At 34.5% G+C, this 144,179-nt stretch overlaps 1 protein-coding gene across 1 annotated transcript; it reads right to left on the bottom strand.

Moving 5' to 3' along the window:
* Window positions 1-136,788: 136,788 nt before the first annotated feature.
* On the bottom strand, window positions 136,789-137,584 carry LOC133330827 (uncharacterized). Its single transcript, XM_061539234.1, has 2 exons — window positions 137,463-137,584; window positions 136,789-137,188 (listed from the first exon to the last, which is right to left on the bottom strand). Exons 1-2 carry the CDS (start codon window positions 137,582-137,584, stop codon window positions 136,789-136,791), a joined length of 522 nt encoding a protein of 173 aa, XP_061395218.1.
* Window positions 137,585-144,179: the final 6,595 nt, after the last annotated feature.

Here is a 144,179-nt window from a genome sequence, read left to right as displayed (position 1 = left end):
AAAAATCCACGCCTATTGTCCTAATAGTCCCTGGGAAAATATTCTGTAAAAAATCCACGCCTATTGTCCTAATAGTCCCTGGGAAAATATTCTGTAAAAATCCACGCCTATTGTCCTAATAGTCCCTGGGAAAATATTCTGTAAAATATCCACGCCCATTGTCCTAATAGTCCCTGGGAAAATATTCTGTAAAAAATTCACGCCTATTGTCATAATAGTCCCTGGGAAAATATTTATTAAAAATTTGATTGTTTAAATAATTCACTCCTCGGGTTTTATTAGTTTTTAGGAAAATATTATTTAAAAAATCCAAGCCTAAGGTCCTAATAGTGTCTGGGAAAGTATTCTTTAAAAAAATACACGCTTATTGTCCTAATAGTACTCGGCTAATATTCTTTATTTAAAAAAATCCACGCCTATTGCTTGAATAATTCTTGGAAAAATTCACGTCAATAGTCCTTAAAAAAATATAGTCCTAAATGAAATAACATACAAAGGTTAGATCATATATTTGTTTGCTTCTTTTTTCCAATTATTTATTTGAAGGTTTTCGGTTTGTAACTGAACATAACAAAAATTATTCTTAGTGTGGTTTTCAATATATCTAAAAACCTAAAAATTATTGATACCTCAAAACATTCATCTTTCCCTTTGGTCTAATTTATGTGCATATTACACAAAAAATACTGCGAAATATACATTTCCCACAATGGAAACCACTGCAACAAACAACACCATTTGTTTCAATCGTAAAGCGAAGAAAAAAATACAATTCCTTCCTATTTTCGAAAAAAACTCATTCTAAGCAAAATGCAAACACAGTCAACAGGGTAATGCAATTTTGATCCGAACACAAATGTACACATATATGCCACACAGTATGCCCATGTATGAGTAGGAGTTTATGGTATATCTGATGAGTATGTATTTGCATGAGTGTAAGTAGGGAATACTGTTAATCCTCCTTAAGGAAAATAGTAAAAAATTCATGTTGTTAATGGCTGCATTGATCATGTTGCTCAGTTTCTGTTTTACCATCCATTGTTTTAGTGGCACAATACCCTGCTCAGGGTTCCATACATATTATGGATAATCTCTATCGTACAATAATAACACAGACGTGTATTTGTAAAGGTTAGTTTTTAACAATGTACTTACATTCAAATGTCAAATGGCAGATTGTAAGCTGATCATTGACAGCAGATATTGTAAATACACTTTTTTCGGAAATATATCCTAATATAATGTAATGCGACTATTTATCTATAACGAACCAATAAATTAACTGTTAATAGAAAAAAAACACAATTTACAGAATCTTTTTGTTTGCCTGGATAAACTAATCGCTCATCGTAATTAATAACATTATGGAATATGAAATGTTTTTAGTTAATTATATTTTATATAAGTTTTTAGAAACAATTAGTAATTAGATTAAACCATTGTTTTTCTAAAAAACAATTAGTTTTTAAATTTTTGCTGTGATAGTCCTTGGAAAACTATTTTTTAAAAAATCCACGCCTATTGCTGTGATAGTCCTTGGAAAAATATTCCTTAAAAAATGCACACCTATTGCTGTGAGAGTCCTTGGAAAAATATTCTTTAAAAAATCCACGCCTATTGCTGTGATAGTCCTTGGAAAATTTTTTTTAAAAAATCCACGCCTGTTGTAGTGATAGTCTTTGCAAAAATATTCTTTAAATAATCCATGCCTTTTGTTGTGATAGTCCTTGGAAAAATATTCTTTACTTCCACAAAAACAAAATTCTCCGCAATTACTATTATTGATCCTAATCAATAACTTTAATTAATTCTAATGCATAAATAATGCCTAAAAATTCGATATTAACTTACCAATATCAATTAAACACGTCTTGTCCTGCAAATATAAATAATAAAACAATAATACAAATTAATACTAATTGAATACAAATATAATTACAAAAATACAAATCTCTAATTACGTCTCACATCACATCTCTCCGACTCGAATGGAGTGGTATGGATCGGGAGTAAGAAAATCCGATTGTGAATAATAATTAGATTGTGTAAATGATTGTATGGCATTTAGAGACACCACCCAACAAAGACCTTAATTATATCCAGTCATATCCTGTCAATCAAGCAACATAACGACATACATACCATACAAAACAGAACAAATTCCAATATATACGCATACTACAAATCTAAACAATCGATTCAATGAATAACAAACACACCGAACGTATGTGGTCTTGGTAACGAAAACTAAATCAATTTCGTCTTATACCTATGGATTAGATTTATGTATGAATACACAAATACATATCTAATTATGATATGTTTGAATTCATACATGGAGAAAAATATAATTATATTCTCAGAATTTAAAAATAGAATATGATATTGTTTAAAAAACAATAGGCGTAGTTTTTTAAAGAATATTTTTTTCAAGTAGGCGTGGATTTTTTAAAGAATTTTTTCCACGAACTATCACAGTAATAGGTTTGGATTTTTTAAAGAATATTTTTCCAAGGATTATCACAGCATAGGCGTGGATTTTTTAAAGAATATTTTTCCAAGACTATCACAGCAAAAGGTGTGGATTTTTTAAAGAATATTTTCCCAAGGACTATCACAGCCAAAGGCGTGGATTTTTTATCTTTTAAAGAATATTTTTCCAAGGACTATCACAACAATAGGCGTTGATCTTTTTAAGAATATTTTTCCAAGGACTGTCACAGCCATAAGTGAGGATTTTTTTAAGAATTTCTTTCCAAGGACTATCACAGCAACAGGCGTGGATTTTTTAAAGAATATTTTTCCAAGGACTATCGCAGCAATAGGCGTGGATTTTTTAAAGAATATTTTTCCAAGGACTATCACAGCCATAGGTGTGGATTTTTTAAAGAATTTCTTTCCAAGGACTATCACAGCCATAGGCGTGGATTTTGTTAAGAATTTCCTTCCAAGGACTACCACAGCCATAGGCGTGGATTTTGTTAAGAATTTCCTTCCAAGGACTACCACAGCCATAGGCGTGTATCTTCTTAAGAATTTCTTTCCAAGGACTATCGCAGCCATAGGCGTGGCTTTTTTAAAGAATTTCTTTTCAAGGACTATTGCAGCCATAGGCGTTGAATTTTTTTAAGAATTTCTTTCCAAGGACTATCACAGTCATAGGCGTGAATTTTTTTTAGCAATTTCTTTCCAAGGACTATCACAGCCATAGTCGAGGATTTTTTTAAACAATTTCTTTCCAAGGACTATCGCAGCCATAGGCGTGGATTTTTTAAAGAATTTCTTTCCAAGGACTATTGCAGCCATAGGCGTTGAATTTTTTTAAGAATTTCTTTCCAAGGACTATCACAGTCATAGGCGTGAATTTTTTTTAGCAATTTCTTTCCAAGGACTATCACAGCCATAGTCGAGGATTTTTTTAAACAATTTCTTTCCAAGGACTATCACAGCCATAGGCGTGGATTTTTTTAAGAATTTCTTTCCAAGGACTATCACAGCCATAGGCGTGGATTTTTTTAAGAATTTCTTTCCAAGGACTATCACAGCCATAGGGGTGGATTTTTTTAAGAATTACTTTCCAAGGACTATCAAAGCCATAGGCGTGGATTTTTTGGATTTTTCTTACATAACATTATCTTACATAACATTATTTGGGTAAGTAATTCATTTTATTGACAATATCGAACATCGATTTGTTTTCAACGTTACTGCCTCTCATTATTCGTTAACATACCTAGAAATCGATCTATGCACAATAAAATACCATGGTCATTACAAATAGTATCTCAATTTCTTACCGGGTATTCTTCATTCAGCATCCATTATCAACACAAACGGATGTAATTAGTATAACTATGTGAATGTACTTAGAGCAGTTACTTAAACGTAAACATCTACAGTAATTATTGTTCACAGGACTGTGCTTTAATATTGTTGTCCTTGTACCATGTCCATGTATAAAATATCGAATCGACAACATAAACATATATACATATACCTACAATGTATGTAGGGACCATTACTAGAGTCTGAGTCTGTTAAATAATTATCTTAATGAATAAATGTCATTGCCTGTTCATGGACTAGAACCGCAGGAGATGAACAGACAAAGCAAATTTTAGAAACACAACATAATATGCTATCCAGTTGAGAATGCTTCGATGTCCTTTCTAATGAGTACAAAGGGAAATTGTTTTTTTTTATTATTACGTACTTATTTTTATTTATGTGCTCTGTCTATGGAGTTAAATTTTTTTGGTAAGCTTCTCTACAAAATAGAGGGTATATTATTTTTATCATGGTGCATGTAATATCGGAAAATGTATGCTTTACATTTAAAAGGCTACAATGTATATTTCTGACCCAGCCACACTCGTTGATTATGTTATGTTACAGGACATAGTAACATAGAAGGAAATGAAATAACCGATGAGCTTGATGGAGGCAGTTTTGCAATCGTCCAATCTTCCGATTAAGGGATCTGTACAACCTGTTATTGACTACTTTATTGGCAAAATTCGAGTGAGCTACTGCGATGCAGTCGTCAACAGATGGTCAACAGAACCTGGATGCAGGATTTCAAAAAACTATTTGGCCAGAATGGAGATAAATGTCTTTGTGGCGATCAAAACAGGTCACTGCACGATAAGATCTCTCATTGCCATATGGGAAATTAACAGGGTGGGTTATTGCCGTGTATGTAAGGATGAAGGAGAGCTGAAAACAATTGAATATATACTTTGTAGGTTTCCATCGCTAAGTAGCAGAAGATACAGACAGTTTGGCAAATATGGAATTGACAATGGGCCCTGCCCCCCCTCTGCGTACGTCCCTGTATGGCATTTAAAGAGGTTTCCCTATTTTCAGCTCAAGTCGGTAATATACTGGAGGGCATTTTTCCCTATTTTGTAATTTATAGCTAATAGCTGAGGGTAATGTAGAAGATTTCAACATGATGTCGGATGTGACCTCGAGAAGTTTGAAATACATATTGTTCGGAATTTTATGACTCTAGACCTCTACATTTGAATACATTCATATTCCTAGCGTCAAAGAAGGCTACCAATCGGATAAGTGCTCAATTTACAAATATGTCCTCAGCGACAGAACCCGACTTCATGATCGTATTCGTATCGATATAGACGGTGCCATATAGGGGGCGTGGAATATGGAAAGAGAGGGATTTAACAACTCAGCGAATACTGGCACCAGGAATGGTCCGCCAGAAAACCAGAAACGAAAACGTAAAAATCGTCACACAACCATCCCTGATGGACACACTCCCTCTTTCACACTACAGGATTCTTCTTATTCCTATTTCGGAACTACACTTACGTTCACATATATAATTGATTGTCCAAGGTTTCAAACGTGGATGTATAGAAGTTTCCTCGACGCCCTCCAAATGTATGGCAAGATTGATAGTATCGTTGGGCAACTCGTCCGGGTCCTATGTTGATCACGGAACGTATGTTGAAAATCATTTCTTTAGTAGCTTAGTACTGCTTCAAGAGTCTTCGTTATTTTAGTACTGCTTCAAGAATCTTCGTTATTGGCATAAAGGTGAGATCGGGTTGTGCAATTTACAATTGCCTTCGTGTCTGCCTTCAGTAGCGGGACTACAATGCATACTGTCCATGCTTCGTGAAGGACTTAGATGACTATTGACAAGTTGAGGATGTTAGGCATATACTTGACTCCCGTCTCATAGATTGTAAACTGTGATGGTACCTCCACGGCGGGGAAGAGATCTTATACGTTGTGCTGTAACTTGGCAAACTGTCGGTTGATGTTGTCGTTAAATGTGACTGAGATCGTCCTACAGGGTTCTACAGCATCGTACCCTTTTCTCACCCCACACTTAAGATGAAATTCGGTCTCAATTTAAGTATTCGACCACCAGGAATATATGTAGAACAGCTGCAATGAAACCCAAAATTTACTCCCTCATACCGTTCACCGGAAGCGCTAGTTGGGGAACACTCTGATGCAAGTTAGATGTTTTGTTGGTTTTCGAAGGCGAAAGTTGCTCATGGAAATGGTATCCAGGTTCTTCAGTAAAACTGATTATATGGCGACTGTTCCGCTTGAGCAATGTAAGACATGGCAGCCCACAATGTTTATACCCTTCACCACACCGTGGTACAGGGTATTATGTCTTTGTACATATGTTTGTAACAGGCAAAAATAAACGAGATAGACCCATGGTTCCTTTTGAGAATATGCATAGAATCACTTTCTGAGTCGATTTATGCATGTCTGTCCGTCTGTCCATGTTAAATTGTAAACAAAGTACAGTTCGAATTTATGATCCGATTTGGATGAAATTTAGCACAGCTCATTTGTTTGGCCTAAGGACGAACCCTATTGAAATTGGGAAAAATCGGTTCAGATTTAGATATAGCTCCCATATATATTTTCGTCCGATTTAAGGAAAATGGCGAACCAAAGTCCCTGGAAATCTTTTGATTTGCACGAAATTTGGCACAGCGTAATGAATAAGGTGTCGAATTATGTCTGCCAAGTTTCGTGAAAATCGGTTCAGATTTAGATATAGCTCCCATATATAGCTTCGCCCGATTTTAGGTAAATAGTTCACTACAGTCTCTGCAAAATCTTTTGATTTGCACGAAATTTGGCACAGCGTAATGAATTAGGTCTAGAATGATGTGTGCGAAGTTTCGTGAAGATCTGTTCAGATTTAAATATAGCTCCTATATATATTTTCGTCCGATTTAATGTAAATGTCCACCAAAGTCCCTATATTTTTTTCGATTTGCACGAAATTTGGCACAGTGTAATGAACTAGGTATAGAATGATGTGTGTTTAGTTTCCTGGAAATCGGTTCAGATTTAGATATAGCTCCAATATATATTTTCGTCCGATTTAATGTTACTGGTGCACCAAAATCCCTATAGATTTGCACGAAATTTGGCACAGCGTAATGAATTAGGTCTAGAATGATTTGTGCAAAGTTTCGTGGAAATCGGTTCAGATTTAAATATAGCTCACATATATATTTTCGTCCGATTTAATGCAAATGGTCCACCAAAGTCCCTATATATCTTTCGATTTGCACGGAATTTGGCACAGCGTATTGAATTAGGTCTAGAATGATGTGTGTTAAGTTTCCTGAAATCGGTTCAGATTTAGATATAGCTTCTATATCTGACCAAAGGAAAAATTTAGTATCGGTTGCAGAATGACATGCTTATGGGTCCAATTTCATTTTACTGGTCCTTAAAAATTCGACGTTTGTTAGAATTCATTTGTTGAATATACCCAAAGTGGTGAAAGTTATCATACCAATTCCATTTTACTGGTCCTTAAAAATGCGACGTCTGTTAGGATTCATATTTTGAATATACCCAAAGTGGTGAAGGGTATCATATAGTCGGCCCCGTCCGACTTTTCTACTTTCCTTACTGGTTTTAACTAAACCTGTCGAAACCCGTACAAAAAAAGACTAATATAATATAGAGTAGCCTTCGTGATAGACTGCTAAGTCTTGAGCAAAATATTGAAAGCCCTAGGTCAGGTCCACAAAAGGGTGCCATAAGCACTTTCCGTCGAAAGTTAAAACCGGTTATGGCTATATTTATACCATATCCTCCACAATTAAAAAATATACACTTCAAAAATCAATAACAAACATATTTAATATCCAATACTTCCCATAGCATCTTCGAATATCAAATTTTAATTCCTATTCGAAATTCCAATCCCACTTCATTGCTATATTTAGCAGACATACTTTGTAATATTACATTTCGAAAATATTTAATTTCATTATGCCTTGTTACTGGCATTCTTCATTTTCCAGCGATTGTCACATAAATAATCTGGTTATGTGTGTGTTTGTCTGTGTGTGTATGTCATTGCATTCAAGTGTCGGGCATTGATTTCAAATTTCTGATATTATCGTTGTTGTTGTTGATGGCAACTACATAAATATATAGGCTGTTAGCTGTTTGGCGAAAGTGTCTTGGCTACTTGGCTGGAGGGATGGCTGATGATTTGATGAAGGGATGCTTTCAAAGATACTTATGCCTTGATAAAGTACTCTCTTTGTGGGCCTGATTGTTGTTGGTGTTTGTGTTGTCGTTGCCACTTTTGTAATTTTGTCAATGTAATTTTTCTATTTTTTTTTTATTGCTAACATCGGCAAAAAGAAAATAACTTTGATGTGCTTCAAAGGACATCAATCGTTTTATCAGGAATTAATTGATATGGTCTTAAAATGTCCTTGTTTGATTTCACAGCAATTTTGTGTTGAGAATGAATTTGCTGTTTATTATTTTTTGTCATTGTATTCGGCCGGTTTGTCTTGTGTTTGGAGTACACGAAGAAAGAGAGAATGAAATGAGAATGTTTATTGAATTTAAAAATTTCCAATAACGTTTGGAACATTATCTCAGGCTTAAAATATTTCATTTGATTTTATGATAAATACAAGTGATTTGTTAAACATCATTTTAATTTTTAAAGTAGGGCTTTTTTAACAGGAGATTTGTTAAATTTTATCGATACTTGCGTATCATATGATGGAAGCTTAAACATTCTGTGAATTATTGGTAGATCAATTATGTTTGCATGAACAACAATACATGTAAAACCTGTCATAAAAATGTCAATTAATTATAACCCTCTGGGAATATTAATTAGTGTATAGTAGTTCGATAATTGTCCTTCAAAACATGTTTAATTAAATCATAATAAATAACGATAACGATGTTGAACAATGCCACATGATAATAATATGCGTTTCAGTCAAATGATAAGCCCCCAACAATTTTACTCTAATAATTATTTAATTATTAAAAGCACACATATTTAAATTATGAATTTAACGGGCTCTGAAAAATAAAAGGTCCTTATAATTCGTATGTATTATTTTTTCTATACACTAATTCTTTTCTGAATATTTTATGAATATATTATTCCATCTTAATAAACTCTTTTAGACCACCCAGTAGGTCTTTGCCTACTTCAGTAGTCAGTAATGACATCAAGCAAATACTTCCTGTGACCACCAGCCTATATTGGTCATAAATAAACAAACTATTATAGGCAACAAATATTTAATTAATGGTGAATACAACAAATAAATTATGCAAACACTGGGGAATAAATTAAAACTTGTAGGGACAATGATTCGAACATAAACAACCCAAGTAAATACATAAAACACAACGTGAATATATTTGACGAACGCCGTTTATTGGGATGTAATGAAAGAAAATATTGGAAAGTGTAAATATTGCAGAGAGAAAAATGTAATATATAAAATAAGAAACTAAGTAAAAATTTAAGTTTTAAATTAGTCTGTAGGGATCCAAGCAAAATATTAACTATACGTTACTAACACATATATTAAAATGCGATTCGGTGCAGCTCTGTGGAATATACGACAAAACCAGCTAGATGTGTATAACAATTATTTTTCTAAAATAAATTTCTTCTATATATTTGTGATTTAAATCATTTATCCAATCGAGGCACATTTTGACTTAAACCAGTGAGCGGAGCAGTAAAGTCGGCCCCGTCTGACTTTGCCCTACACAATTAACACAGAGTTTTAACTTTCTGCGGATATATATTTCGAGCCTGGGCAATATTTTACGATTTTTTCATTCTCTTTGCCGATTAGTGGCTAACAGCTCCTCCGCGGCATATGGTGTAAACTCATGTTCCCCGGAGTTTACACCATAAGTTTAATCTTTTATTTTTTGAAAACCGGACAAAAATAACGTTTACGGCCTATTTTATCCCCGAAATATCATGTGGTCATCATTGAAAATTGTATGCGTCATCCTCGAATATAAAAGAATAATATAAATCCGTTACAAATAAAAGAAGTTATTCGAGTTGTAAATTGAAAATCTATGAAACCACGTTTTTCTCTACATTTACCGTTATAAAATTAATTTTCGAAGTGACACAGAAAAACCAAAAGTATTTTCTTGGTCCAGGGACACCAACTAAACAGAATTTGTACATTAGAACCCATGAATAATTTTCTTGTCGCAAAGTGTAATAAACAGGGTGCGAAGAATGATTAAAATACACTCTTTCTCACGAATGCTCACGGCGAGAATGCTGAGCATTCGCGAGAATTCGGGAATGTTTGTTTTCATTCGTGAGAGAATGTCTGAAGGAATTTCAACCACCAAACGAAACGAACGATCTTTGTTGTGTGCTCTCACTCGTTTGTTATGTGTGTGCGAACATTCTGTAAATTTTCGTGGATCACCCTGTAGTAGTCGATGGTAGAGTCCTAGAAACATGTTTCAAAATTAGAAAATAGTATTTTAAAGACTAACAAAAATTGTGCTCTTATTCCACAAACAACACCATGTTTATCGGACCCGTTCGATACCTTATTTTAGTCGTACACGCAAGCCACCGCTATTTGCGATAAGATGTGAAGCTGAAACAATGTCCTCAAGTCCCTTGCAGGCAGCTCTTGCTAGTCATACCCATAATTGCCGACCAGCTGCTTCTCACACGAAATATTTTTTTTTATTTAATTCGATTCCACACTAATTCAAGAATGTCTCTGCAAAATTTCAAGTGAAAATCTCAAGAACTCTTGAAGATATAGCCGATTTATTGTGTCAGCATCAAGTGACGGATAAAGAGCTTCTCAAACTTTAAACGCGTTTTTCTCTTTTGCGAATGGCGGGCACGATAACTAAAAAACTAATAACCCATTTTTACACGTTTTTCTGTGAGTGTATAGCTATCGTATGAACTAGGATAAAGCCAATCGGTGAAGATCTTCCTTATTTTTTAACTTGGTTTTTGGTCAGAAATCGGCGATTTTGAAAATTATTTTTTCAAAGATCCACCATTTTGTTAATTTTAGAGCGAAGTCAATAATCCTAGTTCATACGAGAGCCAGACATGTACTCTTTCTAACACCGTTGGAATTTTCGGATTCCGATGTACCAGTGAGGAGTTATCATGCCCGCCATCAAAAATAAGGACTTTTCTTTATTTACGAAAAACAACAACAAAACAATAACAAAATTTTTTTGTAAATTATTTTTCTTCTCTTTTAAATCTTCAATTATATATGTGCCAAGTTACAAACCTTAACAAGCATTGGTATTGATTTACCAGCCCATTGCAAATCTTGAAAAATTAAAATCGAGAATGGGTGGGGTTCCCTTAAAGACATGCCAACTTGTTGTACAGGTGTCCAAAATCCCAGTTGCTCAGCATTAATCTGCTTCCATGTTTATTGATGTTTTGGTTTTATATGATTTTGCTGCTGCCATTTCTGTTACCTCTATGGACCTTTATATACCTTATCAAGATTTATAAGGACACTATACAACTCCTCATTACTTATACCCCCCGTAATAGATTTCCTTACCACATAGGCAGACCTCTTAAACCCAATAGACCCAATCACTTCCATAGAGCTTCCCTATATACCGCTGCACTACCTATACGACGTCTGTAGAGATTCTTACAGCAGCTATACATACCTTAAAAGAAGCTTCTCACCACCAATCCAGTCTTTTACAAAGCTCTTACAACTCGGTACCAATACATTCTGGAAACAATTTTCCCTTGGAAAGACTTATCCGACCAAAAATGTCTGACGTAATTCGGAATTCAGTCAAATACTTCAAAAAATGTAGAATATAATTCATAGTTCTCTCAGAAAGACGTGTCCTGAATTGATGTGCATGTCTGCCCCGTAAAATTGTAAGACATAGCCGCAACAAAATCAGAATTCTCTTGGATAAAGTTCTAGAATATATTTCCAGATGGAATTCGGAACGAACTCTGTAAAATGCTTTGCAAGAAAAAAAAAACAGAATTCCGAGCGATCCTAAACAGATGTTCAAGAACAAATGTCCTGATAATTGAATGGGTGATCTCAACTAACTTTTGAACAAAACTACATGCAACTCGAACAGGTTTCCGCTATTTGCGATAAGATGAGACCGATTTTCACGAAACATGACAGACGTCACTCTAGGCTCAATTCGGTACGCTATGCCAAATTTCGTGCAAATCGAAAGATATATAGGGACTTTGGTGTACCATTTGCACAAAATCGGACGAAACTATATATGGGCGCTATATCTAAATCTTGACCGATTTTCACGAAACATGGTAGGCGTCACTCTAGGCTAATTTCAGCACGACATGCCAAATTTCGTGCAAATCGATAAAGAAAGATATATAGGGACTTTGGTGCACCATTTACATAAAATCTGACGAAAATATATGGGAGCTATATCTAAATCTGGACCGATTTTCATGAAACTTGCAGACGCCATTCTAGGCTCAATTCAGCACGACATGCCTAATTTCGTGCAAATCGAAAGATATATAGGGACTTTGGTGCACCATTTACATAAAATCTGACGAAACTATATGGGACCTATATCTAAATCTGGACCGATTTTCATGAAACTTGGCAGACGTCACTCTAGGCTCAATTCAGTACGCTACGCCAAATTTAGTGCAAATCGAAAGATATATAGGGCTTTTGGTGCACCATTTACATAAAATCGGAGGAAACTATATATGGGAGCTATATCTAAATCTGGACCGCTATATCTAAATCACGACACTTGGCAACCTTCACTCTAGGCTCAATTCAGTACGTCTTGCCAAATTTCGTGCAAATCGAAACATATCTAGGGACTTTAGTGCACCATTTTCATAAAATCGGATAAATCTATATATGGGAGCTATATCGAAATCTGAACCGATTTTCCCGAAACTCACCACTTATCATTCTAGACTCAATTCAGTACGCTGTATCAAATTTCGTGCAAATCGAAAGATATATAGCCACTTCGGTGCACCATTAAATCGGACTAAAATATATATGGGAGCTATATCTAAATCTGAACCGATTTTTCCCAATTTTAATAGGGTTCGTCCTTGGGTCAAATAAATGAGCTGTGCCAAATTTCATCCAATTCGAATCAAAACTGCGACCTGTACTTTGTTTACAATTTAACATGGACCGACGGACGGACATGCATAAATCGACTCAGAAAGTGATTCTATGCATATCCTAAAAAGGAACCATTGGTCTATCTCGATTATTTTTGCCCGTTGCAAACATGTGCACAAAGACATAATACCCTGTACCACAGTGTGGTGAAGGGTATAAAAACCCTAAAAAATCCGCAAACAAATATATAACTATTTTTCTTTATATATTTGACCATCGAGATCATGGTCTGGAGATGGTCACAGTATTGTAATTGCTTATAAATTAAGATTAAATTCTGATTTAGAGGGTTCATTGAAAGTATAAAGACGCGTTCTAATGAAGTTTGGATGTTTATTTCTAGTGGTAACAAATTTAGTAACATTTCTAAGTTTTTGTTTCTCTCAGAACAATTTCACAATTGTTTTTCTTTTATGTTACATCCTAATAACGTTTACACAAACACTCTATAGCTCACGAAATATTCCACTTAACTTGTATTAAAATTGCGGGGAAAGTGGATTTAATGAATGCTACTACGACGCAGTGTAAATGTATTTTGACATATAGAAACAGGCGACAAATAGCCAGTAAACAAACGTGGTCAAGTGTCATGGATAGTTATCAGCCAATATCCAACATTTGTAGTAGTCATATTTCCCGATATATACACAAACATACATACATACACACACTCTCATATATATTCAATGTCAATAGGGGTATTAGTTGCGCAACAATGGTACGGCTGGCTCAGCGCGTTACAAACCACATAAAATCATTTTCAATCTCAGCACTTAACTTGGTGGCAATGTTGTTTTGTTGTTGGCTGTCCTATGTCCGTTCTATGGGCTGACCTAGATTTTTTATGCGTTTTCGTTTTTTTTGTTGTTGGTGTTGTTCTTGTTTTGGTTTGGGTTTTTTAACAAACTCAAAAGCTTTATTTAAATACACTTTTGTGTTTGGGTGATTTTCCTCGGTTCGGCAATGCCATATTTATTCATGAATTCATGTGACTAATAATTCATGGAATCCTAAAATGAAGGTTCGTTCCGGCACGTGTAAAACATTTCTGGTTTTTTGTGGTTATGTGTTTTTTGGTGTTTAATTTGAAATATGTGCATGCACATACATACAAACGAGGGTAAGAAAGTATACATTAAAACTATTTTCTATGAAGGGTGTAAGAAAAAGGTTTCGTAAGGGTCTGTTTAAAAATGTACTTTAAGAAATATCTTGAAATTGTAATTAAAAAGTTTCCAATTCGTGGGAATTATGGGCGTATGAGTTACATGTGAACAACACGTATACGTGGAGTGGCACAGGAAATACGGAAATTAATAGACTTGTTTGTAATTTAAAATGCAAGGTTATAAATGAGAAAGAAAACAAAAAAGAAACCAACAAGGAATATGCTCCCGGTTCTAATGAAAAATATGTAATTGTTTAATTTGCCAATTCGGGATATTTATATCTTGAAGATATTTTGCAATTTCGTGGCTCTAATGGGGAAACACTGCTTCATAGAAAATGGTCAAAATAGGTCCATAATTTGAACCTATTAATATATATATAATATATAAAAATTATTATTGCATTTTCAAAAATTTGCCTTTCCTTTTTTGCGAAGGGGTTTCCTGGGTATTCACGAACGTAAAATCTTCACCACGCTGTGGCACAGGGTATTATGTCTTTGTGCATATGTTTCTAACATGCAAGAAAACGAGGAGACACATAGATTCTTTTAAGAATATTTGTAGACTTAGTTGTAGCGCTTCAGATTTAGTTAGTTGGCGCACCAAGCCTCTACATTTTTTGCAATTTGCAAGAAATTTGGCGTAGCATACTTAATTAAGACAAGAATAAAATGTGCTAAGTCCCATATATGTATATATTTTAAATGGTACGCCAAAGGTTAAAATTAGGCCGATTGACACGCAATTTTGCACAACGTAGTGAAGTTAGGAGTTTTTTGAAATTGGTTCAGATTTACATATAGCTTCTGTGTGTTTGTCCGATCTAAGAATCATTAAGTAATTGTAGAGGGGCCATGACATCAGGGAAGTCACTGTTTGGCGTCCGAATGTGTTGTCAAATCACATTATTTTTTCGAAAACGACAAAAAAGCGACAGTCACCGTAAATTCAGAGCATTATGATCACACGATAAACAACTTTTTAGCTGCTATTGAAGATTACAACTTGGAAAATATGTGGTGTTACATGCCACACAACTCGAGCGTATATGATTTTATTGAAGAGACAGTTCCTTACCGTGTACGATTTGACACACTAACATTTTTTATGAGGCTACGCAAAAGATCGTCTTTATAAACATATATTCACATTATCTTCAGCCCTTAAAAACCAACATTTGTCAGGTTATGACTAAGAAACCGGCAAGTGTTTCTCAAGAAATGATCGAAAATTACCTCAAAAGATTCAAAAGGTCATATAAATGATGTAATGATCACCGACATATCAAACATATGCTCTTCGGTGCACCATTTACATAAATCGGAAATATATATGGGAGTTATATCTAAATCTGAACCGATTTCAACAAAGCTTAACACAAAACCGCTGCCAAATTTTGTGTATATGGAACGAACGTATGCTCTTCGGTGCACCATTCACATAAAATCGGACGTAAATATGTATGAGAGCTATATCTAAATCTGAAACGATTTCAACAAAACTTTGCGGACCACAACCTGTAGTAATTTTAGTGCGCTGTGCAAAATGCTGACCCAATCGGATAAACACTCCATTTATACAAAATGAGACGAAAATATATATGCGAGTTATATCTAAATCTGAACCGATTTCAACTAATTTTCACGTACACCAACTTGTAGTAATTTCAGTACGCCGTGCAATTTTGTCTCAGTCGGACAGACACTGGCAGTTTGGTGCTCCATTTATATAACATCGGACAAAAATATATATTGGAGCTATATTAAAATCTGGACCCTTTTAAACAGAACTTCGCATACATTTATCTGAAACTAATTTAGTACGATATATTGGGATCATATTTTGTGTCAATCGGACAAATATTAGGATCTTGGTATTAAAATCTGAATAGATTTCAACAAAACTTCACATATATCAATCTACACTTAAAACTGAACCGATTTTAACAAAACTTGGCATACCTAATTCTGTGCGCTGTGCAAAATTGTGTCTTAATCGGATAAATATTGGGATTTTTGTGCTCCATTTAGCCAAGTTTCATCCATTTCGGATCATAAATGCGATCTGTACTTCGTTTACAATGTAAAATGGAGAGACACGACAGAAGGACGGGCATGCAAAAATTATTTGCCTGTTACAAACATATGCAAACATTATACCCTGTACCAAGCAAATTTGTTCGTTATAGAAGAAGTTCGTTATCTCCAAGGTAAGGCAAGGCATAGGCTTAGCAGAAAAAATATATATTTTTTTAGAAACTGGTAGGATTTGTGTCCTCCTGACTTTAAGCTGCTTCTCTTTTTTTAATGATTAAGTTTGTATTAAGTTTGTTAAAACCGAATTAAAACACATTAAAACTGAATGTTGGGACCGAATAATTTGTTCGTTATAAACAAAGTTTATTGTATCCGTAATTCGTTATAAGAGTAAATATTTGTATGAAATATATGTTTTAAAACTTCGGGGCCAGGAAATGTGTTCACTATAAGAAAAGTTCGTTATAATCGGTGTTCGTTATAAGCGTACTCGACTTTATCATGAAAACAATATTTTATGTGTTTTATTATCTTCCTTTTGAAACCATAGATAACCCAAAGCTGAGAAAGTTCTCCAAAGTTAGATAAACTTTTTGCTGAATCTTATACAATAATTTTGCATAAAAATTTGGTTTTTAATTCATTTATTGTATATACTAACTCAACCACTAAAGTTCCCTACTAAATAACAATTTGGAAAGTTTTGAGAACAGAGGTCTTTATAAAGACCAATTGGTGCTTTTCTCTACGCTAATTAGTCTTTATAAATATCTCTTGCTTCTCAGCAGACCTGAGATCTCTATACACTTTCAATCGGTCTGTTTATATACCAATTGGTCTTTATAAAGTCAGTGGTCTCTATATTGAACTACTTAAACCAGTCCAATTGGACCTTAACACACCTGTGGTTTCTATACAGACCTGTGGTCTCTCAGACCAATTGGGTATTTAGACACTGCTGACCTATTGGTAAGGGAAATAAAGAAGGAATAAACCCCCAAAAAATGAGGAAAAATTGGTGAAATATGGATTTCTGTCAAACCATATAACTGAAAAACATTAATAAATTCGACGAATTATAATTCCATATTTAATTAAAAATGTGATGTCGCTCAATGCTGAATTAAGTCCTTCAATGTCGTACGAATCTTTTATGGCCAAAGAATAAAACCGTTATTTTTAATTTTCAAAATACGCATTTCTAAGTTCAACGCAATTCTCTTTCAAATTAAAAAATGTCATTTGGTTCCATTTTGACCATTTTAGTGGAAGTTAGAGGAATTTGAAAACGAATATATATAATTTTAACATCTAAATTGTAAGTCTTTGAGTCTTGAAAAGGGAAAGAACTAATTCTTGAATTTTTTTGTTAGTCAATCTCACATTATGCTATCATATTACCATTGTCAGCTATGACATTTTGTACCATCTTCAATTCAATTAAAAATATTGTCTGCTATATGGCTTCTAAAAAATGCTGAAGCAATTATATACTTTTTTACAGCTTAATAAAGCTAAAGGAGATAACATATTTTTTCTCTTTTATGTATTCTTGGAAAAACGTCCCTCATATTGTAGTACATCATATAACCAAGAGTATGTCATGTCTGTGTGTATGTGTTTTTCCTTCTTTTTGACTTGTTTAACATTTCCCATGAATTACATTACAGCCAAATAAAAACACATCAAAATTATTTTTAATTCATTCATAAAATTACATTTTTGCACAAAAGTGTTTCTCTTCTGTATATTCAAAGGAAGAAACGAGCGGTATTAACAATTATTATGTTTACGCCTACTTTATTCTGCCACATATACAATTGAGACTGTCCCAAGATGTATAAAATATTGATTTTTTATTCATGGCAAAAACTAAAAAAGAAAAATCATCGGTCCCGCCCCCTCAATGGACATCTGAAACATTGATTTCTATCTGGCGAGCTCTTGAAATCCATTTAAAATAAATATTTATTTTTGTATAATAAAATAGGGAAGCCCTTTTATAAATTTCTTCAAACCTAACAGACATACAAACAGACAGATGTGTGTATGGGGGGGGCAAACCATTTATCCCCATATGTTGTTTCGCAAAAGCCGTATGTACATATATTTAAATAAATTTAACGAAAAAAATCCCTAACCATGTTTTTAATGCTAAAAACCCATTCAAATCCCAAAATTAACATGTCACATTCGAAATCCTTGACTTTCGAGCTTTTCTGCTTAGAGAGAGGGTGAGAATATATGTTCTTGGGAATTCTAACTTTTGAACATCATCGGCAGCAGCAGCAGACGTAGATTACTTTTAGCTAAAGACTCTCTACGAAAGACAGAATTTGTAACCTTCCTCCTCATCTAAATGTGTGTGTGTGTGTGTTCAATGTAATAACTTTATTCATATGCAATAAATCCTCACCGCCCTCCAACAAAACCCACATCTAACACTTTGTAAAAACAAGTTTAAGCGTTTCTTTGTTTTCCTTCGAAGTTAGACACAGTTATGGTAGGTTGCTTACAACGATGGAACTGTTATTGGAAAACACAGACTTTTGATGGACGGTTGGCTGGTTGGTTGGTTGGATGAATGGATGGGTGGGTGGATTGATTGATAGGCAAATTTCTAAAGTATTTTTATGCATCATTTATTATGACACACAAACGCACATACACAGATACAAGATGAAGACCTTTAACTGCTGTCTTGTCAACAATTTCAATTTTATTTCTTTTCATAAATACTCACATGTGTCAAGTAATATTTTATATTTTTATGACAGTGATGGGAATAAACACGTAGGCATATTCTTTAATAGATATTCTACTATGAATTGTGAAGGATATTTTTTGTGTTATCTAACACCTTTAAAATATCGAAAATTATACCATATACAGTAGTTATCAAAAAACAGAAATGGTTATATTTCATAGTCAGACGCCATTCTCTATGTAAAATATCGTAATGTTCGGGGCATTATTTTCGCATCAAGAGCAACCAAATAAAAGGCATTTAATGCCACTTCATCGCTTAAATATCAGCTGATCATCATTCCAATATGAAACCTCCAGTAAAATTTCCCAGCCATTAGCCCTACATTTCCGCCCTCTAGTATGGTACTAAACAATATCAACATAGGTAGACGCCTGTGAATATTTAAGTATAACTCCCACATCCGAGTAGATAGAACAAAACTAGTGAAAAAAAACGTTAAGTTCGGCGGGGCCGAACTTTGGATACCCTCCACCATATTTTAACTTAAAAACCCCAGAAAGTGGTCCGATATTGACGACGCATGGTAGGGTGGAACATCTCCAAAATACTGCAATTAAAAGGTCACAGTTATATAAGGCCATCACCAATATTCACAGGTTTTATTTCGGCCTAATTGAGAACAGATATAGCTCTATTTCGAAATTAACATGTTTGCATCAGAATAAATTTCTTTACGCTAAATATTAAAAATACCGAAAATCAGTAGGTATCATTATATGGGGGCTAGGCCTAAATGTGGACCATAGTTCAACGTTCTCGATATCCTCCGCAGGAGAAATGATTACAACAGAGTCGTAGAAACAAACCCAAAACGCGGAACAAATCAGATAACTATTTTAATATAAAAAAGGGGGTTATATGGGGACGACCCCTAAAAGGGGGTGAATATTAAACATTTTTTGTAGGGAGATTTGTTACCATATACAACTACAAAATACCAAACTACAAATACCAAACCAAGTGGGTTAGTTGAGCGGACTAGGCTTCTGGTACCTCTTATGTTTGCAGCTTTTCCGTGTTGTGTTACATCGCACTTTTACTGCTACCATAAGAAACATTGCAAATAAATGTGATGAATAAATAAAATTTATTAACGTCTTAAAAAATGTCCAATAACCCTGAACATACCGTAAATTGGAGGATGACCGTTATATAGGGGCCGCAGTGAAACGAGGACCATTGTTAATAATTTTTGGTAAATGGATTTTGGTAAACCCAAAATATCAAAGTAGAGCCGATTCCGTTATATGAGAGCTACCGTAAAAAGTGCATCAATATTGACCATTTTTAGTAGGGAGATTCTCCGTCCATTAAAATCCCAAAAAAAAAAATTACAGCAAAATTGGTTAAAAGACTTGTCCATAATTTCCAACATACTGAAATTTTTATCGTATCGTTTTTTGGGGGCTACACTGAAAAGAGGTTCAATATTGATAATTTTTGATACAGACATTTAATACCTAATGAGAACCCAAAATATCAAATAACAGCCAATTCGGTTCAAAACGTGTTCAAAGTAGAGAACATTTGGAGGCACCGTTATATGGGGGATATGCCTACACGTCGATTGATATAGCTATAGCTATAAATTTTTGGACAGCTAGCTCAGTTTCTGCAGATGCTAGTGTGATTACAACAGACTGATGGACATGGCTAGATCGTCTTAGCATATTACACTGATCAAGAATATATATTTACTGTAAATACATATACAGAAACGATTATTTTCAAAAAAAAAAAAAAAAAAAAAAAAAACATACATACATACAACGATGGAGGGTGTAAAAATGGGTAAAAATATGCTGAAGCCAAAAATTTTTTTGTCTTTTGCCAATTTATGACTAAAATACACCATTCACAGACTTGTGCTCAACGACTGAATTGAAGAACACCATATTGGCAATATAGTTCTAATGTATGATTTTTCGTTATTTCCACCGCATTCAACTAAGCCGGATGCTGACATTTTGAAGCCAAAATTTCCCTGTTTTCGGACGAGCTAGTTGAAGTCCTAAATTTATTATAGCATCGTAGGATTCCTGATTTTACTTCGATTGATGTATATCTCAAGAACATTTTTATAAAAAACCTATTTATTGGGTTGAACACCGCGTGATTTTACTTTTTACAATCGCTTTATTTTGTATAAAAATATAAACATTTATAACCCATATTTCTGAGTAAATGCATCATAAAATATAGCGATACGTGAATAATTTTATACAAAATAGATTGGATAAGATTTAAATGCTTTCAAAATATACACCCTTTGTTTGGAGTGGACCGATATTCCTCATATTCGAACTAGATTTAGTTTGGACAAAACGGACATTCCATTCGCTTTATATTAGATTTATGAGTATTCAATATGTTGACACCAGAAGAAGAGGACCGATAGAATTGGTAAAAATATTGCGTCGTGCAAAGTTTGGATGAAATTGGCTATTGCGTTCATATGACATTTACAAGTTTTCGAAATATTGACCCTTTGTAGGGGAGATACTAGAAGGAGTGGACTAATAAGTCCCATCTTCCAACATTATACGAGTTTCGATATTGGATAAACGTTCCAAAAATCCCCAGCATACCAAAAACCAGGGGAACGTGATTTTGCAGGCGAGCAGAAAATAAACCTAATCGTAACATTCGTTTTAGAGTCCATGTTACTTTGCACCAATGCAAAGTATCATCTGAAGTATTTGATAGTATTTTTAGGTAGCTCCCATAAAACAGCATCCCCAATTTTTTTTTTTTTTTGTATTTTGATGGTATATATCACGTTTTTCAACAGAATCCTATGCAATTTATTTATATTCGTAATATATATATATGGTGCACCAAAGTTCCTATATATTTTTCGATTTGTACGAAATTTGGCATAGCGCACTAAAATAAGTCTAGAACGATGTATGTTAAGTTTAGAGAAAATGTTTCAGAATTAGATATAGCTCTCATATATATTTTCGTCCAATTTGATGAAAATGGCGTACCAAAGTCCCTATATATCATCGGACTTGCACGAAATTTGGCATAGCGTACTGAATTGAGCCTAGCATAATGTGTGTTAAGTTTCGTGAAAATCGGTTTTGATTTATATATATCGTTATATATCTTTTCATTTTCAGGAATTTTGGCATAGCGTACTGGATTAGGTCTAGAATGATGTGTGTTAAGTTTCGTGAAAATCGGTACAACACAAAATTGCATAAAAAGTATGGATAAACGTAAACTGCATATAAATCTGAATAACAAAATTTTGGGGGTGTAAAATTCTTAAGAACCCAGAAAAGCAAATTCGCTGTAGGTCAAGTTTATGAGTTATGATTTATATGTTAACGAAGCAAAAACTTTTTATCATTGTAGTTGTGGCTGTTTCAGATTATTTTTGAGGTCACATATCTTCAGTCAAATCCAATGAGGAATATATTTTTTTTTTTTTTTAAACATACCTGCATTCTATCTCAAGTCCTTGTCACTTTTTTCCGGTCCTTATTCAAACATTCTATAATAATTTTGCCCATAAAAAAAATTTTTTCAAGGTCAAAAACATTCGGGGACTTATTATAAAAATATTTTTTAAGGACTAAAAGGAGTGGATATATGAAAGCATATTATTCTCAAGAGCCATAACAAGACGTGTACCTATTAACGAATATTTTTAAGGGCCATTACAATAGGTGGATTTTTTAAAGAATATTTTTTTAATGACCATTACGAGGCTATGATTTACTAAAGAATATTTTTTTCAAATCGCGGATTTTTTAAAGAATATTTTCTGAAAGGCCATTACACGTCGTTGATTTAATAACGAACATTTTTTAAGTTCCATTACTGTACGTGGATTTATTAAAGAATATTTTCCAACAAATATATGGGCAATATTGCCAATTTTTTAATATTCCATTTTCAAAAATTCAGCTTTTTTGTTTTTGTGGCACATCAATGATTTTTGGTACACATATAGAGAAAAATGTTCTGACTCCGAAACCGTTCGCGATCAAATTTTTGGTTGATGCGCGCAAAAGTTATCGAGGTTTTAATTTTGGGCATAAGAAAAAAATCTTAAAGTTGACCAAAAACGTTGATATAGATCTTCCTCCGTAAAATAAGAATATGAATATATAATTAATAATAATATGAATATATAATTAATATAATATCGCGATAAAATTGCACATCTTCGCGAAATAAGAGAAAAATAAAAAAATATAGGAGACTACATCAATATTTTCATTATATTAATGACATACACACATGAAAAAATTATTTAAAAATATCTAAATAATCTAAACACCATGGTGAATCAATCAAAATATCAAAATCACACAAGTCCGTGTAGCGGTTTGTACAAGAAATTTCAGAAAAAAATGTTGGGGTTATTCTGCTATTTTACCCGAATTTCGCCGAAAAATTGACATAGATAATAATAATCACTTTTTGTGTATAAGTATACGCCTTGCGGATTATATCAAGATCCTTCCGATAAATCTTAGAATTCTATAAATAGGAATAAATCTTAAAATAAAATAATATTATGAAATATACATTTTAAATTGCGTGTAAATCGCGTAATTCTCAAAATTATTTGATGCGAATGCGGTTTCCAGGAAGCACTGAAGTTTATCTTCCAATCCATATATATTTTGCGAAATTTCATTTGACGGCTAAGATGTGCCACACATTGCATTGAAGTACCCAAAAAATCGTAAAATGCGAATAATTTCCGAAAACTCCATATGCCATTAACGCGCAACCAATTTCGGTGTGCACCCTAAAAAATACATCGATCTATACCGATTTCAATGTGGTCCATTATGAATCATGGATGTGCCACCTCACACTATTTTTGAGATAAATAGGGTACATCTCTCTTTCGGCTTAAGTTTTTAAAGTTCTCTTTTCGAAAAAGATCAAAATCCGTATGAGGTCATTTATTGAAGCGGAAATGATACACAGAAAACGCAAATAAATCCGCGATATTTTCAAAAACATTTTTTGCCAAATTTTGTGTTTATGGATGGGAACTGGCCCACCGTTCTAGTAGATGGATTTTCACGAAGAAGTTTTTATATCATCCGAAACGTAAAAAACTTTATTGATCGCGGGTACCCATATCATTCAGTTGACAGATCTAAAAATTTGGCCAGAAAAATAGGTTTTTAGAAATTTGACCGCACAAAATTTTCACCTTCGGATGAGTATTACTCTGAAGCTGTGCACACACAAAATACATATCAACACGCAGATTTGCTACTACAATAATTTTGTAATCGATTTTTAGAAATTCCTGTTTGCGTATTAAAGCTAGTAGTAAAATTAAAAAAAAAACACTCAAAATCGAGCTTCAAATGTCAGCATCATTTAAAGGTAGATGCAGTTAAAATTTTGAAAAATGATACATGAGGGGCGTAGTCGCCATTTTATTGGCTTCTACTTTTACTTTGACACGAAGACCGTGAAATGAGTGGCTTAATCACAAATCGATAGAGAACGTAAGAAAAAGCTGTTTCGCCTCAACCTGTTTTTACACATTTTTATACCCTACACAACTATGTTGTCAGGGTATTATAGCTTTGTGCAGCCCCAAAAGTGTGTAACGCCGCGAAATATTGGTCCTAGATCCACCTTTAAGTATACCGATCGTCATATCTCGACTAGCTGAGTCGATCTAGACATGTGTGTCCGTCCGTCTGTCCATTATAATTTGTAAACACGATACAGGCCACAGTTATGCACCAATCTTCACAAAATTTTGCATGTAGAATGGGTTCTGGCCAATGAAGACCCCTATTGTTTTTGGAAAAGATCGGTTAATATTTAGGGGATGAAATGGACCAAAAACTTTATTTTTGTCTGATTTTCTGGTCGCTCCAGAGGCCGCAATTATGTCTCAAACACCGCGAATTTTTGCATGTAGAAGGGGATTGGGCCAAAGAATAAGTATGCCTTTTTGATAAAGATCGGTCAAAATTTAGCGGGTCAAATGGACCCTGACTTTTGTGTGAAAAATTACAAAATTTGTATTCTATGGCGTATATATTTGCCCTACGTATTCAGACATTATTTAGTAACCCAAAACCAAATTAGAGGGCGGAAATATAGCGCTGATCGCTTTGAAAATTTCCATGAGATTCCAGTTATGGTCAAGGACAACGCCTATAACTTTCGGTGACGATCAGATAATAATTTTGGGACGAAGTGGACCGAAAACTTAACATTTTAGTTTTTTCAGCCGATCTATAGGCCACAATTGAAAGCCCAAAATCACAACATAACCCACGGTAAAGAGAATCTGGACAAGTACAGTCCTCGTCTACTGAATATTAGTAATATATGTTGTCCTTTAGTCAGGTTTCAGGAGGGTGCAAATAACGCAAAGTTAGATTTTCGTGGAAGTTGTGTAGGGTATTATATGGTCGGCCCCGTCCGACTATACTGCTCCGCTCACTGGTTTAACATTAAAGTAGACACAGCTTCCACTAAAATAAAGTTTGGAGGTCAATATCATGAACAGTTTGCAACGACAGACCAATTAACCCAAAACTATTAACTGTTTTCATATACTTAAGAAATTCCCAATGTGTGTTATCGATTTTTTTACAAATTTATATTTGTAAAAAAATCGATAACACACATTGGATTTTTAAGCATTACATATTTTTTTTTCATTGTTGTATTTGACAGTTTATATTTTATCCATGCCACTTTATAACCTACAAATTTAAACCAAACCAATACAAAAATCCGTTGTAAATAATACATAAAGACGAGTGTGAATGGTGGTGGTTCAAGCATTTACAGGAAATCCATAAAAAATCTTCTCCCATTGAATTTGTTTAACAAGTAAAATTGTGGTTTGCTGGCTGACTGGATGGTTGGTTGGTATTCAGGACATCAGTTATGAATAAACATTAAAAAAACAACAATATCAAGAACAGCAGTACGACAACAATGTAACTGTTAAAGAGATATGAATAAAGTTATATTTACAAAAAAAATTGAACATTTACATGCGACATATTAAATTATGCATTTGTATTGGCAATAAAAATTGATTAAAGTATGCAGAACAAAAAGAAGAATGTATTGCAGGACTAACGAAATGGGGGATTATGGTGCAATATAAGGTTTATAAAGAAAAGGGATTGCAGGATGAATAACATATTGTGTAAAAATATTCGAAGGGGGGATATAAACTGAGAATAACAAGGAAGCTTTAATATACCCTTTATATTAACAATTTATCGTGCATTAGACGAAAGGGACTTCCATTGGCTGACTTCAAACAAAAAATTGATAACTTGATTAATTTTAGGTTTCAATTCTTAATTTGTGATTTGATCTGTAAAAATGAAGGAATTAAAAAGTAATCCACTTTTTGGCTTCATGTTTTTTTTTTTCTTCTCATTTTAATAATGCCGTATAAAATTACTCTAAAAATATTTGACATCTTCCTGTCATAACTTAAATGTCCTCATAAATTTCTTCCATTATAACTTGAAAGCTTTCCATATATATGAACCAAAAAATGACATATTTATATTCATTGCATTTTTTAACACCTGTCTTTAAAGTGCAAAACCATAAATATTTTATAGCCAGGAGATACTAAAATTATATTTCCCAAAAAAGCACAACATAATCCATGCAGTATATTTTATTTTATATTTGCATTAAATTTTAAAGCACCTTGTTGGGTGTGACAGAAACACATTTGGCCATAAACTAAAATAAATAAAAAAATATTCTCAGATGTATGATTGAAATACCATTCTGTTTTTTGACATAACACGTCAATCACTTTTGATCAAAAATGGTAAATGCCATGACAATTTATTTAATTAATATTTTTTTATATTTTACTCTTTATTATATAAATTCAAGCGTGTATGTGTACATACAAACCTCCTCACGCCCCTCTTAAATATAAAAAATTCAACACTATTCTAATGACAACATAGAGTTATGAATGAGGGGATCGATACAGGATACATACACAACATAGATATGTATGAAGTTCTGGCGAAAGAGTCAGACCGAAAAGCCTAAGCAAGAGTAGCTACATCATGAGAAGGTCTTATACTTCATAGCGACTTATAGGCTAACACAAGTCGATAATTTTCTGCGAATAAATCGAAAAATAAGTTTTGAGTTAATGATGCTGAATTGTTCACTATATCAGACTTTTTTCGATCGTTCCCACGCCACTCTTACCCGCCCTGACGACCGAGGGGGCCTCCTCCCCATAACGTAGGGAGAACGTACACCCCATAATCCGGATTATGGAGGGTTAGTAATGTTGGGAAACGCCGGCTACAGTAACCATCAGCCGGTTAAACAATTTAAAGTTAATTAAACACAATAATAAGATGTTGTATGATAAGACTTAATGTTGTGTAAATAATTTAGAAGAATATCTTTGTCACACTATGGGTTAGAAACTTTTGAAGTTCCTCTGTTCCTTGTAAGCTATGAGTCTATTGAAAAAATAAAACGCATTTTCTGAAAAATCTATTTTTTTTTTTTTTGTTATTACAGCAAATGAGAGAAATGTTTTCTGGTAACTGTTGTTACACAAGTGACCCTCGGCTAGCTGAGTATTTTCATTGATGAACCGGAGACTAAGATTCCAATTCTCCTACCACATCGCGAGTTCAACTCTGGGCTAATAATTACAAATATCTTAACAGGTAGTAAATGAACTATAACAGCAATACTTCCCCAACAGTTAAATCCAAAACAGTAACACGTTCATGTACCTATCATATCGTCACCTAAAATGCAAAAAGGCGTAACTAACAAAAAATTGAAAATTGACTTTTGGATTGAATATTGTGAATGTCAATAAACTACATGTGTTGACAAAGTTTTACACGTCTGCGGTCAAAAAAGGAGCTTCTATTAACAAAAAACAAAAAGACGTAACTACAAGTGGGTTTATTTGATAAATGCAAAAAGGCGTAACTAACAAAAAATTCACGTTTTTACTTAATTGTTATGACTGCCATTAAACTAAATAACTAGATTTGTTAAAAAAAGTATAGTCTATTATTCGTCATATGCATTATCACCCTGCCGGGCATACTTTTTCATTTCACATGACATGTTTTTAGTTTTCAATCAAAACAGTTTTTTGCTTCTCCTACGCAATTATGCTTTTGTTAGTTACGCCTTTTTGCATTTTAGCTAACGATATGGGTACCGGGTCACATAGAAATCATAGGCAATGAGAAAGCTAACCTACTCACAGGAAGAGCTACTGACCTACACACCAGCAATCCCACGACGGCCGGTTCTATGCACCGGATTGACTCGGAAGAATCAACTTCCGACCAAGGGCTGTCAACCAAATTGGGAGCATCATTACCCGGAATGCTTGCTCCTGATTCTTTTGGTCCGTGCCGGAATTGAGACAAACCCCGGACCATGGTTCTGCTCAGATTGTCACAACAGCGTCCACCACAGATCTATCTCGGTGAGATGCAACAGATGCAGAGAATGGGTACATTTCAGGCCTTAGCCGGATACAGGAGTATAGCGAATGGGACTACGTTGCTTCTTGCTGCGCCAATGCAGTCCCCAGCGAGCGGATTACGTGACTCCCCCGCAATCTCCGCAGCCGCTAACACCGCACATTGCTGTCGCAATTCCTGATAACGTATCCTTTCTTCAATTCAACTGCGATGGACTTCGAGGAAAAATCAACGAGATAGTGGATTTTATGAGTCGAAGAAGTATTATGGTCGCTGCGATCCAAGAAACGAAGCTGAACAACACCTACAGTCTTCAGAGTTGTGATGGATACAACGTGATTAGAAAGGATCGTACAAGAGGTGGAGGTGGAGGATTAGCATTCATATTGCACCATTCTGTCCAGTACAGACCTATCTCGCTTGAGCTAGACTCTAGTGACCCATACATGGAATGTATAGGGGTATCGGTCAAATGTGGTACCGCCGAGGTAGAGGTGCTTAACGTTTACATTCCGCCGTTAAATAGCTGTGCCCCGCGTTATCTGCCCGACATTAGTCATCTTTTGGAAGGCAATAACCGTCTGGTGCTAGGGGATTTCAATGCACATCATGAGTTATGGCATTCCGTCCTAGGTAATGACCAGAGGGGCATTGTGCTGGCCGAGCAGATTGATAGCTCAATGTTTTGCACGGCGAACGAGGACGTACCCACCAGGATAAGGGGAGACTGCCAAAGCTCACCGGACATATCCATCGTGTCTCCGGGTCTGACGAATGACGTGGCTTGGCAACCCGTCATATCATTGGGGTCAGACCACCTCCCTATCATCATATCCATCAACAGTCCACCCGATTTCATAACTTCTGAACGTCGTACTTTCCTTAATCATGGGAAAGCCAATTGGCAAGAGTTCAGAAATTTTACCAATCGTCGCTTCAGAGAACTGCCCATCCCTTCTGATGCTCGGGTAGCAGAAAGGAATTTCCGGGACATCATCACTGCTGCAGCCGCTCGCTATATACACACCAGAAATGTGAACGATCTCAAGCCTCTCAACGCAATACGCCTCGAATTGAGACAAAAAATATTATACTATTTGGAAGAAGAAAAAATTAAAATGAAGATATGTTCAACCTAATCATAATCCTTAATAAAAGTAAAAGGCCCACAAAACACTTCAGGCTGCAGGTATATGTACACAAGATTGGAAGCACCTAATGTAGGGCATGCGGAGATGACAAGAAAAAAGTGAAGCATTTCAAAGCCAGCTTTTACAAAACCTTTGAACTCATTTTTTTGGGAAATGATACCATTCATGACCTAAATGCCATGGAGCGGTGTACATGAAACAAAAACCTAAAGGACTTCACTACATATTTCCTATGGGGCCCAATTTCAAGTTGATTTCCTAACGTTTTCCGAAATTTTCAAAACAGCAACATTACGTAAAATAGAAACATCCTTGGAAATTCCTTCATATTTTGGCTCCCGCATAGTTTTATAATCGCTAAAACGTCAAGTATCGATTGGTAGAAAGAAATTTTGACAAGTGAAAAAGCGTTAAGTACGGCCGGGCCGAACTTTGGATACCCTCCACCATAGATATACCGAAAGGTACTTGAAATAAAAATATGGGAACATACCAAAAAGGGGTATCTATACCGATATTTCTACAAACCGATTATGATTCTAAATATTGGTCTTGGACCCCATTTTTCTTTGGAAAACATTTGTTTAAACAAATTTTGATTTCATCCAAACTTTACCCATCTTATTATTTCTTCCAAAATTAGTTCAAGTTCGAACATGGGGAATATCGGTCCACTTCTTCTGGTACCTCCCACACAGGGGCTAGGCCTAAATGCGGGTTACAGTTCATATATATATATGAATATATAAAAGGTTAATTATCGAACCTTATGTTCTAGCTCTTTTCATATCTTCCGCAGACGAAATGATTATAACAGAGTCTTAGAACCAAACTCAAACACGGAACAAATCATATAACTATTTTTATAGAAAAAGAGGGTTATATGGGGACGACCCCAAAAAGTGGGCGAATATTAAAAATTTTTGGTAGGGAGATTTGTTACCATATACGACTACAAAATTAGGTGGTACCGTTATATGGGAGCTACCAGAAAAAGTAAACCTATATTTATAATTTTGTGGAGACATTTAGTACCCAATAAGAACTCAATGTACCAAATTTCAGCGTATTCGGTTGAAAAACGCGCTCAAGAACCCCAAAATACTGAAAATTGGGATAGCGTGATTACAACAGACAGACGGAGGTACGGACATGGCTAGATCGTCTTAGAATTTTACCCAGATCAAGAATATATATACTTTATAAGGTCGGAATTGAATATTTCGAGGAGTTACAAACGGAATGACAAAATTAATATACCCTCCATACTATGGTGGAGGGTATAACAATAAACCTGATCGCAGTGCGTATTAACCCGATACAAAACAACTGTTCGACTGTTTCTACCTTAATCATCCACTAAAACGGATCACTTGATCCATTTTAGCGGAATATGATGTCAATTCTGAGTGGTACATCACAATTTGTTCAAATGAAGTCATTGGGCAAATTCGAAGAACGAAATCTAAAAGGCGAAATCTAAAGGCGTGGATTTATTGAAACAATTTATTTTAAGTACCTGAACAAATGTGTTTTTATTAATGAATATTTTTGATCCACTTAGAATAATGCGGCCTAAAAACCTTTAAAATTCCGAAGATAAAAACATGTACCCAGATTTTTTTATTTTACCTTTAAGATGTCGAAATGCCAAATTGACAGTATGACAAGCAGTTAAAACTCATACCAAAAATAGTCGGGATATTAAAACATAAACTTATATCAAACATTTTCTGCAAAGATATTGTTCATCCTTTAAAATACAAAAATGGGATGGGACCTTTATATGGAGGCAATGTCAAAACTTGGACCTATATTTTTTTTCATTTTCTGAATTTTAATTTTTAAAAACCGGAATGCCATATCACGGCGCCTATTGTTAATAAATTGCGAAGTAAACCTTAAAAACACCGATGTGGCGGGAAATTCATTTTAGGGAGGAGGGCATAAACCTCAGCCTATATTGATAATTTTTCTGCCATGATGTTATTCACCCTTCAAATGAACGGAATGTAAATTATAGTTTTGGTTCAAAAATTCCACTAAAACCTTCAAAATACAAAACACTGGGGCAGGACCTCCATATAATCGTTATGTCTGAACATTAATCAATATCGACAATTTTCTGCACCGTTATTTCTCATCTTTCAAGTTCCTGAAAAGATAGATTACAGCCACATCGGCGAGGAAATATCAACTAAAACCTTTAAAATACCGAAAATTTGAAGGGCTATGTCAAAAACTTGACTCCGAAATTTCTCTGAAAATATTAAAATTTTATTTAAATTAATTATGTTTATGATTTTTCGACCTTTTTGAATGTTTAATAAATTAGAGATAGTTGATCGAGCTTGAGGTCAATTTATAATGTTAAGGATTCGGTGCAATTTAGAAATACGATAAAGAATTTGACAATTAATGACAATGAAAAAATGATCTCCTTTGACGTAGTATCCCTATTCCCAAGCATTCCTGTAGAATTAGGACTAAAAATTATTGATGAAAGATGGGATGAAATTAAACAATACACAAACATAGAAAAAAACATGTTCTTGAAAATAGTTCAATTCTGCATAAAAGATAATAGATATTTCAAGTATGAAGATAAAATATACAAACAAAAATCAGGATTACCCATGGGATCACCTGCATCACCCATACTTGCGGATTTAGTTATGGAATCTTTGTTAAACACCACGATTGACTCATTACCAATAAAACCAAAAATCTTGACGAAATACGTGGATGATTTATTCTTAATTATAAGGGAAGATGCAATACAACAGACTCTGACAACTCTAAATGGCTTCAATAGAAAAATACAATTCACTGTGGAAGAAGAAAACGATGGAAAAATTTCATACTTGGATACCATGGTAATAAGGGACAAAAATAATGGATTATGTCTAGACTGGTATCAAAAACCGACGGCGTCGGGAAGATTAATTAATTACTTCTCCAAGCATACACAACGAACAATAATAAATACAGCAAAAAACTTAATAAATAGAGTATTAAATATAAGTGACAAAAAGTTTCACAAGAAAAATAAATTAAAAATCGAAGACATACTAATACAAAATAACTTTCCCATATATTTAATAAAATCGTTGATAAGTCAACACGAAACAAAAAAACGAGAAAACGAGAGAACGAGAAACGAGACAGAATCGGAAACAAAAAAGATATATAAATCACTGATATATTTACCAAATATATCTGAACGATTGGAAAAATCTGATATCTACGACAAAACAAAATATACAATAGCACATAGCTCATATAAGACAACAAAATCACTATATAGCAAAGTAAAAAGCAAAATTCCAAAGATGGACAAACATAATGTGATATACGAGATAGAATGTGGTGGCAACGAGAAAGAAGGTTGCGGAAAATTATATGTTGGAACAACAAAAAATAAACTGAAAACGCGAATGTCAGCACATAAATCTGACATTAAATTAAGAAACACAAATTTAATACAAAAAACGGCGTTAGCAGAACACTGTAAACACAACAATCACATACCTAACATAGACGACGTGAAAGTGTTACAAGAAGAGAGTCATTACAACAAGAGACTAACAATAGAGATGCTCCACATTAATAGTTTACCAACAACAAAACGAATCAACAACAAAGCAGACACAGACAACACAGCTTATTGCTACAGACATCTAACGCGTAGGAGGGGATCGTGCAATTAACAAATAACAATCAGTGCAATAATAACTTTTGACCGTGGTAGTCACACTACGCTAGTTTTAAGCTAATTGTTTAATGTTTGTTATTTAAAAGTAAGCGATCATATCTTACGAGTTATATGTTTTTTAGTATTAAAAAAGCTGTGATATATATTCTAATTAGTTGTAATGTTTATTTATTGTAGATTAACTTCCCTGAAGATGAAATTCAACGAATTTCGAAATATTGGAAAATAATAAATAAATAAAAAACATTGACCTCAAGCTCGATCAACTATCTCTAATTTATTTTATTTAAATTTGTATAGAAAAATTCAGGTATAACCTCCCAAATACCGAAACATACAGCCGTAAACCCCATTTTCAATGCGAAACACTCTTGGTGTAGAAGCAATGTATGTACAAAATTTCAATGTTCTATCATCAATATTGCGATCTCTATGGGGATTTCAGCAGGCGGGTAGATATACGCTAGGCATGGCTAAATCGATATACAAATTTCTAATCAAGATTAGATATTCTATATGGGGTCTGACGCGTATATTTCGAACACTTGCAAACGGAATGGCAAATTTAATGTAAACTACACCATTTGTGGGTATTAGTTCGGCAGTACTATAACATCCATCATACCAGAATCCTTCAAAACATGGACCTAAATTGTAAATTGCCTGGCAGGAAGTTGTTGTTATTCTCTAAGAAAACAAAGTACCAAATTACTGACAATTAGATATACCGAAAAGAAGCGGTATATCTCAGTTACATTACGATTCACAGCATATTTAAGAAAGTGCGATCCAATGATGCCACCAGCCAAAACTGAGAATTTTTCTGTATATATTGCAAGCTTTTGCAAATTTTCTGGCTGATATTCACATCATAATCGACAATTCTGCTACTTTGATCCGAAAATCAACTTCATCGATGAGCATACTTTCGGACATTACCCAACATGAAACGTGCATGAGCTATTTAAACCACCCCATAGTTTTTTGTCATTTCTCTATGTTTTACGCAATGCCAAAACAAGCGTGAATATATTTAAAAATATTATATTTAAGAACTAAAAAAGCTTATTCATATGTTTTCAAGGACCTTAAGCGTAGATATTAGTATTTTGATTCATATTAAATTAAAGAAATATAATCACACTCACCTACCTGTAAAATGCTTAAGTATTAAACTTGATTTAAAGATAAAACGTGTATCTCCAAATATTTAATACCCAATTCTCTGTTTGCCAAAAATATATAAGACCCTGATTGGATAAAAATCTATTCTATTACTATATTATTAGGATTTGCCTAAGGACAAGGAAAATGTTTGTTGTTATGCTGCAAAATTTTTTCTTGTCGTTATGCTCTTCATTCTACTAGCTGTTGCCTCAGAGGGTATAAAAAAAACAAATTATTTTATTAACTTCCGTTTCATATATCCGTTATTGCCAGAAATGTTTCCATAGAAATGTGTCCTTGTTCTTTTGATGCTATGTTGTACAGTATCTTCTATCCATAGAGAAGAAAATCATTATAACAAGATTTTTGCATTAGTAGGTGTGTGTGTGTGTGTGCGTTTGTGTATTTGTATTGAATCAATAAAGCTTCAGGTGCTCAACATAGTCTACTAAGAGTGCCTTTTTCCAAACAGTTGCGTTTTCATGTCTTGTTAATAAATTCAGAAGATGCCGTTTTTTCGTTCTTTTTGATCTTTAGCTTTGCTTTGAATTCTCAGCTATCAGCTATCTGATAAATCTTTTATTTACCTTTTTGCCATGGTTTCGTTTTTCAGGTCGTTTTTATGCTGAAAGCTGTTATGAAACCATAATGTTGTCGATGTTGTTGCCGATGTTGATGATGATATCCTGTTCACATTCTTGTTAAATATAAACGACGCTAAGGAAATGTGGTAAGTAGAAGATGAAAACATAATACAATCGAAGACACCAGGTGAAAAATCAAAAAACAATGATATCAACTAAATCAAATCAATCAAATTATGTTGCTTTTAGCTAGGTGGGTAGCGTATGATAAAATCTTAAGGATGTAAGTCAATGTGACACTATGAAACTAGAAAGGGTAAATAAAAGGGATTTCCAAAAAAAAGGTGGTTTTGAATTGCCCGGTATTTTTATAACTGGCACCTTTGAAGGTTTTATTCTTTGATATTTGTGGAAGTAGAAACTACGCCAAAATATTCTTCAAAAATGGAGGCTTGTAGAAGGCCTCAGAAAAATATTCTTCAACAAGTTAAGGTTTGTGAAAGGCATCTAAAAATATTCCTCAATAATCCAGGCTTGTTGAAGTCCTCACAAAAATGTTCTTCAAAAAAAAAAAAAAAAAAACAGTGAGCGGAGCAGTATAGTCGGACGGGGCCGACCATACGATACCCTACACAACTACCACGGAACTCAAATTTTCTGCGGATGTTTATTCCGAGCCTGGGCAATATTTCATGATATTGGCATTAGCATCCTCATCCTCGACTCAGCTAGTCGAGATATGACGATCGGTATACGCAAAGGTGGGTCTAGGACCAATATTTCGCGGCGTTACAAACTTTTGGGGCTGCACAAAGCTATAGTACCCTGACAACATAGTTGTGTAGGGTATACAAATTAAGTTTTCGGTCCACTTCATTCCAAAATTATTATCTGATCATCACCGAAAATTATAGGCGTTGTCCTTGACCATAACTGGAACCTCATGAAACATTTCAAAGCGATAAGCGCTATGTTCGGCTCTCTAGAGTGATAATGGGTTACTAAATAACATACAAATACGGAGATACCTGTAAATATTTAGGTGTAACTCCCACATCAGAGCACATGCAACAATATAATTGGTCTTAATTTAAAGGTCAACCACTCCTCTTGAATATAATATCAACTTTTCGGGTCTATGTCCCTCAGGGGTAAATATATACGCTATAGAATACAAATTTTGTCATTTTTCACACAAAAGTCAGGGTCCATTTGACCCGCTAAATATTGACCGATCTTTATCAAAACAGGCATGCTTATTTTTTGGCCCGATCCTCTTCTCCATGCAAAATTTCACGATGTTCGGGCCATAATTGCGGCCTGTGGAGCGACCAGAAAAACCGACAAAAATTGAGTATTTGGTCCATTTCATCCCCTAAATGTTAACAGATAATTCCCAAAAACAATAGGGGTCTTCATTGACCAGAACCCATCCTACATGCAAAATTTCGTGAAGATTGGTCCATAACTGTGGCCTGTATCGTGTTTACAAATTATAATGGACAGACGGACGGACGGACACACATGTCTAGATCGACTCAGCTAGTCGAGATATGACGATCGGTATACTTAAAGGTGGGTCTACGACCAATATTTCGCGGCGTTACAAACTTTTGGGGCTGCACAAAGCTATAATACCCTGACAACATAGTTGTGTAGAGTATAAAAACAAGGTTATAGTAAGCTTCGATTAAATATTAAGTCCTCGCAAAAATATTTCTCAAAAAAAGAAACCAGAAATTTATAAAACTTCGATAAAATATTAAAAAAATTAGGCTTGTGGAAGACCACAAAAATTTGTCTTCAAAACATCCAGGAGACCTCTAAAAAATATTAAGAAACTCTGGCTTCGGAAGACATCGAAAAATATTCTTCAGAAAATCTAGACTTATGGAAAGCATTGAAAAATATTATTTTATAAATCTAGGCTTAATGAACACCTTGTAAAATATTATCTAAAAAAATCCTGGCATGGAAGACCTCGAAAAAATATTTTTAAAATATCTAAAAAAATATAAAAAACAATAAGGAAAGTTCAAAAATCGGACGGGGCCGACTATAAGATACCCTTCACCTAACCGAGTAACCGTTGCATACACCATTTGTTTTTTGTAATCACTATATTCAATTTAATACCTTTATGTAAATGGTGTAACCACCATTTACATAAAATCGAACGCAAATATATATAAGACCTATATCAAAATCTGAACCGATTTCAACAAACCTTATTACGCATCATTTTTTTTTCTCAATAGCATTCGCTATGCAAAATTTTACTCAATCAGACAAATATTGGGAGTTCGGTGTATCATTCACCAAAAACCGGACGAAAATATATATAGGAGCTATATCTAAATCTGAACCGATTTAAAAAAACTTCGCTGACAGTCTGGAGGTAATGCAGTACTCTGTGCAAAATTTTGTCCCAATCGGAAAAAAGCGGACGAAATTGTATATGGCAGCTATGTCTAAATCTCAACCGATTTTAACAAAACTTTGCAGACATCAGTCTGCACCTAATTCAGTACTTTGTGCAAAATGTTGTCCCGATCGGACAAATATTGGGAGTTTGTTGCATCATTCACATAAAATCGGACGAAACTCTATATGGAAGCTATATCTAAATCTGAACCGATATTAACAAAACTTCACATACATCAGTTTGGACCAAAATCAGTACTCTGTGCCAAATTTTGTGCCAATCAGACAAATATTGGGAGTTTGGTGTATCATTCGCAAAAAATCGGACGAAAAATGGAATATGGGAGCTATATCTAAATCTGAACCGATTTGAACAAAACTTGGCACATATCTATCTAGACCTAATTCAGTACCCTGTGCACAATTTTGTGCCAATCAGACAAATATTGGGAGTTCGGTAGGTCATTCAGGGAGCTATATTCAAATCTGAACCTAAATCAGTACTCTGTGCAAAATGTTGTCATAATTGGACAAATATTGGGAGTTTCGTGTATCATTCACCAAAAATCGGACGAAACTATATATGGGAGCTATATCTAAATCTGAACCGATTTTAACAAAACTTCGCAGACATCGGTCTGAACCTAATTCAGAACTCTGTGCAAAAGTTTGTGCCAATCGGACAAATATTGGGAGTTTGGTGTATCATTCACATAAAATCGGACGACTCTATATATGGGACCTATATCTAAATCTAAACCGATTCAAACAAACCTCCGCACACCAGATTCAGTGCGCTGCGCAAAACTTTGTCCCGATCGGACAAATATTGGGAGTTTGGTGCATCATTTACCTAAAATCGGATGGAACTGGGAGCTATATCTAAATCTGAACCAATTTTCTACAATTTCAATAGGGTTCGTCCTTGGGCCAAATAAATGATCTGTCACAAGTTTCATCCAAATCGGCTCATAAATGCGACTTGTACTTTGTTAACAAAAATACATGGTCGGACAGACGGGCAGGCAGACGGACGGACCATGGGTCTATCTCGATTCCTTTTGCCTGTTACAGATATATGCACAAAGACATAATACCCTGTACCACAGTGTGGTGAAGGGTATTAAAACACTTATGGCAAACCTCGACAAAATATTCTTTCAAAAATTATGGCTTATGGAAAACCTATCCAGGTATATTGAAAAAAAAAATAAAGGCTTATGGAAAACTTTGAATATGTTATCCAAAACATCAATATGGAAATACTCGAATTCGATTTTTTAAAAACTCCTGGCTTATGAAAGGCCGTGGAAATTATTATCTAACAAATCAAGGCTTATGGAAGACCTTGAAACATATTAACTAACAAATCCAGGATTATGAAAGACCTTGAAAAATATTACCTAACAAATCCAATCCTTTTAATGATCGTTGAAAATATTTTCTTTAAAAAATCCACGCCTTGTAATGGTCGTTGAAAAAAAGAATATTCTTTAAAAAATCCACGCCTTGTAATGGTCGTTGAAAAAAAGAATATTCTTTAAAAAATCCACGCCTTGTAATGGTCGTTGAAAAAAAGAATATTCTTTAAAAAATCCACGTCTGTTTTCAAGCTGCATGAGAATGAATACATATTTGACTCTGGTATGTTTAAGTGTTTTTTTTCTATTCGACCCCTTCTAATATGCATAACAACAATAAAGCTTTGGCTAGAAGAGCAATTCATTTCTTGTTTCCCTTCCCTTCTTCATTAAAAAATCGCAAGTATTAGTTTGCAATCCCCTCCTTTTTCAATTTTATATGCAATCGTCGGTCTGTTGCTTCTTTCGGTCTATCTATCATCAATGGCTGCAATCAATTCTCGTCCAAAGAATAACCAAACAGAAATTGCAAATGGATGGACTATAAGAGATGTTGATTAGAGTTTTGTAATGTTGATTCATTCTCTCTCTTGTGTAGGAAAGGGCAAAGCAATGTTTATACTTTAGATTTTTTTTAAAGATGTTGATTTTTTTGAAAAGCTATAGCAAAATAGAGCAGGGGAAATGTAAATTGTAAATTTATCATTGATGATGAGAGTTCATGTGCTTGTCTATTTGTGTCGAGTGACCGGTTGTAGAAGAATATTTGAAGTATTTCCGTAAATATGTATATAAGCATCCACACAATTTTTTATGGAAAATCAATCAAAAATCAACTCTCTGTGCCAGTTTACTTGAAAAAAATTTCACCGATTTTGTTATCACTAAAATTTGAAAACACCTTACTGCTTTACAAATAGGACATGGCATGTAAAAACAAAAATATATTTTTTAAAGTAATCTGCCTCAACTAAACTTTCAAAATATAAAAAATTAGGAGAGGACCTTTATATAGGAGCTTTGTCAAAACATGGACCTACATTGATCATTTTTTGCATATATTTACGTCATCCTACGAAAACACAGATTGCCGAATTTCAGTCACTTCGCTGGGAAAATGCGGCCAATGTGGTGTATACCCATTCACGATAAGACTCTCTATACTACTACTTTTAGTCCACGATAATCTTTATTGCTCTCCGCTTTGTTGACGTCACCAAAATTTAATTTCTGTAAATCCTTTAATGGAATAACGCCATTGTAAAATTCATTACCTAAATACTTACACCTCAGCATCAACAAGTTTTTCTAGGAAAACACACACACACGCGCTCTCTCAAAACATTTCCAGTGATACAAGATAAGCAAATATTTTAAAACTTCAAATATTCCCAACAATGATGATGTTTCTGGCTCATAGCATTCTTTGGGGGATTTATTTGTAACAGAAAAGTTTTAAATTTCAGACATCGACATGGAACCACAACGCTCACACACACACAAACACCTACATTCACTTTCATTCGACATTTATCTCCTAGAATACCTAGAAGGTAAATACCGAAAGTAATCGAAAAAAATAACCTATAACAAGGGCGGGCACATATGTTTATCCATTCCCAAAGGAGGAGAAGTATGCGTGGGGTTTCAATACGAAAAATGGTCCTATTTACATACGTAAGACACACACACACAGAAGAAAACGTATCGAATTTAACATTAAAAGCTTATCAAACATGTGTGGTCGGACGGTAGTAGGTCGGTCGATTCGTCTTTGGTTAAATAACACATGTTGAGTTCCTTAGAACAAAAATAAAAAATGAAACAACAAAGTAACCAAAGTGAATATAAAAACATAGAAGTAATCGTAGATTTTACACTCCCTTTCATCTGTTATCTTCCCTTTCCTTTTTTTGTGGTGTTTGTTTCTGTTACATAACCCTGAAAGACAAGAATGTCGACATTGACAAAGTATTTACGAGAGAGAGCAAGGGTTTTTTATTTTATTTCCTTGACTCGATGATGTGATAAGGACACATGTGGTGGCCACCCACACTCACATCAAGTTCAATGAAAAATCACTATCTTAGTTGTTGTTGTTTTTGTTCTTTGTGATGGAAATTAAAAAAGCAAATATTGAAAGTTATTTTTTATATGTGTATATTTTTAGAAATTTGATAGGAAATAAAAATGAGCTGAAAGTGTTTCTTCCTTTTTTGTTGAATATCAGAAATCAATCCCCACAGTGATTCTAATGAAATTATATACTTGTTAAAAAGATGAGGGTATGATTTGAGAGGAAACACACATTCTATTGTTACGAATATTTGAAAACATCCAGAAGGCCTATGGTAGGTGTTCTACCTAAGAAAAACTATAGAAGGTATTTATATAAGAAAATACCCATTTAAAGCCTTCTAAATGTAGAAAAGCTACATAAGGCCTTCTGTTTATAGAAAATCTTCTATAATAAGGGCATAAAGTTGAAGATATTGTATGTTTAAAAGACATTTAGAATACCCTATATGTATAGAAGGCCTATGATTGATAAAGATAATATATTATGCCAAGTTTGGTTCCAATCGGAAATTCCATTAGCCTGTTATTGGATTTATAAATATTGAAAATTTGGACCATTCGTGGGGGAAGTACCAGAAGGAGTGGACCAATGGGTCCCATCTGCGGACTTGATTTAGGGTTGGTAGAGATAATGGGTTGCGCAAAGTTGGTTCAAATCAGACATTCCATTAGCCTGTTATTGGATTTATAAATATTGAAAATTTTGATCATTCGTGGGGGAGGTATATTAGACGTTTTTTTCAGAAGCCAACTGGTAGTAAATTTAGTTATATAAAATAGATTTGGCGAGCTTCATGTAACATTTCTGGCAATTAAGACCAATTTCCAAAGTTTCATGGTTTTCTCTATGAAATATCCATCCGGACAAAAATCCTGCCCTATATATAGAAATGTCTATTCTGACTTCTGGTTCTTCAAATTGGACCAAAGAATCAACTGGCAAATTTTCCACAAAAAACAAAAAAAACAGTAAGGAAGTCGGACGGGGCCTACTATATGATAGCCTTCACCGCTTTTGGTACATACATGATATGATAATGTGTTGATAGAAGCCACATAACATCTTTGGATGACCATTGACATGGAATCGGGTGGAGAACAAATGTGATCTACATAGATATTTGAACCAACCATACACATACCATTCTGAAATCTATAAAAAAATTGCAGACCAGTGTAGACTTGAATTGTTGGTGTAACATTTGTATGAAATCCAGAAAATTGTATATGAGAGATATATGTAAATCTGAACCGATCTCAACAACCCTTCACACACATCAAACTGAACTTAATTCTGTAGCTGTGCAAAATTTTGTCTCAATCAGACCAATATTGGGAGTTTGGTACACCATTTACATAAAATCAAACGAAAATATATATGGGAGCTACATCTAAATCTGGAACGATTTTAATAAAAAGTTCAAAGATGTCAAACTGGACTGAATTCAGTATGCTATGCAAAATGTGGTCTAAATCAGACCTATATTGGGAGTTAGGTACACCATTTACATAAAATAGGACGAAACTATATATGGGAGCTATATCTAAATCTGAACCGATTTCAACAAAACCTGACAGATGTCAAACTGGACTAAATTCCGTACGATGTGCAAAAATGTTGTCCCAATCGGACAAATATTTTCAGTTGGGTGCACCATTTACCTAAAATCGGACAAAACTTTATATATATATATATATATATAAATCTAAATCTAAACCGATTCCAACAATACTTCGCATACATACATTTGGACCTAATTCAGTACGCTGTGCAAAGTTTTGTGTGAATCGGCCTAAATTTGACTCTTTGGTGCTCCATTTACATAAAATCGGACGAAACTATAAATGGGAGCTATATATAAATCTGAACCGATTCCAATAAAACTTTCATACGTCAGTATCCTGTGCAAAATATTGTCTCAATATTGGCAGTATGGTGCTCCATTTACACAAAGCCGGACGAAACTATATATGGGAGCAATAATCTGAATCGATTTCGACAAAACTTTGCATATATAAATTTGGACCTAATTCTGTACTCTGTGCAAAATTTTGTGCTAATCGGCTAAATTTTACTCTTTGATGCTCCATTTACATACAATCGGACGAAACTATATATGGGAGCTATATGTAAATCTGAACTGATTTTCTCCACTTTCAATAGGGTTCGTCCCTGGGCCAATTAAGTGACAGGTGCCAAATTTTATCCAAATCGGATCATAGATGCGACCTGTTCTTTGTTCACAAAAATACATTGACTCAGAAAGTGATTCTATGCATATTCTCAAAAGGAACCATGTGTCTATCTCGATTCCTTTTGCCTGTTACAAACATATGCACAAAAACATAATACCCTGTACCACAGTGTGGTGAAGGGTATAAAAATGGTTCTTAGCCGATATTGGCACTTTCGTGTCAACACACTTCAACCGATCAAAAACAATTCCAGCAACTTGGAATATATTTTGACGGATGGAAGAACAGTTTTCGTCTTCGGACAAAAATAAAATACATTCCGTGATTCAACAAATATTTTAACACTAGATTGCGGATGTTAGAAAAAAAAAATAAACATAAAAAATATGATCTATATCGTTATCCAAGGTGTGCATTATTGTGATAACTTTCCCACATTTGTAAACATCCGGATTATTCGATTTGGTAGAAACTTTACTTGCCTCACCACCATTAAAATAGGTAAATGACGGGGTGTGCGGAGAAGGGGAATGTACCTTTATACATATGTCATTACGTACGCTTAAAAATCCCTTAATGGTATTACTAATATCAGCCTATTAATACTCATTGACATAAACCTTTCCGAATACTAACAAGTAAAAAAGCGTTAAGTTCGGCCGGGCCGAACTTTGGATACCCTCCACCATAGAAATACTCACAAATTTTTGAAATGAAAACATAGGGAACATACATATAACTACAATTCTTCCAATCGATTGTTGTAAACCAAATGGAAAATTCAGCAATTTCAATGGGGTTTTCCTAAAATCTCAAAACCCTAAAATCTTGACATATATTATTAACGCATGGTACGGAGAAACATGTGTATAAAATGCTGTAAATACTCCAATTTAGAGGGCAATATTATGTATGAGGCATACTAAAGCGGGACCAATATTGACAACATTGTGTAGGAATTAGCAACTACTTGGTGTTTTCATTATATAAGGGGTTAGCCCTAATTAAGGGCCGATGTAGCTCAATTCCAAGCTAATATTTTAGTTTTGAATCCCAATACCGTCCATCACGCTAAATATTAAATAGGTAGGATGATTTATATAGGACCTGAAGGCCTATTCTGTAACTTTTTAACAACATTCGACATTGTTTATTTTACAACAATTTCATTTGTTTGTTTTGTTGTTTTTACAATAACAAAAGAAAATTAAACAATATCGAATGTTGTTAAAAGTTACAGAATAGGCCTACTGGTCCTAAATGAGGGTCGATACAGTTCATTCTCAAACCTCACGTTTTAGTTTTTAGTCGATATCCTCCGAGAGAAAAATTATTACAACATATGGCTAAATCGACTAAATCGTTTTAGAATTCCATACTATGAGGGGCATGAAATGAAAAATTCGTCTACCGAATATCCCCCTACTGTGGTGGAATACAGCTATATGGGATAACCCCAATACTCGGAAAAATCAGCTAACTATTTTAAAATAAAAAATGGGGTTATATGGGGACTACCTCTGAAAGGGGGTGAATATTAATAATTTTTGTTAGGGAGATTTGTTACCATATACGACTACAAAATACCAAATTACAGCGAATTCGGTTGAAAACCGTGCTCAAGAACTCCAAAATACCGAAAATTATAGGGTACCCTTATATGGGGGCTACCCGAAAAAATGGACCTATATTTATAATTTTTAGTGGAGAGATTTGCTACGCAATAAGAACTCAAAGCACCAAATTTCACCGAATTCGGTTGAAAAACGGGCCCAAGAACCCCAAAATACCGAAAATTGGGGGTACCCTTATATGAGGGCTACCCGAAAAAATTGACCTATATTTATAATTTTTTGTGGAAAGATTTGATACCCAATAAGAACTCAATGTACTAAATTACAGCCAATTCGGTGGAAAAATCCGGTCAAAACCCCTAAAAACTGAAAATTGGGAGGTACCGTTCTATGGGGGCTACCAGAAAAAATGGACCTATATTTATAATTTTTAGTAAAGAAAATTGGTATCCAAAAATTACCCATTTTACAAAATTTCAGCGAATTCGGTTGAAAAACGCGCTCAAGAACCCCGAAATACTGAAAATTTGGGGTACCCTTATATGGGAGCTATGCCCAAACGTGGACCGATATAGCCCATCATCGAACTTGACCTGCCTGCAGACAAAAGACGACTCTATGCAAAATTTTGGCGTTCTATCTTAACTCGTTTAGACGCTAGAGTGATTACAACAGACAGACGGACAGACGGACATGCTTAGATCGTCATAGAATTTTACGCTGATCAAGAATATATATACTTTATAGGGTCGGAAATGATTATTTCGATACGTTACAAACGGAAAAACAAAACTAATATAACCTCCATACTATGGAGGAGGGTATAAAAATACGTAGATGAGCTTGGAATTTTGAAGAATTATTTTTTAAAGAATTAATTCTTTAAAAATCCAAGCCTGCTTCTCTGCGCTATATACGTTGCCAGGAATTGCGATTGTTTATCGAAGTTGGATTGCAGGAAGGTGTTTCTAAAGATAACAGATCCATAATGACATTTACGCCTCCAAATAAAAAGACATCAACTTCCAATGGTTTGAGTTTTTCATACGGTAGGAAAATACAACAGGTTTTCTTCTATTTGAACTTTTGGATATGCAGTCACCCATCTGCTTTAAACTGACAAACTCCCCAATCCTAAACATCACTTCTACAAAATTAACAACCTGTTTGTAACGGCTGTCGCATCAACTGACATAGAAATGTTTCTAATAATTATAATTGATGCATATTCTGTGGTACAAAGTTATTAGTATATATTTTTGGTGTTTTCATAATGGTTTCATTATTCCTGGAAACGAAAAAGAGCAACAGCAACAGAACACACGCGATCCAAAATTTAACAAGGTGGGTGGTTTTTCTTCGAGTCGAGCACATAAATGGGGAGGTTGCTTTGCTTTGGTATTTCATTGTTGCCTTGGTAATGGTAAACGTTTGAATGCGTAATAACTAATTTTATGCTCGATATGTGTAGATTCTTTGTTGTTGTATGCGCATGTAGTTGTTGTCCTTTTTGTGGGTTTTGTTCTTGGGTTGCCTTTTGCCCTGTACATAAACTAACATATATACAGACAAAGACCGGGTACAAATTATAAATAATGTCAGCTATGGGGAAACACCATGTGCGTTGTAGCGTGTGTGTGAGGGGGTACTGAGTTTTTTGTTGTTTAAGTTCCTCCTCCTTCTCAAAGGAGGACATTTGAACTCTTCAAGGTTAATACAACTATTAACTGGGTATGTAGCAAACACCACCATTGTCAAAAGACGTTCGTGTGTATGTATGTGGAGAATGGGTTATAATGGAAAATTATACCTTTGGGGCATAAAACTATAAATGTTAAGGGAGTTATGTTTTTGTTGTTTTTCATTCTCTTTACATGATAATATGTCAAGGGTACCATAAAGTGGCGGGGGTTTCTCAGTTATTCAAGGTCACTTTCAGTTTTATTTTTGTTATTTTTTTCCTTTTTTTTGTATTATTACCTATAAATATGTCACGTAATTACGTATTCCTATTATTTTTCTTGGGGTGGTTTAATTTCGTAATAGTAGCAGTTTTATTGAATTTTCATTCTACAAAAATAGGAAATAAACCAAATTAAAATAATAAATTAACTAATTTCCCGTTATCTGAATAGTCCTTAAACAAAATATTTGTATTTTTTCTGCTATTAGGTTAACACAAGGCTAGGGACTGTAAGGTAGCAAAAATTAAGCCGGACCTTTTTATGATTTTACAAACATTCATCTATATTGAAAATGTCCCTGAATTCCAAAGAGTTGACGGAAGGCCAAACTCTGCCTAGCAGTTTTCGGTCCACTCCATCTAAATTATTATCTGATAATTACCGAAAATCATAGGCGTTGTCCATGACCATAACTGGAACCTCTTGGGAAAGTTCTAAGTGATTTCCGCCCTCTAGTGTAGTAATGAATTAATAAATTAATATTAATAAATTAATAAATAATATCTTTATACGTAAGCACCTGAAATTATTAAAGTGTAACTCCCACATCCGAGAACATATGACAATATAATTGGTATCAATTTAAAGGTCAACCACTCCTCTTGGAATGTAAACTTCTCGTATATACGACCTTCAGGAATAAATATACACGCCCAGAATACAGTTTTTTGTAATTTTTCACACAAAAGTCAGGGTCCATTTAACATGAATGCTTATTCTTTGGCCCGATCCCCTTCTCCATGTAAAATTTCGCGATGTTCGGGCCATAATTGCGGCCTCTGGAGCGACCAGAAAACCCGAAAAAAGTTAAAGGTGGGTCTATGACCAAGATTTCACGGCGTTACAAACTCTTGGGGCTGCGCAAAGCCTTGACAACATAGTTGTGTGGGGTATAAAAATAAAATTGGCTTTTAAAAACAGCTTCACCTTCAACCAAATTAGCTTTAATTTCATGCTCGCATTGGGTAGCACATATTCTCACCAAAAATTATCAATTTGCCTCCACTGTTTGGGGAAGCCTAAAATAATTTGATCAACCGTATTAAATATTTGCGTTCTTCTTGCAGAATCGTAATATGCGTCCTCGAAACCCTTATATATGATATTTATTATTTTTCATAAACCGAATGCTTTAATTATGACCAAAAAACAGATACGAACATGGGGTGGCGTAGAGGATGATAGATACCAAGCAACGGCTCTGATTGGCTTTAACATGGCGAAGTCCAGGCTTATCTTGGTCCCTCTTTCATCTCAATTGTGGACACTGACCTCCCCGCGGTGTCACCTGGGGAGCTATTCTCATCTCTCGAAGAAATAGTGAGCTAATATGTGCCGCGAATTCACCCATAAGAACTATAAAAAAAATGGGTTAAGGCGTCGGGTTAGTTGCCCACACTCGGAAAACCCAACTTACGATGAAAAAGCTAAGAAAAAGAAAACCAAACCCCCCTAATGTTGACGACCCCCGCAAACGTATAAACGATCTGCGAGTCTGCACTTGGAATTTGCGCTTGAAAAGCTTCTGGTATCAAATAGTGGCGATGAAGAAGATACCCCAGAACCAATAAGAGATGATGTCATAAAAGCCAAGATGAGGTCATAAAAGCAATTATTCGGCTCAAGAACAACAAAGCAGCAGGAGCCGATGGGTTACCAGCCGAACTATTCAAGACTGGTGGTCAGTTGCTGGTAAGGAGCATGCACCAGCTGATTAGTACAATTTGGCTAGATGAATGCATGTCCAATGATTGGAACCTCAGCATCCTATGTCCCGTGCACAAAAAAGGAGACAAGACGATATGTGTCAACTATAGAGGAATGAATCTCCTTCCCATCGCATATAAAGTGCTATCCAGTGTGCTGTGTGAACGATTGGAGCCAATGGTCAATGAAATCATTGGACCATACCAATGCGGCTTCAGACCTGGCAAATCCACCATTGGCCAGATTTTCACTCTGCGCCAAATACTGGAAAAGACCCACGAAAAACACATCGACACATATAAAGCCGCATTCCACAGCCCTATCCGTTTAGAGGTATTTAAATCCATGTCTACGTTCGGCATTCCAGCAAAATTAATACGGCTATGCAGAATAACTTTAAGTGGCAGAAGATCAGCAGTTAAAGCAGGAAAGGACCTATCGGAGCCCTTCAATACCGAACGAGGATTCAGACAAGGTGACAGTTTGTCGTGTCATCTTTTTAACATCCTACTGGAAAAGGTAATACGAGACGCAAAGGTGAACAGAAATGACACTCTGTACACCAAACAACACATGTTACTCGCCTACGCCGATGACATTGATATAATGAGTCGAACATTGCGAGCGGTAACAGCCACCTTTGAACAAATTGAAAAGGAGTTTGCCAAAGTGGGTCTGGCAGTAAACGGCGAGAAGACCAAGCTGATGGTATCAACGCGCAAGACGTCCAGTAGACTCGAACCAACTGTGGAACTTGAGAACTACAGCTTCGAGGTAGTTAAAGACTTTATATACCTTGGTACCGCCATAAATAAAACGAATGACATCAGTTTTAAAATTCGGAGAAGAATTGTGATGGCCAACCGATGCTACTATGGTCTGAGCAAACAATTAAAAAGCAAGGCCACCTCCCGCCAGACCAAACTCACACTATACAAGACGTTGATACTACCCGTGCTATTATATGGATCAGAAGCATGGGTACTTGCGCAAGCAGATGAGGCAGCTCTTGGGGTGTTTGAAAGAAAAATTCTCCGAAAGATCTACGAGCCGATCTGCGTCGACGGTGAATATCGGCGCCGAATGATCCACGAGCTCTACAATTTATACGGGGACATCGATATAGTCAGTCGTATTGAGCTGCAGCGACTACGGTGGCTAGGCCATGTTGTGCGGATGAATGAAAATCCCCCAGCTCAAAAGGCATATACAAACTAAAGATCTAAGGGCCGATCTGCGTCGACTGTGAATATCGGCGTCGAATGAACCACAAGCTCTACAATTTATACCGGGACATCGATATAGTCAGTCGTATAGAGCTGCAGTGACTACGGTGGCTAGGCCATGTTGTGCGGATGAATGACAATGCCCGAGCTCAAAAGGCATATAAAAACGAGCCTAATGATGGTTCCCGTAGAAGAATAAGATGGAAAGACCAAGTAGCAAACAACATCTTGGAACATGGGCTTCTAAATTGGTGGATTTGCGCACAAGACCGTTCTGTAACAAGCCAGCTAAGTAAGTATGATACGAAAATGGACTTCTTGACTTTTAGGACCCCATATATTTTTGTGAAATATTTGAAGGTGAACAAATATCGTCTTGTGATATTTAATCTATTAAATCGAAATTATTCCTTATTCGATTTGACTGAAGACATGTCATCTCGAAATTGCAGAAATAGTTACCAACAAAAATATTCATTACGCCATAACTCAAAAATTGAACCTATGGCGAATCTATAATTCAGAATTATTAATATACATACTCGCTTAGGGCGAGTACACTTTGTTGATTCAATGAAAGAAATTCATATATTTCACAACTATTTTTATAACATAAATAATCCAAGGATTCACCATAAATCATAAATAATAATCAAATATTTTGATTCATTTCAAAATAAAACTTCAATCATAATAAATTGTGCAGAAAGTTATTTTAATGGTCTGCTACGGGTATTTTTCATTTTCATTAACACCCAACATTACAATTCCCTTTTTATTTAGTACATTTTTCTTTGCAACATTTTCACACTATCCATTAAAAAATATGATAACGTCTTCGAAAACGAAGGATACAAATACAAATGTTGATAAAACGACCATAACAATGTTTACCTTTTACACAAAAAACTTACCTTTTTACAGTTTGCGAAGTAACTTTTATTTTGAGAATCTGCAAGTAAATGAAAAAATAAATGTGTTAATACATAAATCAAACGGAACGGAAACTGAACGATTGAGTAAAAAATGGTCGAAGATAAAATGTTTTGGAGAAACACTAGAAACGTAGAAAGTGAGGAAAACGAGGAAAACACTTCCTAGTTTTTTCCTTTGTATAACAAATATTTTGTTGGGAAAATGCCAATACTGCCTAAATTTACAAACTACCCATGGCAAAACTTATAACAACGCCTGTGATAAAATCCTCTTGACAGACAAAGATGTATCATTCGTGGCGAATTGAGACACGCCTTAAGACCATTACTTATCGTGTTATTCACTTGCTGGTGCCAAACCGCGAAATCAAATTAAATGAGAAAAAGAAACACAAATGAACGAAAATATATATAAACCAGTAAGGAAAGTAGTAAAGTCGGGCTGGGCCGACTATATGATACCCTTCACCACTTTGGGTATATTCTACATATGTATCCAGCTTAGCAACATCATTTTAGACTTAATTCAGTACTTCAGTAGTGTTGGCGGTTTATTTGGGATACCATTTTTATTTTGTTTTTTATAAAAAAGAACTATTTATTAGTGAGGAATGTATGGCATTGATTGCCGAGGGGTAAGGCAGGGAAGACTATAGTTTCGGATCACGCCACTGATCCTCATCAGTTCCCTTAGTTTTTTGTTGGGATATTCTCCCCAGAAGCTATTGCTTCTATACAAAAAACCTTTCAAACCCAAATGTCTCTTGTAACAACGCGAAGTACTTAGCTGACCAACGTACCCTATACCAAAATTCGTGCAAATCGAAAGATTTCTAGACTTAATTCAGTACGCTATACCAAAAGATTTCCAGGGACTTTAGTGGACTATTTACCTAAAATCGGGCGAAGCTATATATGGGAGCTAAATCTAAATTTGTACTGATTGCCACGAAACTTTGCACACATCATTCTAAACTTAATTCAGTACGCAATGACAAATTTCGTGCAAATCGAAAGATATATAGTGACTTTGGTACACAATTTACCTTAAATAGGACGAAGATATATATGGGAGCTATATCTAAATCTGAACCGATTTTCACGAAACTTGGCATACATCATTCTACACCTTATTCATTACGCTGTGCCAAATTTCGTGCAAATCGAAATATATATAGGGGCTTTGGTACACAATTTACCTAAAATCGCCCGAATATATATATATATATATATGGCATACATCATGCTAGACCTTATTCATTACGCTGTGCCAAATTTCGTGCAAATCGAAAGATATATAGGGGCTTTGGTACACAATTTACCTTAAATCGGACGAAGATATATATGGGAGCTATATCTAAATCTGAACCGATTTTTATGAAATTTTACACACATCATTCTAGACCTAATTCATTACGCTGTGCCTATTTTCGTGCAAATCGAAAGGTATATAGGGACTTTGGTACAACATTTACCTTAAATCGGACGAAGATATATATGGGAGCTATATCTAAATCTGAACCGATTTTCACGAAACTTGGCATACATCAGTCTAGACCTTATTCATTACGCTGTGCCAAATTTCGTGCAAATCGAAAAATATATAGGGACTTTGGTACACAATTTACCTTAAATCGGACGAAGATATATATGGGAGCTATATCTAAATCTGAACCGATTTTTATGAAATTTTACACACATCATTCTAGACCTAATTCATTACGCTGTGCCAATTTTCGTGCAAATCGAAAGATATATAGGGACCGTTTACATTAAATCGGACGAAAATATATATGGGAGCTATATCTAAATCTGAACCGATTTCTCCCAATTTCAATAGGGTTCGTCCTTGGGCCAAACAAATGAGCTGTGCCAAATTTCATCCAATTCGGATCGTAAATGCGACCTGTACTTTGTTTACAATTTTACATCTACAGACGGACAGACGGACGGACGGACATGCATAAATCGACTCAGAAAGTGATTCTATGCATATTCTCAAAAGGAACCATGGGTCTATCTCGATTATTTTTGCCTGTTACAAACATATGCACAAAGACATAATACCCTGTACCACAGTGTGGTGAAGGGTATACAAAATTAAGTGAATTGAATAAAAATTCTAAGCGGACACAAGGCAGACATTTGAAACACTTTTTGGAATGGAATTGAAAAGTATACGTTTTTATGTTAATTGCGTTAGACCACTTTACACCTGACACCTCGAAAACTTTCCCCCAACAGCCACACACCCCATCGAATATTCAATTGAGCCAAGCAAACATTCATCTAATATCTGGCATTCATTCACGTATCCATCCGTTGTTCATTGAAGATGGAGGCGTTTGGGGCTGTCTACCAGCCAACCAACAACCTGCTTGCTTGCCACGAAATGCAAATGATTTTAAATATGCCAAGAAAGGTTCCCACGTCAAAGAAGAAAAATGCGTAAGATGAATAAACGAAGTAATTTGAGTAAGTGGCTGACGGGCTGGCTGTCTGGCTGCCTGGGTGTTTGCAGGAAGCAAGTATGCCAATGAAATCACTTGCATGATGGGGAATGATGGAATAAATGAATGAAATTTCAATATTTGAAACTACGCCATCGCCACGTAAGTAAATGCGTGAGTGAGCCAGTGAGCGACGTATTCATTGATTTGTTTAAAATACAATTTATTTTTCTATTGAGGGAACTGAAGAGATTTATTAGCTACATTATGTTTGAAGTGTCAAAAAGAAAGGTAGCATACATAGAGACTGCTCTCTAATCTTTTATAAAATTAAGATTTAAGATTTAATTAATAGATCTTCTAGGCATTACCTACTAAGAATACCACAACTGGGTCTTCTATGCACGACTTTCTTCAATACGTAGAATATCGTCTATATATTTTATGAACATGGACAACTCTGTACGATGGCTATGATATAAATTTCTGGCATAATTATGAAAATACGAATATTTATCATCAAAAACGGTTCTATTGCTTTTTAAATCCTGCAATATGATTTATAAAAATTTTCTTACACTAAAACCCACTGTCGAAGCCTTTTCTCATCCAACATATATATCTCCAAAAATTGACTTTTAAATGCATCAGCAGCATTATATAGTGACTTAAATCGTTGAACAGACATTTTTTATACCCTACATAACTATTTTGTATGGATATAACAAGTTTGTGTGGTCCCAAGAGTGTGTAACGCCGGGAAATATTAATCCTAGACACCCCAGTTCTGATTAGGGATTGTTTAATCCATTATTATTTAGGGGATGAGATGGACCAAAAAATGTTTTCTTCTTTTTTTAGGTTAGTTATGGACCGAATATCACAAAATTTTACACGAAGAAGGGGTCTGACCAAGAAACACATTTAGCTCTTTTCATGTTAATCCGTCAATATTTATCGAGTCAAATGGATCAAGACTTTTGTGTGGAAAATCACACCATTTTCGTAAATATAGACAAGGGTCTACCTATTCTGATATTGTGTACTATTACCTGACTAGAGATCGGAATCGGCGTGTTAATCACTTGGAAATTTTACATGAAGTTCCGATTATGGTCAAGGATGACAACTGTCATTTTCGATGATGATCGGATAATATTTGGGACATACAATGACCGGATTTCAAAAAATTTAAAATAACATATTTATTGAATTCCGATTTCTAATCGCTCTAGATGCCACTATTAGAAGCCGGACAGAAAAAAAAATAAACGGGGGAGGGATATATGCCCTGGCTGTTGGCTGTTTTAATAGAGATCGGTCAATATGCAACGGGTCAAATTGAACAAGACTTTCGGTTGAAAAATTACAAAATTTCTGTTCTACGGCGTAAATGTTCACACCGGGTAAACATAATTCGGAAAAGATGCCAGGGATACCAGGTAAGAGGTGTTGTTGGCCTCAAATCGGTGAACAGCACCTCAAATCAATTCGATCATGAGGGTTGCAAATATTTCAAAATATTGCCTGGCTCGGAATATAGATACACAGAAATTCAGAATTCAATGGTAGTTGGTCGGCTCCGTCCGTCTATACTGTTCCCCTCAAATGTTTCCTAATGTGCTGGAAAAATAAGTCATTGGGTGATAAGTCAGTGCTGCACGATGGATGACCCGTAAATTCAGGGGTTTTTGGCGGCCGAAAAGACATTGGTTTCAGCCAATATGTCGTGGTTTTCCAAATTTATCCGAAGAAATAGTCGATAATTAGGTCGTTAGGTCACAAAATTGCCGCTTCTAGAGCTCGAAACACCCAGGAGATAACATTTAGAAGTCCCTCAATAATAATCGCATAACTGTTTGGTAGGGTTAAGAGCTCGGTAGGGTCGGGGGATCTTATTTTTTTTCGAAAATGACAACAGATCAACGGTGAGCAGATTGCGCTTTCAATATGAATGAGGTTTTATGGTCGGAGTTGTTATTTTATGGAGTTATTATTTTCAACAGACGCAAACCATTGTTATTTTACGAGACAATTTCTCGGACCGAGTTATCTTTCGAATACTTCTTCTTCTTCTTGTGAATACTTCCTTTTAAGCCTTGTAAAGTAAATGCCATCAGACCACCTTTGCTTCCAGACCTCAAAAATAGAAGTCGAGAGCTATCACAAAATAAATCAGCCTCTTTGCGATTTGATTATACTAAGTGGGGTCTATAAAATTCAATTTCCAATCCATCTATAGCTCTCATAGGTCCTCTATATACAGCACACTTTTTATACACCCAAAAACTTGTATAAATCTTCTATACATAGAATATCATCTATAATTCTTCAGTATTCAAAATACCTATTGTAGTATTTATATTTAGACGCGGCTTTATACGAAGTAGACTACCAGCAGGTCTCCTTCACTGTGGAAAACATCTTAAACGCCTTTTATACGCAGTAGAAACCCTACTGAAGACCTAGTATAATACTTATTCTTTAGCTTGACCCCCTCTACTTCGAAGACCTTTTATAGATATTCAATATCTAGAAGAACTTATATAGGTCTTCTAAACCAATCTGATCTTATATATGTCTAATAAATCTATCAGACCTTCTACTTACCTTACTTTGCTAGAGGCCCTTATGAAAATATGAAGATATTCAATATGCCTATGTAGAAGACCATTTATATGTTTTCTATTGGTCTTCTATCGAAAATCGAGCGAAATCGTGCTTATTCTGGATGGTGTGGAAAATTTCTAAGTGAACATATAAGTGAACATATCAAGGACCCAAAGGACAACTTCCTCATAGCTCAAGATTTGCTTGTAACTCTAAAGAGCAGAAAAAAAGTTTTATATATCTGTTTGCGGCTGACATGTGTCCCAAATCAAATCGATTGAGGAATATTTTTGTAAAACATATCCTTCCTTTATTTCGAATCCATGTGCGTCTTTTTCCTTCTTATTTTTTGGACCGTAAACTAAATACAACAACACGAGATTTTACCTGATCCGTGCTCAGAAAATTTGTTATCTACTAACACTAACAAATTTCTAAATAATAAATTGGAACTGTCGAATGCGTTCTAAATTCTTCTACACCTACATAATCTATTCCTAGATTTGCTATACCTTGAAGACTTGTTATAGGTCTTCTATACGTGAAAGACCATCAATCAATCAAAAAATCGTCTTCTATACCTGCAAAACCCTCTATATGTATTTTATAGAACCTTCACTTTTAAGAAGCATTCTTTGCTGTTTTTATAGAAAACTATATATAGGTCTTCCTGACAAATAAGACCTCCTCCAGGACTTCTCTTCAAAGAAGACATTCTATGATGGAATATCTTTGCAGATATATTCCTTTTTTCACGAAAATTTAAAAATATTCATATATGTAAGTCTCATATACAAATATTTTAGCAACAGATGTACAATTTAGTTTCATTTATGAAATTAAACGAAAATATTCACAAAAATGGGGACATACATTTGCAATATTTTTCGCTGTTTAGGTTTATACAAGTAATTTGGCAAATATTAAAAAAAAATACAAAACCCGATGGCCCACAAAAATATTCAATTTAAAAGTACACACCACTTTGCTACACTAAAACCTCAGCATACAAAAATATATAAACCGAAAGAAAACACTACTCAATTGTGTGAAAAAATACACACAATTCAGTAAAAAAATAAACTTCACAACCTCATAAAAACACACACATCGAACAATTTCTGTGGTGTATTCTCGGATAAATAGAAACAACACTCGAATGGCAACCGCAGTGACGTTTGATTGATATTCACAATTTTTCTACGACAATTTTGGTTAAAAAAAAAATAAAAACGTTTTATTTCGTCGGTTTGTTGATGAATTTGTATTGCTGTCTGTCTGACTGACTGCCTGTCAGTCTGTCCTATGTGACATTTTCGTTTTGTGGTGCGTTCGATTCTAAATTTACACATTTGTTCTGTTTCTTCTGTCTCATAGAGCAACGTCAAGCAGCAACAACAACAAAACCTCAAAATTGAATTTGAATTTGGATCAAACAAATTTCCGGCATTTCTGACATCACACGGAAGTTGAGTGGATGTTACAGGTGTTAAGTCTCCAAAGATGCAATCATTGGCTTTGCCACAGAACCACAGAAGACTTGTAATCATATTTGCTTGCTCGGTTCAAAAGAGAACTGCAAAATTTTGTTGGGAACTGTTTAAAAGAGTTTTCTTAAATATTTTACCGCAATAGAGGATTTTTATGACTACAATTGAACATAGTGGACTTTAAGAGTGTTATTTGAAGTAACTTGGAAATTCTAAATTTGGCCATTAAAGAAAAAGGGCTATAGGAAAAGTTTGAAATAAAAAACCATAAATATTAAAAAAATGTATGCAATCTTAATTTAATTCAATATTACAGTCCATATAAATTAATGTTTGAAGATTATTACATGCTAAAGTTGAACGCGATTGTGCCCACCTGACTGGTCTTCCCTTCAAAATCAACAATTCTGCTTATTTACGTACCTACTGAGGCAGAAATGAGTTTCTCACTAAACATAAATTTTCGACAATTATCCTGCGTTATTAGGTTGTTCGTCTTCAATTTCTGCACCAAAATTTTCCACTTTCCACTATAGAGGCAGACACGCAATGTCATTTCCATAATATGTAGATAAATTCTTCGGATACTGTGTATATGATAATATTCGGGTTATGTCTTTTTTACGTCTTTATGTGCCTGTACCAACTTTTGATGGGTTTTTACCTATGATTATTTGAAAATGTGTATCTATGAGCAGATGTATAAAACTGTGACACAAAATTGAAGTCCAATTTTTTGCTGGCTATTTATTATACCCTTCACCACACTGTGGTACAGGGTATTATGTCTTTGTGCATATGTTTGTAACAGGCAAAAGGAAACGAGATAGACTCATGGTTCCTTTTGAGAATATGCATAGAAGCACTTTCTAAGTCGATTTATGCATGTCCGTCCGTCTGTCTGTCCATTTTAAATTGTAAACAAAGTACAGGTCGCATTTATGATCCGAATTGGATGAAATTTGGCATAGGTCACTTTTTCGGCCCAAGGACGAACCCTATTGAAATTGGGAAAAATCGGTTCAGATTTAGATATAGCTCCCATATATATATTTAACCGATTTAATGTAAACGGTCAGCCTAATCTTTTAGGTCTTGCATTTCGTGAAAATCTTTTAGATATAGGTCCCATATATAGATTTATATCGAAATTTGGCATAACTTGAATTGAGCTGAATTGAGCCTGAAAATCGAGTGATGTCTGCCATGTTATATCGATTTATACGAAATTTGGCAAAATTGAGCCTAGGTGATGTCTGCCAGTTTCGGGATTTTTAGATATAGCTCCCATATATAGATTCGTCCGATTTCATGTAAATGGTGTCTCAAAGTCCCTATATATCTTTCGATTTGCACCAAAAGATGGCATAACGTACTGAATTGAGTATTTAATGATATCTGCCAAGTTTCGTGAAAATCGGTCAAGATTTAGATATAGCTCCCATATATAGTTTCGTCCGATTTCATGTAAATGGTGCACCAAAGTCCATATATATCTTTCGATTTGCACGAAATTTGGCATAACGTACTAAATTGAGCGTAGAGTAATGTCTACCAAGTTTCGAGAAAATCGGCCCAGATTTAGATACAGCTCCCATATATAGTTTCGACCGATTTCATGTAAATGGTGCCCCAAAGTCGCTATCTATCTTTCGATTTGCACGAAATTTGGCATAACGTACTGAATTGAGCCTACAGTGATGTCTGCCTTGTTTCGTGAAAATCGGTCCAGATCTAGATATAGCTCCCTTTTATTATAGATTGATTTTAAGTAATTGACGCACCAAGGAACCAATAGGCTGAAAGGAACAAAACGTTCTGAAATCGCTTAATATTTGGATAGAGCTTCCATATATATTTTCGCACGATTTCAAGTAAATTGGGCATCAAACTCCTCATGTTAGTCAGATTGACAACAAATTTTGCACAACGTACAAAATTGAGCATAGAATTGCGTAGATGCGTTTTCTAGAAGTACAGACATAGCCCAACGGATGACCTATTTATATTTGTTTGAAGTCGATTTACATACTTTATGGATAGATCTAGGTAGATTCACATTTAGATAAATATCACATATTTTATTTCATCCAATTTCATGTTAATAGTCTTGTTTAACATACCCATAGTGGTGAAGGGTATCATATAGTCGGCCCCGTCCAACTTTACTACTTTCCTTACTGTTGTTTTTTTGTGGCTTGTTGCAGGTTATTTTTGAGATGACTGTCGTCAGTCAAATCGAATTAGAAATATTCTTGCAAAATATATCCTTACATCTCGATTCCTTTTGCGACTTTTTAGTCTTTAAATCGAATCTTTTTTATGCAAGACGACATTTGTTGACAAATATACAAAAAATAAATAAAATACAAAAATATCGCTTATAAAATATTCGTATGTTTACATCGTCCTTTTCCACATTTACCCGATCCTTTTGAAGAAGCGTTGGATTCGTCTAAAATATTTACCATATATAAACACGTTTATAACAAAAATTAGTTTTTGAGAAGGATTTTCAGATTAAAAACCGACTTTAGTACCGGTTGTAATCAACCGATTAGGCATATATTTTTATAATTTAGCAACAGGTTGCCTGTTGCGGGTTTTAGGCATCAGAATAAATATTAGAACAGTTTGGGATCTGCTTGAACTCCACTAAAGGGATCTCACTCTTTTCAGTGAAGTGCCGGAAGACACGAGTGACGTGTCTCCAGCCGCCTGTTCTCCTAATCACGGTTTTATCATTGCTTAAGATTGCTTTCAATCGATCATAATTGTTTATCAAATTCCGGACGATTTAATCGACTCATGGCAGCAGCCAAACTACAACGTATTTTTATCAGTATACACTCTTGCTGTATCTGCAACAATCATCTCTATTGGCAGTCAAAGATTTCCAATCTTTCAATTTGAGCGTAGTCAACTTAATTTCTCTATATCCATTCGTGGAAACCATAGAACCTTTGCTCTTAATTAGCAATTTGCAATGTGGGAAGCGTTTCAAAGCGTTTGTAGTCTTTCAGAAGCCTTTTTAGTTTTGCCTTAATGGATTATTCCGAGATATGCGGGGTGTTCAATATTTACACAGAGCTATAAGCTTCATAGCGATCCCCTACGACCTTCTCCTGGCAGGGGACTGAAGAAATTCGAAGTGTCCTATGAAGTATAACTCCATTCACTCAATGGAGATTCAATAATTTTCACATTGTCTCTTCTTGATGGCGTGTCAGGTACTTATAAATGGCCTCATTTATGGTGGATATATACCGTGCGTGTATTACAAAATTTTAAAAAGGGGTCATATATGCGGTTTCTATAAAAATCATTCCCAACAGGAATCATCGAAAAAAAATAATTAAATTTAAAAAAAAATGAGAGAAGCAGTATAGTCTGGCATGGTCGACCGTATGATCCTATATAACTACCACGAAAATTGTTCTATATTCTGAACCTAACAATATTTCGCCATATTTGCATCCCCTTGATAACCCTGGCATATTTTCCAAATCTTGTGTTCCCGAGGTGAATATATATGTGATAAAATAAAAATTTGGTAACTTTAGGTTTTGGGTGATTTGACCCTCTAAATGTAGACCGAATATCATCTAAACCGCCGTTGTAGGTATTTGGTCAAATCACCTTCACCGTGTAAAATATGTGACGTTATGCATATAATAATGGCCTCAAGAGTGACTAGAAAGTCTGACAAAATAAAGTTAAACTCAAAATCCCCGGAAATTATGGGCGTCGTCCTTGAGCCTAACCAGAACTTCATGTAACATTTCCTAGACATCAGCACGGGTTTCCATCCTCTAGTGGGGTAATAGTAATACTGAACAATTACAAACACATAGACACATTTAAATATTTCCGTATAACTCCCACATCCACAATATAATTGGTATCAATTTAAAGGCCAACCACTCCTCTTGGATATACTAGCAACTATGTCTTTCAGGAGTAAATATATACACCCCAGAATACAAATTTTGTCTGAGTTCATTTGACCCGCAAAATATTGGCCGATCTTCACCAAAACAGTCATGCTTATTTTTTGGCCAAATTCTCTTCCTGGTGTAAAATTTCGTGGTGTTCGAGTCATAATTGTGGCTTCTAGAGCGATCAGAAAACCCTACAAAAATAAAGTTTTTGGTCGATTTCATCCCATAAATATTTCAATAGGTATCTTCTTTGACCCATGCGATTAATCCATAACTGTGGGCTGTAGCATGTTTACAAATTATAACGGACAGACGGACGGACACATATGTCTAGATCTATTCGGTATACTTAAAGGTGGATCTAGGACCAATATTTCGCTGCGTTACAAACACTTGGGGATGCACAAAGCTATAATACCCTGACAACTTAGCTGTGTCGGGTATAATGAACGGAATAGACTAGCTACCATAACATAACCCAAAATAGAATTCAAGAATGAAGAGCTATTCTTTCCACTCTGTGGAGCTCCAACAATTCCCACGTTGCCACTTCTTGGTTGTGGCGAAGGTTATAAAAGTTTTTTTCTTGGGCGCCTAGGGTTTCCACAAAGCATCGCCTTCTTACTTCGTCAGTTGCCGTTGTTTTTGCATCTTCCCATGTAAGGTTATTTTTTCTTAGTTCTTGGGTAATTGTTCGTCGCCAGGTGTTTTTAGGTCGACCTCGATATTGTGATCCTTTGGGGATTCCATTCAATCGCCATTCTTGTTATGCTATAGGCATTTTTTCATAAGGCGTGACCTGTAGCTTTTGTGTGATGGCGTTAGATACAAGCCAATCGATTTTATTCATGCTTCAAATATGTTGAGCTCGCTTGTTTAGCCTATAGAATACGTCCGTTGTTGCACATCCACTTGTTATTACCTATATATAGCAGAAGAAGAATTACGATCCAGTCTCTCCAGGTCTTCTAATGTATGCAGTCAACATTAGATATCATGTAAAAGGGAATACAGATATCATCCCTACAATCTAAGTGTTCGAGTTGTTGTGGGAGACTCCATGTTATGCATCTTTTCTGAAAGCAGACATCATTCTTTATTTCTTCATGTACAATTGATTACTGTGACAAAGATCATTCTTTTTACTCCCGAGTTTGTACGAAATCGTTGGCCTATGTTCCCGTTGTAAAGAACTGAAAGTTCTGTATCCTCATACAACGCTCTTATTATTCGGATTATTTTCGAGGGTATTTCCTTTTTGTTCAATGCTTTCCATATAATGGTTTGTTTCATGGTATTGAAAATATATCCAAAAAGTTACTCCTCCATTAGTATTCACATTTTAAAATGGTACAGAAGGTTATAAAAGTTTTTTTCTTGGGCGCCTAGGGTTTCCACAAAGCATCGCCTTCTTACTTCGTCAGTTGCCGTTGTTTTTGCATCTTCCCATGTAAGGTTATTTTTTCTTAGTTCTTGGGTAATTGTTCGTCGCCAGGTGTTTTTAGGTCGACCTCGATATTGTGATCCTTTGGGGATTCCATTCAATCGCCATTCTTGTTATGCTATAGGCATTTTTTCATAAGGCGTGACCTGTAGCTTTTGTGTGATGGCGTCGATTCGATTTTATTCATGCTTCAAATATGTTGAGTTCGCTTGTTTAGCCTATAGAATACGTCCGTTGTTGCACATCCACTTGTTATTACCTATATATAGCAGAAGAAGAATTACGATCCAGTCTCTCCAGGTCTTCTAATGTATGCAGTCAACATTAGATATCATGTAAAAGGGAATACAGATATCATCCCTACAATCTAAGTGTTCGAGTTGTTGTGGGAGACTCCATGTTATGCATCTTTTCTGAAAGCAGACATCATTCTTTATTTCTTCATGTACAATTGATTACTGTGACAAAGATCATTCTTTTTACTCCCGAGTTTGTACGAAATCGTTGGCCTATGTTCCCGTTGTAAAGAACTGAAAGTTCTGTATCCTCATACAACGCTCTTATTATTCGGATTATTTTCGAGGGTATTTCCTTTTTGTTCAATGCTTTCCATATAATGGTTTGTTTCATGGTATTGAAAATATATCCAAAAAGTTACTCCTCCATTAGTATTCACATTTTAAAATGGTACAGAAGGTTATAAAAGTTTTTTTCTTGGGCGCCTAGGGTTTCCACAAAGCATCGCCTTCTTACTTCGTCAGTTGCCGTTGTTTTTGCATCTTCCCATGTAAGGTTATTTTTTCTTAGTTCTTGGGTAATTGTTCGTCGCCAGGTGTTTTTAGGTCGACCTCGATATTGTGATCCTTTGGGGATTCCATTCAATCGCCATTCTTGTTATGCTATAGGCATTTTTTCATAAGGCGTGACCTGTAGCTTTTGTGTGATGGCGTCGATTCGATTTTATTCATGCTTCAAATGTGTTGAGTTCGCTTGTTTAGCCTATAGAATACGTCCGTTGTTGCACATCCACTTGTTATTACCTATATATAGCAGAAGAAGAATTACGATCCAGTCTCTCCAGGTCTTCTAATGTATGCAGTCAACATTAGATATCATGTAAAAGGGAATACAGATATCATCCCTACAATCTAAGTGTTCGAGTTGTTGTGGGAGACTCCATGTTATGCATCTTTTCTGAAAGCAGACATCATTCTTTATTTCTTCATGTACAATTGATTACTGTGACAAAGATCATTCTTTTTACTCCCGAGTTTGTACGAAATCGTTGGCCTATGTTCCCGTTGTAAAGAACTGAAAGTTCTGTATCCTCATACAACGCTCTTATTATTCGGATTATTTTCGAGGGTATTTCCTTTTTGTTCAATGCTTTCCATATAATGGTTCGTCTCATGGTATTGAAAAAATATCCAAAAAGTTACTCTTCTGTTAGTATTCACATTTTAAAAAAGGGACGGAAATCAATCTGTTATTGCAACACAATATTAAAATTGTCACCGGGAGGCAACAATTCCAACGTTAGAAATCACTTTCTAAGAAATTCACTAACACAACTCCTATTTTTGTTTTTTATTTTCTAAAAACAAATTGTGTTATGATTTAGTAAAATTTTATGTTTTCATATTTGCCATAGCTTGATACGGTTGACATTCTTGGAAATATCATAGAGACTACTTGACATCGAGTATGTGTGTTTGTATGTTTTATGCATATTTTAATACCATATGTATGGTACACATTTAGTATATGTATGCATATACATATGTATATTCATATATATGCAAAATAAATGTACTATGGTCCCCATTGAGTTCTTTGCATCTAAACAACATGTCCGCAGGGGACATTTTAATGGAAATGCAAAGTAAATAGTTTTCACAAATGTCGTTTTCAAAAGAATAAAGAAACTCAACTGAATATGATGTGCTCATCAAAAATTTATCAGCAACACTTTTTCGAGAACACACGCCACACTCTCAGTCACACAAACAGACACTTTGTCATTCTGAAGTGATTGAAAAGGATTGTGGAAATGTGAAATAAAAAGAAGGAACAAGAAATAATGAATTGCATAAATCTTATGTTTTTTTTTTTTTAAACGAAGCAAAATGCTTGTTGTTCGTAAAGAAAAAAATAATAAGTTTCCATATCAAGATATGAAAGAGAATTGAATGTTAAAACCTAAGTTTTCCATAAATAAGTTTGAAAATGATTGTCAAATTGAATTTAAGTGAGTCAAAAAATACAATGTTAATTCAAATATTTTTTCAGGTACCAGCCAAGACGTTGATGTAAAACATTTTTTTTTCAAGTACCAACCAAGGCGTAGACTTTTTTAAAAATATTTTTTTTTTTTTTTCAAGTACCAACTAAGGCGTAGACTAAAAGAAATTAGGACCTTTAAAATACAAAAAAAAAACAGTAATGAATGTAGTAAAATCGGACTGGGCCGACTATATAATACCCTTCACCACTTTGGGTATGTTCTATATATCGTTAGCTAAAATGCAAAAAGGCGTAACTAACAAAAAATTTACAATTGACTTTTTGAATGAATATTGTGAATGTCAATAAACTACATGTGTTGACAATATTTTACACGTCCGCGGTCAAAAAAAGAGCTTCTATTAACAAAAAACAAAAAGACGTAACTAACAAAAAATTCACGTTTTTACTTAATTGTTATGACTGCCATTAAACTAAATAACTAAATTTGTTAAAAAAAATTATAGTCTATTATTCGTCATATGCAATATCACCCTGCCGGGCATACTTTTTTTGACATGTTTATAGTTTTCATTCAAAACAGTTTTTTGCTTCTCCTACACAATTATGCTTTTGTTAGTTATGCTTTTCAATAGGACACCCAGGACTTTGGTGTACAATATACATTAAATTGGACGAAAATATATATGGGAGTTATATCTAAATCTGAACCGATTTTCACGAAACTTAGCAGACATCATTTTAGACTTAATTCAATACGCTTACCACAATTCTTGCAAATTTAAAAATTTTCAGGGACTTTGGTGCATCATTTACTTAAAATCGGGTGAAACTATATATGGGAGCTATATCTAAATCTGAACCGATTTTCACGAAACTAAACAGACATAATTATAGACTTAATTCAGTACCCTATGCCAAATTTCGTGCAAATCGATAGATATGGAGGGACTTTGGTGCCCCATTCTCCTTAAATCGGACGAAACTATATACGGGAGCTATATCTAAATCTGAACCGATTTTCTCCAATTTCAATATGGTTCGTCCTTGGGCCAAATAATTGAGCTGTGCCAAATATTATCCAAATCGGATCGGACCTGTAACACAAATATACATGGACGGACAGACGGACATTCATAAATCGACTCAGAAAGTGATTCTTTGCATATTCTCAAAAGGAACGGTGTGTCTATCTCGATTCCTTTTGCCAGTTACAAACATATGCACAAAGACATAATACCCTGTACCACAGTGTGGTGAAGGGTATAAAAATATTTTTTCAAGTACCAACCAAGGGTATATTGTTAAAAAATATTTTTTCATGTATCTATGAAGAGCACCTTAAAAAAATATATTTTTAAAAAACCATCGAAGCGTAATTAAAAAAAATTTTCAAGGAACTCATATAAAAAAATATTTAAAGAAGCAACCTAGGCGTATATATTAGATTATAGATTAAATATATATATATATATCATTTCCAGTACCAATCAAGGCGTAGATTTTGAAAAAAAAAAGATTTTTTCAAGTACCAATCAAATTAAATTAATAAAAAAATACATTTAAATAGATTTTTTCAATTTTTTTTTAAGTATGTTTATATTTTTTTTAAGCCGTGGATTTTTTCGATATTCATTCAAGAATCTTGACTTTTTTATTTTTTTCAAGTACACCTAATTTTTTTTTACACGGTCTTTTTGTACTCGGTTTTGATATAACACGGTTTGAAAATTGAATATTTTTAATTTCTTTTTACACGATTTTATTCCATTTAGCACGATTTGAAATTTTATGTACTTATTTTTTTTTGTCAAATTTAATTTTTGCGAAGTATGTTCATATCACAAGAAAGTATTTATGAAAGCAAAAAGTCTGAAACCATCGATAGTTTACGATCACTAGCTTAAAGATTTAAGTGAATTCCCCTTTAGCGCGTACAAACAATTTTTACTGGTCAAAGCAAATGTGAATAGCACTAATTTAGGGAAATTCCCCTTATGTATAAGATCAATGTCTTTTTTACACGGCTTCTTCTGGAACCAATCTACCGTGTAAAAACAGACTTAGGTGTACTGATTCATCTTCCATCCCTTCCACATATTTCGCTGTAGGTCAACAAAATCTCAAATATTTTGGCATTTTATAAGTATGTCTAAATATTTAATATTTAAATATTTTATGTGCAAGTTGAGAAGTTAGCCTGCATACCGAAAAAATCTTATCACCAAAACAACTGAGAAAAACAAAAACTTCAACAGCTCTTTAAGAGCTAGAATTTAACAAAGTGTCTGTCAAGAGTGTAATGACTAACATACCATAGACATGACAGAAGGTAGCTAGTGTGTTCTGTTTTTTTTTTTTTTCGTTTTTGTCCTGTTTAGTCAACAATTTCGAACAACATTCTTTAGGACAACATTCATAGTCATCGTTCTCAGAGCGTCCTCGTGGTCGTCGTCGTCGCTTTCGTCTCCATCAACCAATCTATGAATGACATATGTACGACATGTGTAATGCATTCCAAATGAATGTGTTTTCTTCGGAATTGGTTATGTAAACAAAATACCGAATACGAATGGCTTTTGAATTGTTGATGTTTCCTCCAGTCCTTTTTGATTTTAGCTGTGGCAGTGGCAATTTGGCCATTAGAAACGAACACAACTGCAATATTAATGTTGTACAAATTGTGTATCCTTGCAAACTGGCAATGGACAACAAATATGACAGTGTTCAATAGTACAAGGATGCCAAGGGAAGGTATTTTTTGTTTGTTGTTGCTGCTATTTTGATTTAAATTAAAGGTACACAGTTGTTGTTTTTTTAGAAAACACAACATTGATTTTGTTGCGAAGCAATTGGTATACAATGGCTATATATTTTATTGTATTATTTTGGGTTGGGGAAAAGTTGGGAAAAATAAATTCATTATTTTTATATGAATTATAGGATTTTTTCGTCGCTTTTCGACCACGATCGTTTTCGCACTGGGTTATCGTATGTTCATCCGTTACTCATCTCCAGTCACCATCCATTCAAGAAATAGGTCTATCTCATTCCATTTTGCCAAGGCTTCGCACATAGAAATTCGACCCACCACCACACTGTGGTACAGGGTATTATGTCTTTGTGCATATGTTTGTAACAGGCAAAAGTAATCGAGATAGACCCATGGTTCCTTTTGAGAATATGCATAGAATCACTTTCTGAGACGATTTATGCATGTCCGTCTGTCTGTCCGTCCGTCCGTCCATGTATTTTTGGATGAAATTTGGCACAGGTCACTTAATTGGCCCAAGGACGAACCCTATTGAAATTGGGAAAAATTGGTTCAGATTTAGATATAGCTCCCATATATATTTTCGTCCGTTTTAGGGTAAATGGTGCACCAAAGTCCCTATATATCTTTCGATTTGCATGAAATTTGGCATGGCGTAATGAATTAGGTCTAGAATGATGTGTGTTAAGTTTCCTGAAAATCGGTTCAGATTTAAATATAGCTCCCATATATATCTTCGTCCGATTTAAGGTAAATGGTGCACCAAAGTCCATATATATCCTTTGATATGCACGAAATTTGGCATAGCGTTATGAATTAGGTTTAAAATTATGTGTTTTAAGTTTGCTGCAAATCGGTTCAGTTTTAGATATAGCTCCCATATATATTTTCGTCCGATTTAATGTAAATGGTGCACCAAAGTCCCTCAAAATCCTTCGATTAGCACGAAATTTGGCACAGCGTAATGAATTAGAATTATGTGTGTTAAGATTCCTGAAAATCGGTTCAGATTTAGATATAGCTCCCATAAATATTTTCATTTTTCTAAAAATTATTAATAATGACCGAAGTTGGGCTATAATGAGCTGTAATTTGGTATTATATTCTCATTGACTGTCTAATCTCACTACCAAAAATTAACAATATCGATCGATTCAAGTAGAGTCCCAACTAACGGCAGTACCGAAGTCCGAATTTATTTATTTATTAGTAAAAAATAACCAAATGTGAATCATGATTATAAACATAGAACCAATTTGTTCCAAAATCCAAATTATAGATTTATCTTTCTTTCCAGTGAGTATTCAAGCATTCCAGAGTTTTTGGGTAGTCATTCAGAGCCTCAGATATGATCTGCGATGATTAAGAAATTAACACTCATATTTCACGCAACCAGGATTTTAAGAATCAGGATAAACGCAAGAAAGGCTAGAATGACACGAGATGGATGGAATGGAACATTGTGCATTGCATACGTTTGTGATCAGCTTGAATTCTACCAAAGGGGATTTCACTTCTCTTGGTGAAGTGGTGGAAAACAAGAGTGAGGTTGAAAGGAATCTTCATTCCTTATCTCAGTTTTACCATTGTGGAAGAGTTATTTCAATTGATTAGAAATTATCATAAAAATCTGCTCAAGAAAATAATCGTGATAAAGGGAATACATCATCAGCTTATGGGGCTTGATACTAATGATCTTTGGTGAAGGGTAAATTTATCTTCGAACATCTATGGTAGTCAAAGTACAATGTATGTGTTTTTGCCGGAAATCCCATTTGTTGTATGGGAAACAATTATTACTATTGATGCCGGGCGATTTAAATCTCTAACACATTCTGGATACCTTCGCGATTGCTTGAGCTTTCCCATCTTTCAATCTGAGCGTAGTCAAGTTCATTATTCTAGATTTATCCTTGGGGATCATAGCCATTAATTCTGTTAAAGTGATGGTCCTCAAAGTGCCAGCTCTTATTCTTTCTATAAAGCGTCCTTAAAAATCAGCTCCTTGAAAATAAGACTGTGGATTCCTGACTTACATGGAGTTGGAATTTCAATGTTCTCAGGGAAAGCTGCTGTAACATCGTTACCGCTTGTTTCTTGTTCAATTGTCTTCCTTCCAAGGACTATGCTCACTGAAGTCCGATGATTCCGACTAACTTCCGGAATAATTAAGGGATTTGAGATCAGCTTGAAATCAATCAAAGGGAATAACCATCATTGCCTTATATTTTAATTTGCAGGGTTTCTTATCCTGTTTGCACTTCCATTCGCCTTTTGTATTGGTCATGTCAGACACTTCCTTCATCGTTTCGCTTTTTTTTTTTTTTTTGCTACGCTCGCAGTCTCTCTGAAGTTTTGTTAGTTTTGCCATAATGACTTGGTCCGATTTATGGGGGTAGCTCAATATTTTACTTTGGATTTAATTTTTTACGATTTTCAACGAGATTTGTAAATTTACATGTTGTTTTTTTTTTTTTTTTTTTTGTTTTGAACTAGAATTATGGCGAAAATCGACTATTTTCGGCCAAAACCAAGTTAAACTAGTGAAAAAAGCCATAAGTTCGGTCGGGCCGAACTTTGGATACCCTCCACCATAAGTATACTGACAGATAATTGAAATGAACATATAGGGAACATACCAAAAATAAGGTCTATGCCGATAATTCTACAAATCGATTTATAATGTATACAAAATGCAAATTTCAGCAATTTTTAATGGGGATTTTTCCTAAAATATGAAAAAACCAAAACGTGGACTGATACTGATAACGCATGATAGAGTATAAAATCCTCAAACTACTGCAATTTAGACCGCAAAGTTATATGAGGCTATGACTGAAGGGGGACCAATATTGATTACATAGTGTAGGAATTAGCGAATATTTGGGATTATAATTTTATGAGGGTTATGCCTAATTAATGACTGATATATGCCAATTTCGAACCCAACATTTCAGTTTTGTATATCAATTCGTTCCTTCAGGAGGTGTCATTATGTGGGGAGATGCCTCAATGATGGCCCATATATTTCATTGTCGTCCGGGGTTTTTTTATCACGATATCCTTACAAGGCGGAATGTATATATCGTCTTAGATTTCCATTTGAAAAACTACCTTAAGAACCCCAAAATACCGAAAATTGGTGGGTAACCTTATATGGGGGCTATGCCTAAACGTGGATCGATATACCCATCTTCGGACTTGACCTGCCTGCAGACAAAAGACGACTCTATGCAAAATTTTGGCGATCTTTCGCAATTCGTTTAGAGGCTAGAGTGATTACAACAGACAGAATTTTACGCTGATCAAGAATAAATATATATATATATATATATTATAGGGTCGGAAATGATTACTTCGATGAGTTACAAACGGAAAAACATAATTAATATACCCTTAGAATTGTTTGCTGCTGCTAACACAATAAGTCGGTTATATCTTCAAGAGTAGTTAAGATTTTCACTTGAAATATTAATGAGACATTCTTGAGATGTTATAGATTCATATTAAATAAAAAATCGATTCTTTGAACAGGTGGGGTCCCCTAATATCTATAGCAATTAGTGCGATATTATTCGCCCTTCTGGCAGGTGACTTGTTGAATGGCACAAACCGATTAATGAGCACCTCTGTATATAACGTACTTTCAATATTTGCATGTGGTCTGTATGCACACCAATGAAAAATTAATTTTGAATGGAGAAGAGGTAGTTACAATAACTGAACCAAAAGTTATATATATATACCGTATATTTGTGTGTTGCTTCTGAATGGACTTATTTAAAGTTATATACGTGGTTTCTGTAAGAAGTCATACTCAAAAGATAGCCAGATGTAAAGGAGTAGCTACTATAACAGAGCTCAAAGAGAGACTTCTTCACATGTATATGTTACAGAGTTATTTTTTACGGCAAATATGAAAATGACATAAACGTTTATATCTTACTTAAACTGCGAATCTAATAGAGTGTCAGCGGTCTTTACAAAGAAATATATTTTATTCAAACTGAGACTCCTACACTTGATTGTGCATCGATTTGTGTGGCCAAAGTCTTATTTTTTTCATTGGTTGTGTGGCTTTTCGTGGAAGTTATTAGACTTGATATTTTTTTCCATTTCAGTTGATATGATTTAAAAAATACTATAAATGTTCACCTTGATCTTCGCTCGAATTTTATGTATCATTATTTTATTACAGCTCTTTTGACCCGAAAACAAACATATATAAACCCCACACAATAGGTGCATAAATATCATGTCACATGGTAAGCTCCGTTTGATAGCAAAAGAAACTCATAGTTCCATGGAAATTGTTTCCAGTTTAAATTCCTGCCCATCACCATTGGTTTGACGTGTCACGTGAAATTTGTAGCATTTTGAAATAAACCACATATGTACGTGAAACTATACATTGCATCAACTAGGTTGCTAGTGAAGACACAACAACAAACATGCGCGATAGCATGCAGTAAATCTCTGTACAATATCACTTCAGCATTGTTTGGTTTATTCAACTGAAAATGTTATTATTCTTGGTTGTGATGTCAGGTCATGACTTTGTGACGCACTAGAAAAATCACTTGCCATGAACGGCACAGCATGCCATAAGTTTTCACTTGGCTCCTTGCCATTGCCGATACATGCCGTTTACTTAAGATGTGTGGTAAGTGATAATACAAATGTATATTCTAGACACACACATATATGATACACAACAGATACATCAACAGTTATTGCCTTTGTTTTGGCGAAGTAAATATTTTCCATCTATCTAAAACCATTAAGTCATGTCATGTCGCCTGATGTTGTTGTTGATTCTAATGCATCCAACCAGGCATCCTACCAACCAAACATCAAACCAACCAAGCATTTAGTCATCTATACAACCAATGAAGCATCCAACCATCCAACTTCATTTATCCATATATTTTAGCAAAAATAATTACGTTTGTACTCGAAAACGAGAAATTGTTGCTGTTAGCTTAGTTTAGAGTGTGGTCTCAAATGTGAGACATGCACATATAGACAAAAATCCAAACTAACGTTTTATGCATTGTCTGTGGTACGTGTTTTAAATTTCATTTGTCTAGTAAGTATAAATGAAATTTTGTTGAAATGCAAATGGTTGTAAATATACATTTTCTGTTTAAAGATTTTAATCTCTAAAATGGATAAATTTTGTTTGGAAAACGGAAGGAAATATGGCTGATACTCTTCATTGATTTTTATACCCTCCACCATAATTTTAAACATTTTAAAAGTCGTCCTCATGGTGGAGGGTATGAAAAGTGCGTCCGGGCCGAACTTAACATCAATTTTATACCCTTCACCACACTGTCTTACAGGGTATTATGTCTTTGTGCATATGTTTGTAACAGGCAAAAATAATCGAGATAGACCCATGGTTCCTTTTGAGAATATTCATAGAATCACTTTCTAAGTCGATTTATGCATGTCCGTCTGTCCGTCCGTTCATGTATTTTTGTTAACAAAGTACAGGTCGCATTTATGATCCGATTTGAATGAAATTTGGCACAGGTCACTTATTTGGTCCAAGGACGATATTGAAATTGGAGAAAATCGGTCCACGTTTAGGCATAGCTCCCATATAAGGGTACCCCCAAATTTTTGGTATTTTGCGGTTCTTGAGCGCGTTTTTTAACTGAATTCGCTGAAATTTGGTACTTTGACTTCTTATTGGGCAGCAAATCTCCCTACTACAAATTATAAATAAAGGTCCATTTTTTCGGATAGCCCCCATATAAGAGTGCCCCAATTTTCGGTAATTTGAGGGGTTTTGATCGCATTTTTCGACCGAATTCGCTGAAATTTGGTACATTGAGTTCTTATTGGGTGGCAAGTCTCCCTACCAAAAATTATAAATAAAGGTCTATTTTTTCGGAGAGCCCCCATAAAAGGGTACCCCCTATTTTCGGGTTCTTGGGCTCGTTGTATAACTGAATTCTCTGAAATTTTGTACATTGGGTTCTTATTGGGTACCAAATTACTCCACTGAAAATTATAAATATAGGTCCAGTTTTTCTGGTAGTCCCCATATAACGGTACCCCCAATTTTTTCTTATTTTGAGGGTTCTGATCGTATTTTTCGACCGAATTGACTGTAATTTAGTACGTCGAGTTTTTAATAGGTAGCAAATCTCTCCACTATAAATTTTAAATATTGGTCAATTTTTTTCTGGTAGCCCCATATAAGGGTACCCCCCAATTTTCGGTATTTTGAGGTTCTTGAACCAAATTCTTTTTATACCCTTCACCACACTGTGGTACAGGTTATTATGTCTTTGTGCATATGTTTGTAACAGGCAAAAGGAAACGAGATAGACACATGGTTCCTTTTGAGAATATGCATAGGATCATTTTTTGAGTCGATTTAAGCACGAAATTTCGCACAGCGTAACAAATTAGATCTAGAATGATGTGTGTTAAATTTGTTGAAAATCGGTTCAGATTTATATACAGCTCTATATATATGTTCGTCCGATTTAATGTAAATGGTGCACCAAAGTCCCTATATATCTTTCGATTTGCACGAAATTTGGCAAAGCGTAATGAATTTTCTCTAGAATGATGTGTGTGAAGTCTCCTGAAAATCGGTTCAGATTTAGATATAGATCTCATATATATTTACGTCCGATTTAAGGTAAATTGTGCACAAAAGTCCCTATATATCTCTCGATTTGCATTAAATTTGGCTCAGCGTAATGAATTAGGTCTAGAATGATGTGTGTTAAGTTTCCTGAAAATCGGTTCGGATTTAGATATAGCTCCCATATATATTTTCGTCCGATTTAATGTAAATGTTGCACCAAAGTCTCTTAATATTTTTCGGTTTGCACTAAATTTGGCACAGCGTAATAAATTAGGTCTAGATGTGTGTTAAGTTTCCTGAAATCGGTTCAGATTTAGATATAGCTTCTATATCTGACCAAATCAACAATTTAGTATCGGTTGCAGAATGACGTGTTTATGGTCCCAATTTCATTTTACTGGTCCTTTAAAAATGCGACGTCTGTTAGAATTCATCTGTTGAATATACTCAAAGTGGTGAAGGGTATCACATAGTCGGCCCTGTCCGACTACTTTCCTTACTGGGTTTTAGTACGAATTTGGATTTTTTTTTTAATTTTCTGTGCTTACATTATACGAGTATGTAATTTAATCTGACTTCCTGCTAAATGTATTTTTTTCACAAATATACTAAATTGCTTGCGGAACACTTAAGCATCCATTCCACAATTTGTTGTGAAATTTTAGATGTGTGAAATCTCTTAAGAGATGAAATATTTAATTAGTTTCATTTTCAATTTAGACAAATGTCAGATTTCAACAAACAAATATATCGGATAGAAATACAAGGAGAATATATTTTACAAACAATTCTATCTCTTTGGAATGTTTTGAATGTTAAATTTTAAAGTATGTCATGTAATTAGTTCTATATTAAAGAGTTGTTTGTTTAATAAATTGTAATTTAAAATAATCAAGTTCACAACAATTTAATTCAGGTTTCTTTTATATTACAGAGTCGAAATCTGGTGTCAAAATGTGACCAACTTCGGGCTCAACGGTAAGTACTTTTAAATATACTTTTTAAATTTGAAATTTACTTTTTTATCAATATATATCTGCATTTATATTCAACACAACTTTAAAGCTCATTTTGACTTTTTCCTTGCCAACGCTAACGAAGCTAACAATGTCCAATCTACGAATACATTGACAGAACTCAACTCTTTGTGATTTGTGACAAGGCAACCAAGCGGAAATAATTTAAAGAAATCCTTGTTAATTCTTCTTTGCCATACAATCTCAATAGTTAAGTATACACCGTCTGTTTGTCTATCAGTCTGTCTGGGGAGGGAGGTGGACAAATAAACATTGAAAAGAGGAAAAATCTCAAAGCATTGCATGCTATTGCTGTTGCTGCTACATCAAATACTTCTTCTTAATACGACTGCGAGTTAAAAGCTAACACAGCAATTTAAATTAATTAATTGTTAAGTTATTGACATTAGCATAGCATTAGTCGACAATTAGTGTCAATTAATATAATTGAATAACCAATCCAATGTGATTTTGAGGGAATTTCATGATTCATGTTTATATCAACAGAAAAATTGTCGTATATAAAATTTATTTTACTATCTGAATTAAAAAAGTTTGATCAATTCTTTGCCAGTGAACAAAAAAATAGTAGATACAAAACATTTTGTTTTTAATTGTTGAATTGATTTTAAAATTTCGCAAACTGTCTGTTATGTGTTAAAAACGTTGACATTTTTTTTTTGTGAAATGTCTCATGGCCAGTCAACGAAAACAAGATTGTTTGTCTTGTATCCATCAGTTTAAATGAAAAATTTCTATGAAAAACAATATAGATTTTAACTTGTTGTACTTTAAAATGGGAAATAAGATTTTATTTAAAAATTGTGGAGAACAAAATAACAAAATTCCTCTTTTATGATTGTGTTTGTATGTGTTCAATAAGCAATCGATTACGCAAAAATCAATTAAAACCAGTAAGGAAAGTTAAAAAGTCGGACGGGGCCGACTATGTGATACCCTTCACCACTTTGGTAAATATCTACAAAATCCTATAGATAGAACAGACATAGAATACTTGGAGGACCATTGAGATGAATTCGGGCGAAATTACATGTACTATCTACATACATGTTGCATACACCATTTGTTTTTTGTTATCACTCTATATTAAATTTAATACCCTCTGCCAAATTTCGTGTAAATCGAACAAACATAGTGCCTTTGCTGCACCATTTACATAAAATCGAACGAAAATATATATAAGACCTATATCAACATTTGAACAGATTTTAACAAAACCTCGCAGACATCAATCTGGACCTAATTCACTACGCTGTGCAAAATTTTGTCCCAATCGGACAAATGTTGGGAGTTTGGTGTATCATTCACAAAAAATCGGACGAAACTCTATATGGGAGATATATCTAAATCTGAACCGATTTTCTCCAATTTCAATACGGTTCGTCCTTGGGCCAAATAAGTGAACTGTGCCAAATTTCATCCAAATCGGATTATAAATGCGACCTGTACTTTGTTCACAAAAATACATGGATGGACAGACGGACATGCGTAAATCGACTCAGTAAGTGATTCTATGCTTATTCTCAAAAGAAACCATGGGTCTATCTCGATTCATTTTGCCTGTTACAAACATATACACAAATACACAATACCTTGTACCACAGTGTGAGAGGGTCTAAACCTAAAAAATTGTATTAGTTTAAAAAAAATCATCTCAAGAGGTCACACTTAGGGAATTCGGTGTACAAATTATGTTAAATCGGACAACATTATATAGGGCAGCTATATGTAAATATTGATATATGTTAATCAAATAAATTCGACGTGTACCACACAATAATAGATGGACAGACATTACGGACATTCATTAAACCGTGCTCCTTTACCACATTGTGTCTTGGGGAAAAAGTTTTCCCCAATGCGAAACCTTTAACTGAAACTTCAGAAGCAATGGCTGCCAAGCTTCGGAGCTTTACGTAGATGACCCACCAATTCCACGTTTTAGCTATCCAAAAAGGAGCTGATGTTAGCTGAAGTTTTGGGCGATTGTGAAATGGTGCGGAATCCAACGAGAAGAATCGTTTTTATGGTTCATTCAATTACGAATGTATGCTATCTCACAACAGGTCACATAAAGACTACATTATCAGTTCAGGCATCAATGTTATGTGTCACAAAAGCGACGACCATTGTCATTAAGCAATTGTTCATACAAAGTCCAGACAATACAAAGTCCGAATATTGTCAAAAGTTTTGTAAAAATGTTCACAGCCATAGTGCCAGACCCGACCTATTGTAGGAGTTTTGATGATCCCAGACGCGTTTTTAAACCGTAAGTACTGGGTAAAATCTTCATCACAAACAAATGATAACAAAAGTCGATGTTTTGACAAATTTCTCTAATTTGGTATTTCGTTTTCTCAGAGGAATGTTATCCTCCTTGCAGGCAATGGATAATGTCCATTTTTTGCCATGCCCACCACGTTGTGGATGATATAAAGCGATGTTATTGGTAGCTGTAATATTTTAACAAAATTCGTAATAACTTTTTACAAATTGATGTCTCTGATTGCAATATGTAATATTACAAATGGGATATATCGGCGTTTTAGTATAGCTTCCTTGCAATGCTACCCTCAAACATTTTTGGCGTTTGACGTTTTTCTATCCAATTGGCTGTTTCAAATCTTCCTACCGAAAATGATCAATATATAATGGTGTTTTGATTTTTACAGAATCGGCTGATATTTAGTATTTTGGATTCACGTTGGGTATCAGAAGTGCCTACGAAATATTGTCCATATTGGCCCAGGTTTCAAGACCAATTATAGTGCCACACAAATATTCAGTATTTTGTGAATTTTGGGCACATGTTTCAAAATTGGTTGTAATTTTGGGTTGTCGTTTGGTACTACCGTAGTTTTGATTTAGCTGCCCAAAATACAATTCTTTGGTACTTTTTCTCAGATTCCCACTCAAACATTTATTTTAAGTGCACAATTCATAACTGCATATTTAAGATAAGATAAGTTTTGAATTACATCTATGCAAAAAATTATATATGCAGTTAAATTTTTTGACATAGCTTTGTTATAAAGGTCCCACTCTAATTTGGCATTTTCGAGTTTGGGACAGCATTTCTAATTCATATTGTTGGTCTCCGGATTTTGAAGATTTAATTATTTTTTTTTAAGCTTGTGGGCCTTCATTCTAACCAAGAAGGCTTTGGGATTTTCGAGTCTGACTCAAAAAATCTGCTCAAAAAATTACCATAATAGGTCCATGTTTTGGCATAGCCGTCACATAAAGGTACCGTTTTAGCCGAATATACTGTAATTTGACACTCGTGGTTCTTCTAAAAAGGGTAATATGTATTGTTCTAATAATAGTCTAATATTTATTGTTCTGTTTTCATACTTCATACTAGTAAGCAAAGCAGTTCCTTCTCTTAGTAGTATAGGGCTTCCATTTTACTCGATTATACCTTGTATTGCTTTCGTTAATCATTGTTTTTATACCAATAAATAACCGGGATTCCTTAATATTTCTTCCCGACTTCCTCGTTCTTAACTAGAGGACAAATATTCACAACATCGATGTCAATATTTCGAGTTGTCACTAACAATGAAAGGCTAGTCTATAAAGAAAACACTGATAGGCTAATGGTAATTATCGATATAACCTAAACCAAACCTTTGATTTCAAAATTGTAAATTCCTTGGGCCATTATTTACATTTCATTGATCCGGAAATTCTGCTCATCACTGAAATAATTTTTCCATATAACAACACTTTGTTAAGCAAACACTCAGGTCGCAATCAATTTTCTTTTTCCAAAAAAAGAAAAAAATCGAAACGAAACTTGTTGGTCAATAAAGAAAGAACGAAAAAACAATAGCAGAAAAAATACAAATAAATAAACAAAACAAATTTGGTAATGGGCAATAGAATAGCAGCAGGAAGGAAGACTCAATTGGTTTTACTCGGATGTCATTTTATGTATAGGAGGTGATGCAAATGTGGTATACCCATTTGTTTTTAGATTGCCAAATTTTTATTTTTTATCCGATTATATTGAAATTTTGCACTTAACATGCTACATGTGTTGTCTTTCCATGTATCAATTTGAAAATAATATTATTCTAACAATTTAAGAGATATTCGAGAAAAAAAATTCCATAAAAAGCGATTTTAAAAAAAGTGGAGGTAATGTGGTATACCACATGATGTTAATGTGGTATAGTATAATTTTCACTTCCAATTGATATCTTATATAATTTATTGTTTTTAATGAAAAATTAGCAGAAAAAATACACATGTCAATATTTAATTTTTGTATGGAGAAGTTGTTAAAACTCATAGCCTTTGTTTTTCAATTCACAAATTTGGTAATGGTTTCACATAGTAATAAGATTTTGTCTAGTGCTGGCCTTTTTTCATGTAGAATCAAGGTATACCACATTACCTGCACTTGTGTTTACTGAAGAAATGTCTAGTTTTTTTCCAAATTGGTGATTATGTGGTGCAATCGCGCATATTATTTGATTTTTAGTTCATACTGATTAATTTAATGCTTTAGTAATAACAATTAAAGTACATCCGTAAAACAAAAAATTATTTTTAAGCTTCAACCGAAAAAAAGTCAATTTCATGAAAAATTTTATTTTTGGTACTGATTCTCAACGTGATTTAAATAAATTAAACAGGTCATTGCTATCTTATTTTTTTGAGAACAGCAAACTATAGAACATGTTTTAGTTATTCTTAAATTTTCAGTTTACAAAAAAAGTGACTATACCACTTTACCAACCTATACCACATTTGCATCACTTCCACTAAATCAATCATCAGCCCAAAACAACAAAACTAGTAGAGAAAATAAGTAAAACACCCACGGGCGCTGAGTGCCTTTGTCAATAACAAAGGACCGGACAATTTACACATATTATTAGGTAGAGTTTTTATGCCGACCCTAAGAGAGTGACGAATTGTTCTTAGGCAAATAAAATGCTATTTTCGAAGAAAATATAACTTTTTTTCGCTTTTCACTTTTGTATCAACTTTTTCCATCCGACGTTGTGTTGCTGCTGCTGGGTTTAATCAAATATTTACCTATGACAAATGTTTCAGCTTTACTGTGTTTCTCACAGAAACGAAAAATATAACAAAAAAACACATCTGTCAACTCTGTCTGTTCAGTCATTTCAAATCATTTTCACGGTAATTGTTGCGCGAAGGGCTGGGAATTCCGTTAATTTTCCCATTCACTTGACGCGTTGGATGGGTGGATGGATTGATATCGAAAGAATTAAATCTGATATTGATTGTTTGTTCAACTTTGTGTGAAGTTTCTTTTGAAGGAGATTTTCTATATAACAAGTTTTTATTTTTTGCAATAGAATGGAGATTTTTCGTTTAATTAAAACTGTTGCATATTTTGTAATTTTTGAATGAATGAAAATGAGATATTTTTTGTCTCATTTTTCACATTTTCGAATATGTGTAATGCTCTCTAATTAATCTACATAAAATATTTCCTTTGATCCGTCAATTAAAATAATTTATTAAGGCAAATTATTTTTTCCGCTTAATTAAACAGTCTGTTAATGTAATTATGTAAATTAATGAGGAATGTAAAGGAAAATGTGTAATTTAGTAGCATAAAATGGTTGATTGATTACTTTGATTCATTATAAACAATATTGAGAATAATTTGAAAGAAGTGGAACATAGGACAATGCATATATTTCTAATGTTCTTTTAAGCGACACGTGACAAGTCTATATAGTTGACATATTTAAAATGTTCCTGCAAATCCGTGTTATTATTCATACTTCGGTAGATGTCAATATTAAAGGTTTCAATATTTCTCATTTAAGGGAACCCCCCATTCTCGATTTTAAGGTTTGTAATTTTGCTAATATATATTTGAGGATTTAAAAGAGAAGAAAAATAATTTACAAAAAATTTTTGTTAATGTTTTGTTGTTGTTTTTTTTTTTGTAATTAAAGTAAAGTCCTTATTTTTGATGGCGGGCATGATAACTCCCCACTGGAACATCGGAATCCGAAAATTCCAACGGTGTTAGAAAGAGCACATGTCTGTCTCTTGTATGAACTAGGATTATTGACTTCGTTCTAAAATTAAACAAAATGGCGGACCTTTGAAAAAATATTTTTGGAAAATCGCCGATTTTTTACCAAAAACCAAGTTAAAAAATAAGGAAGATCCGCACCGATTGGCTTTATCCTAGTTCATACGATATCTATACAAACACAGTGAAACGTGCAAAAATTTGGAATCGATTGGGTCATTAGTTTTAGAGTTATCGTGCCCGCTATTCGCAAAAGAGAAAAACGCGTTTAAAGTTTGAGAAGTCCTTTAACCGTCACTTGATGCTGACACACTAAATCGGTTATATCTTCAAGAGTTCTTGAGATTTTCTTATGAAATTTTGTAGGGACATTCTTGAATTAGTGTAGATTCGAATTAAATCCAAAAAAATTTTGACCCCGAGAATGGGAGGGTCCCCTTAAAAAGTAGAAAATATGATATTATATCCAAGATTATATCCAAGAGATGCTCCTAAAATTCCTAATAGAACCTATATTCATATGTAAACCGATTTACATCAAGCTTGTTCCTATCTAATGTTTACGATAGTATGTGTACAATATTGTATCCAAGGGGCAGGCGTATCATATTTACAAAAATTTGCATCGCTGCAAAACAGGCATAATTTAAAAAACGATTTTGCAGAAAATTCGTTTTAAGTTTTCAATTTACACACACTTTATATGTCACAGAGGAACTTCGACAGCTTCTCAATTCAAATGTATAAGAGATATTCATATGATTTTTTACACAACATCAGGTTTTTGAGTTATGCCTCTCTAGCAGCAAGTGCGCGATATGTAAATCTGGTCCGATTTGATGCCAGGTTTAAACACAAAGTATGCCGAATATACTGCAGTACAGCAGCTATATTTAAATTTAAATGAATTTATTTATTTAACTCAATGCCGCCATTCTCACTTTGGCATGTTGTGCCAAATTTAATCGCAATCGGAGAAACGTTGTGTATTTTGTTCACCAGATGAATATGTTGGTGAGAACTACATCTTATTCTGAGCAGATATCTAAAAAATAACCCTTTATTCTACATTCAATTCGGTACAATATGCAAATTTTGTTTGGTCGGTAAGATTCGCCTCAATCAGACAAACGGTTGGCACTTGGTAAACCATCGTAAAATCGGACTGCCTCTCAAACTTCACGTCACAATTAGCAGTAAATTCATCAAGTGGGTTTTCGATAACCGAAAAAAATGCCGTTATCCGAGGGATATTGTGCTTCCAAAGTCATGATCAGGAACGCATTAGTCAACAAGAAAGTTTATTGTCGGAAGCCAGTTTAAGAACATAACTAAACCAAATGGTTTTTCAGAAGCATCTGTGAAAAAGGGTGTTTATCGAGGATTTGAAGTCCTTCTGATAAAAACCGGACTTAGAGATTGTGGTTTTCGGAAACCACTTTCAGGAAAGCGGATCTACAACGTACTCGAAGTCTTCATATATTAAGGCACCTTCTGAGACAACACAGTCTTTTGCAAAATATGTTTTTAGAAACCTCTGATGGTAAATTTGTAGACAGCGAAACACACTTTTCAATAAACGCGAATAATATTCCGAAAAGATAACTCGTGTTGTGAGCTTACTCAAGAGTAGGAATTAGGTCAATATATTGGGTGTACCACCTATTTTTGTATTTTGGGTGCGTTTTTCAACTGAATTGGTTTTTATTTTATATATGGGGTTCTCATTGGGTGTCAAATCTTCTCACCACTTTTGCGCCGTGTTATTACCAATCTGCGATATTTTGACGATTCCAGACACCTTTGAAATATTGGAAATACTGATCATAATTTCTCGACTAGTTGAGTCGATCTAGACATGTGGTCGATCCAGACATGTGGAAATGGACCCAAAACTTTATTTTTGTCCGCTTTTCTAGTCAACCTAGAGGCCACGATTAGTCGACAGAGAAGGGTATATGGCCGAAGAATAAAAATTACTATTTTTATGAAGACCAGTCAATTTTAAGTGGGTTAAATGTGCCCAGACTTTTGTGTGCAAATTTGTAGTTCGGAAGGAAAAGTTTACAATATATCCTTTGAATTGATACCAATTATATCCCAATGTTGTAAATATGTACTCGGATGTGGGAGTTAAACTTAGTTAACATCTAATCTCTATAAATGGTGTAAATATGGCGAAAAATTTCATGCTCGGAATATCAAGAGAAGTGAGAATATTTTAGCATTGCAAAGTGGTTGTAATTTAACATTCCAGGACGTTGGTGGGTAACAACTTATCAACTGACGTCATGGTGGTATAAAAATTTCGGATACCACAATCTTAAAGCCTTTGTAAATTGTTTTAATTGTAAATCGAAAAGAAAAATCGCTTCTAATTTAGATATAACTTCCATATATTTTTCCTCCATCGCTAGGTTTGTCTGATTACAACAAAATGTTGCAAATTCCGAATGACATGTGTTAAATTTGGAATTAAATACAAAACCCATGTATATTTTCTTTCGACTTGATCTTTTGGACAGGGCGCTGTGCTGCAGTATCCTAATAGACACGTGGCAAGTTTAAATTAAATTGATTCGGACTTATATGAAGCATATATATAAATTGATTAAATTTTGTTTATATATCTATATAGCTCTTACATTTAATTTTATATGATTTCAAGTCAGTGGTCCCTCCGTGGTACATATACGACAAATATTATTAGTGAAGGGACCGATGATGTACTTCGTTTATATCGATATATATCTGACTGTACCTTACAATAAGAATCTTAGGAGCATAGATTGTATACATCTAAAGTGATGAATGGCATCATATAGTCGGCCCGTCCGACTTTACTGCTTTCCATACAGGCTCTTTTTGGATTGTGGAAAATCTCAAGACGAGGTTTGCCTTCCAAAAATTTTTACAAAAATGTTGCTAATAATATCATAGTTAGTATTCATAAATAGTCGATATTCTTATGTTTTCGTCGTCCTTTTCTACTTTTATCCTATTCTTGTTTAGAAAACATAAGAAATTCGAACACTTTTTGAATAAATTGTACTTAGTGAAGAATTTCCAGATTAGTTTGAAATATTTACCATAAATATATCTCATTATGCTAAACACGTTAATAAAATTGAATCGCGAGAAACATATTCGAATCGATAAATTTTAAAGCAGGATTTTTAGACTACAAATCCCATAAAAATCTTTCCACAACTATGGTTTTTCCGAACCTTTATTTGTATTCGAATTAGTACACAAATTAAATGCATCTAACATATGTTTAAATATTAAAAACCAGTAAAGAAACTATATATGGAAGCTATACCTAAATCTGAATTGACTTTCTGGAAACTTAGCACACGTCATTCTAGACTCAATTCAGTATACTATGCCAAATTTCGTGCAAATCGAAAGATATATAGGGATTTTGGTGCCCTGTTTACCTTAAATCGGACGAAAATATATATGGGCGCTATATATAAATCTGACCCGATTCTCACGAAACTTAGCACACATCATTCTGGACTTAATTCAGTACCCTATGCCAAATTTCGTGCATATCGCAAGATATATAGGGACTTTGGTGTCCTGTTTACCTTAAATCGGACGAAAATATATATGGGCGCTATATATAAATCTGACCCGATTTTCTCAAAACTTGGCACACGTCATTCTAGACCTTATTCAGTACGCTATGCAAAATTTCCTGTAAATCGAAAGATATATAGGGACTTTGGTGCCCCGTTTACCTTAAATCGGACGAACATATATATGGGAGCTATATATAAATCTGACCCGATTTTCTCGAAACTTGGCACACATCGTTCTAGACTCAATTCAGTATCCTGTACCATTTACCTTAAATCGGACGAAACTATATACGGGAGCTATATCTAAATCTGAACCGATTTTTCTCAATTTCAATAGGGTTCGTCCTTGGACCAAATAAGTGAGCTGTGCCAAATTTCATCCAAATCGGATAATAACAATAACACAAAAATACATGGACGGACAGAGGAACGGACGGACAGACCGTCATACGTAAATCGACTCAAAAAGTGATTCTATGCATATTCTCAAAAGGAATCATGGGTCTATCTCGATTACTTTGGCCTGTTACAAACATATGCACAAAGACATAATACCCTGTACCACAGTCTGGTGAAGGGTATAAAAACATAGGAAATCGCAAATTCGCTGCAAATATTCAGCCAAGAGATTAACATTAGAAATATATTTATTATTAGGATGAGGTGAGTCTTTATTTGTCATTATTTATATTTATTTCATAATATCTTTAATTAAGTTTATTACACTGGACTTCTGCTATTTTTCTTCAGCAACACCCCAAATGGGCAGTTTAATGCCCAATTTAACTATTGTTATCTCCATTAAAAATAGAATAATTCACTTCATCGACATCTGAGCAAAAAAACTTTACGTTATTCCATAGTCTCAAAGCACTTAATGCGGCTTAACGTTCTCAGGAAAACCTATTATTTCGTTTTCGGTAACACCTGTCCTTAATGCACAAGACCATTAAATTTTTTATCACCTGCAATCATACTTAAAGTAATGTAAAAAATGTAATTCATTTTTTGCGGATGGGCAATGTTTTTATTTAGTGTTTGATTGCAAATTTTTTAGATGACGCTAAAGCTGTTGCTAGCTTTTTTCGTCGGTCATAAACTGAAAACAAATAAAGTTATTTATTATAATTCCACAATTTGGTTTTTATCTATTGTCATTAATTACAAATTGAGGCCATTGTGTGTTCAAAACAAAAACAATGCACACGCAAATGTTAAATGAGTGTCCTAAAATACCAAATATACCCAAATTGACTAATTGTTTTAATTAGCTTCCCGTGTCTGTCGTTTACCTGCGTTTTTGCTGCACAGGGGTCTGCAGTGCGTATGAGTAATAATTGATTTTTATTGCATTAAAATACGATAATACTTTTGCCATCTTCAACGCGCACAGTTGATTATCATCACAGTAGGTCGGTCGTTCGACATATACACTTGCTGTTATTATTCTTCGGTAGCGACACCAACAATAAACATCGTTGTAAAAACTTAATTAAAACATGTTTAATTTGTTCTTATTATGAAAGAAAAACATTACAGCACTCATCCACACTGCATGTCAAGTATTTACACGACACGAAACATAACATAACGTATACGCACAACGGCATACCACCCTGCTGCCGAACAACTGCAATTATCATAAAAAATCATTAATGTTTCATTACATTTTCAATAACAACAATTACTGGGAAATAATATTTATTGTTGCCACGTAAGAAATACTTCAACTTTTTTTTACTATCCAAAATAACGGGAAAAAGGAATTAATTGGAAAATAAAAACACTTTTTTTTATTTTTTTGGAATATTTACGTCGTTGTTTAATTTACTCCATTTGACTTTAATTGTCGTCAATAAATATTGAAAGTATTGTTTGAACTTATTTAAGCGGATGTAATGTTTGGTTTAATTACTGTACAAGTTGTTGTTAATTATCTAAACTTAATATAAAATTTGGGGGGAAATGTCTCACTCTCTCTCTCCCTCTCTCTGTTAATAAGATAATCTTCAAGTGTGATACATAGATTACGCTGCGCAACATGATTTTGAGGGAATGTAAACTCTTAATGTGTATATGAAGAATCCAGAAGGACAAATACGCCATAGGTCAAATTTTCGTAGATATTAGGTTTTCTGAGCAAGGATCGTGTGAAAGTGGAAAACGACGATGAAAATATGCGAATACCAACTTCTTGTCTTTGGGCCCTATTTAATATTTATGAACAAAAATTTTTGTAGAATATCTGGAGGTAAAAAAGTTTCGTCTCGTGGTAGTTAGACTACGGTTCATGAAAATTACTTACTTAGCTGGTCCAATTTGAAAGACCATTTTCCGAGATGTTGTATCCTACTTGATCTTTCCACTGGATTCATGGCCTTCTCCTTCTTGGCTCGCTCACCATTCTCATAACATGGCCTAGCCAACGTAGTCGCTGCAGCTCGGTCTGGTTCATTCGAAGGCGATATTCACCATCGACGCAAGTCGGCCCATAGATCTTCCGGAGAATTTTTCTCCAACAGTTGCCTCGTCTACATGCGTAAGTACCCATGCCTCAGATCCATTCAGTTTGGTCTGGCTAGAAGCCGGCTTGTTCTTAAATTGCTTACTTAGACCCTAGTAGCATCTGTTGGTCAACAATATTCTTCTCCAGATTTTAAAACTCATGTTAATAGTTTTATTTATGGAGGTACAAATGTATACAAAATATTTGACTACCTCGAAGCTGTAGTTTTCAAGTTCCACAGTTGGTCCGAGTTTACTGGTTCTCAGTTGTTACCGCTCGCAATATTCGTAGGCGAGATGCTCACATTTACATCTTGTATGAACTTTTCAAGCAGGATTTAAAAAAGATCACACGACAAACTGTCACCTTTTTTGAATCCTTCTTTGGTATTGAAGGGCTCTGAGAGGTCCTTTCCGACTTTACCTGCCAGTTAAAGTATCCTGCATAACCGTATTCATTTTGCAGGAATGCCGAACGCAGGTATGTATTTAACTATCGCTGAGCAAATTGGGCTGTCAAATGCGGCTATTGACTTCAATTGTTTACACAGCACGCTGTATAGCACTTTATATGCGATGGGAAGGAGACTAATTACTCTGTAGTTGGCACCTATTTGTCTCCTTTTTGTGCACGGGACACAGGGTGCTGAGGTTCCAATTATTGGTCCCAATTACAGTTCGACTGGTAATCCACGGCACCTGTTGCTTTATTATTCTTCAGAGTATACAATCTATACCGTCATCTCTAATTGGTTCTGGGATACCTTCTTCACCGTTAATATTTTATACCGGAAGCTTTACAAAAAGTTCCATCCAGATCCTTAATACGCTATATGTAGCTGTCACCAGATATAGCCCCAATATTTTCTGTATATTTATGATTTTGGTACATGAGCCTCCATTAGCCCATAGTATTTTTAAATCGCATTTTCCACCAATTTAACTGCAATTAAATTTTTTGCGTTCTTAGTTGGGCAATACCGCTATTGGTCGCTAATTATAAGGTTTTCACGGGTCCCACCATCGAGCTTGATCTATTTAAGGTAAGCATATTGTGAAGTGCAAATTTTTAATGAAATTGGATAATCCTTTTGATTCATATCATATTTTTAAATTTTCAAAATTTAACATTTTGTGGGGGCCGTATTAGAAGGAGTGAACCATTCCATATGATTGTTATTGTATGATTGTATTGGGAGGTATCAGACGAATGAATCCTATCTTCAAAATTGATTTAGAATTGGTAAAAATATTACGATGTGCAGAATTTGGGTCAAATCCATCCTCTTAATATTGAATTTATAAAAATTTAATGCACCGATAAGTCCCATCTTCCAGCAATATACAGGTTAAAATATTAAGTTCTGCACAGTTTGGTTCAAATCGAATCAGCAAATCTTTGACCATTATATGAGGGAGGTACCTGAAGATATTCCCATATTCCCTACCTTCGAAATTTAAGTTTGGAAGAAATGTGTCGTTTATTTGAAAGTGTTTTAAGGTCATTTGTTTCTTTTATTGAGATATTTAAAGCTTTCGTTTTACTTTGTTTCAAAAAATGTATTAATTTTTTTTTTTGTAAAATTTTCTAGAACGACAAGATTTGTATCAGAACCCAAATATTACCATGTGCAAAGTTTAAATGAGGACGGTTATCATCTTTGAGTGTTATCGTGAGACAAACAGACGGACGACTAAGAGTACTTGAGTACCTTCCTTGCGATCTTACTTTTGCATTAACTGGTGTTTACAACACAGTTAATTTAAAGTGCCAACCAACGCCCCCACACCTAAGTGTTGGTAGAAATCGGTCACACTCATTTGCACGTGATCAACTCCTTTGATGAGGAGCGGAGCCTATCCAAAACTCCTGCCTTTCTATAGTTCAGTCACGCGGTTATAATGCAACTCCACACCAAAAATTGACCCGAGATTTTGGTAAAAACCACCTACTGCACGACAATCCCCGAAGGGTATACACCAACTGCCAGGCTAGATCCGCAGACCTGAGGGCCCTGACACCCGTGCTACCGAAACCTACGGTCAGTTGCATAGCCGAAGCTATTACCAGTAGAATTCCAAACAGTTCGAGACTTGTCACCTACAGACTATTGCCTCTGCCCAGCTTCGTATCCAAAGCCATTAGAACTTATATCCAGGCTCACTACAATGTTACAAACGCTGAAAGGGGATAAAAACAAAAGGGAACACCAACAGCCTAGGACATTAGTAGCCACCCTCAAAACAATTGTTCCACAAGTCTGCTAGTTCGGGAATGGTCATCCACATACTAGATTCTGCACGCTATCGAAACTACTACCATTTGAACTAATAGCTGCAGGCTGACCACTATGACACAGACGGACGGACAGACTGACATTTTTAAATCGACTCGAAAATGTCTGAAACGGAGTTTGGTCCAAAGAAACATGTCGTAAAGTGTATATACCATTAGACATATGACTGAGGGTATATTGAGGTATTGGTCATAGGAATCAATGAACATTTGGAGTTGCTATTACAGTAGCGAGCACAAAAAGTGCTATGGCTAGTACAATTATGTTTAGGTGTGGTGATTTTTATAACCATCACCACACTGTGGTACAGGGTATTATGTCTTTGTGCATATGTTTGTAACTGGTAAAAGGAAACGAGATAGATACATGGTTCCTTTTGAAAATATGCACAGAATCACTTTCTGAGTCGATTGGCACAGGTCACTTATTTGGCCCTATTGAAATTGGAAAAAATCGGTTCAGGTTTAGATACACCCATATATAGCTTCTTCCGATTTTATGTAACTGATACAATAAAATTGGAGCAGATTTAGATATTGATCCCATATATAGTTACGTCCGATTATATGCATCAAACTGCCAAGTTCTGTTCGATTGAGACAAAATTTTGCACAGCATACTGAAATAGGTCTAGTTTGATGTGCGCGAACTTTGTTGAAATCAGTTCAGTATTAGTGCATAACATACCAAATTGAACATAGAATGACGAGTATTGGATTTTGTAAAATATATCCAGTCCAAAACTATCCTCACATTTGGCAATCTTTACACGTATTTAAAACGTATTTTCAAACTGCTACTTATCCACTACTTCAAGTTTATTTATAAATTCACCGAAAATTCAATTCAGGTAACTAAATTCCAAATATTTGTACTGGAAAAAATTTAAGTTTATAAAATTTCGTTTAGTAAAATATCAAGTACGTAACAACATTTATGAAATTCTAAATATGAAACTTTTGCACACTCAATTAAGAATTTGTGAATTTTTATTCCCCCCTTCCTTCCTTACAGAAAAAGATAATCAAGTTTATTCTTCAGAACAACAAGAAAAGTTTTTTATCCAGTAGCCATAACGCCTTATGTGTCCCAAATTTTACATGAAAATACTACTGCATGACATAAATAATCCAACAGACTATGGCAATCGAAGAAGATTATTTGAGCATCTACAAAAGGATGGGTCCGTAAATATGTAACAAATACAAAAAGAAAAAACTTCCTTCACAAGTTGTAAATACCATACTTACATTGAATATATTTTGATTCCAAGTGTTTCACCTGCAAGAAAAAAATAAATGACAACATATGTTAATAAATATTAGTTATAAAAATATCAATATCAAAAATGTTATGTTTTCTACCCACTCTAATATCCTCTGTTCGACAATATTTATTGGGTATATAAAATTTAGGATATCGATAAACTTTTACGACCTTAGACAATACATTTACAAGTACGATGTTCGTTATTTCTGTTCTTCAGCTCAAATTGGATTTGGGATTTTCATATTCCCAATAGCCTATCTTAGAATTTTATACCGCATCTACATGAAATATTAGTAACTAGCTTAAACGAAATAGTCAATAGCATTTTTTGTTTATGCTTTGGTTGCTGTGTACGAATTAGGAAACATGCAAATTTAACAAAAGACGTTGCTGCTTTCTCATGCGCAAAAATTGTGCTGCACCAATTGTCGTCTATGATTTGATTATCGGTGTCACTAAAAATTAAATATTTTCTTCTGCAATATAAATCTTAGACTCTGTTGTACTTAGGAGCAGTGAATGATATATGAATGATATTTGGTATAGAAGATGTACGAGGTCTGATAAAAAATTTCTGTTATTTTCAAATTTCTGAATTACACATGCTTGATTTTCACATTTTTATACCCACCACCACATGATGGGGTGTATATTAAATTTGTCATTCAATTTTGAAGAGTTTGGGCACGATTTACAACTGAATTGGCTCGTTTTTCAATCTAATTGACTCCAATTTGACATTTTAGATTCTCATTGGAATGAAAGTCTCCTTATAAAATTTATCAGTATTGGTTCATATTTCTAGGGCCGATACAAGGTTTTGAAGTTTGACATCGACATATGCAGAAAATAACAGTGCCCCATATTTTCAGTGTTTTGAAGATTTAGATAGGTATTGCGGGTTCTTGTAAAGTGAAACATATTTATGCCGAAATGTTCCGCATGGGTCTAGTTTGGACATGGTCCCCATATAACCCCACCGAAGTGATTACAGTCACTTCGGTGGTGTTATATAGGGACCAATAAATTTATCGAATATTTTCGATGTAGGATAATGTTCTAATGAGTTTCAATACCCGTTATGGAATCATGATTTTGTCTGTAGTTTGCTTGTTATTTTTTCCAAAAATAATCCTACTAACAGACAATTTACAATGACGAAGTCACTGTTTTATCGAGAAACTTTTTGTACTCCTCGCCTCGGTGATTTTTTTTCTTTCATATAAGAACAAATAAATTAATTTATTATGGTGGCGTCAGAGGCCTGTTAGTTGTAACGCGTATACGTTAGTTCTTCTGGACGATTAGTAGACAAGTGAACGCAGAGGTTCACGTGGATCGCAGAGGATTTTAGTGGTCGCATAGTATCGTTGGGATCGCATAGGATCTTCGTTTAATACAACTACATACACTCTGCGGTTTCCGCAGAGGGAAAGTGCTGTCAATTAGCATCCATGACATCCATGACGCTATATGGATTTCCCTAAGTTTTTTTTTTTCGAAATTTTGAAGGTACGCTACATGATGAAGTGTATAAAAAGTTCGGCCCGGCCAAACATAACGACCATTTTACTATGTTGGTACACAAAGATGTTATATGTTTTGATTGATTTGAAGATTATCCTTATTGGACAGTATTTTTGTTTTGACAAATAAGAAGGTTAGTCGTGTTTAGGTGTGCTTTTCGATTTTTTTACTGTTCAAAAATGGATCAATAAAAAGGTATTAAGTTTTGCTTAAAAAATTAAATTAACTGCAGAATATGAGAAATGCTGACAGTAGAGCTTGGCAAGTCTATTATGAGCAGAACACATGTTCAATTGTGTTACGACCGGTTCTGAAATCGCTCAGAAGCACTTCGACGGTTAAGATATGACTTGAAAAAGATAATAGCTGGTGACTAATCATAGATGTAAGGATATGGCATTGAAGCCAAAACACCCAAATGGAAACGCCTGGTTAAATGTGAAGGTTTTCCTCACTATTTTCATCGTCTACAATGGCGTGGTCAATAAGGAATACTCCCTTATGCTCCACTTGCAATTCGTCAAAAACGCACAGAATTGTGGAAATTAAATATAAGATTTGTCACCATGATAACGCACCAGAATACACATCGTGCGTGAGTTTTAGGTATTGAGGTATTTTCACACATAATCGAAGAAAAAATTATAAATATTTTCCATATATATAATTTTTACAATTTTTTAAAGTTATTACCTACGTATGAAGAATAATTGGATAATTACGGACAATAATTATTGTTTTTGTCCCTGTATACCAAAGGAAAACCAATGTAGTTTCTGATTTCCACGAGTCGCCCTGATGGACCCATGTTGTCTGGGCCACAAAAAAATAATAATAACAAAAAGAGCTTACCCCATTCGAAAGCTATAACGAATTTACTATGATTGTTTTAGATAGATTATCATTTAAGCATGGATTTAAATATATATTATTTTAATGTATATAATTTTGAGTTCCTACATCTACATCAGATCTGTATAGACTAATTTAACACAAAAAACCTCACGATAGTCCTATTTTTTAATTACAGAACTATCTTTGGATGGGTACAAATGTACCACGGTTATTGATCTACGTATGCTTTTTTGGTTATTGACCGTAGGGTTAAAGATGATTTGATAGACATTTATGAAAAAAAAAATAAATAACGTCTGTTTTTGATCGAACCTTAATCGGAACAAAATTCTGTCTGACAGTAGTTAATATAATGGATTCTCAACGTATATCACAGTCAATTTTGTATAAATTATATTTTGCTGGATACCCAAGAAATTGGAGCAATGTTGATGATTTTGGAAGGAATAAATCATCAACATTGCTCCAATTTCTTCGGTAGCTAGCAAAATATAATTTATGCAAAATTAACTGTATATGGAAGCTATATCTAAATCTGAAACGTCTTCAGTCCCATACGCTATGCAATATTTCATGTAAAACGAACAGACATAGGCTTCTCCATTTGCACAATTTACATAAAATCGGACAAAAAAATATGAGGGAGCTTTATCTACATTTTGACCGATTTCAAAAACAAAATATCGTGAAAACAGAACAGGATCTATGGTGCACCATTTACATCAAATGGGACTAAAGTATATATGTGAGCTATATTTAAATGTGAACCGCAAACGTCAACTTGCAGTAATTTCAGTGCGCTGCGCAAACTTTTGTCTCAATTTGACAGTGTGGTGAACCATTTACGTAAAATCTGTGGTAACTATATTGGTAGCTAAATCTGAACCAATTCCAACAAAATTTCGCATACATTAATCTAGACCTAATTCAGTACGCTGTGCAAAATTCTGTCTCAATCGGACAAGTATTGGCAGTATGGAGCTCCATTCATATATGGGAGCTATATCTAAATCTGAACAGATTTTCTCCAATTTCAATAAACCATGGGTCTACCTCGATTCCTTTTGTCTGTTACAAACATATGCTCAATGACATAATACCCTGTACCAGAGTGTTTGTATAAACATATAGTTCATATGAATTTATATGGGGTTCTCAAAGATTAGAAATCGATATTCTTCTGTTTTCTTCCTTTTAGCGGATTCTTGCTCAGAAAACCTTTTTTAAACTAGTGATTTTCGTATAAATTATCTTTTTTTAATATTCATATCCATCTTCGAAAATAAAATTATTAAATCATTCGGGACTTTTAAGAAAATATTCCAAAATAGTTTTCCAAAATTAATCTTGTTTAAACTAAGCCGATAAAACCTCTTATGTATTTATTCTGATAAGAAGATTTAATTTCGAAAAAAAACCAATGCATTACAGTACAATACATTACAAAAATATAAATATTTTTAAATATGTATGTATACTAGAGTTATGATTTTATAACGATTTATCAAAAATGAACTGCTGTAGCAGGAATGAATTAACTTTTGCATAATAAAGGCTAAAATAAGGTTTATTTCATTTAATTATTTAAAAGGTTCACACCAAATCCATTTTGAAATTATATTTTTTTTTGTGAAAATTTATTTTTTATGCATACTCAAAATGGATAAATGACCAGTTTTTATAACTTCCACGGAAAACCACATAACTTATGAACAAAACCAGTAAGGAAAGTAGTAAAGTCGGACTGGGCCGACTATATGATACCCTTCACCACTTTGGGGATATTCTACATATCGACGCATCCGAACCATAGTATGCTAAGTCGACTTAGCATGTTTTAAAGTTCTTCACGTTTTTCGATACTACGGTCCTTAATTTAAATTCACTGAAATTTTGGTAACCATCGGCCAATCCAAACCAAAGTACTTAGCATGGCACGTACGATTAAAGAAACTTCCATACTTTGAAAGCTTCTACTGAAAAACTCACTTTTCAGACTTAGCATACTATGGTTCGGAGGCGTCGATATGTATCCTAACAGACGTCGCCATTTCTAAAGCACATTGACATGAAATTGAACGAACTTAAATATGCGATCATTATCTATAAGTAAACCGACTAACATAAATTCCAACACGTGCCATTCTGCAACCTATTCTAAATTTTATAAATAGATTTAAAGCACATGCACTGTTTAAAATGTATCAATCAGGCACCCATTGATTATTTGGTGTACAGTCAACATGATTAGATCGAAGTTATATATGGAAGCTAATCTGTACCGATTTCAAGCAAACTTGCTAGATATTATTTTTTATTACTTTCTGTACGTGTATGGGCCTTTGGTGTACCACTTACTTAAAATCGGACGAAAATATATATAGAAGGTATATGTAAATCTGAACCGATTTTCAGGAAACTGGACACACATCATTCTGGACCTATTTCATTACGCTGTGCCAAATTTCGTCCAAATCGAAAGATATATAGGGACTTTTGTGCACCATTTACCTTAAATCGGACGAAACTATATATGGGAGCTATACCTAAATCTAACCCGATTTTCTCGAAACCTAACACACATCATTCTGGACCGAATTCAGTACTCTGTGCCAAATTTCGTGCAAATCGAAAGATATATATAGGGACTTTGGTACACCACTTACGTTAAATCGGACAAAACTTTATATGGGAGGTATATCTAAATCTGAACCGATTTTCTCGAAACTTAAATCGGACGAAAATATATATGGGAGCTATATCTAAATTTGAACCGACAGAAGACAAGCAGACATCCTTAGGCCAATTAAGTGACCTGTGCCAAATTTCATCCAAATCGGATCATAAATGCGACCTGTACTTTGTTAACAAAAATACATGGACGGACGGACAGACAGACATGCATAAATCGACGCAGAAAGTGATTCAAAAGGAACCATGGGTCTATCTCGATTATTTTTGCCTGTTACAAACATATGCACAAAGACATAATACCGTGTACCACACTGTGGTGAAGGGTATAATGAGACATTGGTCATAGAAATCGATTTTTATTTACAATCCAGACTAGGATTAATATGTTGAATCAATTGCATTTCTTTGTGTGGAGCGATGTGATACAGGAATTCGAGATTGTAAAAAAGTCATAACCCTAATGTACAAGTATACACTATACTTAATTTTTTCACAATTTTTTTCTTCTTATACATTTTATATGTATTGGTAAGTGTATTATTTTTTTGTTAGACTTCCCAGTAGCTTAGAGTATGGAGAATAGTAGAACGGAAATGAAATGCATGAAAAAGCAGACAAACCATTTATGATTGGCAGAATAATAAAAATGTTTATTTAGTTCCACTTTCTATCGAGTATTCTGTTGCTTTCTATATTATCATCCGGCCGAAATGCAATCGTCAGCATGACACAAATATTAAATAGAGACATACTCATATTATTGTTGTATATATCGTAGCTAAGCATCTGAATTGATAAGAGGATATTTGATATGGCATTTTACCAGCAATCAAAAGAAGAAAAATTCTTATGGAACATAAGAAATTGATGATTAAGATTCAAGCTGATTTTGTTTCATATTAAATTGTACAAAATTTGTTTTAAAAAAAATTAGTGTGTCAAAATTATATTAAATTTCTCTTCAAGTTCTCTTCTTCCTATTTTATTGCCTGGACCATTTTTTATTATTTTTTATGCACACACACAATCCCGGTCTAATATATTTAATATTGAATTTCGCAAACTAATTGATTGATATAAATCCATACATACATATATTTATTTTCACTAAGCAATGTATCATTTCATTGATGATATATGTGTATAAATATTCTCAGAATATGTCAGTTTCTATATTTTTCTCAATTTAGTTACAAATCACTGCATAAAATAGGTGACAGTAGCAAAAATAGAATAATACCAGCAAAAAAAAAAAACGAACGAAAGAGCTCAACAAGCTATCAGAATTGATTGGAAACTAACAAAAGATACACGTGTATAACAGCAAAGTGTACATAAATACACACACATGTCTGTCTGTATGTCTGCATGTATGACAAATGTTGTCAAGAGCAAAGATTTTCTGGTATGATAAAGAGATTTAAATGCTATTACATGCTCAAATACATGGGAAATGTTCGATTGCAATGTCACAATTAAATAAGTTCATCATCAATTTAAAGGACGATACAAAATTTTAGAGGGATATGGTTAGGATGTAGTAAATAATGATAAATGTATGTGCAACAACTAGTTCAAAGGGTGGCGTAGGGGATGATAGATACCAAGCAACGGCTCTGATTGGTTTTAACATGGCAACGCCCAGGCTTATCTTCGTCCCTCTTTCATCTCACTTGTGGATGATGACGTCCCCGCGGTGTCACCTGGGATAACTATTTTCATCACCCGTTGAAATAGTGAGCTAATATGTGCCGCGAGTTCACCCATAAGAACTATAAAAATGGGTTGAGGCGTAATGTTAGTTGCCCACACTCGGAAAACCCCTCCTACAATGAAAAACAACGAAAAAGAAAACCAAACCCCCTAATGTTGACAACCCACGCAAACGTATAAAGGGCAACGATCTGCGAATCTGCATATGGAATGTGCGCACGTTGTACAGAACAGGCGCAGTTTTCGTCTTGGCGAATGTACTTAAGAAGTACAAAGCCGATATTATTGCCTTACAGGAAATGTGATGGAAAGGGACAGACGTAACAGCATATGACCGCTGCCCTGGCCATAACATTAACCCTTTCAGTGTCAAAAAAAATTTTTGTCGGAATAAAAATCTAAAATTTTGTACTTAAAATCATATGAAGGCACAGAGTTTTGAAAAAAAGCAATTCTTTTTTTAACCCTCGGACAGTTTCGTCTGTCTTTCAGCAAAAACAAAGACATCAATTGTAACGGTACATAGGATAACCGAAAAATTGGAAAGGAAGAGAGTAATTTTAAATGTCGAATATATTCGACAAAACACCGAAAGCGTTAAGGAGACCTCCCCCATTCTCGATTTTAAATTTTCAAGATTTTCATTGAGCTGGTAAACGAATACCAATGCATGTTATGGTTTGTAATTTTAGACATATATAATTGAAGATTAAAAAAAGGGGAGAAATGATTAGCAAAATTTGGTTGTTGTTGTAGCAGCCCTAATGCTTTTACACAATGGGCTAAGGTGACAGACGTTGGCCCAGTAAGACACGGGTCGTTTCGGATCGTAGACCTCTCCCTCGTGGAAACGGGTTGTTGTTGTTGTTTTTGGTGATTAAAGAAAATGCCTTATTTCTGATAGGCGGGCATGATAAATCACCACTGGAACATAATAAATCATCACTGAACTAGGATTACTGACTTCGCTCAAAAATTAATAAATTGGCAGACTTTTGATTTTTTCACCGATTCACCGATTGGTTTTATCCTAGTTCATACGAAAGCTTTACACTCCCAGAGAAACATGTCAAAATTTGGAACCGATTGGATTATTAGTTTTTGAGTTATAGTGCCCGCCATTCGAAAAAAACTGTTTCGAGAAAAATGCGTTTCAAGTTTGAGAAGCCCTCTTGCCGTCACTTGATGCTAGAACAATAAATCGACTATATCTTCAAGAGTTGTTGAGATTTTCACTTGAAATTTTGTAGGGACATTTCGATATATACAAGACCACCTGGATTTCTCCTGATCAAGCAACGATAAATCAAATTGATCATGTGTATTAGACTTTCGATCGATACGAGGCGCGATTATCGATGCGGACAACTACCTTGTAGCAGTCAAGGCTTGAACTCTTTATTATCGATGCGGATAACTACCTTGCAGCCAAGGTTCGAACTCGACTTAATGTAGCAGCAAAGGTGCGATCTAACACAGCACGGAAACTCGACGTCGAAAAACTGCAAACACAACAGATAGCAGATGCCTACTCCGCCTAACAAACCCACCTGCTTGACGAAAGCACTTATTGTCCCGATAATAGTACAGAAGCACAATGGCAAAGAATTGCCCACTCCCTACAAACTGCAGCAGAAGCAACTTGGGTACCAAAAAACCGCTATCAAGAAACCCATGGTACGGTTAGGAGTATCGTGATGCAACTCATGTGCAAACGTAGCGTATGGGGCAACGCTGCAGATAGTATAACCAGTAATGCGATGGAGGATTATCGGGAGAAAAGGAGAGAACAGAAATGTATTTTCAGAAAAGAAGAAGAACGATAAAAACACCAAACCGAAGGCTTTGGAACAGGCACATCTTCCTGTAGAGATGGAGAAGGAAACCTGGTGACAGATACAGACAGCGTGATGAGGATCTGGAAGGAGCATTTTGAAAAGATTCTGGTATCAAATAGAGGCGTTGAAGAAGATACCCCAGAACCAATAAGAGATGATGGTATAGAGTGTATACCACCTGGCCAAGATGAGGTAAGTATAGCAATCGACTGGAGAACAATAAAGCAACAGGTGCCGATGGGTTACCAGCCGAACTATTCAAGACTGGTGGTCAGATGCTGGTCACGAGCGTTCACCAGCTGATTAGTACAATTTGGCTAAAAGAATGCATGCCCAATAATTGGAACCTCAGTATCATGTGTCCCGTGCAAAAAAAAAGAAGACAAGATATGTGCATCTATAGAGGAAATAGTCTCCTCAGCATCGCATATAAAGTGTTATCCAGCGTGCTGTGTGAACTGAACTGACTGAAGCCAATGGTCAATGAAATCATTGGACCATACCAATGCGGCTTCAGGCCTGGCAAATCCACCATTAACCAGACCAAGCTGATTTTATCAACACGCAAGACGGCCAGTTGACTCGTACCAAATGTGGTACTTGAAAACTACAGCTTCGAGGTAGTGAACGGTTTTATATACTTCGGTACCGCCATAAATAAAACTAATAGCATCAGCTTTAAAATCCGGAGGAGAATAGTGTTGTCCAACAGACGCTGCTATGGTCTGAGTAAGCAACTCAAAAGCAAGGCCGCCTCTCGCTAGACCAAACATACACTCTAATGACGCTGATATTGCCCTAATGGATCCGAAGCATGGGCACTTGGAGTGTTTGAGAGAAAAATTCTCCGAATGATCTATGGGCCGATCTGCGTTGATGGTGAATATCGCTTTCGAATGAACCATGAGCTATACCATCTATTCTCAGACATCGACGTAGTCAGACGGATGGAGCTGCAGCGACTACGTTGGCTAGGCCATGTTATGAGAATGGATGAAGATGCCCCAGCTCAAAAAAGCATATAAAAGCAAGCCAAGTGATGGTTCACGCAGAAGGGGAAGGCCACGAATCCAATGGAAAAATCATGTAGAAGACAAAACCTCGGAAAATGGTCTTTCAAATTGGATGAATTTCGCACAAGACCGACGCTCTTGAAAATCTTTTTTAAGCTCGGCTTATTAAACAACCGTTCTGCCAGCTAAGTAAGTAAGGATATAATTAGAGTTTTCCAACTAGAGTGCCTGAAATTTGGAACATGATTTTTTCGGAGAATGAATAACCTACTATGTGATAGCAGGTTATTCCACCATGCCATATTATGGGCGAATATTTCATAACTACCAATGCTTTGATCAAAGTTTCTGATCAAAATAAAAAATACATTTATCTGCCCATGAAGAATTACATAATTATTTTGCAGGTGCTTCTATAAATTGTATATTTCTATATATCGCCAATGATTTATATCCAAACAATGTATCTTCAACAAATTGTTGTTAACAACAAATTTGTAAAATTTCTCAAAAAAAAACTTTATTTCTTTGCATTTCAGACACATTCCCCCAAAAAAAACTTTACACATTCCATCCAATTCTTTTGACAAACAAATCCCCCAGTTTTTATAAATTAACCACCTCCTTTACGTTTTACCGCAAACTGTTTACAAATCCTTAACTTGTAATGACTTATTTCGAAGGAGAAAAAACAAGCAAACAAAAAACCAAAAGAACGGCGAAGAAGTGAACAATCCAAATTATAAAACACGAATATGCTATTTTCCATAAAATGTGTTTGCTGCATTATAAGCTGAAGCAGCAGGATAAATAAACTTTTGCTTTCGGTTATTTTTCTCTCCTTTTTTGTTTTCTCAACGCTATGCTGTCATAAAAGTTTTACGTTTCTACTTTTCAAAGTTACGTGATGTTGGTGCTGCTGATGATGTCGATGAGTGGTGGCTGTTTCGTTGGCCATGAAATGAAAGCCGGATGTAGTTAAGCTGAAATGTTTATCATCATTCTTATTTTTTTTTTTTTTATTTTGTTGTTCTTCTTCAGATTTTGACTTTTGCTTTTGGGTTGTTTTAGGGAATTTTTTATTTTAGTTTTTCATTTTATACAGAAAGAAAGACTTAATAACTTCAAGATGTATTTTACAATTTATATTTTTTCCACGAAATTTTATAACAAAGAAATAAAGGGTGTTGGTAAAATTTTTTTCCTTGAATATTAGTTATAGTTTTGCATACATTTTATTAGTTTGCTGAATAATTTGTTTTAGAAAAAAATATAGTTTTTTTTTAATAACAGAAACATAATAAAGTTACTTACTTTATTAGTGCAAGTATCTTGGCTATGTAGGACTTTTTTACACAGATTTTTTTAGTCAAGCTGTTATGCTTGTAATGGTTAGGCCTTGTGCAGGTCGGTTAAAAAGATATTCTTAAAAAAATCGACGACTTGTGCAGGTTGGTAGAAAAAATATTCTTAAAAAAATCGACGACTTGTGCAGGTTGGTAGAAAAAATATTCTTAAAAAAATCGACGACTTGTGCAGGTCGGTTGAAAAAATATTCTTTAAAAATCCACGCCTTGTGCAGGTCGGTTGAAAAAATATTCTTTAAAAATCCACGCCTTGTGCAGGTCGGTTGAAAAAATATTCTTTAAAAATCCACGCCTTGTGCAGGTCGGTTGAAAAAATATTCTTTAAAAAATCCACGCCTTGTGCAGGTCGGTTGAAAAAATATTCTTTAAAAAATCCACGCCTTGTGCAGGTCGGTTGAAAAAATATTCTTTAAAAAATCCACGCCTTGTGCAGGTCGGTTGAAAAAATATTCTTTAAAAAATCCACGCCTTGTGCAGGTCGGTTGAAAAAATATTCTTTAAAAAATCCACGGCTTGTAATAGTGCTTGAAAAAAATCAGACCCTGAACAAATAAACAAATATGTACAAAACCCAGGATGACGCCACAATCTTTACGACTTTCACATTTCTATTAAAATTTTCTTTTAGGACAGGTCGCCACATTTTGTGGTAAAATTAAAAAAAAATACCTTTTTACCCCTTTCCTTTGAAACTTATAATTTAGCATAAATTATATACACCAGAATACATTAATATACCTTCTTAAACATTCTTCTATTTAGAAAACTACTTTGCCTAACTTACAAGAAAAAGTACTGATTGTGAACACCAGAGAACAAAAAACAATAGTTTGTGAGCCCAACAACTGTGTTCAAAGAAAATTAACTTTTCTTGACAGACGGAAATTTCAATTAAGCCTCTTGCATAACATTTTAATCATGGCCAAGACAAGGAGAAGTTTAATTTTCATAAAACCGCCAACCAAATAACAAGAAAAGGAAAAAAACTGGGAAGCCAACATTCACTCTTAACAACGGAGAAGAAAACAAGAACTTTTTTTGCAAACTGAAATCGGTTAAGTTTAACGCATTTTGTTTTTAATAGTAAGAAAAGAAAACAAAATCGTAGTAAAATAAGTGAATTTTTTGTCTTGGAAATAAAAATTTGCGGTGCAGAGAAAGAAAAGCTTATGGAAACAAGGCAAGGGGATATAAAAACAATGGTAAAATAATCGATTTCGTTGGAAGAAAGCACTGCTAAGTAACCGACGTCATAAATCATGAAATGTGTGATTTTTTCTGAAAAGGATCGGAATCTATGAAGTCGAAGGGCTATTCACGGCGTGAATTTTTAAGGAATATATCCAAGGGCCATTACAAGGCGTGGATTTTTTGAAGAATATTTTTAGGGATCTTTTATAAGGAGTGGATTTTGTAAAGATTTTTTAGGGACCTTTTATAAGGCGTGGATTTTTTAGGAGAATATCTTTAAGGAGAGTAAATGTTTTAAAGGATGTTTTTTCATTGACCATTACAGGGCGATAATTTTTTAAAGGAATATTTATGAGGTGAATTTTTTAAAAATATTTTTCAAGGACTATTTATAATTTAGATTTTTTTAAAAAATAGGTTTTAAGGGCCGTTACAAGGCGTAGTTTTTTAAGTAATATTGTTAAAGAATATTTTTTCAAGTGACTTTAATAAGGCGATATTTTTGTTAAAGAATATTTTTTCAAGGACCTTTAATAAGGCGTGGTTTTTAAAGAATATTTTTTCAAGGACCTTTAATATGGTGGGGTTTTAAGGACTATTTAAGATTTGCAAAGAATAGTTTTTCAAACACTATTTAAATCATGGATTTTTATACCCTACACAACTATGTTGTCAGGGTATTATAGCTTTGAGTTTTTAACGCCACGAAATATTGGTCCTAGACCCACCTTTAAGTATACCGATCGTCATATCTCGACTAGCTGAATCGATCTAGACATGTGTGTCCGTCCGTCTGTTCATTATAATTTGTAACCGCGATACAGGCTACAGTTATGGACCAATCTTCACGAAATTTTGCATGTAGGATGGGTTCGGTCCAATGAAGGCCCCTATTGTTTTTAGAAAAGATCGGTTAATATTTAGGGGATGAAATGGACCAAATACTAAATTTTTGTCGGTTTTTCTGGTCGCTCCATAAGCCGCAATTATGGCCCGAACATCGTGAAATTTTACATGGAGAAAGGGCCAAAGAATATTTAGCGGGTCAAATGGATCCTCACTTTTGTGTGAAAAATTACAAAATTTATATTCTATGGCGTATATATTTACTTCTGAAGGACACAGACCCGAGAATATTATCAACTTCCCGGGTCTGTGTCCTGCAGAAGTAAATCCAAGAGGAATGGTTGGCCTTTAAATTGATACCAATTATATTGTCGTATGTACTCGGATGTGGGAGTTACACTTAAATATTTACAGGTGCTTACGTATTCAGATATTATTTAGTAAGCAATTAGCATACTAGAGGGCGGAATATAGCGCTGATGGGTTTGAAATTTCCCATGAGGTTCCAGTTATGGTCAAGGACAACGCCTATAATTTTCGATGATGATCAGATAATAATTTTAAGGATGAAGTGGACCGAAAACTTAATTTTTTGTTTTTTTTTCTAGTCGATCTATGGGCTACAATTGAAAGCCGAACATCACAACTGAATATTAGTAATATTTGTTGACCTTTAGTCGGTCAAGAGGGTGCAAATATCGCGAAATATGGCCTAAACTCAGAAATAAACCGCAGAAAGTTAGATTTTCGTGGAAGTTGTGTAGGGTATCATATGATCGGCCCCGTCCGACTATACTGCTCCGCTCACTGGTTTAAGAATATTTTTATAATTTTTAACGGCGTGGATTTTTAAATAATATTTGTTCAAACCACATAACAAGGATTTTTAAAAGAATATTTTTTCAAGGACTATACAAGGCGTAGATTTTGTATCAAGGTCCTTAATAAGGCGTGGATTTTTTTAAAAATCTTTGTATGGTCCTTAATAAGGCGTGGATTTTTTAAAGAATATTTTTTTCAAGGACCTTAACAAGTTGAGGATTTTTTAAAGAATATTTTTTCAAGGACCTTTAATAAGGTCCTTTATAAGGTGTGGATTTTTTAAAGAATATTTTTTCAAGGACCTTTCCTAAGATCCTTAATATGGCATGGATTTTTTTAAGAATATTTTTTCAAGGACCATTGGTAAGATCCTTATAAGGCATGGACTTTTTAAACAATATTTTTTTAATTTTTCAAGTACTATTTTTTCTAGGACTGTTAAAGGCTTGGATTTTCAAATAACGTTTTTTCACCAACTTTTTACAAATATTTTTGCAGTGACTATTTATAAGTCAATTTTCGAAATATTTTTTTGAGGACTAATGTTTGTAAAGAATATTTCTTCAAATAACATTAGTTTTTCTCCAAAAAAAAACTCCCCACTGTGCAAATAACATTAATGTATAAATTAAATTTGGTTCCAAATGTTTTGCACGTTATGTTGTTCTCTGGTGTTTCTCCAAGCCGTCCAATATTCATTCAGGAAAAAGGAAAACAACTACAACCACAATATCCATTGTGCCACTGCGGAAGGATATTTTTGTATTCTGTGGCGGAGATGGTTTCTTCGTTATATTGGCAAAACTTTTACCAATGCATTTTGCAGTAAAAATCGTGTTCTCGGCCAGTGAATGCTACACAACAGCAACAACAAAAGCTTGAAAATTCATTATAAACAATTCACAAATTAAACTAATCCGTTATAGTGCTGCAGCAGCAGCAGTAGTGGTGGTGGTACTGCTGATGATGGTGGAGGTGGTGATAGTGACGATAGCAGGACGATATTGTTATGGTCGCACAAATGCTTCTCCAAGTGTTTGTCTTTGTCCTAATGGAACTTTTCAATTTCCAACTAGTAACAAAAATGTAAATTTCAAGGACCATCGTCCTCTGAGAATTTACACAAAACAATAACGTAGATTTGGTGAACAAGATTGCTTTATATTTTGGGGGCAAATCTCTTAAGTAAAGAATACTGCTTTTCGAATTTCATGCTATGTTGACTTTTGTTTAACACCCAATTAATTTATTTAAAATTGCTGTTGTTGTGGATAATAATTCTATTGTTGTCTGAAATCATTGCTACTTATAAAGATGATTAAATAGTTGGATTATTGCTAAAGGATATTACAAAGGATGAACACAGACATACACACCCACACACATAGAGTGTTCAGGGGAGAAGGGTTTACTGGAATGCAAACAAAAAAAATATACAATGGAATAAAAAATTTTCAAAGAATATTTTTCAAGTACCATTATAAGGATAATGTTTTTTTCAAGGACCATTACAAGGTGTATTTTTTAAACAATATTTTTTCAAGGACCATTACAAGGCGTGGTTTTTTTAAAGATTAGTTTTCAAGGCCTATATAAGGTGTGGATTTTTTAAAGAATATTTTTTCAAAGAACATTACGTGGATTTTTTAAACAATATTTTTTTTCAAGGACTATTACAAGGCGTGGATGTTTAAAGGATATTTTTTCCAAGGACCATTAAAAGGCGTGGATGTTTTTAAGGATATCTTTTCCAAGGATATCTTTTTAAGGATATCATTACAAGGCGTGGATGTTTCTAAGGATATTTTTTCCAAGGACCATTACAAGGCCTGGATGTTTTTAAGGACATTTTTTCTAAGTACCATTACAAGGCGTGGATGTTTCTAAGGATATTTTTTCCAAGGACCATTACAAGGCGTAGATGTTTTTAAGGATATTTTTCCAAGAACCTTTACAAGGCGTGGATGTTTTTAAGGATATTTTTCCAAGAACCTTTGAAAGGCGTGGATGTTTTTAAGGATATCTTTACAAGGCGTGGATGTTTTTAAGGATATCTTTACAAGGCGTGGATGTTTCTAAGGGTATTTTTTCCAAGGACCATTACAAGGCGTGGATGTTTTTAGGGATATTTTTTCGAAGGACCATTACAAGGCGTGGATGTTTCTAAGGATATTTTTTCCAAGGACCATTACAAGACGTGGATGTTCTTGGGGATATTTTTTCGAAGGACCATTACAAGGCGTGGATGTTTTTAAGGACATTTTTCCAAGGACCATTACAAGGCGTGGATGTTTTTAAGGATATTTTTCCAAGAACCTTTGAAAGGCGTGGATGTTTTTAAGGATATTTTTCCAAGAACCTTTACAAGGCGTGGATGTTTTTAAGGATATCTTTACAAGGCGTGGATGTTTCTAAGGATATTTTTTCCAAGGACCATTACAAGGCGTGGATGTTTTTAGGGATATTTTTTCGAAGGACCATTACAAGGCGTGGATGTTTCTAAGGATATTTTTTCCAAGGACCATTACAAGACGTGGATGTTCTTGGGGATATTTTTTCGAAGGACCATTACAAGGCGTGGATGTTTTTAAGGACATTTTTCCAAGGACCATTACAAGGCGTGGATGTTTTTAAGGACTTTTTTCTAAGTACCATTACAAGGCGTGGATGTTTCTAAGGATATTTTTTCCAAGGACCATTACAAGGCGTAGATGTTTTAAAGGATATTTTTCCAAGAACCTTTGAAAGGCGTGGATGTTTTTAAGGATATTTTTCCAAGAACCTTTACAAGGCGTGGATGTTTTTAAGGATATCTTTACAAGGCGTGGATGTTTCTAAGGATATTTTTTCCAAGGACCATTACAAGGCGTGGATGTTTTTAAGGATATTTTTCCAAGAACCATTACCAGGTATGGATGTTTTTAAGGATATTTTTTCAAAGGTATGGTTGTTTTAAGAATATTTTTTCAAGGATCCTTACATGGCGTGGTCGTTTTAAGGGTATTTTTCAAGGACCATTACCAGGTATGGATTTTTTAAGAATATTTTATTCACGGACCATTACCAGGTATGGATTTTTTAAGAATATTTTATTCAAGGACCATTACAAGGAGTGGTTGTTTTAGGGATATTTTTTCTAGGACCATTATGAGGCGTGGTTGTTTTTAGGATATGTTGTCTAGGACCCTTACAAGGCGTGGCAGTTTTCAGGATATTTTGTCTAGGACCCTTACAAGGCGTGGCAGTTTTCAGGATATTTTTTCAAGGACCATTACAAGGCATGGGTGTTTGTAAAGATATTTTTTCCAAGAACCATTACAAGGCTTGGATGTTTTTAAGGATATTTTTTTCTAAGGGCCATTACAAGGCGTGGATGTTTTTAAGGATATTTTTTCCAAGAACCATTACAAGGCTTGGATGTTTTTAAGGATATTTTTTCCAAGGGCCATTACAAGGCGTGGATGTTTTTAAGGACATTTTTTCCAAGGGCCATTACAAGGCGTGGATGTTTTTAAGGACATTTTTCCAAGAACCTTTAAAAGGCGTGGATGTTTTTAAGGATATTTTTTCAAAAATGTGGTTGTTTTAAGAATATTTTTCAAGGATCCTTAAAAGGCGTGGTCGTTTTAAGGGTATTTTCAAAGGACCATTACCAGGTATGGATTTTTAAGAATATTTTTGTTCAAGGACCATTACAAGGTGTGTTTGTTTTAAGGATATTTTTTCTAGGACCATTAGAAGGCGTGGTTGTTTTTTGGATATTTTTCTAAGACCCTTACAATGTGTGGTGTTTTTAAGGATATTTTTTCTAGGACCATTACAAGGCGTGGTTGTTTTAATTATATTTTTTCTAGGACCAATACAAGGCGTGGTTGTTTTTAGGATATTTTTTCAAGGACCACCAAAAGGCGTGGTTGTTTTAAGGATGTTTCTTCAAGCGCCATTACAAGGCGTGGTTGTTTTAAGGATATTTTTTCAAGGACCATTACAAGGCGTGGTTGTTTTTAGAATATTTTTTCAAGGACCATTACAAGGCGTGGTCGTTTTAAGGATATTTTTTCTAGGACCATTACAAGGCGTGGTTGTTTTTAGGATATTTTTTCAAGGACCATTACAAGTCGTGGTTTTTTAAGGATATTTCTTCAAGGACCATTACAAGGCGTGGTTGTTTTAAGGATGTTTCTTCAAGGACCATTACAAGGCGTGGTTTTTTAAGGATGTTTCTTCAAGCACCATTACAAGGCGTTAAAAAAGTCATTTCCTTTGCAGAACATCGAAATTCTGTCAATTCATTAGTCCCTGTTGTCTATTCAAATTAACGCCCCCATTATTTATACGGCTGGCTAAACATAAAAAATCTCTATTTCCAAACATCTGCACATTTTCTCGCGCGAAACGCAATTTATCTCTCCATTAAACGTTTAAACGGACGTGCTTGCAACACCTGTTCTACGAATTAAAACTCATCATCCGACATAATGAACAGAAATTAATTAAAATTCATACCCGACTTCTTCTTCTTCTTCTTGTTCGTCTTTTGCATTTTTAAAATGAAACTAATTTTTGCTAAGTAGCAGGTAATTCTCAAAGTCATGCTGATGCCGCCTTCGAAGATGTGAATTCTGGAAAGCTGTTTTCCATTCATTGACACACCAACACACCTCTCTCTATTGCACAAGAAGTCACCATATATCCCTACGAGACAGCAGCAGCAACAACGACAACATGATACACGGTGACGTCTCAGCGTAAATATGCTTTATCATTGCCGTCATTATTGTCATGATAATGAACTTTGACCCTTGTCTTGAATTTCATGCATTGTAATACAACTGACTATTTGCTTCTTCATTTTTCTTTCTTGTGTTCGTGCTCTGTCGTTCTTGTTTCGTTTCTTGTCTCCATTAGTTTTATGGTCGTGTTTCGCCTTAGCGTGTCTCATTTGGATGGACGGCAAGAAAATTGCTGTGTTGTTGATTTCATTAAAAGAAAGTTCTTAGCCGAACGAAGAACGCTGGCTGAATGGCTGGCTGCCTGGCTGTGAATGCAGCATAAAAAAAGTTGTAAAGTGACAGGACCCATTAACATTGGGATGCAGTGTTTGTAGGAAAGACAAAAAGCAAGAAATAGAAGGATATAACTGCAGAGATGAGTCATTAAGGATAATGGAATAGAATATAAAAATAAAAGTTGAAGTGTGGCTGTGTGTGTGTGAGTTTGTCAACAAGAGAATTTCAGCTTTTTTATGAAAGAATTATCAGGAATAGATATAAAGACGATTTTAAGCGGTCCTTCAAGTAATGATATTTTTAGTAATAAAATTTAGAATGGCCACCTCTTGATTTAAATAAGATTTATGTTAGGATGTCTATAAAGAACATTAAGCGGGGCAACCAACCTGGAAAATCTTAAAAAGTAATTCAAGAGAAATTTTGAAATTGAGAACTTCCTCTGGAGTAAAATGGGTAATGAAAAGTAAAGATATGGTTGTAATGTCCAAAAACATATCAATGTTTAAAATGACACACAGTGTCACAAACCCGGCCAAAATGGTCAAAACGAAGTACTTCGGAGGACAAATTTATTGATGAGAATTAAAGAAAACACTTCAAATAGAATAAATATGGAATTTAATGTTCATACGTTAAGTAGCTTTGCTCAAATCTGATAATTGTCTGCAAACTGATTTTTCTTTTTATTTTTGATAAATCGGTATATTTTTCTGATCAATGACTACCTAATTAAATATATATGACATATTCATAAATGGTTAGAAGTTTAGGGTAGAATATGTTATGTCTATAATAAAGCAAATTAGTGAGGGCCAAACAGGAAGGAGAGCCACGGATTCAGAACGTAGTAATCATACAATATTTTACATAAAGTTTGCAACTACTTGGTAGAAATGCTATCAAAAGCGGAGATATGGTAGAGTTGGTTTTAAAATTTTACATTTGATTTAGATTTGGTCAGTTTGAAGAATCTAATCTAAATTTAGAGGATGCACATAATTACATGTGTGAAATATTCATACAGAAAAATTTTATTTCATGGCATGGGGTATATAAGGTGCAGTACATTACCTTTGAAGTGACTTTCAAAAGATGCTATCAAGTCATGCTAGAAAATAATTAGGAGCAACCGGAACAATTGTTAGAGCGGTGTCAAATATGAATATATGCATTTTTTCAAATATGAATTTTATTCAGTATACAATCCGACCCTGTTGTATGCTTGAACCGCCATAAAATAAAGGCCCGAAATTATAACAAGGATGTTCATGGACAGATCGTACAATATTTTATATATTTCTGATGTGTGTTCTGAAAATCTGATGAATGGTAAATCAACAATGTATAAATTTTGGTCCGGTTTTTTGTCACTTGCTCTTTAGGTTAATAATAAGCACTTGTACAAAATTTCATCCACCTTTTATTTTTAGCCGCTCATAATATGAACTCGCGACTCTATATCAACCGTGTAGTCAACATGACAACTTTAGATAATTTCCCTTTATGTCGTGTGGTTCTGCACTACCATATATAAAAATACTTATGTTCCGACATCTGGTGTAAATGTATATATTTTAATTTTTCTTTTTAATTTAATAGTTGTTCTGAGCAAGGATGTTGTCTTTAGAAACCCTATATAAAGTTTTGAGCAAATAATCCTCTCAAAAATAAGCTGCAATAGTTGGAAGCAAGTTTTTAAAGTCTTCACTTCATACACTATATACCTATCATACGATAGGTATACATTCACAGAGAAACGTGTCAAAATTTGGAACCGATTGGATTATTAATCGCCACTTGATTAGCCGCCACTTGATTATGACACAATATCTTCAAGTGTTTTTGAAATTTTCATTTCAAATTTTGTAGAAACATTCTTAAATTAGTGTAGATTCGAATTAAATCAAATTAAATAAGAATTGGGGGTCCCCATAAATTGAATTAAAGCGGGATTTAACTCCGCTTTCTCTCTTTTAAGTTTTGCTTCAACGTGTGTTGTGGAAAATATTATACGAATGTTTTAAACGATTTAAACATTTATATGTATTCTTTAATGGGCAGAAATAGTCATTCTATAAATTTAAATAATATATGCATATTAATGTTGTCCCAGCCTCCATATTTGAGAATTCATCCTGTCAACGTATTTATATAAAAACCATTCAATCCAACACCTATCATAAATCCCATAGCATTTTACCATCCTCTCAAAATTAACTTAAATAGTCGAAGTTAACGTAAATACCGTTAACATCTATATATCAAACTGTTAATAAACAGTTCGTGTGTAAATCAAATATAATTAACAAACAAATTCTCTTAATAAATCTTTATTACATGCAATCCATTCTGGTTAATTGTTCGCAGTGGCCACACGAAATCAAAATGAAGAAAACAACGCAGAAAACAGAAAACTTTTTCTCATTCACACATTCTAAATCCCAAATAATCTGCACATGTTGTCGGTATGAGAAGGGAATGTCAGTAATCGCTGATAAAATCCTACAAATGAACAGCAGAGGAAAAAAAGAAGAAAACAAAAGGAAAAAATATACAAAATCCATATAGATATGCATGTGTGTGAAAAAATGTTGATCCCTTAAAAGGGACATAGGAAAAAATACGAAACAGAGAAAATTCTTAATAAAGTTTTTGCGCTTCAAACAAATGAGTACACATACATAGGCACATTCGGTAGTTTTACATTAGCTACCAACAAATGGTTGGCCGTTTCCAAACATTTAAAAGAATATCTCCATTTCGTATCGTATCCTCTTCGTCCTCTGTCTAACATCACAAAAGATGGATATGAAAAGCAATAAACCTACTGGCATTTTTGGAGAAAATCTAATGTAAAAATAAGATACCAGGCGAATTACAAGCAGACCCAGCCAAGTGACGTGCCTATATACATACATATATACTACATGTGTAAGTACGTCACACAATTGAATGAACTGGGCCCAGTGGCATAACATTAAAATCTCAAGACGTAAACAAAAAAGAAACACAAAATTACGATACGAAATAGCAGAACAAAACAAAACCCCAGAAATACTCATGCAATTTCTTTTTGTTGTTCTTATTTGTTGATAATGAAAATCGAAACCCAAATGAAAAAACAACCAACACATATACAACACATCAGATGGAATATAAGTAAGGAAGAGAGAAAGAGCGCGGAAGGAGAAACATGTAGTCAGCGCCAAAATGAGGGTCTGGCAAAATGTAGATAAAAACAAACAAACAAATTATGATTAAAATCCAGAGAACATTTGCTTTCTAAGGGAAAAGGAAACGGAGGTTGTTAACGGCGAGGCCAGATACAATGTCAAAACAAAAGAAACGAAAAGGGTGAATACCCAAAATGAAAACATGTGGTGGAATACAGTCCGTATCGATTGAAGAGCATCCTTCATTGTTAAACAAATAAGGATATGCATCCTTGCACTTCGCGGAAAGGCATGGTCAAGTTAATTGGTATGTTTTCTATATTTTCTCATAATAAATATATACTCTGATTTTTTGCCACGGTTGTAGTAGAAAACCAGTAAGGAAAGTAGTAAAGTCGGACGGGGCCGACTATATGGTACCCTTCACCACTATGAGTATATTAAACGAATACATTCTAACAGAAGGGTCATTAACATGAAATTGTATACTCTAATATATATGACCTTTATCTAAATGTGAACCGACTTAGATCAATCCATAAACATTCCATTCGTTTGTTACAATGGGACAAAATTATGTAAATCGATTTAACGCAAATGCTCCATTTTGTACGTTGTGCAAATTTCTGTCAATATAACAAAAATGAGGAGTTGGTGCACCATTTACTTAAAATGGACGAACATATATATGAGAGCTATATCTAAATCGGAACCGATTTTCAAAAAATTTCACATACATCATTCTAGACTTAATTCATTACGCTATGCCAAAATTCGTGTAAATCGAATGATTTTCAGGCACTTTGGTGCACCATTCACCAAAAATCGGCCGAAACTATATATGGGAGCTATATAAATCTTAACCGATCTTCAAGAAATTTTATACACATCATTCTATATTCAATCCAATACGGTATGCCAAATTTCGTGCAAATCGGAAGATATATAGGGACTTTGGCATACCATTTACCTAAAATCGGGCGAAAAAATATATGGGAGCTATATCTAAATCTGAACCAATTTTCAACAAATTTTATACGCATCATTCTAGACTCAATTCAGTACGCTATGCCAAAATTCATGCAAATCGAATGATTTTCAGGGACTTTGGTGCACCATTTACCTAAAATCGGTCGAAACTATATGGAAGCTATATCTAAATCAGAACCGAACGAAACTTACCACACGTCATTCTAGACTTTATTAAGTACGCTATGCCAAAATTCGTGCAAATCGAATGATTTTCAGGGACTTTGGTGCATAATTTACCTAAAATCGGGCGAAACTATATATGACAGCTATATCTAAATCTGAACCGATTTTCAAGAAATTTTACACACATCATTCTAGACTCAATCCAGTACGGTATGCCAAATTTCGTGCAAATCGAAGGACATATAGGAACTTTGGTACACCATTTACATTAAATCGGGCGAAACTATATATGGGAGCTATATCTGAATCTGAACCGATTTTCTACAATTTCAATAGGGTTGTCCTTGGGCCAAATAAGTGAACTGTGCCAAATTTCATCCAAATAGGATCATAAATGCGACCTGTACTTTGTTTACAAAAATACATGGACGGACAGACGGACATGCGTAAATCGATTCAGAAAGTGATTCAATGCATATTCTCTAAAGGAACCATGGGTCTATCTCGATTCCTTTTGCCTGTTACAAACATATGAACAAAGACATAATACCCTGTACCACAGTGTGGTGAAGGGTATAATTAAACTTACTTAGAAATAAGATTTGTTGGAAAGGTACCTATGAGTCATGTCATGCAACAAAAGCTCAAAATTGCCGCACATAGACCCAATAGCTACCTTCCTTATCAAATAAACAACGGTTTGGTGTGGATTGTAGAACTGTGGAAACATAGGTCCATACCTAAAACAAATGATTCCGCTGGTGACATTGCAGACTACTATTTAATGGAAATATTGAGAAAATATTTCCATTAAGCAGATTTTGCCAACCGAATTTGGTATATTGGGTTCTCATTGAAAAGCACATATCCGTATCCATAAAATTATTAATTTTGACCCAAGTTTCTGGGTTGCCATATATAATGGTACTCCCCCAATAATCGATCTTTTGAGGATTTTGGACACGTTTTCCAACCGAATTGGCTGTAATTTGATATTTTGGATTCTCATTATATATTACATTTACATACCAATAATTGTTTATATTGAGCCACGTTTAAAGGTTGTCCCATACTCTATGGTACCCCCAAAATGGGGATTTTTGACACGTTTTTCACTCAAATTCACTGGAATTTGGTATTTTGGGTTCTCATAACGGTATTACCACATCTCCGCACTAAAAATAATTAATATTACCCTAAGTCTGAATTTTGACAATTTTGGACGCGTTTTTCAACCGAAATGGCTATACCAAAATCTGTTATTCTAATTGACTGACAAATCTAAATAAATATCAATAATGAGCTCCGTTTTATTACAGTTTTCTCAGCAAGGATTGGGTAAAATTGGAAAAGAATGAAAACATACAAATATCGATACCTTGTCTTTGAGGACAGTTTTGTAGAACGAAAAAGTCGCTCAATGACTCGAGATAGGAGGATATTTTTTACAAAAGTTTTTCTCATTCGATTTGACTGACATTTAATCTGAAAAATAACCTGTTGGCTAACAGATGCTACTATGGTCTTAGTAAGCAAAAACAAGGCCGCCTGACAAAACTCACACTCTACAAGACGTGCTGATGTATGGATCTGAAACATTGGTACTTGTGCAAGCAGATGAGGCAGCTCTTGGAGTGTTTGAGAGAAACATTCTCTGAAAGATCTATGGGCCGATCTGCGGCGACGGTGAATATCGCCGCCAAATGAATCATGAGGGCAATTCGGAAATTCCTTAGCCTAGCACAAAAAGCACGGTATAAGGTATAAGGGTTTGGGAAACTTTCATCGCTGTTATGGATCATGTAAAATTTTGTTTCGATCTGGCAACTCCTTCATATCATCCGCAATTTCTGCATCCGCAATTTTTTTACAATGGAAAAATTAGAAATGCGTTCTGTCAATAAATATTTACATCAAAAAGGTTTATGGGGACAAGAAATTCATTGTGATATGATGAATGTGTTAGGTGAAAGTGCTCCTTCATATGCAACAGTAAAAAAATGGGTTGCTGAATTTAAACGTGGTCGTACAAGCATTGAATATGAGCCATGTAGTGGACGTCCAAAAAATAGCAACAACAATAGAACTATAATTTCTGTGCATGATATGATATTAAAAGATCGACGAATAAAAGAACGTGACATTGATAATATCATGAACATCTCAAATGATCCGAGTCCATTTAATTTTGCATGAAGAATTACAGATGAAATTTGTTAACAGTCGATCATAAACGCATAAGAATGAACATTTCTCATGCTTGTTTGAATCGTTTTAAGCGAAATGAATTTTAAGCATCGTTCCATGACAGTTGATGAGATATGGATCCACCACTATACTCCAGAGACAAAAAAACAATCCAAGCAAAAGACTGGAGGAAGTGCCCCAAGGAAGGTAAAGCCAATTCAATCGGCTGGTAAGGTTATGACAACGGTTTTTGGGACTTCAAAGATATTTTATTGATGGGCTATCAGCAAAAGGGTAAAACAATAAATTCAGAGTACTATTGCAACCTTTTGGATCAATTAAATGTACAAATTCGAGAAAAAACGTCCTGGCTTACAACACAAAAAAAAAATATTTTTATCAAGACAACGCACCAGCGCACAAGTGTGTTTTAACAATGGCTAAAATCAACGAAATAAGTACGAGTTGCATGACCACCCTTTAGCTCCCAGTGATTTTTACATGTTCCCAAATCTAAAACACCTTGCTAGAAAGCATTTTACCTCAAATGAAGATGCAATTACGGTTGTAAACCACTTTTTTAAAGACCTTGAGGAATACTATTTTAATCAAGGGATAGAATTGCTAGAAAAGTGTTGGACTAAGTGTATTGCAGTTTCAGGAAATTATATTTAAAAATAAAACCAGTAAGGAAAGTAGTAAAGTCGGACGGGGCCGACTGTATGATACCCTTCACCACTATGGTGTATAAAAAGATGCATCCTAACAGAAGGGCCATTAACATGAAATTGGATGAAATAAAATATGTAAATGTAAATCGACTTAGATCATAAACTAATTTAGACTAATTTGTGCACGATTTGTTACTAATGGACATATTTTGGGTCCTACTTAAAATCGGACGAAACTATATGGGAGCTATATATAAATTTGGACGGATTTCAACAAAATTTGACACACGCTTGGCTAAACTTTTTTAAGTACGTTGTGCAAAATTTTGTGTCAATCGGCCCAACTGAATTCTAGACTGAATTCAGTACGCTGTGCCAAATTTCGTGCAAATCGGAAGATATATAGGGACTTTGGTACACCATTTACATGAAATCGGACGAAAATATATATGGGAGCTATATCTAAATCTGAACCGATTTTTCCCAAATTCAATAGGGTCCATCCTTGGGCCAAATAGATTAGCTGTGCCAAATTTCATCCAATTCGGATCATATATGCGGCCTGTACTTTGTTTACAGACAGACGGACGGACATGCATAAATCGACTTAGAAAGTGATTCTATGCATATTCTCAAAAGGAACCATGTGTCTATCTCGTTTCCTTTTGTCTGTTACAAACATATGCACAAAGACATAATACCCTGTACCACAGTGTGGTGAAGGTTATAAATATTGTTGAAAAACTAACTATTCTCTTTTATTGATAGGCTAAGAAGTTTCCGAACCACCCTCGTACATTACAATTTTTTTTATTACATATTTATTAAAATTAAATTTAAAAAAAATAAATAAACTATGATGCCTAAAATAACGATATTTTTTAAATTCATCAGAGTTGCAAATGTTTTGGCCCAGCTAAAATCGAATCCAAATATAAATTCCTGTATGTACTCGGATGTGGGAGTTATACATACATATTTAGCGGGATTTGAGTATTCTAACCACTTTAGAAACTATAAATTTGCACAAAGTTCAGTTTATGGTCAAGTGCGACATCTATAGTTTTTGGAAAAGATCGGATGACATTTAGAGGATAAAATGAATCAAAAAAGTTATTTTTGTCAGTTCCAACCGAAGTGATTATAAATCTTTGCAGAAAAAATTAATTTCCTCCCATTTGTAGTATTTTAAAAGTTTTGTCTCATTCTCTTTTCCGTTTCTTAAACGCCGAAAAAGATCTTTGCAGAACATTTCCGTTTTAGTATAGTCCCTATATAAAGGTCCCGGTCTATTTTCAATATCTTGAAATTGTAATACGCGTTGGGATACCAGATCCATAGTGAATAAAATATGTTGTCTTTGAAAATCTGCAATATAGGTCCATGATTTTAAATATCAACTAAAATTTTGTTATGTTTAAGTACCAAGCCTCAGTTTCTGTAATTTGGTGTTTGATGTTCTTAGAGCATATTACTTTTACTAGCACATAATTTGAAATTACGTATATCCACATAATGGTATTTATCGATTCAAGGAAAGTTTAAGTGTTTACTTTTTTCAAATTCCAGTCCAGTTTCCCAACGTTAGAGCTGGTAATTTGGCATTTAATTTCGCATAAACAACCAACTAGCAGATAATTTTGGGCCCGGGCGAACCCACCGACATTTTTTCCTATTTTGAAGCATATATAATCAATTATAGCCTTCCACGACGACTGAAAACCACCGTTATATTGCTTGCAATTTAAATTTTAAGAAAATCGTGATTTAATAAAATCTTGATCCTCCATCATTCGAATTATTCCCTTTACTTACAAATTCAATTTACCTGCTTCTCGACAAACAACATTTTTTATTTTTCTTTAAATTCTCCACTCAATTTTATTTCGATTGAACACACAAAACAAAAACATAAACCTCTCTTTAACAATCATTCTCAAGGGCAAATAAGATTTGTAAATACCTTCAGGTTGATAATGTCGACTTTATACTGTCATTAACATAACGATGCCAAGAAGACGTAGAACCATTTAAAATTTGCTTTTAAAAGCTAAACAAAATCTCGGTAAACACAGAGCGGAGACAGTCACACACACGCCCGCACATAACATGTGATAGTAGTAGTAACGCGAGTACTAAGTAGAATGTGCGTTGTGCGGTTCGCAGCAGTGTGTCGTGGTGGATATAACACAGCATGGGTATAACAAATGCTTTCAAATCCCCACACCGGAAGGACAAATGTTGTGGGCGACATGGGCAAAGGGGGAGTGGAGAAGGCAAACGGATAACGCAAAAAAAAACGAAAGAAAAGTCAATAACTACCAGGCAACAAAACAATAACAAAGACATTGATAATGATGGCGGGAAGCGGGTGCAAAGTAATTGAAGGAGAAGAACAACAAAAACAACAGCAGCAAATAAACAGACAATAAATTTGATATATTTGTGTTAATGTCTCGCACAGGCTTAAGAACGAAAGAAAGAAAGCGTAAAAGAAAAGAAAAAAACAAGCGAAATTCTAACAGCAATCACTTTGATAGGTTAGTTTTTTCGTCTTTTGTTAGCTTTGTAAGAAATACCACATTTTGTGTAAGACTAATGGAGTTTTAACAGACACCCACACATGGACGTGGACATACTCGTATACAAAGACATTTCATCACATTCACACCCACCTGTCAAAGGTACCAAAAAGTCCATAATAAAACAATTAACCAATGGATGTTATTCGATTAAACAAACCTGACCTTGTTAGGGAGGACAGCAAAAAGAGCAATGATCTATGGTCATAGGGCAGTACATGTCATGGAAATTTTTGGCTATGCGTATGTGAAATCACGATGTTTGTCGAATGGGCCGACGACCCTGTGATGATTAGCAATACAACTGTTCCTTGAACTTGAATTCTCTACAGGGAAATATTTTATTTTGTATATAATAAAAAAAAGAATTTCTTAGCCAGACGCGTAGAACACAAATACAATATACATTTTAGTACATTTAATACTTACATCAACTGATTAACATGTACGGAAAATACCAAAGACAAACGGAACCGAATAATGTTACCCTGTAATGTTGCGTATATTTTCTTTATTATGAACAACTTTCAGATTCGACCGAATAAAAAAATCAAAAAACCCATTTCGTGGAAGAAACCCCATCTTTTATAAATATTCGAACCGGATATTCATATAACAAAACCGGTTTAAATATATTACATTCATATTATTTGTAGGCTAATAAACAAACGATCTGAATTTATTGATCGTTTCTATGATCTAAATATTAACGAGTTAAAATAGTCAGTAAAGAAAGCAGTAAAGCAGGACGGTCCGACTAAATTTTACTCTGCACCCCTATGGGTATATTAAACAGATGCATCATACAGACGTCGTATTTTCGAGGACCATTGACATGAAATTGGATGAACTAAAATATATGATCATTAGATCAATCCATAAACATGACATTCCTTTGTTAAAATGGGACACAATTATGTAAATCGATTTAAAGCAAATATCAATCGGACACCCATCCGTTGAATATTTCGAGCCCAATTACCACGAAGTCGGACGGAAATATATGTATATGGGCTATGTATGTACTTTTACAAAACTGACACACGTAAGGCTATACTAATTTCAGGCTATACATTGGGTCGAACGAAAATATATAAAGAAGCTATATCCAAATATGAGCCGATTTCAAAGAAATTTGACACACGTTAGACTACACTAACTTCAGCAATCGGTCTAATTTTGTGTTTTTAGTGCACCATTTACTTAAAATCGGACGAAACTGTATATAAGAGCTATATTTAAATCTGAACCGATCACAACAAAACTTGACACACATTAGGCTATACTAAATTCAGTACCTTGTGCAAAATTTTTGTTCAATCGGCTTAGCATTGAGTCTTTGGTGCACCATTTACTTAAAAATATATATGGGAACTATACCTAAATCTGAATCGATTTCAACGAAACTTGCTACGCCCATAAAGGTGCCATTTTGCCAAATGACACTCACTTAGTAATCTATACTAATAAAAGAGTAAAGTGATTGACTGTAAGTAAGATTGACTGACTTAACGATGATACCATTTATATTTGGCGAACCGGTAGAGCTAGAACTCTTAAATTTTTAATTGATGGAGTGTAGAATAGATATAGCAAAGGGTTTTTTGGACATTCGAACTATAAGTATGCGAAAAGTACTAAATTTGGTACAATTTCGTAGAATGTGAATGGCTAAAACTTGAAATTTGGAATGTGAATTAGGGTTGGGATCTAGGATCTATTTAACCCTTTGAGCCCCGAATTTTTTTTCCGCAATCTTAGAACAAACAGATTTTATGCAACTATCCTAAATAGGATATGCACAAAATTTTACATCGCTACGTTCTTTCATTCGGGAGATACAGTACATTCTTTCGGAAAAATTAAAGTCAAATATATGCAAAATCGTTATTTTAAATTATCCTCGATATTCATTTTTACAGGAATCAAAAATAATTCTGATGGCAGCATTCGTACAATTTGAATACGAAGCGATTTAAATAATATGGACTGTATACACAAATTAGTACTGTACACAAATTTTCCCTCTTCGCCATATTGAAAAGCTCATAACTTTACAAAAATTTAGATTTTTTTTTTGATTTTTCTTTTGATATGTGCCGTCCATAATCAGGTCTTGACATATGAAGTCCAAAAAATATATATCTGCTAGCTGCATATTAAATATGAGCTCAAAAACATTTTGTTTGGGCCACAAAGGGTTAAGAAGATGGTTTTGAAAGCGTGTACTCATCTGCACGAAAAGTACTATATACTTTATAATTTATATGGACGAGATTGTACTATAATTGGTACAATTTGGATTTGGGTGAACCGATAGAGCGAGAAAAATTTGGAGTCAGGATCACTATTGGGGTATAGGATTAGAGTCAGGATTCAGTTTAAGAAATTAATACTTATGGGTACTAAACGGTACTAAGATAGAAATATATGGAATGTTTTAGAAATTTGAAACTTGGATTAAGGATCACTGTGTGGTTGGGGGTTTGGGGTAAGTAGGAGGTTTTGGAAATTCATACTACTGTGTACTAAATTTGGTACAATTTAAATTGTGGGTGAACCAGTAGAGTTGGAATCTTGAAATTTCAATTTCAAAAAAATATTCGAATCATTGTGAGGATTAAGATCTATTTATAATTTATGGAAATAAAAAAATGAGAATAAAAGCGATACCGTTATAGGGAGTCTATCCCGAAACATCGACAAATATTTATAATATTTGACAATTTTCTACCCAATTGTCAATTAAACATATAAAATTTTACACAATATGACTTGCACCTATACAAAAACGGAAAAGCAAATCAATTTAGAACAAAATACTGAAAATACAGATTCAGGTCAGGCTAATATTAATAATGTTTTAGTTACCACATACGAATACAAAAAATCTATATTTATAATTTTTTATTGAGAAATTTGGTACCCAATAAGAACTCAAAGTACCCAATTACAGCGAATTCAAGAACCCAAAAATACCAAAAAAAATTAGGGGGTTCCCTTATATGGGGGCTATGCATAAACATGGACCGATATATGCCATCATCGAACTTGACATCTCTATACAAAATTTTGGCGACCTATGTCAATTCGGCTAGAGTGATTACAACAGAAAGAGGAACGCTGAAATCTCCCACGAAAGCGTATCGATATATAGGATATCTCATTTTGTTTATGTGGAATGTTTTTTAAAAAGAATAAAAATTAACTTTTTAACAAAAACCTAATTTTTAAGTGGACTTGAGGTGACCTCTTTGAATAGTTAAATGGAATATAACATATTTCAACCATTAATATGTAAAAGCTCTTTCATTCCTGATGCAGGAAATCATTTTTTAGGCCAATCCAAAAAGTCTTAACCTTAGTCCCCATAATACAGCACCCCAGTGAAAAATAGCTACTTTACTTTGGCAGATTTAATAAACAATTGCTTTGAAATTGGTTCAGAATATAGAGTAACTTCGGGTAATGTGGACTATGCATCTAATGTGCTTGAAATATATCAATGCAGTCTTGATAAATGTTTTCCTTATTAGTGAAAACAAACATCAAACTTGGTTTTCAATAAATCATTGCAATGTTAAAAATATAGTAGTACAAAATGTAGCTTTGATTGTAAAAGTGTGATTTGAACATTTTTTAACACAATAGTCGAACGTTTTTGCAAAACAGTGGTTTCCTTGTTTTCTTAAACAAAAAATATACTTTTAGTTGTAATTACAATCGGCGATTTTTAATTTTTATCCAATTTTTGAAGCCGATAATTATTTTTAAATAAAAATATTCAATGTCGAGTAATGTGGACCACTATAAAAAAGTGGGACCTTTTCATGAGAACGAGTTCGAAACATGGGCGCATTTAATATGCGAGGAGTTTTTCTATGCTCTGAAAACGCGATATGCGAAATTGCAGGTGCTTCGGTTGGATAGTGACGCAAGGACCTTCAAAATACCGCAAATGGGGCGGTACCCTTAAATGGAGACTATTCCAAAACATGAACCTATATTTTTTTGCATTCATTGTTACCCAAGAGTGCAATAAATTGAAATTTATCACAACCAATCCACAACCTACCTTTAACTTACTGATCCTCATTACCCACACATACTGGTCCACATTACACGCCAAGTCATTTTTATTCGCAGTTCAGAGTTTTTTGAAATAAAATGCAATACAATTTTTATAGACAAATATATATATATAATGTTTGACCTGGAATATATTTAGCCAACAAGTCTACTATGTTTGGAAAACAATTTGTTTTTATTTTTTACCGTTGTTACGCCCACAATATCAAAAAAAGAAAATGGTGGTCCACATTACCCGAAGTTACTCTATGTCATATATTTCCTCCAATTTTATCTATGAAGAAACAAAGATGTTAATTGTTTCTAATAAATACGTCACAATTTTCTTAGACAAATTCGACTTTTGTTATAGCTATAATATATCACTTTCTCGATGGTTTAAACTACGAAACCAAGACAGTCAGATCAATACGATATGTTCGAATTTGACCCTCAATTGTTTAAACAAGTTAAGTCTGGTCTTACACTTTTATAATATTCTAATAAAAATATTGAAACATTTGATTGATTTTAAAATTAAAAATATACAAATTTAAACCATATCCCTCCAGTTAGGTTACATCGAATAAAAATTATAGGATACTACAAAAAAAACTATTTCCCATGTAAGCACTGACCTTTTTGTTCTTCGGTTTTGTTTTGATTATGTCTTTCTTGTTGTTTTGGTGTCTGGTTTTTTTTTTCTTTTATTATTGTATAATACTGATGTGCGTTGTTTCTGTTTTCTTTATTTGTGCTTTATTAAAATTCACCACGTTTGTTTATTATTTGCTTGCCGTTTTATTTACATTTAACCGCAAAACGAATTGTTGTTATTTACTTAAATTGTACTCTTTTTGTATTTTTATTTATTTTATATTCTTGTGTGTAATATTTTTGTTTACTTTGTTTTGTTTGAATTGGAATTTTCTTTCCATTTTTTAATTTCTTTTATTTTGTGTTTTGTTATTCTTCCACATGTGGTGCTGATGATGATGTGAATGACGATGATAACAACAGCACTACACTTGCTAAGCACTTTAGTTTGATTTTTTTTAATTTTTTATTTTAAAACGCATAAACTTTAAAGCATATACATACATATAAATTTTTTTTGTGAATATAATTTTATTAGGTATTTTTTTTTTTAATTTTATTTAAGTTTTGACAAAGGGTTGTTATTTTCCTTCCTTATTGATTATGCAAAAACCAACTGTATATTTGACTGTGTGTGTTTGTGTGGGCACACAATTTTTGTAATACCGGCGGCGGCTGTTGTGGAGTCCCTAACAAACACTCACAACACACCACCGTTATGTTAGCAACGACGACGAAGACTAGGACAACATTCGAAACAGTCCTTTGACCATACCGTCGTACTATTTAACCGTTACAACATGTCATCCAGATGACTTTACAACGTGAACTAAGTGCAGAGACTTGTTGGGGCTGTAAAGTAAAGCTGTTCAGCTACTGACTGGTATTACAGATTAAACTCTCCGCTTTCTTTTTAGCATTCACTCTCTTTCTCTTTTGTTGTTACAAATACTCTCTCCGGCATGCTAGTTGGAGTTGGCTGGCTTTAGCATTCGTCATAGAAGTTAATATTGGTTTGTGGGGTAGGAATACCAAAATATAACGGTATTTTGCACCTTTCAGAGTTTTTGTAGCCAAAAAAAACTCCTTGGCCAACCAGCAATCCAAATACTCACGCACTTAGTCACAAGCACCCACTTACTTACAGACACAGAAACACACTTTTCGACACACTGTGTTGCATTGGGGAGGGCTACATACACAGACACTTGCAGAAAAAAGGAAAACGAAACATAAATTTTCTTGTTTAGAATTTTGTTGTTATTATTTCACTTTTTAGCAAAAAATTAACAAAACTTTTCTTCACTTTCTTTCCAAAATTATTGCCTATTCTTTCATTACTTATTTTCTTGTTTTGCTTCCATTCACAATTAACATTTGCATTAACATTTTGTATACGTTTTAGTTTAGTTAAATATTTTTTGTTTTATTTAATTTTGTGTTTTTTTTTTTTTGCTGTTTCACTGCTTTGCTCCACTTAACACTGGCGCCACATTGCGTCTGCTTTCGTCTGGAGTCCCGTGAATAATGCCAAGTCTGCTGTTTCCTGTTATATTTTTACAACTGTCTTGTAAGCAAAATTTTGTTCACCTTAAATTTGCTTGTTGTTTTGTTTTTGGGGCCATATATTGTTGTTGTTGCTTGCTGCTGACTTAGTTCCGAATGAGTTCTCTCACATTTCAGTTGTGTTCTAAATGTCTCTCTCTCTCCCATTTGTATTTAATTGTTTTTGTTATATTTTTCATTTTGCAAAATATATTGCTCTGTTTATTGCACCCATCTCAGTTGGTGGGTGCTTTAAAGTGTGTTGCCAGATGTTTGATCAATAAATTTAATGTATTTTTATTAAAACAAATAAGAAGAGTTAACGTTTATAGGTGAAGCATAACAACGTTACCTATTATCCGACAGGGCGTACAAATTAATCAACTTCCCCACTATGGCAAATTTGTTGTGTACGTACGTATTACCCAAATACTTTGAATTCATATCTTCAAGAAATTAATACATATCTTAGAAAAAATTATAAAAATTATCCAAACAATTTATTTTTTTTTTTCAAGGAGGAAGTTCACAGATTTCCTGGGGCTGATGCTGAAAGTCGATAGAAGTCGGAGCAGTTGACGTACGATCAACATTTTGTACTTTTGGTATTCCGTAAAAGTGTATTGAAATTTCGGTTCCTATGAACCGATAATTTTTAAGTTGTCACATGCTATCGGTGTTGCCAATTTAGCACTTTTGGTGCTAGATTTAGAAATTACAATCCGTTCGACGTCCCAAAATGACAAAAAATAGGGGGTACCACTCTATTGGAGGATACTCCGAAACATGAACCCATATATAATTTTTGTTAGGTAGATTTTTTGCCCAATGAGAAGTCACATTTATGAATTTAGAACCAATTCGGTTGTAAAACGTGGACTAATCTAAAAAGTTTACTAAGTATGTTAATTTTTAGTAGAAAGATTTTCTACCCAAGGAGAACCCAACAAACCAAATTACAGCAAATTAGGTTGAAAAACTTCGCAAAAGCTTCAAAGTATCGAATATTGGTGTTACCGTTATATGGGCTACCCTAAAATAGGCCGATTTTCCTATTTCAATACCAAACATCCTATGAGTATAATCAATGTGTGTGGAACATTTCAAAGCTCTATCTTCAATATTGCGAGCTACATCTTTATTTAATCGGACAGACGTACATGACTATATCGACATAGATATGACTACATCGACATTCATTATACCCCTTGTGTGTATAATGAATTTTTAAAACATACATGTTTCATTATTAGCTATGAGCGAAGTTCTTTCTATAAACTTTTAGCACATTTATTTGGCAGTTTTTTTAACTGTTAGCATTTTTTGTCAACAAAGTTACGACTAACATGCCGGTCAACTTCGATCATTACTTCGAATTTATCAACATTTTCGACGACCGGCCTACCTGTGCGAGGTGCTCCTTTAACATCAATAATTCCTGAACGGAATCTACGAAACCAAAATTGCACCATTCACAATCCTTCCAACAATCTGAAATTGTTTGATCGACACTTTACGAGAAATATATCTGCCGAAAAAATAATGGATTTCTTTTTCCCCAACCTAATATATGGCAAAACGTGGATCAATTCTGCTAATGATGTTATTAATAGACATTTTCCATTTCTTACTTGAATCTGAGAGATCAAATTCTCAGTGACATGTTACCGTAAGTACTTTTCCTGCCTTCTGACTCATTTTATTTGTTTATTATGCTTCTGTATTGTGGGTATCCTTAGACACCATTTTAGGTACCTTTCTTTCAATTATACGTTCCCCAGTGGCTTTGTAAGCATAGTCACGTTTGTACTTTCCCCCGTTGATTTTATCAGGGTCATGGTCGACGTAACTCTGGTAATATCAGTTTGACCTTCCGGTATGCCTTCCAGTCTAGTGTCTTTTTTGACTTAACATTTTTGTGTGTCGGAGTCGACGGGGGGTTTGCAAAGTATATTTGTATCATCCACCTTTGGCTCATTTATTCCTCAGAAACATTGGCGTATCGGTTACTGCCGATGAAGGGAAAGCAGTTTCCACCATAAGAAAGCCGACATAGTCCTATATCATGGGCATACGTGCATAACCGTCGTCACATTCATCCGTCATTCGAGTGTCGTCCCCAGCTGGTATGCTTTTCCGTCTAAATTATTCTTTTATGACTTCCTCTGTCAAGTAATTTCATGTGCGACACTCAAAACAGCAATAAATTCACCCATTCCCGTAAGTAAGGTTCTCAGATATGGCATATATAAGTTTGATATAAATAGTGTGTAATTTTCAAACAGAAATTCGTTGAATAAAACATTAAATTTCTCCAGTCCATGGAATATATATATATATATATAAAGTAAGGAAAATACAAAAGTCAGTCGGGTCTATATTATATACTACGGATTTCTAAAAAAAACCAACCCCAACATCATCGTATATTCCCAAAATTTTTACAGCCACAAATCAAATAATGCAGCGCACACATATTTTCTTATTTATTTCATATAAGATTTGAAATGAAAAAGTAAAATTTTCTGTAAAGCAATGTTTATATTAAATTCGTATATGGTGATTAGAAAATGTAAGTAATATTTCTATGGCAAGGCAATACTAGTAGCGAAACTGTAGTTAAACTAAAGAACACAAGAATATATAAATTCATTACTTTTAATGTATTGTATATTATAAAAGGTATTGTATATTAAACAAATAATCTGTCACTGAAACTTCTACCCCAAATTTGTCGACAATAATATATGGTTTGACAACGTTCAGATTAATAGTCTGTAGGTACTGGGGCAAGAGTAAGGTGTACTGAAGTAATCGAGAATCCAAAACCAACCTGATTACTGTGTTTATAATGAAGGTCGATAATTATTTTCCTTTTAATCGTTTTACATCCACGTAGCAAAGGAAACATTCTTTGACTCTTAGTCAGAAAATCTAATACGTACTGATAGCTCCACATTTCCGGAAATATCCGTTATTTCATTCACTAAAACCGAAAATCACACAGAACTTTTCACTTATTCAACAATAGGCTCCAATTATTTCTATTAACTATTTCTGTATTCTGCGTGTACACGCCAAAGTTCTTCATCCCCATCACTCTATATCTCAACAGCGTTCTTAAATTTCCTTCATTGGGACTGCCTACGTCTAAAGACAGTATTTCATACAAAAAATTGTCTTAATGAACACTTTAACTTTATACTTTTGTTCTTTCGGAAGCTTGTTTGTCCCTAATATGTTCTATATGTTTTGGAACATATTTCATTCTCAATATAAAGTCCTGAGTCTTCATCATCGCGTTTTTGCATCAAAGCATCTTTCCAATCTTTTTTTTTAAATGTGCGACAGAAGAAATTTTGGGACTTAGTGGACTTCCACACCCTCCTTCATTTGAAAATAACATGCAGACTTTACAAAAAACATATTTGTTAAATCGGAATATGCGATCCAAGAAAACCGATCAAACCATTTTATTAGAAGTGTTCTCTTTTTCAATTTTATTATAGGAAGATTAACTTTAATTCATTGGCTTTGAAAAAATGCATTTGGACAACCAAATACCTTAAGTGCCGAATAGTGCTGTATTTACCCTATACGTCGTCAAAGATTACTTGGAGATATGTCTATTTATACAGCGACAAATCTTTTCAATTAATCAATCTTTCAATTTAAAAATCTTTCTAATCTAATCGGAACCGCTAGCTGGGTTATGAATTATTAGCTAATGTTTAATCTTAAAAAGTGATAAAAGGGAACAGGAACCTATTATCACTTTTTGAATTTAAAACCAGTAAGGAAAGTAGTAAAGTCGGGCGGGGCCGACTATGTCAATTTTGTGTAAAATCGGACGAATATATATGTAGAAGCTATATCAAATTCTACACCGATTTCAATGAGAATGGCAGAGATTAACTTATATTAACTACAGTTTATGGTACAAAATTGTGTGGCAATCGGACAAACTTTGGGTCTTTAGTGCACAATTTACATAAGATCGGAGGAAAAAATATATAGGAGCTATATATAAATCTGAACCGATTTTCAGGAAACCTAACACACATCATTTTAGACCTAATTCATTTCGCCATGCCAAATCAAAAGATATTTAGGGACTTTGGTACAACATTTACCTTAAATCGGATGAAAATATATATGGGAGCTATATCTAAATCTGAACCGATTTTCAGGAAACTTAACACACATCATTCTAGACATAATCCATTTAGCTATGCCAAATTTTGGCAAATCAAAAGATATATAGGGACTTTGGTACACCATTTACCTTAAATCGGACGAAACTATATATGGGAGCTATATCTAAATCTGAACCGATTTTTCCCAATTTCGTCCTTGGGCCAATTAAGTGACCTGTGCCAAATTTCATCCAAATCGGATCATAAATGCGACCTGTACTTTGTTAAAAAAATACATGGACGGACGGACAGACGGAGGGACAGACGGACATGCATAAATCGACTCAGAAAGTGATTCTATGCATATTCTCAAAAGGAACCATGGGTCTATCTCGATTATTTTTGCCTTTTACAAACATATGCACAAAGACATAATACCCGGTACCACAGTGTGGTGATTGGTATAAAAAAATTATATTTTTGTACCGCATATATTATAACATACAAAAATTAACCATTTCTGTCCAGTAGCCTTTTGACCATATATATTTTTATGAAATTTCATCATTGCAATCTGGTAACACTAATTTTTATTATTCTTCTCTTTGCAGATTTTTGTTAACCCCATTCATAAATTGCTCGTTGGGGGTAAGTACGAGAGTATATTTGTTTTGATAAGTGTAATGTTAGGTAGTGACAGTGGTCACGAAACTTATTAGGATTTTTTATTTAAATCTTATCGGAAAATATTAATTTTTTGATAACAAGCGAAGTATATATAATAAATCCACCTATAAGAACTTTATAAAAAAGTAAAATGCAAACTTTTTGATAAAGTTCTTGTAAAAGCGCACCTTTTATAAAAACAATTTTGTATTGAAACATAAATACAATATTTTAAGCACAAATCAATCCTTCTATGAAAGTAAATAGCTCCAGTTTACACCAATTTTTGTATGGGTTATTAAAAACCATTACAGCAACTAACCCCCTCTTGCAGCTAATAATAGTATTCTCGATATTTCAACGGCGTTAATTATATGTCACCGAATTGTAAAATACAAATGTTATTTAAAATTTCCTTTATCTCCCGCAATACCACTGTTCACCATTTGTTGTAGTTTACGCTTTGATGACAAGTGCTAAACATACAAATGTCGCCAAAACCGGAACAAAACATTTATCATACGCACTGCACTCCCCACTCAGAGATTGTGCGCATTGTCGTGTTCATAAATACGCTTTTTTATTTTGCTTAACTCCGTATTTCTTACTCGGCTCTCTTGTTATGATTGTTGTTATTGCTGTCTGTAAAGAAACTGGGACCGGAACATTTTGTTGTTGTTGTTTTCGTTTTTGTTGCGACTATAAATAATGGGGTAGCAAATAATAGAAACCAGCAAAGCAGTTCCAAGGGAAGTCAAATTGTGCGTTTATTTTAGAAACATTGCGCCAATTGGTTGGAATGAAATGAAAATGAAACACATTGTGTGTGTAGGTTTCTGTGTGGAATGGTTCATGGCGTAGATGGCATTGCCATTCACGGTTAAGAGATTTAGGAAAATAAAATGAATATTTAATATGCCCCTCACCATAGGGTCATGCCATTTGCACAAAATACGAATAATTTGTCGGAAAATCTGGATATTCTTGATCAGAATGAAGTTCTATTCCGATTTTGCTCTGTCAATTAATGTCACGTTTTGAAATTTGTGAAACTCTCTATACATCTAGTATTGAAAATGTTATGTATTGGTCCATGTATTATTGTACCCATACAACGGTATTGTTACTTTTTTTATTTTTAACTGTATTAGTAGGTTTTTTCAACCGAAATGCCAATAATATTACCTTCCTGATGAATGAATATATTGTCATGTCTTACCTTTTTCTCATCTTTTAAGTGTTTTCAACCAAATTTTCAGTAATTTGACATTCCAGATTCATGCAGGATGAAAGACTCCTTTGAAGAACCGTCCCCGTCAATTTTAGCTATATAGCAAAATATTTTGGATGCAGGTCTATGTTCTTGAATAACCTTAATATAAGGAAGATATTTTCGATATTTGTATAAAAAGACCTTCGATGCATTAAACAAGATCATAAAAAATCTACTTGCAGACTTACTTAAAAAACCAGTAAGGAAATTAGTAAATTCGGACGGGCCCGACTATATGATACCCTTCATCACTATGGGTATATTAAACAGGACTATTAACATGAAAATGAAAGAAATAAAATATGTGATATTTATCTAAGTGTGAATCAACTTAGATCAATCGACATCAAACAAATATCAATAAGTCATCCGTTGGGCTATGTCTGTACTTCTAGAAAACGCAACTACGTAATTCTATGCTTAATTTTGTACGTTGTGCAAAATTTGATGTCAATCTGACTAACATGAAAAGTTTGATGTCCAATTTACTTAAAATCGGGCGAAAATATATCGACGCCTCCGAACCATAGTATGCTAAGTCTGAAAAGTGAGTTTTTCAGTAGAAGCTTTCAAAGTATGGAAGTTTCTTTAATCGTACGTACCATGCTAAGTACATTTTTGCTTATAACTTTGGTTTGAATTGGCCGATGATTACCAAAATGTCAGAGAATTTAAATTAAGGACCGTAGTATCTAAAAACGTGAAGAACTTTAAAACATGCTAAGTCGACTTAGCATACTATGGTTCGGAGGCGTCGATATATTGAAGTTATATCCAAATAAGAACCGATTTTAACGAAACTTGTCACAGGTTAGGTTGTACTAATTTCAGTACGTTTTGTTCCTATCAGCCATATATTGGATCCTTGGTGCGTCAATTACTTAAAATCAATCTATAATATAAGGAAGCTATATCTAAATCTGTACCGATTTTCTCGAAACTTGGCAGACATCACTCTAAGCTCAATTCAGTACGTTATACCAAATTTCGTGCTAACGAAGGATATATAGGGACTTTGGAGCACAATTTACAAGAAATCGGACGAAACTATATATTGGTGCTATATCTAAATCCGGACCGATTTTCAAGAAGCAGACATCATTCTATCTGGACCGATTTTCACGAAACTTGAATTCAATACGTTATGCCAAATTTCGTGCAAATCGACAGATATATAGGGTCTTTAGTGCACCATTTACCTAAAATCAGACGAAACTATATATAAATCTGGACCGATTTTCTCGAAACTTAGCAGACATCACTCTAGGTACGTTATGCCGAATGTCGTGCAAATCGAACGATATTTAAGAAAATATATATGGGAGCTATATCTAAATCTGAACCAATTTTTCGCAATTTCAATAGGGTTCGTCCTTGGGCCAAATGAATGACCTGTGCCAAATTTCATCCAATTCGAATAATAAATGCGACCTGTACTTTGTTTACAATTTAACATAGACAGACGGGCGGACGGACATGCGTAAATCGACATAGAAAGTGATTCTATGCATATTCTCAAAAGGAACCATGGGTTTATCTCAATTCCTTTTGCCTGTTACAAACATATGCACAAAGACATAATACCCTGTACCACAGTGTGGTGAAGGGTATAATTAAATGTACTCCACGTGGGGGAAGCACAATTCTTTAGGATTGTTCTACATTGATTATGAGGGCCCTACTATTTTTCAATTCAAAAATTGGTGTATAAGCATTATTTTGGGATCGTAGAGTAAGATATAGAAACTGATAGACAGATAGTAGGAATACGTTACACCCGATTGAAATTTCCGATTTTTATTATTCAAATGCGCCCATGATCCATCTATTTCTGCGCTCAATGTCAAATAAAAGGATTTCAAAGCACGTCGGTCTTATGCGTCGCTCATCCAATATGAAAGACCTACGTGAACCGTCAGCTGATTCGCTTTTATATCCCTTTTTATCTAGGGCATCATCATCCATTCCCACAACATGACCAATCCAAAGTAGTCGCTGCAGCTCGATACATCTGATTATGTCAATGTCCGAGAATAGTTGGTACACCTCATGGCTTATTCGACGGCGATATTCACGACATTTTTCTCTTAAACGCTCCAAGATCTGCCTCATATGGTTGCGCAGTACCGGTGCTTCAGATCTATACAACAACACGGGTAGTATCAGCGTCTTGTAGAGTGTGAATTTGGTCTGGCGGTAGGTGGCCTTGTTCTTGAATTGTTTACTAAGACCATAGTAGCATCTGTTGACCAACACTACTCTTCTCCGGATTTCAAAGGTCATGTTATTAGCAGTACCTCGAAGCAGTAGTTTTCAAGTTCGACAGTTAGTTCGAGTCTACTGGACATCTTGCGCCTTGACATAATCAAATTTGTCTTCTCGCCAAACTGGCAGACTTCTCCCACTTTGGCAGACTGCTTCTCAATTCGTTCAAAGGTGGCTGTTACCGCTCCCAATGTTCTACCCATTATGTCGATGTCGTCGGCGTAGGCGAGTAACATGTGTTATTTGGTGTACAGTCATTCGTCATTCGGTTTGTAGTTGATGAATAGGTTAAATGTCTGAAACCTCATTTGTATGGTCCAATAATGTCATTGACCCTTGGCTTGCGATGGACACATATCGTCTTGTCTCCTTTTTTGTGCACGGGACACAGGATGGTGAGATTCCAATCATTGGGCATGCCAAATTGTACTAATCAGTTGGTGCATGCTCCTGATCAGCGTCTGACCTCCGGTCTTGAATAGTTCGGCTGGTAATCCATCGGCACCTGCTGCTTTATTATTCTTCAGCCGATTAATTGATATTCTGACCCATATTTGCTAGGTGGTATACGCGCTATTCTTCATCTCTGATTAGTCTGGGGTATCTTCTTCACCGCCACTATTATATACCAGAAGCTTTGTAAAATCCTCTTTCCAGATTCTCAACACGCTGTCTGTATCTGCCACCAGGTTTCCTTCTTCATCTCTATAAGAGGATGTGCGTTAGTTCTCACTCCTATACACCTCGATTTGCTCCCGCTCATATTTTTCTTTTTTTCTGAAAATACGTTTCTCCTCTCTCTTTTTCCCTATAATTTCCCCTCGCATTACGTGTTGCTACTGTCTGCAGGGTTGCCCTATGCGCTGCGTTTTTCACATCAGTAGCATTACGATACTCCTGATCGTACCACGGGATTCTTAATGGTGGTCATTTGTACCCAAGTGTTGCTTTTGCTGTAGTTTGTAGGGATTTGGGCAATTCTTTGCTATTGTGCTTCTATACTATTATCGGGACAAGGAGTGCTTTCGTCAAGCAAGTGAGCACATGTGCTGCTACATTAAGACGAATGCGAACCTTGGCTGCAACAAGGTAATAGTCTGAATCGATATTCACTCCTCGGATCGATTGAACGTTATTTGATCAGGAGAAATCCAGGTGGCCTTGTGTATATTTTTTGGTACCGCGAAGTCAATCAATCTCATGTCGTTGTCGGATGTTTTTTCATAGAGGCTGAATTTTCCAACGGTGGGGCCAAAAATATTTTTGCTTCCGAATTTACATTAAAACTCCTAGCAAAATGTCATTATCATGGCCTGGGCAGCTGTCATATGCTGTTTCTTCTTAATCTTTGTCTTCCGTCGGAGCATGGCCATAAATAGAACTGATGTAGAAACTTTGTTTTATACGGTTTATAGCAATTCGCTCATCTCCTGAATGAATTTTGAGACGATATCTTTTATTTTCCTCTTAACCATAAATCCGCAGCCAAATTCATTTATTCTTTCATGACAGCTATATACAGTGCGTAATCGTCGGATTTATTTACGCCTGTACCTTTGCATTGCATTTCCTGTAAGGTAATAATGTCGGATAGGTACTGAGTACATCCGCCAAAGCGAAAGCTGCTCCTGTTTTGTATAACACTTTCTTGCTTTTTAATCAACAACGTTTTGGCAACTCTGATAGTCTCCAAAGCCCTAGTTGGTGTTGGCCGCCTTGCTCTACATGCATATATCTGGGCAGCACGTTTTCTGGACTTTCTGTATTGATTTCACATTTCCTTCTTTGTCGATTGTCCACAGATTAATATTATATAATTGGTCTAATAAAGCTCTCACATCATCTTTGGATTGAAAACTCAAACTTATGGTCAATGTTCACTAAAAATAAAGCCTAGTTGGTCCTGTGTGGGCTAAACTTGGCAGAACTTAATATTTATACTAACCACAGATTTAGTGCAATAATCGTATATATAAGTCCATCATCTCTGGCATTGTCACCATTTAAAAAAAAATAAGTTTAATAAATAAATTGCTCTGCACCAGCCAATATCCCTCCATAGGCAGAGAGTGTATATCTATCAACAATATCTAAAATGGTCAGGAGTGCAAAGGGATTCGGGGTAGCCCCCATATCACGGCACCAACTATTTTTCCATATTTTGGTCACGTTTTTCAACCAAATTTGGTTTTAAATTTTTCTACCAAAAATTATAAATTATCGGTCGATCTTTGGGTATTACCCCCATATAGGTCCAGCCCCTTTATAAATAGTCTGATTTCACTACATGAATTTCCAACCAAAGTGACTATATTTTAGCACTACACAGAAAATAGTCAATGTAAATCCATGTTTTACATAGCCCCCATACAAAGGTCAATGGTTATTTATTTTCATTTCTGCATATTCAATGCCCTTTCCCTATTTTCGAGCCTGAATGTCTGTATTTTGGATTTCTTCTGGCTTACCCTCCATATAAAGGTCCTGGCCGTAATTTAAACGTCCACTCCATGGTGGAGGGTATAAAAATAACAAAGCTACTTTTTATCTATTTTATATTCATAATATGTCCTTGCAAATCAAACCACTTCAAAATAACGAATTTTCTCAAACTTTGTTCATTAATTCCTTTTCTTTAAATATATTAGCATTGTTCAAAAACCTTTGTTTTTATTTATTCTTTTTTTTAATTAAACAAATAAAATCTAATAATACGAATATTCCAAACACACACACAAAAAACACATTAAATTCCTCATACAACTATAAATGTTAATTTTCCTCATCCCCATCTGCATCATCGCCATCATCATCATCATTGGCTCCTTGAGCTGACTGTTGCTTCTGACGAGATTCCTGTCCATCACCGTCACTCATTGTGGCCGTCATTGTTGTCGTGTTTTCTGCATCATCTTCCACGTCTTCCTTTTCAACAAGTTGTACATCGTTGCCATCGTCACACACCCGCAAATCTGTACGCTCCAATAGGGGACGTGGCGTAATCGGCAGGAAGGTGTTGCAAATCGTCCTGATCAGTTCACATTCATTCGAGCGATGATAAATGGCAAACACACAATGCTGAATAATGTCATACACGGTATTGTCAATGTATTTGAAATGAATGTTGATTTCTTCCTCATCATCGCCGTGTGTCAGACGCAAGCCGTAAATGCTACACAACGTGAAGGAAAATAAGGGGAAAAAAAAACAAAAAACAGAGGAACAAAATAAATATTTATTGTAAATATGTTGGCTCGGTAGGTAAAAGCATGCATGTGGGATATTCATGGGTGTAGGGGTGTGTGTGTTCATTTGAATGCCATAATTATAACTTTGTTTGAATGAAAAACAACACGACAACAGAATTCCGTGATGTTGACAAACGTAAATATTGTTTTCATCGAAAAATGGGGATATGTGTGACAAGGGGATATGATGCTACGTACGATATGGGTTCTCCGACAATTTTCATTTCCACCATTTCATATTTACTACGAACATAATCCAGGGTTTCATTTGCCTCCTCCGATGTTAGCTGAAAAGAAAAGGATATGTTATAGAAAATCATTTGGAACAATTGGGTAAATCAATTTTGAAATATGTCCTTCGGTTCTTTCGGGAAATATTTACTACAATAAGGTCTTTGTAAAGTTTAATAGGCACTTGCAAACACTTTTCTTAAGTTTTTTTTTCTGATCATCAGTGGACAACTGTCATAGGAACTCACAAAAACGCCAAAAGCCAACGTCGTAAAAAGTCGTAAAATTCAATCAATATTGATACTTTTTTATAGGTAGATATGTCACCCAAAATATTGAATAATGGAGAATGCCGTTATAGGGGGCATTCCTAAAAAGTAAAGAAAAGTAAAAGCGATATTTGCACCCTCTTGCCCGTATATAGATCAACAGCTTCACTTTCTAACCCTGGTATTTTTACGCCACAAAATAAAAATTTTGTCACTTTAGATTTTGGTTGATTTGATCCTCGGAATATTGACCGATCATCATCTAAACGGCCGTTCTAAGTATTTGGTCCGAACCCCTTCACCGTGTAAAATATGTGATGCATATAATAATGGCCTCTAGAGCGACTATAACACCTGACAAAAATAAAGTTTTCGGTTCATTGCACCCCCTTAATTTCATTTCAACACCACCGAAAATTATAGGTGTCGTCCTTGACCATAAACGGAACTTCATGTACGATTACAAAGCAATCAGCGCGACATTTCCGCCCTCTAGTTTGGTAATAGTAATACTAAACACTATCATAACACATATACACCTTTAAATATTTACGTATAAATCCCACACCGAGTACATACAAAAATAGAATTGGTATCAATTTAGAATTCTTGTGCAACGTTTTCAAACCACGATAATTTTTCCTAAAATGATAATTTTCTGCCTAAGCGTACGTCAGCATACAAAACCACAATATGCCAAATTACAGTTCGATTGGAAAATACTGCTACATACAAACTTCAAAAAAATTGGGCGAGACTGCCAAATGGGATCTATGTCAAAAGATGAGCATTCAATGGTAATTTTATACCTATATTCTCTAGCCTCCAAACCCCAGAAATACTAAATTATAAACCTTTCGATTGGAAATGCGACTAAAATCCCTCAAAATACTGGGTGGTGCCTTCATATGGTGGCAATGTCAAAATATGGACCAATTTAGAAATTTTTTTGCATAGATGAATATCAGCCTGTGGAAGTTATAACAAAACGGTATTTGCAATACCAAACACCCTATGAGCAAAGCTCTATCATGAGGTCCATTTCCATTTCACAGTTTTTGTCATGAAGATTTTCATTGAGATGAAAAAAGGTAACATTCTGCATCTACAGTATGTATATTCAAGCCGTTAAAGATAGAATGGGTGGGACTATCGAGGACTTATCGCTCATTTGCTACAAGACCGTCATACATGGAAAAACTAGATCTTGCAGTAAATGCGTTTTACGTTTTCAAATGACTCAACCCTTACAAGGAATAGAGAATCTTCTACAGCTTCTCAATCAGGGTCTGCGATTTTTACAGGACATGAAGTCTGATACAGCGAACACTTCTACATTATTAACCTAAAAATCACGATATTTGATTTATGCCGATCTTATAACACATGAGGGATATGGCAGCGACCCTGATTAGATTTTCCAAAGTTCTGTGCGTTTCTGATGAAGTTCTTCTCATCATAATGGTAGTATTCCTGATTGACCATATGGCTTTTGTTGTAACGATTCATGATGCACCACGCCAGTACAGTAGAAGAAAACATTCATTCAAACCTTTTAGTTACATTTCCGAAGTATAATAACTTCATGGGTTTCCATGCAAACCCATTAGGTTTTTGATATGAGTTACCATAGTCAATATGGAAATTACACATACTTTACTGAATTCAACTTTTTCTTCTCAAAGAAAAGAATTAAACATTTGTTTATTAGGATGAGTATGGAATAGTCAAAAATATGTAAAAACCAGTAAGAAAAGCAGTAAAGTCGGACGGGCCGACTATATGATACCCTTCACCACTATGGATATATTAAACAGGACTATTAACATGAAATTGGATGAAATAAAATATGTGATATTTATCTAAATGTGAAACGACCTAAATCTATCCATAAACATGTCATTCGTTCGTTACAATGGGACAAAAGTATGTAAATCGACTTCAAACAAATATAAATCCATAGGTCAATGTCTGTACTTCTAGAAAACTCAACTACGTAATTCTATGCTCAATTTAGTACGTTGTGCAAAATTTTATGTCAATCTGACTAACATGAGGAGTTTGATGCCCAACTTACTTAAAATCGGGCGAAAATATATATGAAAGCTATATCCAAATATGAAGCGATTTTAACGAAACTTGTCACAGGTTAGGTTATACTAATTTCAGTACGTTTTGTTTTGGTGCGTAAATAACTAAAAATCTATCTATAATAAAAGGGAGCTATAACTAAATCTCAACCGATTTTCACGAAACTTGGCACACATCATTCTGGACTAAATTTATATTAAATCGGACGAAAATATATATGGGAGCTATCTCTAAACCTTGGCCGATTTTCACGAAACTTGACCGACATCACTATATGCTCAATTCAGTACGTTATGTCAAATTTCGTGCAAATCGAAGGATATATCGGGACTTTGGTGCACCATTTACATGAAATCGGACGAAACTATATATGGGAACTATATCTAAGTCTGGACCGATTTTCTCGAAACTTGGCAGACATCACTCAAGGCTCAGTTCAGTACGTTATGACACATTTCGAGCAAATCGAAAGATATATAGGGACTTTGGTGCACCATTAACATAAAATCGGACGAAACTATATATGGGAGCTACATCTAAGTCTGGGCCGATTTTCTCGAAACTTGGCAGACATCACTCTAGGCTCAGTTCAGTACGTTATGACACATTTCGTGCAAATCGAAATATATATAGGTACTTTGGAGCACCATTAACATAAAATCAGACGAAACTATAAATGGGAGCTATATTTAAAGCTGGCCCGATTTTCACGAAACTTGGCAGACATCACTCTAGTCTCAATTCAGTACGTTATGCCAAATTTCGTGCAAATCAAAAGATATATAGGGACTTTGGTGCTCAATTTACTTTAAATCGCGCGAAAATATATATGGGAGCTATATCTAAATCTGAACCGATTTTTCCCAATTTCAATAGGGTTCGTCCTTGGGCCAAACAAATGAGCTGTGCCAAATTTCATCCAAATCGGATCATAAATGCGACCTGTACATTGTTTACAATTTAACACCAACAGACGGACGGACATGCATAAATCGACTCAGAAAGGGATTCTATGCATATTCTCAAAAGGAACTATGGGTCTATCTCGTTTCTTTTTGTCTGTTACAAACATATGCACAAAGACATAATACCCTTTCCACAGTGTGGTGAAGGGTATAAATATTTTGATCCATTTTTAAAATAGTAAAACGTTGAAGAATTAATCTTTTTATATGACAAAAGCAAACTGACAACCCTATATTGGGCTACAAATGAAATTTCATTATAGTTTGTTTATACACTTATGTTATCTATATATTTTAAGAATGGTATACTTGAACACCATCACAATAAAATGTAGTTGTAGTTCCATTCGCCAGCCATTCTCTTGACCAAATACTTAGTTCACAATTAGTTGTTAGTCCATAGTCATTTACAATATCTGCGATAATGGTGTACAATGTTACAGAGAATTTTTCTTCAGTCGCTGAATGGATTTTATCAATCCTAAAAGTAAAATTAATAAAAAAAAACTAATAAAATAAAAATCTAACACTAAATTATGTTTAACATATACTCACTTATAATCTGTATCACTATTAATAGCTGTCATCCATTCTACCCACGATGCTAAAGCTTCATCAGCATACTTCAGGTCTTCACCTTTCAATTGGCGAACATTATCGGCGGGTTGTATTATCTAATAATCATAATAATATCTTTACATTATATAATTCACCAGCTTTTTAATTAATCTTACCCAGTCGGGACGTACATTGATAGCAACAAATGTTATGGTAACTATTGTAATTATAAATAGTTTATTCATATTGTGCTATTGGAACTGCCAATGAAGATTCAATGTTTACTTCTTTAAATTCAATAAGAAATGAAAATCACAATAAATTGTGATTTATATTTATATTCAGAAGAATACATACAATCTAGAATCAATATATAGATTTATATTCTCATGCAGTGAGTTGTATGAAGACTTACGAAGTGTTATGCAGATAACCAAGAAGACTTAATATGTATGTAGAAAAACATAAATAATATTAATGCAGTGAGCGGACCAGTATAGTCGGACGGGGCCGACCATACGATATCCTACACAACTCCCACGGAACTCTTAAAGAACCATTGACATGAAATTGAACTAAATCAAATATGTGATCTGTATCTATATGTGAACCGACATAAATCAATCCATACACATGTCCTCGGCAATCTATGCCAAATTCCCTTTCATTAGGGCAGATTTAGTCAAAATTATGTACATCGATTTAAATCAAAATATTTATTATGCTGCAACGCATTGTGCAAAATTTAATCTCAATTGGACACTAGGTAATTATTTGATGTACAATTAACATGAAGGCAATCGAAAATACATACGGGAGCGATATTTTCATCTGTACCAATTTTTTTTTTTTAACGCAATTTTTATGCTCAAGATAATAACTTGTGCACCATTTACATAAAATTGGCCGAATGAACATTGTGAAAAAGTTGTGCAAATCAGACAAACTTAGATAAAATCGGAGAAAAATATATATTGTAGCTATATCTAATTTGATTTGATATTTCGAACTGATTTCATGCAAACTTACAAACCATGTTGAGACCCATTGGGCCAAAATATATGTGGGAGCTATATCTATGTTTGAACCGATTTCAATAAAACTTGCAACGTTGTGCAACATTTTGTGTCAATTCGCACAAAATTTGAGGCTATACTGACTTCAGTCCGTACATATATGGAGCTATATCAAAATCTGAATCGATTTCAATAAAAATTGGCAAACGTTAGGCTATCCTAACTTTTGATGGTTGTGCAAAATTGTATGCCAATTGCCCTAAATTTGACTCTTTGGTGCACCATATGCTAACCAGTAAGGAGAGTAGTAAAGTCGGACGGGGCCGACTATATGATACCCTTCACCACTATGGGTATATTAAACAGGACTGTTAACATGAAATTGGATGAAATAAAATATGTGATATTTATATACATGCGAATCTACCTAGATCTACCCATAAAGTATGTAAATCGACTTCAAACAAATATAAATAGGTAATCCGTTGGGCTATGTCTGTACTTCTACAAAACGCAACTACGTAATTCTATGCTCAATTTTGTAAGTTGTGCAAAATTTGATGTCAATCTGACTAACATGAGGAGTTTTATGCCCAATTTACTTGAAATCGGGCGAAAATATATATGGAAGCTCTATCCAAATATTAAGCGATTTCAAACAAACTTGTCACAGGTTAGGTACTACTAATTTCAGAACGTTTTGTTCCTATTAGATTTGGTTCCTTGGTGCGTCAATTACTTAAAATCAATCTATAATAAAAGGGAGCTATATCTAAATCTGGACCGATTTTCACGGAACAAGGCAGACATCACTCTAGGGCCAATTCAGTACATTAGCCAAATTTCGTGCAAATCGAAGTATATATAGGGACTTTGGTGCACCATTTACATGAAATCGGACGAAACTATATATGGGAGCTATATCTAAATCAGGACCGATTTTCTCAAAACTTGGCAGACATTACTCTAGGCTCAATTCAGTACGTTATGCCAAATTTCGTGCAAATCAAAGTATATATGGGACTTTGGTGCATGAAATACATGAAATCGGACGAAACTATATATGGGAGCTATATCTAAATCTGGACCGATTTTCACGAAACTTGGCAGACATAATTCTAGGCACAATTCAGTACGTTATGCCAAATTTCGTGCAAATCGAAGTATATATAGGGACTTTGGTGCACCATTTACATGAAATTGGACGAAACTATATATGGGAGCTATATCTAAATCTGGACCGATTTTCACGAAACTTGGCAGACATAATTCTAGACCTAAATGATTAGGCTGTACCAAATTTCGTGCAAATCGAAAGATATATAGGGACCGTTTACATAAAATCGGTTAAATATACATATGGGAGCTATATCTAAATCTGAACCGATTTTTTCCCAATTTCAAAAGGGTTCGTCCTTAGGCCGAATAAGTGACCTATGTCAAATTTCATCTAATTCGGATCATAAATGCGACCTGTACTTTGTTTACAATTTAACATGGACAGACAGACGGACGGGCGGACTTGGATTGTTGAAAATTCGCCTAGGACCTAGGATAATTCCTTATATGGGACAGCATCTGAATGCCTAATAAGAATTCCTTCAGTTAAAACCTTCAAGATACTGAAACTAGTTTCATAGATCAGTATGGCGGTTAATAGTGATTTCAATTTCAGTTGCAAATGAGATGATCAATTTAATATACACTTCCCGTTGTAATGGATTGTATAAAAATAACTATAACTGATAATGGGGTTTTCCAATTATCTGCGTATATAAAGTAGAC

This window comes from Musca vetustissima, unplaced genomic scaffold (genome assembly GCF_032173495.1).
Source record: "Musca vetustissima isolate MV318-11 ecotype Yass unplaced genomic scaffold, APGP_CSIRO_Mvet_v1 utg16389, whole genome shotgun sequence".
NCBI classification, from domain to species: Eukaryota; Metazoa; Arthropoda; class Insecta; order Diptera; family Muscidae; genus Musca; species Musca vetustissima.
The sequence above is the reverse complement of the archived record's forward strand: the minus strand, read 5'-3'. Positions and strand labels throughout refer to the sequence as shown.

Bases quoted from the DNA above. Each gene is read 5' to 3' on its own strand.
- LOC133330827 (XM_061539234.1), bottom strand. From the start codon at position 137,584: ATGATTTTCTATAACATATCCTTTTCTTTTCAGCTAACATCGGAGGAG. The intron at 137,189-137,462 runs GTACGTAGCATC...CACGTTGTGTAG, and splicing joins ATTGTCGGAGAACCCATATC to CATTTACGGCTTGCGTCTGA.